The sequence below is a fragment of the Neovison vison genome, chromosome 6 (genome assembly GCF_020171115.1).
Source record: "Neovison vison isolate M4711 chromosome 6, ASM_NN_V1, whole genome shotgun sequence".
In the NCBI taxonomy this organism is placed as follows: Eukaryota; Metazoa; Chordata; class Mammalia; order Carnivora; family Mustelidae; genus Neogale; species Neogale vison.
The window spans coordinates 223609511-223723388 of NC_058096.1; the positions used below are offsets into that span (position 1 = coordinate 223609511).

General features: G+C 65.3%; 8 protein-coding genes across 22 annotated transcripts; 5 read left to right on the forward strand and 3 right to left on the reverse strand.

Moving 5' to 3' along the window:
* Nucleotides 1–4712: 4712 nt before the first annotated feature.
* Nucleotides 4713–14939, forward strand: MBD3 (methyl-CpG binding domain protein 3). Of its 7 annotated transcripts, XM_044254674.1 has the most exons (8): nt 5244–7526; nt 8070–8216; nt 9081–9240; nt 10301–10438; nt 11047–11137; nt 11537–11714; nt 13183–13386; nt 13487–14939. In XM_044254674.1, the coding sequence occupies exons 2-7, from the start codon at nt 8080–8082 to the stop codon at nt 13379–13381; spliced, it is 903 nt and encodes a 300-aa protein (XP_044110609.1). In that variant the 5' UTR covers nt 5244–7526; nt 8070–8079; the 3' UTR covers nt 13382–13386; nt 13487–14939. The 7 variants fall into 7 exon arrangements, with proteins under 7 accessions (XP_044110611.1, XP_044110610.1, XP_044110609.1 ...); XM_044254676.1 differs by lacking the exons at nt 5244–7526; nt 8070–8216 and adding an exon at nt 4713–4767; XM_044254675.1 differs by lacking the exons at nt 5244–7526; nt 8070–8216 and adding an exon at nt 4739–4863.
* Nucleotides 14940–23439: 8500 nt separating this feature from the next.
* MEX3D (mex-3 RNA binding family member D) lies at nt 23440–32217 on the forward strand. Its single transcript, XM_044254682.1, has 2 exons — nt 23440–24072; nt 29999–32217. Exons 1-2 carry the CDS (start codon nt 23499–23501, stop codon nt 31390–31392), a joined length of 1968 nt encoding a protein of 655 aa, XP_044110617.1. The 5' UTR covers nt 23440–23498; the 3' UTR covers nt 31393–32217.
* An 11747-nt stretch (nt 32218–43964) lies between these two features.
* Nucleotides 43965–51155, reverse strand: PLK5 (polo like kinase 5 (inactive)). Its single transcript, XM_044254929.1, has 16 exons — nt 51048–51155; nt 50343–50456; nt 50089–50205; nt 49533–49662; nt 49345–49432; nt 49148–49243; nt 48635–48833; nt 48400–48526; nt 48161–48237; nt 47913–47997; nt 47562–47639; nt 47064–47121; nt 46451–46984; nt 45463–45592; nt 45257–45367; nt 43965–44246 (listed from the first exon to the last, which is right to left on the reverse strand). Exons 1-16 carry the CDS (start codon nt 51153–51155, stop codon nt 43965–43967), a joined length of 2334 nt encoding a protein of 777 aa, XP_044110864.1.
* An 8136-nt stretch (nt 51156–59291) lies between these two features.
* Nucleotides 59292–65620, forward strand: ADAMTSL5 (ADAMTS like 5). 2 transcript variants are annotated; one of them, XM_044254684.1, is made up of 13 exons: nt 59292–59359; nt 60235–60545; nt 60806–61001; nt 61108–61199; nt 61422–61482; nt 61630–61738; nt 62853–62980; nt 63232–63343; nt 63692–63778; nt 63919–64082; nt 64215–64425; nt 64498–64569; nt 64846–65620. In XM_044254684.1, exons 2-13 carry the CDS (start codon nt 60490–60492, stop codon nt 65145–65147), a joined length of 1590 nt encoding a protein of 529 aa, XP_044110619.1. In that variant the 5' UTR covers nt 59292–59359; nt 60235–60489; the 3' UTR covers nt 65148–65620. The 2 variants fall into 2 exon arrangements, with proteins under 2 accessions (XP_044110619.1, XP_044110618.1); XM_044254683.1 differs by having other exon boundaries at nt 64215–64569.
* Nucleotides 65621–71858: 6238 nt separating this feature from the next.
* Nucleotides 71859–76110, reverse strand: REEP6 (receptor accessory protein 6). Of its 2 annotated transcripts, XM_044255464.1 has the most exons (6): nt 75959–76110; nt 73055–73148; nt 72834–72972; nt 72367–72535; nt 72140–72202; nt 71859–71973 (listed from the first exon to the last, which is right to left on the reverse strand). In XM_044255464.1, exons 1-6 carry the CDS (start codon nt 76071–76073, stop codon nt 71936–71938), a joined length of 618 nt encoding a protein of 205 aa, XP_044111399.1. In that variant the 5' UTR covers nt 76074–76110; the 3' UTR covers nt 71859–71935. The 2 variants fall into 2 exon arrangements, with proteins under 2 accessions (XP_044111399.1, XP_044111400.1); XM_044255465.1 differs by lacking the exon at nt 72140–72202.
* Nucleotides 76111–76969: 859 nt separating this feature from the next.
* Nucleotides 76970–83663, forward strand: PCSK4 (proprotein convertase subtilisin/kexin type 4). Of its 5 annotated transcripts, none has more exons than XM_044254685.1 (15): nt 76970–77164; nt 77410–77514; nt 78925–79017; nt 79094–79222; nt 79309–79385; nt 79487–79575; nt 79698–79870; nt 79973–80185; nt 81237–81337; nt 81416–81519; nt 81592–81709; nt 81884–82105; nt 82282–82406; nt 82674–82796; nt 82933–83663. In XM_044254685.1, exons 1-15 carry the CDS (start codon nt 76970–76972, stop codon nt 83403–83405), a joined length of 2340 nt encoding a protein of 779 aa, XP_044110620.1. In that variant the 3' UTR covers nt 83406–83663. The 5 variants fall into 5 exon arrangements, with proteins under 5 accessions (XP_044110620.1, XP_044110621.1, XP_044110622.1 ...); XM_044254686.1 differs by having other exon boundaries at nt 81887–82105; XM_044254687.1 differs by having other exon boundaries at nt 81926–82105.
* A 1916-nt stretch (nt 83664–85579) lies between these two features.
* Nucleotides 85580–88872, forward strand: C6H19orf25 (chromosome 6 C19orf25 homolog). Of its 2 annotated transcripts, none has more exons than XM_044254691.1 (3): nt 85580–85605; nt 85890–86021; nt 87282–88872. In XM_044254691.1, exons 2-3 carry the CDS (start codon nt 85892–85894, stop codon nt 87506–87508), a joined length of 357 nt encoding a protein of 118 aa, XP_044110626.1. In that variant the 5' UTR covers nt 85580–85605; nt 85890–85891; the 3' UTR covers nt 87509–88872. The 2 variants fall into 2 exon arrangements, with proteins under 2 accessions (XP_044110626.1, XP_044110625.1); XM_044254690.1 differs by lacking the exon at nt 85580–85605 and adding an exon at nt 85658–85703.
* A 2311-nt stretch (nt 88873–91183) lies between these two features.
* APC2 (APC regulator of WNT signaling pathway 2) lies at nt 91184–112563 on the reverse strand. 2 transcript variants are annotated; one of them, XM_044254693.1, is made up of 15 exons: nt 112499–112563; nt 106488–106646; nt 106240–106330; nt 105936–106116; nt 104328–104436; nt 104124–104237; nt 103544–103621; nt 103292–103390; nt 102343–102718; nt 101619–101714; nt 98957–99096; nt 98406–98483; nt 98089–98205; nt 97503–97717; nt 91184–96400 (listed from the first exon to the last, which is right to left on the reverse strand). In XM_044254693.1, exons 1-15 carry the CDS (start codon nt 112550–112552, stop codon nt 91450–91452), a joined length of 6858 nt encoding a protein of 2285 aa, XP_044110628.1. In that variant the 5' UTR covers nt 112553–112563; the 3' UTR covers nt 91184–91449. The 2 variants fall into 2 exon arrangements, with proteins under 2 accessions (XP_044110628.1, XP_044110627.1); XM_044254692.1 differs by having other exon boundaries at nt 104124–104240.
* Nucleotides 112564–113878: the final 1315 nt, after the last annotated feature.

The window sequence follows — 113878 nt, forward strand, 5'->3', positions numbered from 1 at the left end:
TCACACAGCAGGACTGGGTCTTCTCAGCTGTGCTGGCTGGGAGTCCGGATCAGGGTTCTCACGGGGTTTGCTTCGGATGAGTTCCCACATCCTGCCTTCTGGCCGCCCCCCCAGCACACGGCACAGGGAGGAGGCGGCAGTGTGCGCTCAGTGTCCCCGGACCCTGATCCTATGGGGACGGGGCCTCCCCTCCCATGGCCCGGGCTCCTGCAGCCACGCTGGGGATTAGGGCGTCAGCACAGAACTGAGGCTCAGGCAGGGGAAGACACGCAGGGACCAGTCTCTGTCTTTAACACCAGCAGTGGCTTTCGTGACCCCCCTTCCTGCGCGTCGTTCTCTTACCGAAGGCATCTTTCCTGGGGGCCACACCCCCCGGGAAGGGTCCTCCGCTTTGACATGGCTTCACAATTCCCATCCCGGTGCGGGGCTGGGCAGCCCCCGGGGCCGTGTGGGGCCATGTAGCCCTCCTCCCAAGTTTTATGTGACTTTATAACGTTTAACAGTTTCAGTGAAAATACAACTGAGCCTGCATCCATAACCGTTGGAAAAGTACAAATTCTAAGTCAGATGCTGTCATAAATACAACATCGAGGCTTAAACTGGTGTGAGTTTTAATACAACTCTTCAGTATTTTAGTACTTTTCCAATCACTTTAAGTTCTGGCGGTGGGGAGGAGTTAACCATTAAAAGCCACATAAAAACACGTAAAAGAATCATGTCTCTTTTTGTCTTGGGGTTCCAAAGGACTCGGCACAACACGAAGAAACCCTTTGTTTAAAAACTTGATGCTTCGGGGGCGCCTGACTGACTCCGCCGGGAGAGCATGAGACTGTAGACCTCAGGGTTACGAGTTCTGTAGCAAGATCACAGAAAAAGTAAACTTGAAAATAAATAAGGGACACCTGGGCCGCTCAGTCTTCCAGGTCGTGATCTCGGGGATTTGGGATAGAGCCCCACATCAGACTCCCTACTCAGTACAGGGCCTGTTTCTCCCTTTCCCTGCCACTCCCCCTGCTCGTGCTCGCTCGGTCAATAAATAGAATCTTTAAAAAATACAAGCTTGGGAGCACCTGGTTAGTTTCATTGGTTAAGCATTTGACCTTTTTAAAGGATTTTATTTATTTATTTGACAGAAAGTGACACAGCAAGAGAGAGGGAGCACAGCAGGAGTGGGAGAGAGAGAAGCAGGCTTCCGGCCAGGCAGGGAGTCCGATACGGGGCTCGATCCCAGGACCCTGGGATCATGACCTGAGCTGAAGGCAGAGGCTTAACGACGGAGCCACCCAGGCGCCCTGCATTAGGCTCGCGATTTCGGCAGAGGTCACGATCTCCGAGTTGTGGAATTAAGCCCCACGTTGGCTTGGAGTCTGCTTAAGATTCTCTCTCCGGGGTGCCGGGGTGGCTCCGTTGGTTCCGTACCTGCCTTCAGCTTGGGTGGTGGTCTTGGGGTGCTGCGGTGAAGCCTGGACTGGGCTCTGCTCAGCCTGGAGCCTGCTTCTCCCTCTGCCCGTCCCTGCTGCCTGTGCTCGCTCGCTCTCTCTCTCACACAAATAAATTTTTAAAAATCTAAAAGAAAAGATTCTCTCTCTCTCCCTTTGCACAGCCCCCACCAGCTCACCCTGCCTCTAAATAAAATTTTTTTTTATTACAAATCTAAAACAATTTTTACTTACTTGTTTTAAAAGATTTTATTTATGTGACAGAGAACAAGCAGAGGGAGAAGCAGACTCCCGCTGAGCAGGGACCTGATGCAGGACTTGAACCCAGGACCCTGGCATCACAACCTGAGCCACCCAGGTGCCACCAAAAACACAGATTTGACGTTCTGTCTATCATGGATCTTTTACATTCGTTTTCAGTTGTCACACCATTGTATTAAATGCCATTCACTTTGATGACTGAGGTCTTCGGGGCCCCGGATATTTGTGCCCCAGTGGAGTGCCGTGCTTGCCTCGTGTTAACTCAGGGACTGTTGTCTGGGGATGTCTGTGGTCAAGACTGGGGGAGTCCTGGGATGCAGTGAGCGGGGCCGGAGTTGATCCTCAGCCCCCCGCAGTGCCCAGGATGCCCTTAGACAGTCACCCAGCCAGTCACAGCGGCTCCTCTCATCACCGGATTTCGTTTCTATTTCTTAACCTTGTGCAGACGGCAGGAGAGGGTGTCTTCTCGGCCCCAAGACAGCCAGTCCAGGAAAGGGAGCTTCTTAGTGTCAGCAAACCAGCAGGGGTGGGGTGGGGTGGGCCGCGACTGCCCCACCCCCTCCCAGGGCTCCCAGCCTCTCATCTCTGCTGGCAAACCCCAGCATGTGCACCTGGACTAGCCCCCCCCCAGGGGTTACCCCAGGGGGTGCTCAAAGGCTGGCTGGCTGCGCACTGGAGGCAGTTGGGGCCCAAGAGGGTCAAACGCCCCCAGGAGCAAGTGAGGGCCAGCAGGCTGGATGCCCGAGAATGGTGAGGGGCCCCCAGGATGCGTTTTTGATGGCGGTTCTTAAGGTCAGCTCTTGGGGTCCAGCACCACGCATCCACCGGTGTGCAGATAGCGGGGACCAGGAGACAACAGACGTTGCCCAAGACGTGGTGAAACTGGAGCCTTCCCCCAGCCCCGTCCTCTCCCCACCAGAGACCAGCTGGCTTCCCTCGTCCCTCCCCTCGCTGGCCCAGGGCAGGTGCTCCAGAGAAGATGCTGGAAGGAGGGGATGGAGCCAGGGCTGGAGCCAGGAGGCCGGACCTCCTCACCACTGGCAGGAATGTGAAATGGGGCAGGAGTGACGCAGGAAAACCGATTGGCAGTTTTGTTTTTTTTTTTAAAGATTTTATTTATTTATTTGACAGAGAGAGATCACAAGTAGGCAGAGAGGCAGGCAGAGAGAGAAAGAGGGGTAAGCAGGCTCTCCACTGAGCAGAGAGCCCAATGTGGGGCTTGATCCCAGAACCCTGAGATCATGACCTGAGCCCAAGGCAGCGGCTTAACCCACTGAGCCACCCACGCGCCCCCGATTGGCAGTTCTAAGAACTGAACGGAGAGCGCGCCTGGATGGCCCAAGTCAGTGAAGCGCCTGCCTTCGGCTAAGGTCACCATTCTGCCATCCTAGGATCAGGTCCCAACTCAGGCTCCCTGCTCAGCAGGAGGTGTGTTTCTCCCTCTGCTCATGCTCGCACTCGAAAAGATAAATAAAATCTTTCAAAAATTTGAACATAGAGTGACCAGGTGACGCAGCAATTCCACTTCGGGGTATACCCAGACTTGAAAGCAGGAGCGGAGTGGTCCTTGGGGATCTGACCTGAGAAGGTTAACACTTTTTCCTTTAGGTCTTCGTGTGGTTTCACTGACTGAAATAAACGTATCTTTGTAACTATGGTTTTTTAATTTTTAATTAACATATAATGTATGTATTTTATGTATGTATTATTTGTATATTATATGTATTAGATCCAGGGATACAAGTCTGTGAATCGACACGTTTACACACTTCATAGCACACACCTTCCCCAATGTCCATATGTAACTATAGTTTTCAAATTAAGTAAAATCATACAAGCTGGTAAAAGACAAATCCAGTAGTGACCAGGATTGCCTTGCATAAAGGTCAGGGTCCTGAAGTCCTGGGCTCTGGCCCTGAATCGTCCAGAGAGGAATCTAGTGCCCCAGCCCAGCTTTGTATGGTTCGGGTCAGGGCCCGTCTGCCCACTCACTGTTCCTTTACCCGTGAGACTGCGGGAGCGGCGCTCTGGGCCTGAAGCCATTAAAACAAGTTACACCTGCGCTCCCGGCGGCGGGTTTGAGTTCCCCGGCTAGGACCGGCCTCCTCGGACCCGCAGCTGGGAAGACCCCTGCGGGGGAGGCCATCTCCTGCTTCCCCGCGGAGCCCGCCCCCGCCATCGGCGTTCTCCTCGGCCGCCCGGGGGCGGACGCCAGGACAGGCCGCTCAGGGGGTCCGGCCGACCCTCCCGCACCGGCCGCAGCTCCCTCCGCGCGCCCCGGCGTCGTCTCGCGAGCACCCGGCCTGCGCCGGCGAGGCAGGGGCCGACGGGGCGGGTGGCCGGTCTGTCCGGCTGGGGCGCGGCGTCTCTCAGGAAGGTCCGGGAGCCCAGGACCGGAAGGCGGCCGGACTGCGGCGGCGCGTGGGGGGGGGGGTCACCCCTCATCCCCAGGCTTCGGGAGGGATCGGGGCGCGCAGGGCGGCGGGCAACCACGCCTGAAGGCTGGGAGACGGGGGGCCGGAGCTGGCCGGGTGGGTGAAGGCCCGGCACTGGGCGGGCAACACGAGATTCGAACGGGGACCCGGGGGCAGAACCCGGCAGCACAGCGCGGCAGCTAACCACGCGACAGACCAGCAGCTCGCGGCCCGCCGGCCCCAGGGCGCAGGCGCGAGGCGGGCCGGCCGGCGGGCTGCGCGCCGCCACCAGCCCCGCCCCCTAGCTGCACGCTGATTGGGGCGGCCGCCGCAGGGCGGGGCCGCCGCCCACGGGGAGGGGCCCGCGCGGCGCCTGCGCAGCACGGGGCCCCGCGCGCGGGCGGGTGGGCGGAGCGGGCCCCCCGAGCGGGGGCTGGCGAGCGCGGGGAGGGGGCCGAAAGGGCGGCAAAGCCGGCGCGTGCCCGGCTGGGGGCGGAGGGCGGGGGCCCGCGGGCCGGAACAGCCGCGGCAAGTGGCGGCGGCGGCGGCGACGGAGGCAGCTGAGGCGGCGGCGGCGAGCGGGGGTCCGGGCGGCGGCGGCGGCGGCGGCGGCGGCGGCGGGCCGAGGAGCCGGGCGCGATGGAGCGGAAGAGGTGGGAGTGCCCGGCGCTCCCGCAGGGCTGGGAGAGGGAAGAAGTGCCCAGAAGGTCGGGGCTGTCGGCCGGCCACAGGGATGTCTTTTACTATAGGTGAATGAACGTGCCGGCCGGGCAGGGCCCCAACGGGCGCCTCCCAGCGGCCTCTGCGGCGGCCCGGGCGCCTCGACCGGGGCTGCGGCCTGGGCCCCGCGCGTGCGTCGTGCGTGCGTGCGTGCGTGCCGGCGCGCGGCGGCCCCGGGCCAGTGCGCGTGCGTGCCGCGGCCCCGGGCCAGTGCGCGTGCGTGCCCTCCCCCTCCCCCTCGGCCGCGTGGAGTGCGGGGCGGCGCGGGCCGGGCGGCGGCCTTTGTTCGGCGGCCGCGGCACACCGGCCGGCGGGGCGACGGGCGCCCGGAGCGGGCCAGACGCCGCTGGGAGGCGGGGGTGGGGGCTGGGCTGTCCCTTGGATCACGCGGGGCGCGCGCGCAGCCCGCGGCGTGGGCGGCGGGGGGGGGCACCGCGGGACCGTGAGCGCCCCTCCCGCGGGCTCGTCGGTGGGACGAATAGTGGTGGGCGGCGACGGGCCGGCCCCGGGCAGTCGGCCACCTGCCGTCTGCCCTCCCGTCCAATTCCCCGTCCAGGTCTGAGCCCCTGCTGCAGCGGCCTGGGGCGCGCTCGGGTCGCGGACACCCGCCACGTGTTGAAGCTCCCAGAAGCCGCCCGTGCGAGGCCGAGGCGGGGCGGGACTCCTGTGCCGCCCACCCCGCGCTCGGGTCCCTCCGGGGCCTTTGCTGGCCGCGTGGCGGGGAAGGAGCGAAGCCGGCGGGAAAGGACGGGCCGGCGCCTCGGCCATGACCCCGGTGCGGGTTCTGGTCCCCGGAAGATCGGGGACCCCGTAATGTCAGGCACTGAGGCAGTGTGACCGCCGCAGCGGCTCTCGGGGACACCGTCCTTCGCTGCTGGCCGTCGTGTCCCTGCCGTGCTGGCTGCGGTGGTTCCGTGCTGCTGGGTCCGTGAGGAGCCCCCTATGCTCCCCGCGTGCCCGCGCGTCTGTGTCCCTGTCGGAGCGCAAGGCTGAGGCCCGCTGGGAGTCAGACCCGCGCCTTCCTCTCCGGGGCGGCTGCGGCAGCTGGCCGCCCGTTGCTCCCGTGGTTCCGGCTGATGACGTCCGCTGAGACGGGCAGGGCTCTGTGAGGGTCAGCCATGGGGGGCTGGGTGAGGCTGGGGCCGGTCCGGGACGGCTTCTCGGCGGTGGAGCTGGGAGGGGCTGTCCTGGCAGCAGGTGTGCTGCTGTGCAGAGGCCCCGGGAGGCTGAGCCAAGGGCAGCGGGGTGGAAGCACCTGGAGAACGTTGCTCCGCCTCCTGTCCCCACCTGTGTGGGCATCTCTCAGGGCCTCAGCCCAGTGGGGTCTTCCTCTGAGCCCCTGGACCTGAGCATGAGGGTCTGTCTAGGGGAGCAAGCCCCAGACAGGGAACAGATAGACTGCCAGCTTTCCCATGACCACTGAGCTGGGGGAAGTGTCGGGAGGGTCCCCTCCCATTCCCACGTCCTTGAGCTGGGTGATCTAGCAGGCAGGGGGTGTCCCCTTCACTCCTGCTGGGTGGGAGGTTTCGGGGTGTGATCTGGAACCCATGGTGTTTTCCGGAACGTGGGTCTCTGGCCTCTCCACCTACAGGAGCTACGGCTGAGCGAGGCGGCTGGGGAGGAGCGTGGATGGTTCCTCCTCGTTCTCCGTGCAGAGGGGAGCGAGGGCCTCGAGTCCAGCAGACCTGGCCTGGGGCCGAGCCTCGTCCCTAGGAACACGTGGGCCTGGATTTCCTTGTCCATAGAGCGAGTGGGGGAAGGGCGTGTGTTCTCGGCAAGACTGTCATGCAGGAAAGGCGGAGCGACCCCACAGATTGTTTCCGGGGGCTGCAGCATCGGTCTTTTCCGGGGGCTGCAGCCGTGTCTTTTCTCTGTGAAAGTCGTGCCTGGCGTCTTCTGTCCAGCAGGAGGGTGAGGGGCTGTGGCAGGTCAGTACCCTGACCTCAGGGGTAGCTCTTTGGAGAGGTACGGAGTAGGGAGGCCTTCTCCGGGGGACCTGACGTTAGAAGGAGAACCGTGTTCAGGAAAAGCAGGAGGGACTTAGCACAGTGGCCAACTTCCTTGGGGCAGCAGGCGGAGGTTGTACCTTGCTGCTGGGTGTCCTGGCTGCCCGTGCTCTGCTCCCGCGACCCTCGCAGCAGCCCTTCCTGGGATGGGAGGCCAGGCTGCGCGTCAGTCCTGCGGCCATCTCCGGGGCTGGGGCTCAAGGCTGGGGCGCGGCTCCTCGTGCCTCAACCGGCCCCCCGACGGACCAGCCGCAGCCCTGCGTCCCCCCGCCTCTGGCTGCCGGTGTGTGTCCTCCGGCTTCGGCCCCACTCCCAGAGAGGCCGCGGTGCTCTTACTGCCCCACGACTGCTTTCAGAGCAACGCAGGGTGGTGGTTCTCGGTGAAGCCGCAGCGACGTCTCCTGGCGTCAGAGCTGGGCCGCAGAACCGCTTTCACGAGTTCGCTCTGTCGGCGGCACGCACCGTGGGGTGCCGTTTTTAGTACACCCACGAAATTGTGCAGCCGTGACATCTGTCTAGTTCCAGAACATTCCATCACCCCCAAACGAGCCCTTTGTCCGTTAGCATCGCTGCCCCAGCCCTCGGGAGCTAGTCTCTCTCGAACAGCTTCATGGAGAGAACGATTCACGTGTGGACAGTTCTCCCGTTTGAAGCGCACAACTGAACAGTTTCTAGCACATTCATAGGTGGGTGTGGCCACCTCCACATTTCCCTCACCCCGAAAGCCCCAGACCCTTAACCGCCAGTGCTGTACCCGCAGCCTCTTCCCTGTGCCCTGTGTCCATTTGCTGTTCTCAGGTAGCGTGGGGGAGGCGTGACTGGACGCAGAGAAAGGCTGGCGCGTTCTGGGGGCTCCTCTCCTTCCTCTGGCCGTCCCTGACCCCGGTGCCTTCCTGCTGTCCTGGGCACGTAGGCTCGGTGTGCCCGCAAGCCAGCCCGGTGTGCTGGAGCGGTCAGTCATCCCGAAGCCAGGAGTCCGAGGCCCGTGTGTGCTGGGCTCCGGGCCCCGGGGAATCGCCCGGCCTGCAGCCACGGCCCTGGTGGGGGGGCCAGAGCCGAGTGCAGCCGGCTGCCCCGTGGGTCCTGATGCTGGAGGGGAGGGGGTTTCCTTCCGCTGCGCTTCCACGCTGCCGTCCGTGGTCCCTGGGAGGCTCGGGGGGCAGACGTGCTGTTGCCTGGATTAGAGGCACCGGGCCTGCCGGGCCCCACACGAGTGCTTTTTCCGGCAGCTCGGCGGAGATGGACCCTGCGGGGCTCGGCGGAGATGGACCCTGCGCGCTGCGGTTTACCCGCTGCAGGCGTGCAGGTCGGCCGAGCCCCGTGTCACAGTCGTGTGTCCTCACCAGGGCGAGCCTTAAGACGTTCCCTCTCCCCAGGTGGGGCCCCGTCCCCATTAGCGGTGACCACCCCCGTCCCAGCCCCTGGCCCCCATGAGCCCTGTTCCGTCCGTGGACGTGTCGCACGTGGACTCACACCCTGCATGGCCTGTGTCTGGTTCCCTCCCTGTGCGTGTGGGCCCGTGGTCCGTCCTCCCTCCCGCTCACGGCCAGGGACGCTCCTGTGCGTGGGGGACCGTGTGAGCCCCTGTTTCCCCATCCCAGTGCACATTTCGGCCGTTTCCACCTCACGCCCTCCGAGTCCGCCGCTCTGAACACCGGGTGTCCGTTCCGCCAGGTCGCTGAGCGAGGGGCTGCCGTGCTGTCCGGGTCCCGAGCGGCCGGCGGCGCGCCCAGCGGTTCCTGGCCCGCCGGAGCTGTTGGTGCATTGAGCAGGCCCCCGAGGGTCGGCGCCCACCCTTAGAGACGGGGCCACACGGTCTGCGAGCTGAGCGGGGTCACGAGCGTCCCCGCCTCAGAGCTCCTGGCCTTGGACCTCCCAGCAGTCCTGCTGGGCAGCTCTTGGGGTCCTGGCCCAGAAGCCTAACCTGAGATTTGACCGCACCCCCAGGATGCCCTAGTTCCTCCATGGTACCCACGGGGAGGAGACTGTGGTTAGGGGTTGTCCCTCAGCCACCTGCGATCTTGGGGTCTTTCACAAGAACATGGCCTGGTTGTGTTTCTGGAATGTTCCGAAACGTGAGTCAGACTCTGGGACTGGGCCCCACCCTGCTGCACCGGGGTGTCGAGCCTCGCTCTCAGTGCTGAGGTCTCTTGGGGGCTCCGGCCGGGAGGCAGCCCTAGGGACAGGGCGGAGGCCGGCCCAGCGCACCTGCCCGCCGCTGACCGCCTGTCCGTCCGCAGCCCCAGTGGGAAGAAGTTCCGGAGCAAGCCTCAGCTGGCGCGGTACCTGGGGGGCTCCATGGACCTGAGCACCTTCGACTTCCGGACGGGCAAGATGCTCGTGGGCAAGATGAACCGCAGCCGCCAGCGGGTCCGCTACGACTCGGCCAGCCAGGCCAAGGTGAGCCGCGGGCGCGGGCGGTGGGCGGCTCGGCCCTCTTCGAGGGCTCATGGGCTCAGGCCCGCGGCGGGCGCACGGGTCGCTTTAACACACGATGCACGAATGAAGGCGCGGTGGGGGGGCTCTGACAGGGGAGGGTCCGACTGTTGGTTCTGGCTCAGGTCGTGATCCCGGGGTTCTGGGATCGAGTCCCGACGCAGGCTCTGTGCTCAGCCTGGGAGTCTGCTTCTCCCTCTCCCCCTGCCCAGGCTCTCCCTCCTGGGTCAGTAAATGTTTGGGGCACCTGGGTGGCTTAGTGTTGGTTGTCTGCGTCCGGCTCAGGTCGTGACCCCAGGGTCCTGGGATGGAGCCCTGCATCGTGCTCCCTGCTCGGTGGTGAGCTGCTTCCCCCCTTCCTTCTGCCTCTGCCTCGTGCTCTCACTTGCCCAAGCTTTCAAGTGAATAAATTTAAAATTAAAAAAAAAAATCTTTCAAAAGAAAAAGCAACTCTACTTTTGGGTGGAGAGAGGTTTCCCCAGTTCGGTTTGTCGTGGTACTAAAGTTGTCTCTGTCTGCTGAGAGAGATGTGGGAGCTACAGAAAGGTAGAAGGAAGGAGGACACCCACCTTCCCTCCGTCCTGGGAGAGGCCACAGGTCTGCGGCCCCTGGCCGTCCCCGGTGTGCCTGTCCCTCTGTCCCCCCGAACGTGGCCGTCCTGGCGTCCCTGCAGGGACTGGAGGGCAGCCCGTCTTCAGTGGCTGGCGGGCCACACGCAGGTGCCCGGGGACCCTGTGTCTCTGATGGGCGTGTGTGCTGCAGGACAGTTGCGGCAGGGCCCCCGCTGCACCGCGTTCCGGGGAGAACATGGTACAGGAGGTCGGGTGGGGTTCACCCGGAGCCCCAGCGCGCCCCTGCTGTGGGCATCGAGGAGACTGGGCTGGCTCTGGGGACGCTGCAGGGTACGCTGGTGACTGAGGGGCACAGGATCTGTTCACCAAAGCCCACGGGGAGGGGTCTCCCCACTGCCTGGGAGAGCCCGCTGAGGCCCGAGGCCGCCATGCCAGCTTCCGTATCTCCGTAGGGCAAGCCGGACCTGAACACGGCCCTCCCCGTCAGACAGACCGCGTCCATCTTCAAGCAGCCAGTGACTAAGATCACCAACCACCCCAGCAACAAGGTGAAGAGTGACCCACAGAAGGCCGTGGAGCAGCCTCGGCAGGTGAGCCCCCGGGCCCTGTGCACGGCCCCAGGCCGGGTCCTCATAGGCAGTGGGGTCCCGTGTCATTCGTGTCGCCGCCCCCCCCCCCCCGGGGCACCGGGGGCATCGCCACCTAAGTGACTGGTCAGACCTGTGTGTCTGCATGCTGTCCCCAGAGTCCCACGGTGCTGTCTGCGGGTGTGAGCTCCTCGCTCTGTGGGGCCGCGGCGTCCTCTGCCTCGCACGCGCTGCCCGGCCGTGGTGGGGTCTCTGGGGGGCCTCGCAGCTCAGCCCTGGGTGGACAGTGGACTGAGAAGTGAAGTTTCAGGCTGAAGGAGGTTCTGCCTCCCTGGGGTAGTGCCGCGGTCTGGGAGCTGTAGATGGTCGGCATCAATGGCAGGGCTGACACCCCGGGTCGCAGTTCCCGTGGCCTCGGAGGACGGGCCTGCGGGAAGTCCCACGGGTCCCCCCGCCCCCTCGCTCCCAGGCAGGTGGGTCTGGCATGTGGGGGTCAGAGGTCGTGCTGAGACCGCTGTCCCGCGTATGGAGGCTCCACTCTCGTCGGGGCTGGCCAGGGCTGCCGCTGGTGGGGACACAACCCTCAGCTCCGTGTCTCTGTCTGGTGACAGCTTTTCTGGGAGAAGAAGCTGAGCGGTCTCAATGCCTTTGACATCGCCGAGGAGCTCGTCAAGACCATGGACCTCCCCAAGGGCCTGCAGGGTAACCGCAGGGGGCGAGGGTGTCAGGCGCAGGTGCTCCTACAGCACAGGGGTGGGGGGTCCAGTGTCTGGCCCCGCGGGGGTGAGGCTCCCCTCCGTGCAGGACGGGGCTGGTCCGGGCCCTGGCCCCGGATCCTGGAGCCCAGCTGGCAGGCCTGCCGCAGCACAGGTGGGAGGTGGCTCACGGGCTGGGGGTGGGGGGCGGCCGGCAAAGACGAGGCACACGGGGTCTTGCTTCCGCACCGTGGAAACACTGCCGCGTGGTCACGGGCGGGCGCGGCTCTGCTTCCGTCGCGAGGGGGACCTGAGCGTCTGTACGGGCAGATCGGGATCCAGACCCGAGGCTCTGGGAGAGTGACCACCCGAGGCCTGGTGGTGACCACTGCGCTGTGCCCAGCAGGCGTGGGGCCCGGCTGCACGGACGAGACCCTGCTGTCGGCCATCGCCAGCGCCCTGCACACCAGTACCATGCCCATCACCGGGCAGCTCTCCGCCGCCGTGGAGAAGAACCCTGGGGTGTGGCTGAACACGGCCCAGCCCCTCTGCAAGGCCTTCATGGTGACCGACGAGGACATCAGGTACCGCCGTGCACGCGCCCCCCGGCCGGAGTGAGCCGCCGTCTCCCGCAGTCCGCGTCTGCCGTCACGCTCCAGGGCTCGAGCGGACGCGGCCACGGCGAGGGCAGATTTGAAAAGCCCCAGCAGGAGCTTGCCCGCGAGTCTTGAGTTCGGGGCAGGCCAGAGGCAAGACGGCCCGTAGAGGGGACTGGGAAACGTGCGTGTTCTCTCGGGCCGTTCTTCGGAAGAGGAAGTGGTTGTTGACCTGTGCGGACAGGCTCGCGGCGTGGCCTGCTCGTCCCTGGGCTCATGAGGTCTTGCAGGTGCCTGCGGGGCAGGCTCTGGGGAGCAGTGAGGAGACGGGTTCCGCCAGACACACCCCAGGCCCCGAATGCTGGCCCAGGTTTAGGCTGGACCCTGTGGCTGCTGGGCCTCGGAGCGGCTTCCCAGCCAGGCCTGGTGCAGGTGGGCTCCGGGCAGGAGGCCCCCACGTGCGGGAGCCATCTGGGGAGACGTCCCGGGGAGGAGATAGTGTGAGTTGGCAGCAGGGCCAGAAACCTCTAGAAGCTCCAGCAGAGAGGGACCTGTGTTCTCGCAACTCAAGTGTCAACACACCGCTGAGTTCAGAACAAGTTCATGGCTCTCTGGAGCCCACGCCCACAAGGGCTGGAGCACCGGCGCCGTGGCTGGGAGTGGCTCACAGCTGGGGTCATAGGTGGACGTGCCTCCTGTGTCTGTGTGGGGAAGACACAGAGTCCCCCGCGGCCCGTAGAGGAGCTTGTCTCCAGGCAGTGGGAAGTGGAGGAGAGCACAGCCATCCGCAAAGACGAGCGGGTTTTTAAAGCTGAGCAGAAGCTCTAGAAATCGGAAAAGCCACAGAAAGGAGAACATCACACCGTGGGTTAGGTAGGGGGTCTGGGCCCGTCTGGAGAGGAGATGGAGGCTGCCAGAAGATGGAGCCGGTGCCGGCCCGGCCTGGCGCCCCGCAGCGTGCTGCTCCTGTTCTGTGGTCTCGGCCACAGGGAGGGAATGCGGAGGGTCTCACGGCCGAGGCTGGCGGCCTTCTGGACAGCCGTGACAAGGCAAAAGACCCAAGAAAGTCGTTCTCCATCTAGAATTCTCCAGCAGAATTCTGCCACTCACTGGATGGGTGGTCCTGGCTAGCCACGGTGACCGAACACCATTGTCCCTTTGCAAACCACGCTCGAGCAACAGTGAGGCGTCACGCGCGCCCACGCACCGGGCCGGGTTGGTGCCTGGGCAGCCGCTGCCTGCAGGGCGTGCTGGTGGGGGGCGGTCACGGAAGGCAGCCGGGTGGGGGGCCCCTGCCCCCGGTGACCGCCAGCAGAGGCGGAGTGTAGGGCCCAGGAGCCGAGCTGGAGGGCCGCGGGCTGTGCGCAGGCCGTTGGGCAGCCAGGGTGAGGGAGCGAGGGCGGCGGACGCTCCGGGGCGGCGCGTGCCCTGGCCAGCGCAGCCCGTGTGTCCGCAGGAAGCAGGAGGAGCTGGTACAGCAGGTACGCAAGCGGCTCGAGGAGGCGCTGGTGGCCGACATGCTGGCCCACGTGGAGGAGCTGGCCCGGGACGGCGAGGCGCCGCTGGACAAGGCCGGCGCCGACGACGACGACGACGAGGACGAGGACGAGGACGAGGATGAGCCCGACCAGGACCAGGAGATGGAGCACATGTAAAGCAGGTGCTGGCGCTTGGACAGGGCCACGGGGAGGAAGGACGTGCCCCGTGCAGGGGGCGGCTCCCAGCCAGGGTGCTGACGGCGCCCTCTTCCGTCTTTCCAGAGGTCCCGTGGAGGCCTGCGTGCGGGGAGCCCCCTGCAGACTCCGCTGTCTCTGCACTCGGACCAGGCTCTGGGGCCCAGCCCAGCAGGCCGGGGATGATGGCGGCCCCTCCTAGGCCTTCCCAGGCGTGTCCCCTCCCCTGGGTCCACGGGGGCACGGCTGGAGGACAGTTCCTGCCTGACAGGCCCCCCACGTTTGCTCTCCTCTGAAGGGTCTGGGTCCATACGCGCCCGTCGCCTCTGGGCCTGGCTGCAGGGGTCCTCCTTGGAACCCTCCCCCCGCCCTGGACTTGGGGCCGGCCTTGTCCCCACGGCCACATCACACAGGACAGCTGCCGCGGGGCGGCCTGTGAGGGTCCCCAAGGGGCTGGAGAAATATTTTTTGGAACAGTCTTGCTCCCTGCCCCCAGCGTGTGAGGGACGCTGCTCCAGGGTCCGCACGTCAGACCTCCAGGAAGGGGGTGCGGGACGGCTGCCCTGTGCGCCCACTGGCGGGCAAGGCCATGACCGCTCCGAGCTCATCTGAAGGCAAACGCACAGCCCAGACGTTTTCCTTCAATAAACCCGCGTACAAACGAGGCTGGACGTCCGCTCGACCGGTCAGCCCATGCGTCTGCTGCACGTGGAGGCGAACTTCGTCTTTGTGTCGGGGGAGCTCACCGTCGACGGCGCGGCCGCCCCTGCCCGCGGTCAGCCGGCCTCCAGTGACAGCCAGCTCCCGGCCGACGTCCCGGGCCGGGGCTCCAAGGCAGCTGTGCCACGGGCCGGGGCTCCGCGTCCCCCTCCCCCTGTGGCGGGGACGGTGACACCCGGCGCTCAGGGCCAGAGCTGGTGCTGGGGCCACGGCCTCTCCGGGGTCCTGTCCTGGGGTGTGTTCTGTGGGCCCTGTGTTTCCAGCACCCGGTGCGCAGAGCAGCGGCCTCGGAGGAGCTCGGGGTGCGGAGGCCATTGGAACCGTGACGCTCCGCCCTCCACCTCTTAGCTGGAGTGCCTTGGGTGAGGGGAGCCCTCCCGTCCCCGCTCAGCCCCGGCCCACAGCCCAAGACTGTGGGGCGGGACCTGGGCTGTTGCGTGTGTGGCTGTCACCCTGGCTGATGCGCAGGGTCTGGGAGGTAGTGAGAGGCACCTGGCGGTCGGAGGACGCTGGCCCAGCTCGGCACACGGCAGCTTCGTGCCCGGCCCATCAAAGCACAAATTCTCCGGGACCAGCGCGGGAGTGTGTGCAGGCCCTCAGGGGCCCCGGGCCACCACCGGCCTCCAGGAGGGCCCCTCCCCTGCGGCCACATGGCCTCCTGCCCTTCAGAGGCCACAGCTGCTGAGGGAGCTCTGTCTGGGGCTGGCCCCTGTGTGGGCCTGAGGTCCAGGTGCTGGGGCCCCTGCCCAGCCGGGGGGACTGCGGGGCCCGGGAGGCGCCGTGTGCTGTAGGCGACTGTTGAATAAAGCGGTCTCGGTGAGTGTGGTTCGGAGCGTTCACTTGCAGACCCGCAGCGCTGTGTCCCGGGAGAGGGACCCCAGGCCGGGCCTTCAGCGCCCGGTTTCATGTTGGTCACCTTATCGTGAGCTGGACGGCAAAAGGGGACCCGGGGGATTGATTGGCTTTTCCCAGGGAGGACGGGGTTCAGCTCCCAGCACCAGGGTCAGAGCCCCCAGGGCGCACGTGCTCCATCCCGAGTCTGCAGTGAGGGTCCCCCTGGGGCCGGCACGGGCAGGATGACCGGGGAGGCGTCCGCAGGGAAGTGACCCTGCTGGCCCCAGTGCCTGGCTGCAGCCTGCCCACGCACAGGCCGCAGAGGGTCTGCCCTGCTGCCTGGACCCTGCGGGTCTTCTGTCCCCGTCTCAGAGCCGGTCAAAGCCCGGCCTGCAGCCCCCGCCACCCCAAACTCCTCCCAGGCTTGGCTCTACCCTGCAGTCGGCCCCGCCCTCCTGGAGGGGCTCAGCTCCAGGAAGGGAGACAGGATACCAGGCTTGCCCAGGGGCCCCAGCTGGAGGGACCATCCTGGCTGAGAACCTGGGTCTCCCTGAGTCCCCGAGTCCAGACCCAGAGAGGCCTTGAGGGGCCACGAATCCCGGGAACCTCAGAAGCGAGGTCGGGCCTAGGGTCCAGCCACACAGCAGACAGGACAGTGGTCTGGCGTCCCCACCCCCACAACAGGGCCCTCCCCCCAGAGCCCATGCTGACCCCGAGCTGCGGCCCCCACACAAACTCGCTTCCCGGAGAGAGCCCTGGCGGCAAGGGCCTAGGAGGGGACTGCCAGGCAGCCCGTTCGCCTGCTGCGTCCAGCTTCAGCGACGGTCAGCTGCATGCCGGGGCCGGGACCGCAGAGCAGAACCACGCCCGGTCCGCCCAGTCGCCCCCACTCCCAGGGCAAGCACAGAGCTTTCTGGGCCATGTTTCCCCCTGCCCGATGCCACTCGAGGGTCCCGGGACACCTCACCTGTGCGAGGCTCCGGCGGCTGTGGCAACAAGTCTCCAGCAGCTTGGCCACTTGAAACCACACGGGGGGGTCTCACAGTTCGGGCTCTGAAGTCCTAGGGGTGTGGGCAGGGCTGGTCGCACCTGCCCAGGCCCCAGGGAGACCCGGCTCCTGCCCTTTCCTGGCCCGCAGCGCCCCCCCCCGTCCTCCCCTCCAGCAGCGCGGGGTCTGCCCGTCTCTGGGACCCCCGCCCTCTGCCTCCCTCTGGTGAGGACGCCGGGCGCCCCGAGAACCCAGGGTCACCCTCACATCGGGGCAGTGACGAGGTCCCCTCTGCCACAGGAGGGGACATGTCCTGGGTCCCAGGACCAGGACAGGGACATGTCTGGGGGACAGCTATAGTTGTCCAGCCGCATTACCCTGAAGATGAGGCTCCTTATCTCTTTGGGCAGCCTGTGGCCTGGCATGCCCATCTCCCCCTTCCTTCCAAGCTCCCTCTAGCCCCAGCCTGTGCCCGCGCTGGCGCCTTGAGGGCGGGAGCACTTGCTTGAGAAGCCCGGGAACCGGTCGGCTCAGGATCCACCGAGTTTGAGGAGGAAGGCACAGGAACAGAGCAGGCTGGGAGTTGACTGGTCCGGACCTGGCCAGACGGGCTGGAGCAGAGGGACCAGCTTGCTCCGATTTCTAGAATAGTCCAACAGGATGGCCACCAGCCACAGAGGACTCCGTTTCAGTATGTTACAACCAAAATACCCAACTCCTCCCCCCTCCCCGCCCCCAGCCCTGGCAGCTCCTAGACTGGACACAGCATCTGGAGAACATTGCATCACCTGGGAAGTTCTATTGCCCAGCACCGTTCTAGACCAGGGACTCAGCCTTGGCCAGGGCCGGGAGGTGGGGGTGCTGCTCAGTCGCTGCCCGGAAGATCCCGTAGGGCTTGGTCCAGATTCAGGCCCTCCGAATGCGGAACAACCCCAGGGTCTCAGCAAACAAACGGAAACTTGGCTGTGAGGAGGAGCCAGGTGCCCACGCGCTGCCCCGGGGATGGACCCCGAGCCCATGATGCCTGGGGAGGGACCCAGACACAGAAGGCCACCCTGATTTTTTTTTTTCCAGTGTGGTGTTAATTTTATGTCACTCGCTGAGGTTGAGGGACACCCTGACATCTGGTGAACGTGAGTTCCGTGGGTGCCCGTGGCTGTTTCTGGAAAAGATGAGCATTTCTTTTTTTTCTTTTTCTTTCTCTCTTTCTTTTCTTTCTTAAGATTTTATTTATTTGACAGACAGAGACCACAAGTGGGCAGAGAGGCAGGCACAGAGCGAGGGGGAAGCAGGCTCCCCGCTGAGCAGAGAGCCCGATATGGGGCTCGATCCCAGAACCCTGAGATCATGACCTGAGCCGAAGGCAGAGGATTAACCCACTGAGCCCCCCAGCACCCAAGAGATGAGCATTTCTTCAGCAGACGGAGAGAAGACCTCTGCTGGTCCACGCAGGCACCCGTTCCAGCCACCGGGGGCCTGAACGCAGCCCGAGGTACAGGGAGGGCAGACGGCTTCCCCTCCCCAAGCTGAGCTGAGCGCCTGCTCCTGCCTCGGACGGCCCCAGCCACGGACGAGGACTGATCACGCCTCAGACCCTCTCGGGTCTCCAGCGTGACTCCATGACCGGGGCAGCCAGTGTCCTTGTCTCCCCTTGGAGATCTCGCCTTCGAGTCTACCGCTCTGTTTCCCCGGGGACGCCCCCGACCCCGTGCATGAGAGGTCAGGACAGGTCAATACACCGAGCCAGAAAGCCGGTTCGCGGGCACCAGGGCTCAGGGTTTAGGAGGGGGGCGCTGCCGATGGGGACGGGGTTTCTTGTTTGCAGAACAATAATGTTCTGAAGCCGACAGTCTGATGATCACACAAGTTCTCAAATTTACTAAAAAGTAAATTCAACTAATTAAAAAGGCCAACCTGTGATGCACACGAATTATCTCTCGATTCTAACGACAGGAAGACGTCAGGGTCTCGGGAGCCTGAAGTGTTTGCAGAGACCCCAGCCGCTTAGGAAGGAGACGGAGGGTCCCCCGCCACGGCTACGGGGGAGCCAGCGGCCTGCAGCGCGGACACAGCAGCTGCCCGGCCAGGGATCTTTAAAAAAAGACAAAAGTTAACTTAGGCTGAGTTCAAGACACGTGCAGACGTGCGCCAGGAGGCTCCGCAGAGCCAGCCGTCACCGGGAAGCCCCAGGAGGAGGCCGACCTGGTCCCACGGCTGGCGGCGCAGGGCGGCCTGACACGGGCCGACAGAACCGTCCAGGGTGCCGACCGGGGACAGGAGCTGGTCACTCGACAGTAAAAACAGGTGTGTTTCTGGAACAAATGCAACACTCGACGAAGGGGAATTCAGACACACGCTGGGAACGAGAAGACAGAGGAGCTTCCTTGCGTGGGGACCGTGTCCGCAGCGCCCGGTGCGCCAGGGTGACCTCGCGTCCGCCGCAGACGGCCCCCAGCACGCGCTCCGGCCAGCGGCCAGGCTGAAAATAGACACCATCCCGGGAGGACAGTTTTATATTCTTCGGCGATTTTTTCTCCCCTTGACTGTTTTTCTTTTGGAATGTGCCCACGGAGGAGGAGGGAGCTGCTGACCCCCGGCCGCAGCTCGGGCAGCGGGGGCACAAGCCTGGGCTCCCCGCCCCCGGCGTCCTGGAGCTGGGGCCGAAACGCGGCATTTCCCCAACAAGGTTTGAAGAACTGTTTAAAAAAAAAGTTGGGGGGGGCGCCTGGGGGGCTCCATGGGTGAAGCCGCTGCCTTCGGCTCGGGTCATGATCTCAGGGTCCTGGGATCGAGTCCCGCATCGGGCTCTCTGCTCAGCGGGGAGCCTGCTTCCTCCTCTCTCTGCCTGCTGGGGATCTCTGTCAAATAAATAAAATCTTAAAAAAAAAATTTAAAAACGAAAAGGACAACTCCCACGAAAACCCTCCCGGGGAACAACCATGCCCAGCCCCAGCCCCTCCCCCCAGCAGACCCCCTGCTGCTGTTTTGGTGGTTTCTTACAGCATTTTCCTTCATGCTGCTTTTTTTTTTTTTTTTAAGATTTTATTTATTTATTTGACAGAGATCACAAGTAGGCAGAGAGGCAGAGAGAGAGAGAGGAGGAAGCAGGCTCCCTGCTGAGCAGAGAGCCCAATGCGGGACTCGATCCCAGGACCCCAGGATCATGACCTGAGCCGAAGGCAGCGGCTTAACCCACTGAGCCACCCAGGCGCCCCTCCTTCATGCTGCTTTTTATCCTTGTTCCCCACACCCCAGCCCCCGCGAGCCCCCTTCCCGTCCGTGGAGGGGCCTGGTCTGGGCATATCACACGTGTGGACTCACACCTCGCGCGGCCTTCTGTGTCTGGTTCCCTCCCTACCCGCCGTGGGCTTGGGCTCCGTCCCTGGGGCACTACGTGGGGGCCTCACTGCTGCCGGTGGCCGGGGACGATCCCGCGCGTGGGGGACGCGTGTGTGTCCGTGGACCCATGGATGGATGCCTGGGTCGTCTACACCTTCCAGGCGGAGCGGCTCTGACATCCGGCCCCCCCCAGGGTCTGTCGCCAGCCCGAGGGCAGCCCCAGCGGGGGTCCCGTCGCCGAGTTCCCACACATTCGCCAGGGCCTCCCTCGTGCTGGACAAGGTAGAGAGAAGGGGTGCCCACCCCACCTCGCTCGGCCTTCCTGCTGTTCTCGTTTACAGACACTTGCAAACGCAGCTTTTTTTTTTTTTTTTAAAGATTATTTATTTATTTATTTGAGAGAGTGAGAGAGAGAGAGCATGAGAGGGGAGAAGGGCAGAGGGAGACGCAGACTCCCCAGGGAGCTGGGAGCCCGATGCGGGACTCGATCCCGGGACTCCGGGATCACGACCCGAGCCGAAGGCGGTCGCTCAACCAACGGAGCCACCCAGGCGCCCCTGCAAACGCATCTCTTAAAGGACATTTTTTAAAACTTCAAATTGTTGTTGTTGTTGTTGTTGTTTTTTGGTCACGGAAGGTTCTGAAATACAGCGAACAGGTGCCGGCCCAGGGGCCGACACCCAGGGTGGTGGAGGCCGCCCGGGGCCGGGCGCCACCTCCCCGCTCCACCCCTGCTCTCACATTGTCTCCGCCAGAGGGTCTCGGGAGCAGCGCTCGCAGGATCTGACCGTGACCTTCCTCGGCACCACCTGCCCTGGCCGTGTCACGGAAGGGTAAGCGGTCCTCAGCCGCAGCAACTGGGCCCAGGGACTCTGTCCCAGGACGGTTTGGGTCGTCCTACCCCGGTACTGTGGGCTGCACTGTGTCTCCCCCGAGAACAGTTCCTGTCCCAACCCCTCAACCTGCGAATGGAGCTTCCTTGGAAACAGGGTCTTCGCAGATGTCATTGGCGAAACTGAGGTCCCACTGGGGCAGAGCGGTCCCGAATCCTCATGAGACAGAGACGGACAGAGACGGGGACGCAGACGCACGGGGAGAAGCCGCATGACCGCGGAGGCAAACGGGGCGATGTGTCCACAGCCAGGGGACGCCCAGGACGGCCGGCCAGGAGCCGGGAGAGGCAGGAAGGACCCTCCTAGAGCCTTCAGACACCGGATGGTCCTGCCACACCTTGACCTGGGACTTCTCGGCCCCAGGACTTGGAGAGAATACACGGGGGTTTAAAGCCACCCAGTTTGGGGTAATTTGCTAAGACCACAGGAAAATCACATGCAGGGGTTGGAGCTGGTGGCTCCAGGAATCACGGAGGGGTCCAGGGATGCTGATGGACACACCCGGTGCCCAGCACAGCCCCCACCTGAGAATGACCCACGGGAGTGTCCAAAGTGCCAGGCAGAGAGCCTGTCCCCGCTGACCGCCCGCCTGGCTGCAGCGTCGCCTTAGCCCATCCCCCACCCCACCGTTTCTGCTGTTTCAAACCAGACCACGGACACCACCCTCTGCCGCCCAAGTACCTCAGCCTGCAAACTACTCACCGGTCAACAGTTTACAGATTTTATGATATTGTTTATTTATTTGACAGAGAGAGACAGTGAGCGCACACAAGGAGAAGCAGCTCCCCGCCGAGCAGGGAGCCCAACACGGGGCTCGATCCCAGGACCCTGAGATCATGACCTGAGTCAAAGGCAGACGCTGAACCCACTGAGCCCCCCCAGGCGTCCCTAACATGTGCCACCACAGGGCCATTCCTGCCCAATCCCCAGGGACACCGAACTGGCCAGCACTTGCCCGTCCTGACCATGTGGAGCGCCGGTTCCCTCTCCTCCTCTGACTCCTCATCTCCTTGGCCCAAGGCCTCCTTTGGAATTGGCCATAATCTCTGCTCCTGATGGCTGGTGGTCCACAGCTAAGCACTCGTTGGCGCCCCAACCCCATGTGCCAGTGCCCCTCTGCACACCGCCTGGAACCATTCCCTTCCACTCGCCTTCCCAAGGCACCATGCACTTCCTCCCTCATTTTGCCGGAGTGCATCCTGCGGGACACCGAGCGGATGGTGAAGACCTCGCCGGCCCGAAGCAGCTTGCTCCAGCCATCCCTCTCCCCTGGAACCCAGGCCTTCTTTTTCCTGATCATTCGGAATGTGGCCTGGAAGCACCCGGGAGTCCCAGCTCCACTGACTCACCTTCCCAGGACACGCGGCAGGGTCCTGGCTAAACCCTTCCATGATTTCCAACTTCCCTCCATTCCCCCTGCTCTCTCTGGGGTTGTTGGGCTGTTCCTCTGCTTTCTCCCTCCTCTCCCAGGTCCCACGTGTCTTTTGCCGGACTTTCTAGATCTCTCCAACTGAAATCTTCCAGCTTCCGGCTGGACGACCTACTGTGCTAACTGCCAAGCTCTCTGGTTCTGCCCTCCTCTGTCACCTTCCCGTTGGCTGGATGCCCGCAGTGTGAGCTGAGCCTGCCCGCCTGCCCCCCAAGGACACTGATGTCTCCAGGGAGGGGGGTCTAGGAGCTTGGGACAGGGTCCCTTCGGCCACTGTTCTTGTTTCTCCCCCATCAGTAGATGCTGCCGCCCCTCCCAAGACCCTCAGAGGAGGCACATGTGTATGGGGCCCGGGAGCAGAAACCGGAAAGCAAAAAGGCACCCAGCTCGTCAGAAGACCTCCCCATGGGGACTGCTGGGGTCAGGGGGTGCTCTAAGGAACATATATGTGGGTGCATGACCTCCAGAGTGCATCCTGGAGCAGACCATGCTGTCACCACCCAATTCTCCCTTCACGTCGGACTTCTCCCCACCCCACCCCACCCCTGCTCCCTCTTGAGCCCCCTTCTCAGCACTTACCCCCTTGCTTCCTTTTGTTTCTCCCTCTCCCTCCAGTTCACCAAAAGGGCAGCCCACCAGCTTCCACCCTGGCTGGGACCCCAGGAAGGGCCAAGGTCCGGCCCTGAGAAAAGGCACAGCTGCAAATCTGCAGGTCCCTCCAGGTCCTCAGGGAACTTGGTCCCATGGGGAGGGGACGGGCCATAAGTTATCATGAAGTAATTAAGATTCATGAGTGTTTAAGTGCCCAAAAGAGAAGCCTGGGACCCGAAGAGGAATTTGGGCTGGGTTTGACTTGGGGGTCCAGAATAGGGCGGGGAAGGGTTCCAGGCACGGGCAAGAAGGCAGAAGGCGCCAGGGCCAGTCTGAGCGGGTGGGGAACCCGCGCGCCGTAACTCGGGCGCTACTCGGGGCAGGGGATGGGGATCCACGGTCAGGGGTGGGGGGAGCCGCCGGCAGGCAGAAGGGGCAGGCCGCTCCCCCTCCCACCTGGGGAGCTGGTGTCCTCCGCCCCGGGCTCCCCAGACAGGCCGGGGTCCGCCGGGAGGCTGCGGGCAGACGCACCGGCGGCGGCCCAGCCTGCTCCCAGCCCGGCGACCGGGAGAGCCCGCCCAGGGAGAAGCCGGGGCGCTCCTTCCCCCACCGCGGGCCGCTGGAGGGAGGGCCGCCGGGAGGCTGGCGCTGGCGCCGGACACGCAGGGCAGGGGGCGCCCCGGCAGCGGCAGGGTCCTCCGGCCGCCGGAAACCAGCCCCTGCCGGGGAGCACCGCCGCCCACGTGGCGGAGGCTCCGGCTCGGGCCGCCTCCTCCCCGGGGAGCCCGCTGGGGGCCGGGCGCGCGCCCGGGGGAGGGGGGCGCTCGGGCCGCCGGAGGGGTCGCGCGCTGAGGCTGGGGCGGGGGGCGCGCCGGGGGCCCCGCGGGCACCTACCTGCGGCCGCGGCCGCGCCCCGCGCCCCGCCACGTGACCGCGCCCCGCCCCGCGCGCGCGCGTGCGCCCTGCCGGCGCCCCATTGTTGGCCGCGCGCGCGTCACGGGGCGGGGCGGGGCGGCCGGAGGAGGGCGGCGGGCGGGCGGGAGGGAAGCAGCGTCCGCGCCGCCGCCGCCGCCGCCGCCGCCGAGCCCCCGCCGCCGAGGAGCAAGCAGAGTCGCGCCGCCGCCCCGCCGCCCGCGGCCCGAGCAGCCCCGCGCCGCCGCCCCGCCCCGCCGCGCCCGCCCCGCCGCTGGATGCCGGCGGCCGGCGGCCCAGCTCTCAGAGGCGGAGCGCGGCGGCGCGGGCGGCGGCGGCGCGGGCGGCCGGCGGCCGAGAGGCGGGGGCGCGGGCCCGAGCGCTAGCGCCGCCATGCCCGGCTCCACCGGCCAGCCCGACGGCGGCGGCGGCGACCCCAGCCCGCGCCCCCCGCCCCCGCCCCCGCCGCTGCCGCCGCCGCCGCCGCCCCTGCCCGAGGGCGCAGAGGAGGAGGCCGCGCCCGACGACGCGGCCGCCGCCGCCGCGCTGCGCCTGGCGCTGGACCAGCTCTCGGGGCTGGGGCTGGGGGGCGCGGGCGGCCCGGACGAGGAGGGGGCGGCCGCGGGCGGCGGCGACGGCGCGGTGGCGGCGGCGGCGGGCGGCGCGGACGGCGGGGCGGCGGCGGAGCCCGCGCCCCCCGACGGGCCGGAGGCGGGCGCGCCCGCGGTGGCCGAGGCCGTGGCGCCGGGCTCGCTGGCGCTGCTGGAGCCCGACGTGAGCCCGCCGCCCCGGCAGTCGCCGCCCGACGTGTTCGCCGGCTTCGCGCCCCACCCCGCGGCCCTGGGCCCCCCGACGCTGCTGGCCGAGCAGATGAGCGTGATCGGCAGCCGCAAGAAGAGCGTGAACATGACCGAGTGCGTGCCCGTGCCCAGCTCCGAGCACGTCGCCGAGATCGTGGGTCGCCAGGGTGAGTGGCCGCCGTCTGGGGCGCCGCCCCCGGGGTCCCCGCGCCGCGCGCCCTGGGGAGGGGGACGCCGCAGCCCAGCCCTGCCCAGCCCTGCCCGCGGCCGGACGCCAGACCCTGGCCACGCCCCGCGTGGGCCCGGGCCTCAGTGGCCGCCTGTGCGCCTTTGTCCTGCCGCGGGCCGCGCGAGAAAGTTAGGCGCAGCCCGCGCTCCTCCCCTCTACGCTCCGGCCCGCCGCTGCCTTTGTCTGGGCGCCTCCGGCCGGGTCAGGCCCCTCTGTGCGGCGCCTCTGCCCAGGCCCTGGGCCGCTTGCAGTGGGATCCCAAGAACCAGGGGTCCCGGCTGGGCGGTGGGCGCTCCACACCCGAAGCAGGCACGGGGCGGGGCTCGTTAGGGCTTGGGGGTGTCTCCGCGGCGGGGTAGGTGGGGGGTGCTCAGGCAGGTCAAGAGAGAAGTTGAGCGTACAGAGAGGGTTGCTCATCTCCACTTGCCAGCCTGGGGGCCCTTCCGAGGGTGGGGGCAGCACAAGATGAGGGAGGATCCCCACCCCGCTCGAGGATTAGGGAACATGCTTTGCTTAAGGACCAGCTGAGAAAGCCGTGCGGAGGTCCGGACTCCTAGCTGTCCTTCTGGCAGGCCCAGGGCGGCAGGCTCGGGGTGTGAGGGTCCCAGCAGCAGCATTATCAAGAGTCCCTGTGGCCGCCCCATTGTTCTCTTTGTTAGAGAGCCAGTCTGAGGTTTGCAGGGTGACATCAGGCCGGCCGCTGCTCATTGGCCCTGGAGCTGGAGTGGCGGGCGGGCGGGCTGAGGGTGGTGGGCAGTGCTCCGCTGGACACACGCCCACCCACCCTTTTAGTCACTGGCCCCCAGCCCCAACTTTCTCCTGCCTTCTGCCTGTAGCTCCCTGTCCCCCACTCCCTGCTTGTAGGCTAGGTTCTAGAACTTGGGGTGGGGTCTGGGCGGGGCTTGAGGTGGAGCTCCAGGACACTGGGGCTGGCCTTTGGGGGTTAGCCTTTGGGGGCTTGGTAATAGGAGCCAGAGACAGGTGTGGGGGGATTGAATTGCAAGGTGGCTTGTCTCGCTTGACACCGGGGGGCAGAGGACCGCAGGGAGGCTCCGGACACTGCCCTCTCCGCGTTCCGAGTGGGAGGGGGTGGTTTGGCCAGGGAGTCCTCTGGCTTTGGGTGCAGGTGCAAGCGATCACGTGTCATCCCCCCCATCTGGACACCAGGAGGGCCAGGTGTGGTGCTGGGCTAAGGAACAGGGCTTGGGACCGGGGGAGGGGACAGGTGGTCCTCAGAGCCCTGGCAGCTGCCTCCCCCGAGCCAGCACAGCAGGACTGCAGGCCTGACCGCTCCCCGCCGCGGCCCCTTCCCTGCCCCGGTGACCCGCACCTGCGCCGGGCTGTGTGCGGAACGTCCAGGCACCGGCAAGGACGGGGGGACGGCCGTGGAAACCCAGCCTGGGAGCTGTTGTCCGGAGTCTCTAGGCCGATCTGCCAGCCAGGGGAGCACGGGGGCGGGGGGGGGAGCACGGGGCGGGGGGCTGTTCCCTGTGAACACGAGTGTTCTGGTGTGCCCCAGGGTCCTCCAGGGAGGCTGAGTCTGCCCCAGTGGAGGCAGGAGCCACGCAGGGGCCTCCGCACCTGTGCTGGAGCCGGGAATCGGCCCCACCCGACCTCCCAGGTGTGTGCTTTGGTGCTCCATGACTGGGTGCTGGCCTGGGGTCTTGCTGTTGGCAGAGAGGAAGGCAGGCCCTGGGGGGTGCAGACGGGGCTGACTCTGTGTCCCTGGGCAGATGAGCTCTCCGCTCCGTGACGGGGGGACAGCATCTCCCTCGGGGGTTTTGGGGAGGATCCTCCAGTAAGACGGTCCTAATCCCAGCCCCGGGCTGCTGCACAGTGGCCCCCCCTGAGTGGGGTGCAGGGTCCCGGGGAGGGGAGCACCAGTGCCAGGACACGGTGGCCCCTTTGGCAGCCCTTGAGTCTCCCAGCTCTGGGACCGTCTGTGGCTCCCATCTTGTCCCAGCACAGCCTGGAAGAGTCTTTGTGACCCAATCCTGACCCCTCCCTCCCTGCAGTCACCCGTCCAGTCTCCCTCTCGTGGGTTCTTGGACACGAAGCCCGTCCCGTCTCCCCGTCCTGGCTGTCGCTGGGCCAGAAGGCCCTCCTCCTCTCTGAGCCCGGGGCTGCAGCCACTGCATCCCCTAGAGGGGAGGCCGGAGTCACCCAGACCTGGGGTCTTCCCTCTCCGGGACGCCCAGTGGCTCTTTTCCGAGCTGGTTCTTCTGTCCTAGAAGGGTCCCTGCAGCCCCCGGGAACGGGATAGGTGATCGCAGCCCCTGCGAGTTCTCTCCTCCCTGGGGCTGAGTGGCCCAGAAGGTGCCCTGCGCGGGAACCTCAACCTGCCCCTCCTCACAGAGCCTCAAGAGACCCCCCCCCCGCCCCCGGAGAAGAGCCTCCGGGGCTCCAGGTCACAGGAGGCGGCGATGCGGGCTGAGCCAGGCCCAAATCCGGGCTGGGGTTTGAGCCTCCGTTGCTCCGGCTCTGTGGGCCCTGCGGGGAGCAGAGGAGGCCAGGAGAGGATCTTCCTTCCAAGGCTCTGGGCCGGGGGTGAGGCGCGGCGGGGAACGGCCCCATCTTATGGACCGGGAAGACGGAGACTGAAGGGAGTCTGCAGCGGTCACCTGGAGGCTGGTGCCCGCCTGCCCCGGGTGTGACTTCGGGCCGGGTCTTCCGAGAGCCTCCGACCGGGTGTGCCCAGCGGGCGTGTGTGCACGTGGGGCTGGGCCAGGTCGTGAGCACCCTGCCTCGTGCCCGGAGGGCGGGGTCAGCAGTGAGTGCGGGAAAGATGCCCGTGGGGGGCGCGGGCCCGCAGTCCCCACGGTGCTTCTGAGTCTGCTGCTGTCAGGTGGGGGCCGGCGCGCTTGGACTGGCCCCACTCCGCTGGAGAAAGCCGGCGGCACTCGGGGCTTTCCCTCGCTGACCCCCCCATGCTTGGCCCCCCTCCCGCGGGTCTGGGGTGCTCTTTCTGGAGGCTGGGGACGGCACAGGGGTGTCAGCGGGCTGCTGTGTGTCTAGCTTGGGGGCCCCTTGTGTTGGCAAGCGTAGACCTTTCTTGTGTCTGGGGGCCCCCTGGGCTCCAGCTCCCCCCACGGGCCCACCCTGCTGTGACGGGGCCAGCGGCCTGCTGGGTTTGGGGTGCCGGTCATCGTGAGGGTTTGTCTCCACCCTGTCCTTCCGGATGTCTGCCGTGGCCAGGAGCCCTCCCCTGGCGCGCATCTTTCGGGGGGGCCCTTCTGCTCCCCCTCATGGCCTTGAGGTTTCGTTGATAAGTGTAGCCTGTGGGTCCCGTGTGGGGTCCCCCAGGCAGTGCCTGGAGCGCCTGAGTTCCTCAACACCCAGCATGCAGGGGGGTCAGGACCCCAGAATGAGGTCACGTGAGTGAGGGGACCAGGCTCCATGTGGGGACCCGAGGTGCCCTATTTGAAGGCAGGGCCCCGCCACAGTGAGGGGGGAGTTGACCGAGTGGGGGGCAGTCACCCCCATTCCCAGGCACACCTGCTTGTGTTGGTGGCCAGGCCCAGGGGTCCGCTTTCCAGCCTGTCGCAGCAATCCGTGGTGGCTGCAGGGTCCCTGTGGGGCTTGGGCCGCTGAGCTCGCCTGCTGTCGCCCGTCTGGCTCGTCCCGGCCAGGGCAGGTGTGGGTCTGGTCTGCTCTCACTGCCCCAATGTCTCGGACCTGGCCGTCCCCGCTCTGCCACTTCTTAGAGGCGTGGTGTGGCCGGGGCTTGGGTCGATGGGCGCCACAGCCAAAATGCGGCCAGTGAATTGGCGACCTCTGGGCCCCCGAGGGCTCCAGGCGGGGCCACCCTCTGGGAGGGGCAGGATGGGGCCAGTTTGTGTGCCTGGGGACAAAGGCTGCTTCTCTGCGCAGAGGCGGTCCCGCACGCACCTGGCTTCATCCCCCGCCCTCTCTCCAGGCCTTGCCTCCCTGTCGCCCACATGGACCTGCGGGGAGTGGACACTTGGGCTGAGGCTCAGGTCCCCCGCCAGCCACCTTTAAGGCTTATGAAGGCTGGGTATCTGCCTGGGGTGCTGGGTCTGGGCCCTTCTCTTCCTGGGGAGGAAATGGAGGTGCAGGACAACCCTTTGAGGGGCCGGTGTCATCCCAGTGCCGAGGCCCTTCTTACGGCCCTCCGGCCTGGGGGAGTTCGGGAAGCCACACAGGAGGAACCGAGAAGTGTGTGCGGGGCCCCGTGTGGTCCGCGTGGCTTCTTGGAGGAAGGGGTGCTGGGCTGTGACTTGTTGCAGAGAAGGGGTGCGGGCACTGTTGCAGCTGGGAAAGGTCGTGGGGGGCACCCAGGGCTGGCGAGCAGCAGGAGAGGGAAGGACTGAGGTGTGGGGTTGGAAAGCTGCCCCCGCTCCCTGCCCCCAGCTACCAAGTGGGTAGGGAACCGCCCGGACACAAAGTGGAGTTGGTGGAGGCAGCTCCGGGTCAGGGTGGTTTTGGGGGTTGCCGGCCAGAGGGAGGACCCCGGGTGGCGGGCGCAGGCAGTGGCTCAGGACCCCGGAGACGGGATGGAAGCCAGCGTGCCCACGGCCCCCCCTCCCTGGGAGATTGCTCACCCGCTCACTTGGCTCTGCTTTGGCTCAAAGCCCCGGATGGGGCTGCTGTCTCCGGGCACGGCATGAGGCTGCCCCCCACCCCCAGACGCCCGCTCTCGCCTCCCAGTGCTCCCTGAGGCCCAGTGGCCGAGCTGGGCCCACTAACTTTGTATCTTCTGCTCCGGGAAAAGTTAGCAACACTGTTCTCTCTGTGCGGCCTCTGTAATGCAACAATGTCCCTGTGTCCCTCCAGCCGCCCCAGAGCCCGGAGGGGGGTCCTCCAGACTCGTGGGCCGGGACTCAAGATGTCTCAAAAGGTCCCGGGGGGGGGAGTATGAGACGCCCCAGCCCGCACACAGACCCCCTGTATGCCCCCAGCGGTCAGACCCCCAGTCCGAGCGGTGACGAAGCACAGCGCTGTGTCGGTGAGCGTCCCCTCAGCAGCTGGGTCCGTAGGTCAGGAGAAAAGCCTGGGTGGCTTCCACAGTCTGACCCTGGGCTGTCCTGCCCGTCGGCCGGGGAGCTAGTGTCCGGGGCGAGTCGAGTGTCCTCGACTGAGCGGCCACAGCGGGCGGCTGCGAACGACAAGGACGAGTGTTCGGCGTGTTCTGGGGGCAGCAGTACAAATCCGGGTGTCGGCGGGCCGCGCTCCCGCCAGCGGCTCCGACCCCACCTGGGCCGTCTCGCTCTCCCAGCGTCTGGTGGCAGCTGGCAGACCTGGTGTCCCTAGGCTTGTGGCTGCCTCGGGCTGACCTCTGTCCCCGTCCTGCTTGCATTCTCCGTCTTCTCTGTCTGTGTCCCCCCCCATAAGGACACCTGTCGCTGGGTTCAGGGTGACCCTATTCCAGTACAACCTTGCGTTAATCTATTACACCTGCAAGACCTCTCCAGGTGAGGTCCTGTCCACAAGTACCAGGGGCCATGAACTTGGGGGAGACACTTTTTTTTTTTTTTTTTTTAAGATTTTATTTATTTGACAGAGATCACAAGCAGGCAGAGAGGCAGGCAGAGAGAGGAGGAAGCAGGCTCCCTGCTGAGCAGAGAGCCCGATGCGGGGCTCGATCCCGGGACTCTGGGATCATGACCCGAGTTGAAGGCAGCAGCTTTAACCCACTGAGCCTCCCAGGTGCCCCTCGGCGGAGACACTCTTCAGTCCGCACTGGGGTCCTCATTGTGTCTTGCCTTTTTGCCAAACCCACCACCACCTTCAGGTCTGAGACCGGAAGGGAAAGGGAAGAGCGGAGTGTGTGAGGAGACAGGGTGGGGAGGACCCTGGGGAGGGGCCTCGCGTCCTCACTGTCTCCCCCGCCCCCACCGCCCCAGGCTGCAAGATCAAGGCTCTGCGTGCGAAGACAAACACGTACATCAAGACTCCGGTTCGTGGGGAAGAGCCGGTGTTTATCGTGACCGGCCGCAAGGAGGACGTGGAGATGGCCAAGCGGGAGATCCTGTCCGCCGCCGAGCACTTCTCCGTGATCCGCGCCACGCGCAGCAAGGCCGGTGGGCTTCCCGGCGCGGCGCAGGGGCCGCCCAACCTGCCCGGACAGACCACCATCCAGGTGCGCGTGCCCTACCGCGTGGTGGGGCTGGTGGTGGGGCCCAAGGGCGCCACGATCAAGCGCATCCAGCAGCGGACGCACACGTACATCGTGACGCCCGGGCGCGACAAGGAGCCGGTGTTCGCCGTGACGGGCATGCCCGAGAACGTGGACCGCGCGCGCGAGGAGATCGAGGCGCACATCACGCTGCGCACCGGCGCCTTCACCGACGCGGGCCCCGACAGCGACTTCCACGCCAACGGCACCGACGTCTGTCTGGACCTGCTCGGCACGGCCGCTGGCCTCTGGGCCAAGGCCCCCAACCCCGGCCGCCGGCCCCCCGCGCCCGCAGCCGGCCTCCGCGGGGACGGGGCCCTGGGCGCCTCCGGGGGCCCCGATGCCTTCTACGCGGGGGGCCGCGGGGGGCCGCCGGTGCCCGATGCGGGCCCCGCCAGCCCCTACGGAGGCTCGGGCAACGGGGGCTTCACCTTCGGCGGGGACGGCCCGGGGGCCCCATCGGGGCCGCCCGCCCCCGAGGACTGTGACTTTGGCTTCGACTTCCTGGCACTGGACCTGACCGTGCCCGCCGCCGCCACCATCTGGGCGCCCTTCGAGCGGGCCGCGCCGCTGCCCGCCTTCAGCAGCTGCTCGGCCGTCAACGGGGCGCCCGCGCCCCCCGCCCCCGGCGCTCGGCGCAGCAGCGGGGCCGGCACTCCGCGCCACTCGCCCACGCTGCCCGAGCCCGGCGGCCTGGCCCTGGAGCTCCCGCTGGCCCGCCGCGGCGCGCCCGACCCGGTGGGCGCCCTGGCCTGGCGGCCGGCGCAGGGCGCGCTGTCGTCCTTCTCCGCCGGCGGCGCCGGCTTCCCCGCGGCCACCTCGCTGCCCAGCGGCTCCTCGGCCTCCGCGTGCCCCGCCCTGGACTCCGGAGTCCCCGAGGGCGGCCGCAAGGCCCCCGCGGCCGCACCGTCTGCCGCCCCAACCCCGAGCCCTGCCGCGGCCGCCCCGTCCTCGGCGCGGGAGTGCGTGGTGTGCGCCGAGGGCGAGGTGATGGCCGCGCTGGTCCCCTGCGGCCACAACCTCTTCTGCATGGACTGCGCCGTCCGCATCTGCGGCAAGAGCGAGCCCGAGTGCCCGGCCTGCCGCACGCCCGCCACCCAGGCCATTCATATCTTTTCGTAGCGGTGCGGCTGGCCGCCGCAGGCCGGGGGGGCGGCGCGGCGGGGGCGGCGGGGGCGGCGCGGCGGGGCGGCGGGGCCTGCCTTCACAGACCAGCTTTAACTCGGTCCCAGGCGTGGAGACGGCTGCCCGGCGGCATCTCAGTTCCTAACAAATAAACAGTATTGAATCGACAGGTTACAATAAAACAGAGAGAAAAGGTCTGTTTGCACTTTTTATTTAAGACTCCCCGCCCGCCAGGGTGATCTTTTTAAGGGGTAAAAAGTATATATAGATAGATAGATAGATACGATTTTTACAACTCTCGGTTGTCCGTCTTTGGGACCTGGGTTTCTGACTCGACGGCGCTGGCTTTGGAGGCCGCCGCAGCCTCTGCGAATCCCTTCGAGGAGAAGGGCCACGTTTTTACTCCCTCTGTGGGCTGACCGGCTGCCCTTCCGAGTGTCGGTGTGGGACAGGCTGGAGGGGGCGGGGTGGGGGGCGGGGGGCCCGACCAGAAATTTCTAACTTTGTGTTTTTAATTATTAATCTCCTTCTGTGGTTTCTGTTGTCAGTTTTTAAATTTTTTTAAATTGTGTTTTTTTAAGCTTTTACTTTTTACCTCTGTGTATATGTAGGGAATTTATAGGGAAATATGTACTTTATGGAATAAATTTTAAGAACTAAAAATATATTTTATTTTAAATAAAGTAACGGACCTTTAATCTTACACAGCTAAATTACTGATTATATATTTGCTGAGCTGACTTAAGGGTTCAGAAAATTGTATCAAGAGTTTTATTTTTTGACTTCAAAGCCTTCTTAATAAAGTCTTTTTACTACACGTGAGCCCTTGGCGTGGTGTGGGGTGGGGGGGCTCGGGAAAGGGAGGATGCGGGGTGCTCAGAGCCAGCCCCCTCGTCCCCTAATCTTGCAGATAAAGGAATTTGGACTCAGGATATGCCCCATGTCCAAACCCAGGCTCTTCTGAAAGCCCAGCACTGTGCCTGCTTCCAGATGAGGGCCCTGGGCCTGAAGGGGAAGGCGGTGCAGCCTGGCCCCTCTTTTCCTGAGAGCCAGCCCCGGGGCCAGTAGTGGCCGCTGTGGAGAGATGGGGTGCTGGGCTCTGTGATGGGGGGGGGGGGTGGCGACTCCCAGTCCTGTTGTGCAGAATGGGAACCAGGTCTGGAAATCCCACTCCCAGAATGAGTTCTAACACCTCCCGGTCCCCAAAGGACATCTGAGTGATGGCCACACATGCCGTCCCTCGCTCACTGGGTCTGGTTGGGAGCAGAGGACCATGGCCGTGGGGCCACTGGACAATTCGGGGTGGGACTGACTCCAGACTCAGGGCTATGGGATTGTGGGTTGAACCACTGCAGCCAGCAGAGAGCGGAGGGTAGCTCTGAGGCACAGAACTGCTCCAGGGACAACCCGGGGGCCTGGGGGCTGCTGGCTGAGTGGGGTCTGAGTGGGCACGGAGGAGGGGTGTGCAGAACAGCCTGCTGGGGAAGCTGGGAAGGCATGGCGGTGCAACCCGGAGGGCCTCCAAGAGGAGGCGAGGGGCTCAGGAAGACAAGTCAGTGAGACAACAGGAAGGGCGCCCCACGGGCCTCGTCTCCAGTGAATGGGGGCCACAGCAGCCCCTCTGTCTGAGGGTCAGCCCCTGGAGGCTGCAGGACCTGGGGTCAGTCGTGAAGTGCCACACACACCCGGGGGTTCCAACCCACTCTGACTGGAGTGTCCCCATCTGTGAAGCGGGGACGCTCCACGCTCCAGCACTGGTGGGGATTGTGGGTGAGGCGGTTGAACCGTGGGCCCGGAACCCGTGAATGGACCTAATTCACAAAAAGGGACTTTGCAGATAGAGTGAAGGACCTTGAGGTGAGCTTCCCCAAATGAGGGCGGGCCCGAAGTCTAATGACCAGTGTCCTTAGAAAGGACATACGGGGGGGGGGGTCAAGGCTCCGATAGAAAGAAGCTGTGCGAAGATGGAGGCGAGCCCAGGGGTGCCTGGAGCCCCCAGGAGCTGGAAGAGTCAGGGAGGGCCTTCTCCCAGAGCCCCCAGAGGAAGCCAACAGTGAGGGAACAGACGCCTATTGTTGGAAGCCACCGACTTTGCAGCAATGCGCTACAGCAGCCACGGGGACCAGAACACGGAGCCTGGGGTCTGGCCCACACTTCAGCGGGACGGTTGGACACGGCTGCTGTGGCACCTGGTGAGCCGGGGTGAAGTCAGACCACCGCCACCATCCTGCAGGAGGCTATGGAGGCCGAGGGAGGAGAGAGTGCGGAGACCGCTTCCCCTGACGATTTGGACACAGAGAAAGCAAGCAGCCCCTCGAAGGGCTGAGAGGTGGAGAGAAAGACAGGACATCGGGGGGTTGAGAGTCAGTCCTTGGAAAGGAGGTGGGGGCTGGAGCCCAAACCAGGGGTTTTTGAAAGAAGCAATGGGGAGGGCCTGATCTGACGACATTCTGTCCTAGAACTGTCCGGAGATGTCTGAGGACTGTGCTTGCTCCCTGCTGAGGGGCTGTGAAGCTGATCACTGGGAGGCCAGAGTCACTGCAGCCCTTGGGAAAAGCTGAGAGATGGCCAGAGGCGGATGCTCGAGCTTGCTGGTTGATGCCCTGGATCCAGCTGTGCCTGAAGGCAGCACATCCTGACCTCTTAGTTCTGAGTGCCAGTAAAGTCTCCTGCTTTGCTTAAGCCACTGTAAGCTGGAGTAACTCAAACTCAAAACCACCTACAGGAGCCATATTCCTGCCCGGAAAGCTGGGGAGCATTTCCTGGGGTGAGGGGTACTCCGCCAAAGCAAAGCAAACACGCTGTGCATTCAGCTTCTGCACCAACAGACACACTCAGGGAAGCTAAAGTGTGACTCAAGCTTCCATTGCCCTTGTCACTCATCTTTCTTGGTTCAAGGGCTCAGCACATCGAGGTGACCCTTGTCCAGTGTCTTCTGAGAAGGCCTCTCTTCTGGGTCTTACCCAGTTTCAGGGAGACGATGAAGAGTAAGCCTGTGGGTCTCCCCATCTGTGAGACTGAGCCATCCACAAAGAGGGCTCAGTGTGGGAATGATATGTCACCTGCATAACCACGTGTGTCCCTGGCACGTCCCTGGGACAGGACTCATGTCACCCTGTGCCCACCACGTGTAGGGAAAAACAGAAGCTCTCGAGACAGACATCTGAGTCCCATCCTGGCCTAATATCTCCCTGACCTCGGTTTTCTTATCTGTAAAATGGGGGCTTAATCCCCTGCGGCTGAGGACAAAGCCTGGCCGACGTTACATGTGGGTCTGCAGCTGTCCCCAGCTACCATCTCTGCCCTCACATGAACACATCGAGGCGGGCTCAGTTCAGACAGAACCTCCGCGGCCAGGAGCCGGCACCGGAGAAGAGCAGGGGGCCTGAACCTGGGAGGCTCGGTGCGCGCCGGGCGGTTGGATGAGTAGATGGATGGTGGGTGAGTGGGGGGCGGGAGGGATGGATGGTGGACAGACGGACGGACACACGGAAGGACGGACGGTGGGTGGATATGTCGGCACTTCCGAGGAGAGAGCAATACTGCTGGGGAATCCGGGGGGCTGGTCGGGGTTTGCTGGTCGGGGGGAGGCGTGCGGCAAAGGCTTGGAAGGGGTGTGGGATCGCTGGCCACCTTCAGGGAACAAAGAGTTGTCCGAGGGGCAGGTTCAGCTAATGGGAGACAAGGTTGAAATGTTTAACTGGAACATGGCCTTGGGGCTCCTTCCATCTCATCCACCCCAGTCAGGCCTTCCCCGGAGGCCCCCACTTTTGCCGCAGCCTACCTCAGCCCTGGAGCCTCCCCGTTACAAGGAGAACGCCAGGCCAGCCCACGCTGGACGTCAGCGGCCACCGGAATGTCTGTGAACGGCTGCACGCGGCTGATGGCTCGCACACCGGGCAACGCTACTCTAGAAACGTTCCAGTCCAGCATCGTCTAGTGATGGGACCACGATGGGAATGTTCTAGATCTGCACTCTCCCTCACAAGAGCCACCGGCCGCACCGAGTGACTGAACATCAGAAATGTGGCCCGTGCAATTCAGAAAACAAATCTTTGCTTTTGCTTTAATTCAATTTAAATAGCCACAGACAAAACAGGGAAAGCATCTGGGGAAAGTACTTTGCTCTGCAGATTTTGAAATACTTTTAATCCGGGGAAGCAGGAAGACCAGAAGGCCTGGAAGCTGACGTGCCTGCCCGCGTGGCAGAGGTCCTGCTCAGACTGTCTCTAAAACAGCCAAGTGGTGGGGTGACCCTGCGTTCCCGGGGCCGGCGTCCTCACCAGGTCCTCACGAGAGGGCGGCAGAGGGCGGGGGTCCCTGAGACGGGCAGACCCCGCGCTGCCGGGGGTTTTGGGACTTCGAGCCCCGAACTGCCTGAGAGTCAGGAGGTGGTCCCAGGAGCCTCGCACCGCCGGGGCAGAGTCACCCCGAAGCACTCCGGACCCGGCTGAGCCCGGGGCCTGCGCAGGGAAAGTACAAAAGGCGCCAGCACCCCTGGGGACCGCAGGAAGCCCCGACGCTAGGGGCGCCCCAGGGCACGGAGCGGCTCGGAAGGGAAGGGGCGCTCAGGGGCCGCGGCTGCAGCAAGTCCCCCGGAAGGCGCAGGGCCCCGGCGAGCGCGGGCCTAGGGCGCACGGCGCGGTCGGACGCGCCGCGGGACACGCTTCCCGCGGACACGCGCGGCGGCTGTCGCGACGGCTGGTCCTGGGCTGGAATCTGCTCGAGCAGGACGAACGTTTGTTTCGCCGCGGAGCGCGGCGGCCGCGGGGCCCGATGCCCGGACTCGCGGGGACGCCCCGCGCCGTAGAGAGCCCGCCGGTGCCTCGGGGGCTCCGCCCGGTGAGGCGAGGCCGCCGGGCCGCGCGCCGCGGAGCTTGACCCAGAGCCAGAGCCGCGCTTCCCGGATACGCGCCGAGGCCCGTTTCTCGCCGTAACCGGCAGCGGGAGGGGACGAAGCCGAAGCCCCCAGCGCGCTGGCCCCGGGCCCCTGCACCTGCTCCGGCAGGCCCCGCCCACGAGCCGGCGGGAGCGCAGCCGCCCGTCCTCTGTCGCCACCGCGCGGCCGGGACCGCACATGACGCCCGGCCCTGGCGCGGAGCGGGGCGCGCGGCGGTCGGTGAGGGGACGCGCTGGCCCTCCCGCCCCGGGCTGCGGGCCCCCGCAGGGCTCAGACAGGCCCGCCTTGCTCACCTTTCTCCACTGACCGGCCCCGGCCCAGCAGCTCAGCGCTGCCACACTGCAGGCGGGCCCTGCGTGTTTGTTGATTGACTAAACGACAGGGCGCCGCCAAGCGCCGTTTCCCCTTTGCTCACACCAGATGTGGCCGCGTTCAGAGCTGGAGAGGTGACCCAGGGCAACCCCAACACCCCCTGTCCGCGGAGAACTTTAGCACCGTTCCCAGTAGCAGAAAGGATTCCAGGTCGTTGGCTCGCCCCACCCCAATTAAATAGCATTTTTCTACTCAGTGGAGGGGGGGGTGCGTCCTGGATATCGTGGAGGCTGGGCTGGGGGAGGCGGGCGATCAGGTGAGGAGGCAGAATGAGGTCCCGTGCTGAAGGACGCAGGGGGCCAGGTCCCAGAAGTTATGGACGCTGGGCAATACAGTGTATGTCTGATCCTAAAAGCGCATCTCATTGGGGTGCCTGGGGGCTCAGGCGGTGAAGCGTCTGCCTTTGGTTCTGGTCATGACCTCGGGGTCCCGGGATGGAGCCCCGAGTTGGGGTCCCTGCGCAGTGGGGACTCAGCTTCTCCGCCTGCTCCTCCCTCTTGTTCATATTATGTCTCTCCATCAAATAAATAAATAAAATATTTAGAAAAATGCATTCATTATTCTCCCATCTGGAAAGAGAAGTTGAGATTTGTCAGTGGAGAAAATCGCACCTATTTACGTGGATTGAGAGCTCGAAAACCCTTTTCTACTGCCTCAGGCAGCAGATGAAGGTCACCCCATTTGTTTTGTTTCTTAAATTCCACATATGAGTGAAATCACATGATAATTCTGATTGACTTATTTCACTCAGCAGAGTACCCCCTAGTTCCATCCGTGCTGTTATAACTGGCAAGTTCTCATTCTTTTTGATGGCTGAGTAATATTCCACTGTATATATGACCCACATCTTTTTTTTTTTTAAAGATTTTATTTATTTGACACAGAGAGAGAGAGATCACAAGTAGGCAGAGAGGCAGGCAGAGAGAGGAGGAAGCAGGCTCCCTGCTGAGCAGAGAGCCAAATGCGGGGCTCGATCCCAGGACCCTGAGACCATGACTTGAGCCGAAGGCAGAGGGTCAACCCACTAAGCCACCCAGGTGCCCCATTATTTTCCTTCTTTTTGAGGCTGAATAACACTCCGGCTTATGGATGGACACATTTTGCTTAGCCGTTCATCAGTCGGCGGACACTGGGGATGTACCAGTATTGGAAAGCAGATGGCGCATGGAGGTCACTGTGTCACTGGATTCACTGTAACTGCGAGAGCTTCTCTTGCTGGGCACGGTCTCCTGTGACTGACGGCAGCCCGGAGAGGCAGGCCTGCTTTCACCCGGGGCCGGACACTCTTACTGCTGTGCTGGCGGCTGCCAATGGGCCCAGTGTCTGTGGGGACTCACCGCTGAGGTTCCCACTGTGCCCACACCTGCCGTCCCTCTGGCCGGGGGGTTTCTCTGCTGGGGGTGGGTTCAAGGTCACTGTAGCCTGGCAGGACCACTAAACACAATGTTCTGCTCTATGGGTTTGTCTTTTTTCCCCTAACCTGTTAGACCACAGTCTCGCCCCCTCACAGCAGTGTCATTTGGGGCCGGTCACTGTCTGCGGAGGTCCCGGACTCTGGGGGCACTGAGCAGCGTTCCAGCCCCACCCATCATGCCTAGACACTCCCTTTCTCTCCCTGACAGTGTCTGTAAAGTCTCCCGGGGCACAACCCACCCACCATCAGAACCCTCTGTCCCCCCTTCACCCCCATTTCTGTTCCCGATGCTGGGTTGTCCCTCAAAGTGATGAAGTCCCAGAACCTAGGTGAGGTTCGGTGGGGTGAGGTTCGGAGCCGACGGCTAAAGAAAGAATTCTTAAGACGTCTCTGGTGCAAAAAGGTGGTTTATTAGAGCACGGGGACAGGACCCGTGGGCAGGCGGAGATGCGGCTGCCCCGAGTTGTTAGGGTAGGCGTGTTATATACCTTGCGGTTGTGGGGAGGTGGTGAAGGGATGGGAGATTTCGACAGAGCTCTCATGTGCTGAGGTGGGCCTACAAGGTGCCGGGGGGAGTCCTTGCCCTTATGGCTTGATCAATGTCATTTTTAGGTCAGGCATTAACATCAAGATAGTTGGGAGATTCTTAGTGGGGTATTATGACCCTGCTGTCATCTACATTCCCTTCTACCTCAGCCTCCCCCAGTTTATTGTGGGGACGGGGACATTAGGGCTTGAGGAACTGAGAGTTATCTGCCTCTGGAAATTTGTGCTATTGATAAGGTAACCTCCCTGTTTAGATCTCTAGGACACCTATAGAGCAAGGGAGATTCCTGTTCTGCCGGATTGCGATCCCTGCAAGTTAACTATTTATCGTTTTATGGTGGTCAGGGGTGCCTGAGGAATGCTACACCTATGGAGGGGAGCGGGTGAAGAGGGGGTGCAAGGCGCCAGCTTTTGCCCTGTCCTCAGCCAGCCTCCTGCTCCCTCATCAAAAGGACACAGTAGTGAAGACTCACCTGCAGGACCCATGGGCCCAAGGAAGACCAGTCCTCGGTGGGGTCAGCTGCGCAAACTCCAATCTGATCACAACGGCTCTGAAGTCCGAAGCTGTCCCACCTGCCCCCCCAAGCCGGAGGGCTCCACGCAGACTCGATTCGGCCTCATTCCAAGTAGCCCTTCCGGGACTATGTCCCGCCTAACGCAGGTCAGAGCTGATTCGGAAAACTCACTGGTGTGGGAAATCCAAGCAGGGAGGGGACGACAGGCGACCCACAGGACCCGTGCCGAGGACCAGAGGCTCCAAGTCTCAGACATTTGCCTGCTGCCCACCCGCACCTGCCCCCCCGCCACCCGCACCAGATGGCCACCCAGCTGCACCTGCACCTGCCCGCTTCCCACCCGCACCTGCTTGCCGCCGGGGGCTCCGAGTTCCAATGGGATAAGGACACTCAGCGGAGCACATTAGAGACCTCAAATTATGAACATCAATATCTTTTTTTTTAAGATATTATTTATTTATTTCAGGGAGAGAGAGAGCACGAGAGGGGAGCGGTCGGAGGGAGCAGCAGACCCCCAACCGAGCAGGGAGTGACGTGGGACTTGCTCCCGGGACTCCAGGATCATGACCTGAGCCGAATGCAGATGCTTCACCAACTGAGCCGCCCAGGCGCCCTGAACACGAGTTTCTCAGTAGTAACTATTTGTCGGCATTCAGACTTCCCAGGGGGTTACTGTGATCATGTAGCATCGGTTCCTTTCCGTCTCTGCACACACACTCCTCCTTGCTGGCCGCTCCTGTCACCCCTGCAGTGGCTGAGGCCTCGCCCGCTCCTCAGAGCCGGGGCGGCTTTAAGAAACAGCAAAGCCCAAGCCTCCAGTTCTGCTGTAATGGGCCTGGGGTGTCACATGGGCGGCGAGGATGTTTTAAATTGTGATACAATACATATAAGATATAATTTACCACTTTACGGGCGCCTGGCCGGCTCAGTGGGTGGAGCCTGTGACTCTTGATCTCAGGGTTGTGAGTTCCAGCCCCATGTTGGGTGTACAGATTACGTAAATAAAAACAAAGATTTACCAAATAGTTCACATACTTTAAAAAAAAACAAAACACAAAGATTTACCAATTTAATCATTTTATCGTGTACCATTCAATGGTATTAAGTGTATTCCCAAAATTGTCCAACAGTCACTTCTATCTCATTCCAGAACATGGCATCAGCCCAAAAGAAACTCCATCCCCATCAGCCTATCCCTCCCCAGACCCCAGGCCCCACGAGCCCCTTCCCGCGCGTGGAGGGGCCTGGTCAGGGCGTGTCCCTCGCGTGCACTCACACCCCCTGCGGCCTCCTGCGGCCGGTCCCCTCCCCGCGCGTCGTGGGCTCGGTCCGTCCCGGGGCCGCGCGGGGGGCGCCTGGCTCCTCGGGTGGCCGGGGACCCTCTGCTGCACGGGGGACCCGCCGAGTGGGCCCGTTCATCCGCCGGTGGACACTCGGGCTACTTGAACAGGGCTACCGCGAGCGCTGGGGCGCGCACTTGAAAAAGATCGTTTCTCCGGTGATTTTTCAAGTCTACGCTGAGGGCCGCCGACCTACCCGACCGGCTCCGGCGCGCGGTCGCAGCAGGAAGCGCCGCCACGGCGAGCGCGGCGCGCGTTCCGGCCACGTGGCGGCGGCGGCCGTCCCCGCGCGGGCCTCGCGCTCCTGTCACCGGTGCACCCGGGCGTTTGCGCCGCGACCCCGCGCCCGGGCGCCCCCCGCGCTCCAGGTCGCGCGGAGCACCGGTTCCCACTCCCGCGGCGCGGGGCTCGACCCCGCCGGCCCGGCCCGACCCGGGCTCACGTCTGTCGGTTCGCTCGCGCCGCGGTGCGCGCTGCATCGCCGGGACCGCCGCGGGGGGACGCGCGCGACCCCCGCCCCCGCCCGCGAGTCTCGGGGTGCGCGTGGCCGCGGCGCCCGCCCGTGTCGGCGTCCGCTCGGGCGTGCCCGGGACTCGCCGGGGGTCGCGCTTTCCTTCCCGGAGCTACACGTGCCGCTGGGTCCTCGTCGGTCACGCGCGGAGACCCGACCCCAAGCGGACAGGGACCCGGACTCCGCCCCTCTGTGACGTCACACACGGTTGCCGCGGCCGCAGCCAACCAGGCCCGCGCGGCTGCGCCGCCTGGCCCCGCCCTGCTTGCTGGTGATTGGAGGAGGCGTTGCACCACGCGCCCCCACAGACCAATGGGGACGTGGTCGCGGCGCCGGGCGCGGAGGACGGCGAGTGCCCCGCGTCCCGTCACCCCGTCACCCCGTCGGCTGGGCCGGGCTCTCCGCGGCTCGCCCTGGAAAAGCAGCTCCCGCTGGTGCGCGTTGGCCGCCGTGTCTTGAAGCTCCATCCTTTGCAAACACCCACAGTGGGCGGTTATGATTTTATTTCTTGAGGTGCGCAGTTGCCCTGAGGAAGATTCCAGAAACTCGCAGCCGGGCGGTGTGGGCCCCTCGCCCCCTCCTGACGTTCTCCCCCTCAAATAAGAGCTGGCCTGGGAGGTCACCCAGTTACTACGTTCTGTGGGCGGGTTCTTTGCTGCGCCGGCGCCGCTGGCTGCTCGGTGCCTGCAGGCATGAGGGTACGGGTGCTGCGGGTGGGCACTGCGCAAGCTGTGTTTCCCCCGGAAACAAACGTCTGGGCAGAAATGCAGCGGGTCCTCTGCATGTCTGGCAAGTGTACTAGCTAGCCCTTGCTGGGTAACGAATCAGCCCCAACCAACAGACTGGAAGCAGCAATACATACTTGTCCTTTTTGTTCATCGTTTCCGCAGGTTAGGAGTTCAGACACGGTTGGGCTCCCTGGTTCTGGCTTGGGGTCTCTCATGGGGTTCCGGTCCACACGTGGGCCAACGGGGGTGGCCCACTCTGAAAGCTCAGGGGGGTTGGAGGACTCACTCGTAGGTGCCCACAGAGGCTGTTGGTGGGAGGCTCAGGCCCTCGCCCCATGGACCCCTGCCCAGTTCCCCGAGCACCAGCAGGAGACAGCAATGCAAACCGACCCCCCCCCCGCCAGCCTGCGACCCCGAAGACCGCCAGGCAGAAACCTACAGCTTTTATGACTGAGTTTCTGAAGCCACAAGACTGTCACTGTTGATATCCTACGGGTTACACCAGCCAGCCCTAGTCCCTGTAGACGGTCTACACAGGGGTTTGAATACCAGGACAGGGGGACTGCTGGGGGCTCTCAGAGGCCGCCCACAGAAGACCATCCGTTGAGAGGAAACACAGCAGGGCAAAGCAACATGACCACGGGACCTCAGCTTCCCTTGCCCACTTCCAGACCCCACTGTCTCCTTTGAGGTGACTCAGCTGGCAGGAGGAGGTCACGGAGCCCAGGCCAGGCCAATAGGCCTTAATCTGGGACTTTTGGCAGCACTTACCGGAGAGTTTGGCCATTCCTTTCCCCTGCAGTTTGCTGAGCTGGTAGCTCCAGCCTGTGCCAGGGGTCACCTTGTCACCAGGCCACAAGAGCCCGCTAATGAGTGTAGCCCTAACCACAGATGGAGACAGAGTGGAAGAGAGGGGCAGAGGGAGACCCTAGCCTTCACCCGAGCCCCCACATCCAGCCTTGCCTGCAAGCGGCTCTTCTGACCATTTCAGAGTTAGAGACCCATCCTTCACATCCTAACTGTTAGGAGGGGCTTCTGTCCTTTGTAACACGATGTCATCAACAGATGAAGGGCACATTCACAACGTGTCCACCCGCACACGGGGGCATGCCCGGCCCCAGCTGGAGTGAGGTGCCCCCACCCACTGCCCAGGGGACGGACCGGAGCCCACGACATGCAGGGAGGGAGCCAGATACAGGAGGCCACACGGGGTGTGAGTCCACGCGTGTGGCACGCCCAGACCAGGCTCCTCCCCAGACGGGAAGGGGCTCGTGGGGGTGGGGGAGGGGGAAGGGGATGTCTGCCAGGGACAGGGTTTTCTGGGGGTGATGGAATGTTCTGGGACTAGAGTGATTGTTGCACAACGTGGTGAACACACTAGTGCCCCGGGTCGTGCAGCTTCAAGACCGCAGCTGCGCATTGTGTGAATCGCACATCAGTAATGAGGACCACGACCACGACAACAGAAGGACGGGAAGAGCAGGACGCGGCGCGGTGTTCGCTCCCTCCCTCCGCCGGCCCCTCTCCCACCCACACCCCTTCCTCTCACATTCTCCAAGGGCTCCAAGAGTTCCTGCCTCTTCTACACAAAACAATCTCTCGTCCCGTGTCAGGCCACACCAAAGCATGCGACCTCCCTGGCCCACGCCCCGGCTCCCTCTGCCTGCCACCCGGCCGTGACCTTCACGCCGTCCTTGCACTGAAGCCCAGAGGCCGACCTTTACACACCGGTGCAGAAGCACAAGCAGGCTGAGGGGAAAAGCAAGGTCACACTGACAGCGTCCTCGCTTTCCAGGGGAACACAAGCATGAGTAAACAGAAAGAGCCGGGTTGACCCTGTGACCTCCCCACGGAGGTTGTGGCTCTGTCCACGTATGATTTGTCGCAAATAAAGCTCGTCCACGCTTTACTTTTGGAATTGATAGTCGGCGAAGAGGAAAAGCCCTGTATGGAGGGCATCCAGGGCCCAAGTTCTCACTCTGACCCGAGGTGGTCACATCCCACTGCCAGCTGCCCGCCCCCGCCCGCCGCAGGTGCACCCATGGGACATGCGATCCTCAGCGGGGTGGCGACAGGCATCACGTGGTACTGCAGCTCTGTCGGAGCGCCTCCCCTCTCCCCCACCGTGTGCGGCCTTTCTCCTGACAGACAGGGCATGGGCCCCAGCAGAGGGACAATGACAGGGACAGTTATGGTCACACTGTGTGTGAGGCCCTGCGCGGGCACCGGATACCCCGCTTCTCCTAAAACTGTTTGCATCTTTGTTGCCTTTTTCTCTGATTATAAAGGAAATGTGCTTTGTGAAATGTAGCCTCAGGCCCACAAATTCTTCGGTTTCTCTCTCTGAAGCAGGGTCTCTCTCCAGCCCCGCAGACATCGGGGTACCTGGGCGCTGGCCGAGATCTGGCCCATCTGTCTGCCACGAGCGGCAGCGGGCTCAGAGCCGGCCGGTCCGAAGGGTCGCCTCCCCGAAGCGTGTCAGACCCCACCACAGAGGCAGACGGCAGGCGAGACGGTCCACTTCTCTTTAATGATAAAAGAACAAAACCAAACAGAAGTCTGGGTTGCATAGTCACGACCCAAGGCAAGGACCCTGACCTCTCCCGGTCCCGGGGCGGCCTCCAGGGGCTCCGGGGTTGGAGCCAAGGGGCCGGTCCCCTCGCTGGGGGATCCTAGACGCTCCGCAGCATGTGCAGGGCGTGCACAAGGAGTGGTCGGGCAGCCAGGGCGGGGCTGGGGCTCTGCAGGGCGCCCGGGGGGTCAGGGGCGCGGGGCCGGCTGCCTTCCCAGACCGTGAGCCGCAGCTCGTCGCCCCAGCCACCCAGCACCAGGTGAGTCCGGGCGCCACTGCCGCTTATCTGCCAGGGGTGAGGCAGCGGGGTCAGGGAGAGGGGCCCCCACACCCACCCCCAGCCCTGGCGCTCCAGGGAGCAGGACAGGCGGACCCCCTGACCTGGGTCTCAGCGCTGCCCCACCCCCCAGGAGCTCAGGGAGCCAGGGCCGAGGGCTCCACTGTACCCACGGGGAAAGGGGGTGAGACGGGGCTTCTCCTGCCCAGGGCCACCCCGAACCCTGTGGCCTGGGTAACCCAGCTTCCCCGGCGGACGTCCTCTCCAGCTGAGACCCAGTCCGGCTCGGGGCAAGGGTGCTAGCCCTGTTCTAATCCGGACACAGAGGGAGGTTTTACTGTAACAGAGTGATGGTGTTTTGGGGTAACAAGGAAAGCATTGTACACCACTGCTTCTGAAGTCTGGGTCAGGCCTGGCTGCGCTCGGTCAGCGACCGCCAGGACTGCCCGGGGCCAACCTCCGTCTAGACACGACTGTCCTCCGAAACGACATTTGGGCGGCTGCGAAGGGCTGCCCCATGAGGACGGCCCGGGCACGTTCTGCCAGGACCGAAACCTTTCTGATTTTGCATATTTTGTACTGAGAGGTCCACATCCCCAGCCCCACGAAGCTAGCTGTCTGTGCCCCCCGACCCCGCTGCAGAGGGGACCGGCACAGCCCCGAGGACGCAGGCGCCTCACGCTCACCTGCAGTGTCCCGTCACTGAACAGCAGCAGCAAAGCCCGCTCCGAGGCCAGGAAGCGCAGCAGGCAGAGGCCGGGGGCCGCGGGCGGGCCGGGCGTGGGCCGGGCCCCTTCCTGCAGACAGACCCAGCCCTGCGGCTCTGGCTCTCCCCGCCAGCCAGGGGCTGTCCCCACTTGCCCAGCCCCGCCCGGCCCTGCCAGGCCCTTACCTCTCGCAGCTGCTGCTGCATACAGCGGGTAAACAGCCGGAGGACGGCCAGCTTGGCGCCCAGTGGGCTGGGCACGTCCCTGGGGGCGAAGGTTTCCAGCTTCCCCCGGCCAGGCACATAGCACACTCGGCTGAGGAGTGGGATACAGGGCGGTGCCTATGTCTCAGCCTCTACCCGGGGCACTTGGTGCCCGAGGACGCCTTCCCGCCAGCCACGCCCCTGGGATGGGGGTTTGGAGACCAGCTCCCGCACGGACCCACCTCTGTCCTTACCTCTAGCCCCAGCCCTTCCCCAGAACTCCAGCCCCCTGGAGCCATGTCCGACCTGAGATCCCGGCCTGCCCCAAACCCATCCCTTTGCCACCTTCCCATCTGGCCTAGTATCTGCTCCGACCTTCCAGATTCCAACCCCGTGGCGTTCCTCCGTGGCGGCGTTCCTCCGAGGCCACCACCCCAGGCCATGGCCACTCCCTGCCTGACTAGTCCAACCACCCACCTGCTGGCTCCCTGGGTCTCTCCTGCCAACCAGGTCACATGGAAAGTGTGACCTGGACCCATCCTTCCTGTTCCGATGGCCACAGCAGCTTTGCAGGCCACTGACTTCACATCCCCCCTGTGTCTCCATGTCACTCCGTTCCTCACACCCACCAGGCTGGGTCCCATGTCCGAAACTTTGCACATGCTGTTCCCTGTGCCTCCCATGCTGTTCCTGATGGCTCCTTCTCACCCTTCCTGTCTCGCCTGAATGTCACCTCCTCAGAAAGGCCCTTCATAGCCCTTACCCTGCAGCCCCCGAGTCTGGCGCCTCACCCAGACCATCTGCTCCAGAAAACTGCCTCCTGGAATCCGCTGAGTTATTGGCGTAGCATTGTTTCCCCTCCAGCAGGCAGTGAGTGCCCACGGGCGTGCACCAGTAGGTGCTACTTTAACAAATACTTGAGGAATGATTGAAGAAAGATGGGGAGGTGGGCAGGAGGCCTGTGACTTACTCCCCTGGGGGGCGCAGGGCCATGTGTGTGCCGTCCCGAAGCAGGACACCGCTGCCCCCGTCCGAAAGGTGATAGCCGAAGCCGTACTTGCTGAAATAATCCACCCACTTGGGGGCCCAGAGGGTGGGCCGCTGCTCCCCTGGGGGTTCCTGCGTGGCTGGGCATAAAAATGAAGTGAACTGAGCAAGAGGTCTGGGAGGCCTGGGGACGGAACAGTGGAGACGCGGAAGATGGAGAGCCAAGTCCAGGGGGCAGGGAGCCCAGCCTTGCCTTGCAGGGAGAGGGACAAGGGGCTGGGGAGCCCCAGCACCTCTGGAGAGGAGCCCTTCGGAACCATGGGGAACGCTCCAACCCCGCAGGCTTTGTGGGATTGCATTAAAAAAAAAAAAGTGTGTTAAAAGCAAATGGATCAGTGGCCTCTGGAATCCTGGGTCGGATCCTGGGAGAGCCAAAGGGGCACTGGCGGAAAAAACCAGCAACCCGGCGGCCAGGGAAGCTGCGGGGGCGGCAGGCAGGAGTCTCAGGCTGCCTTCGCTGGAAATCTCAAGTGTCTTTCACTGTTTTCTTTAAGATTTCTGAGTAATTCAGTGTTGGTTCCAGCTGAGGAAAGAGCCTCAGTGTCCAGGGTCTTCCTGTACTACAAGAACAGAAGAGCAAGAAGAACCTGGGGCCTGCAAGAAAGGAGAGGCTCAGGGCGCCTGGGGGGCTCAGGGGGTTAAGCCTCTGCCTTCAGCTCAGGTCATGATCCCAGGGTCCTGGGATCTAGCCCTGCATCGGGCTCCCTGCTCAGCGGGGAGCCTGCTTCCTCCCTCTCTCTCTGCTTGCCTCTCTGCCTCCTTGTGATCATTCTCTCTGTCAAGTAAGTAAATAAATGAATCTTAAAAAAAAAAGGAAAGGCTCCTGGGACAGTGACCCAGGAGGGGCAAGACATGGGGGGCTGGAGGTTCCCGGACCCTGGGATGCAGGATGGGTGTCCCTGTGCCTGAAGCCTCCCTGAGCTCTACCCCCCAGGGGAGCCCCAGAAATACCCAGGGGCCCCTGGGCAGAGCTGGGCACTTTTCTTGGGATGTTAAGGGACAGGTGGCCCCTATGGGCCGGACTGGGTTCCTACCTGGGAGGCCACGGTCCAGGCAGAGTGACAGGTTTCTGATGGCCACCTCGACCTCCTGCTTCTGCCTCCCTTTGGGCCCTGAGGAGACAGATCTCTGCAGGGCCAGACCTGTCTGTCGCCCACCGTGAGGAACCCCTCCCACCAGCTCTGCCCCAAACGACAGAATCTGGGAACATCTTATTTAAAACCCGGAAGCATTCTGGCCATCGTCTCCATTTCACAGGTGGGAAAGTTGAAGCCAGGAGAGGGGTCCCAACCCGGGCAAGGCCCAGTGGTTGCCCGGACCTGCATACTCCCACTCCCCACCAGCACCCGGGCCCGGGAAGGGCCTGGGATGGAGTGTCCGCTCACCCACTGGGTCACTCCTGAGGGTCCCTTGGGTGAGTAGGTGGACGGGGACCTCGGGGCGGAGAGCCCCTCTGTCCAACAGGGAGGCCTGAGGAAGAAGCAGCCGGGGTGAGGGGAAGCAGGCCCTGGCCCCCAGGAGAGGCCTAAGGCGGGTGAGGGTCTCCCCGCTGCTCACCTGAAGACCGCGTCCCCCAACTTTTCCCTCTGCCCAGGTCGCCTGCCTCCCCACGTCCCCTGCCCTGAGCGCTCACCGCGCTGCCGCACCCCACGGAGTCCGGATCTGAAGCACCTCCTACCGGACCCGATGCCTCGCTGGGGGTGAAGGGGCCTGAGGGAAGCATATGGGGTTTCGGGGGGCGGAGCCTGGGCCCACGCAGCAGAAGGCATCCCACGTCCACCCCGCCGCAGGTGGGCGGCAGGACAGGTGTGTGAGATGCGAGCCAGCCCAGCAGGCGGGGGCAGGGGAGGGGCGGGCAGGGGCGCTACTCACGGGGCGGCCGGCACTGGGTCAGCAGCAGGCGGCCCACCTTCCGGAAGAGCCGGCCCAGAGGCTGGGGCGCCGTGAAGAGGGGTGCGCTGTGGCAGGAGTGGGCTGGCAGCCGGTCCGGAGTGAAGCCCTTCGGAGCGGGGTGCCGGGGGTCCGTGCGGGCCAGCCGGCTCCCAGGCCTCGCCGCCCGCCCCCACCCCCTGACGCCCGGCGGGCCCCGCTGGGGAACAGCACACACTTGTGTGAAGAAGTCGTCCTGGAGCAGGTGGTCCAGACTGGGCCGCTCGGCGGGGTCGGGCGCCAGCAGGCGGGCGATGAGGCGGCGGGCATTGGGTGACAGGTGGGCCGGCTCGGGGTAGTGGCCGTCCCGGATGTTCTGGTACATCTCCGACAGGGGAGCCCCCGTGAAGGGAGGGGTACCGGTCAGCACTGTGTACCTGACCCCGGGGGGCGGGGGAGGCAGGAAGCTGAGTGCCGGCTTGGATCTGATCTGTGGGTCCGAGGTTGGCGCACCCCCACCTGTGCACACCTGGCCATCGCTGCCCAAACTCCCCGCCTCTGGACAGGCTCTGCACCCACCTTCCCATACCCGCCCAACAGCTGCACACACCTGTCCGCATCTGTCCTAGGCTCACACCTGCCTGTCCCCCATCCGGCCTCCTGCCCCTAAGCTTCCACCTGCCAGTACCTGGCCCTGCGGGGGTCCTCCTGCCCCTCTCCCCAGGCCCAAGGGCTCCCCACACCCACTCACATGACGCAGCCAAGAGCCCAGATGTCTGACTGGCAGGAGTGCCCATTCCTGGCGATGACCTCTGGGGCCAGAAAGTTTGGGGTCCCGCAGAGCACTCTGCAAGGGGATAATGGCGGGCTCAGGAAGGCTGGGGCCCCCATGCCAAGCGGGTCCCACTTGTGCCTCCGCAGAGGGAGCGTCCAGAGCCTCTCACTTACCGGTGGCAGTGGCCCCCCGGCCCCACCCTGGCAGCCAGCCCCAGGTCTCCAATCTTTACCACCATGTTCTTGTTGAGGAAGAAGTTACCTGCCAGAGGGGGCCGGCCCGCAGCCTGTGAGGGCGGAAGCCCCGCCTCCGGCTCCCCGGCCCCGCCCCCGGCCTCCCCGCCGCGCTCGACCCCGCTCACTGGGCTTCAGGTCGCGGTGCACGATCCGCCGCTGGTGCAGGTAGCGCAGGCCGCTGACCAGGCCCCGCAGGTAGTAGCGCACCTCCGGCTCCGTCAGAGTCCGCCGCGCCTCCAGGACGTGCGCCAGCGACTGCGGGTGCCCGCGGGCGGCCGCGGCAGCGCCAGGGACACAGGTAACACAGGTGAGCTCGCATGAGCCCCGCAGAAGCACAGGAGGCGGGCCCAGGCGGCCGCGGGGGAGTCTGATCGGCCCGGAGTCTCCGAGAGGAACCCACAGTGGGTACATGCCGGGCGCAGGTGACCCCCCGTGTGCTCAGGAGGGCTAAGGTGGGCTCAATGGGGCAAGGTGGTCCCCATGGCCACAGATGAAGAGGAGATGGGCACGGGTGTGTATGATGAACACAGATGGGCCTGGTGCGGACCGGGCGGGGACAGGTAAGTACGGAGAGACATAGGGGCGGCCACAGATAAGCCCAGCAAACCCGGGGGGGGGGGCTGTCCCGTGAGCACAGAAGACCCGGGGGGGGGCTCCCTCTCCGCCCAGCCCCTGGGGCACCTGGCGGCCACAGTACTCCAACACGAGGTACACGTGCTCTCGGTCAGCGAAGTGTCCGTGGAGGGCTACGATGTTACGGTGTCTCAGGCGGCTGTGCAGGGCGATCTCCCGTTCCACCTGCAGCCATGGCCCCACGTGTCCACGCCCCATCGTACTCCGGCCCAGGGCATAACCCCATGCCCCCAGGGCAGGGACCTCTCTGGGGACCCCATGCGAAGTGTGGAGCCCCCGGGGCATGGAAGGACTGGGCCTACCTTGCCTTGGGGACGCAGTCGCCCGGCCGCACCCCCGGCGCGAGGCACCACCTTGAGGGCAAACACGGCACTGGTGGACATGTCCACCAGCTTGTAGCAGCGGCTGAAGGCACCCTGCGTGGAGGGGGATGCGCCCGCTCAGCCGCCGCGTGCGCACAGGGGTGCAGACAGGTAGCCAGGCCTCGTCCTACACACACGCACGAGATGCACGGACACACAGCTCACACCCTCACACCCGCAAGAACACAGGGAAAACTCAGGCACACGCACACAGACGTATCCGTCTCCGGATACATCCAGCCGCCGGACCACAATACAGCCAGTGCGTGGACACACGACGCAGTTCCACTCCCGGACCCGGAGAGCGGTTCCGATACGGACCTGGAGACAGCCCGACAGTTTCTACAAAGGTCGGATGCCTGTAACACGCGAGTGCGCGCCCACACCCCTGGACGCGCAACAGCGCAGGGCGCCGAAGACCGGCTCCCGCCGCACAAGGTACACTGTGCGACGGGCACTACACAGATCCGGGCGCCCGACCGCGCCCGCGGACACCAGACCCCAAAGTCGCGCCGACACACACACGCGGGCTCGCAGAAGTCCAGCCTCGGGGCGCACACTGCTCGCCGGGGCTCGAGACCGCGCGCGCACGCCCCTCCCCGCCGCCGGAGACCCTCCCGCGGACTCGCGGAGCCGGGTCCGCACCTTGCCGATCAGCTTCCCGCGCCTGTAGACGCGCCCCGAGCTCGGGTCGCGCAGGAAGGCGGAGACCGGCGGGCGGCAAGTGCGCCGCCGCCGCGGCCCGGGCTCCATGTCGCCGGGGACCCCGCGGGCGCTCGGCGCCGGGAGTGGCGCAGCCTCCGGCCGACCCCCGCGCCGCGGCTCTGGGGGTTGCGCGCCGCTGGGGCGCGTCTTATTGGCTGAGGGGGCGGGGCGGGGCGGGGCCCGGCGCTGGGGGCGGGGCCCGGCGCTGGAGGGGGCAGGTGTGGGGGGAGGGCGGGCGGCGGGCGTGGGCGTGCAGGGACACCCGGCCGGCAGGTGTTCCAGTGACAGCGGAGCTCGCCCCGCCGCGCGCCGGCCCTGCGCCAACGCGGCGCGCCCGGCCCGGCTCGCTCTTCGGATCCTGCGCCTCCTGCGCCTCCTGCCCTGCTGTGAAGTGTCAACGTGCCCATTTCCCCGAGAGGGAAACTGAGGTCAGAGAGCTTGTCTCCTTCTCTCAGAGGCCTCCGAGGGAGAGGCGAGTAGGGGCGGGGGCCTGACAGGGCTCTCGTGGCACTGGGGAGTCGTGGCCGGATCCAGAGGACAGAGAAAGAAGACCGGAACCTCTAGCGCCCGGGCTGCTTGGGAAGGGAGTGAGGCCCGGCGCAGGGAGCGAGGAGGGGCGCGGATGGGGTTTGGGGGTATCATATATGCAGGCGCTGGGCCGCGGGAGGTAGCAGAATCTGGGGACCGCAGGACGGAGGTGATTGTGTGATCTCTGGCCTGGATGGCCAAGGAGGGGCCGTGCCATGAAAGGACTAGTGGGCTGTCCTGGACCCTCCTGGGAGCCACAGCCCAGACTCGTTCCCGGCTCCTGGTGTTGTCTCATGCCACCCTGACATCAGTTCTGGGACACAGGGACTAGCCTCGTCCCCATTTCACAGGTGAGCACACTGAGGCCTAGGGAGACTGAGGCTTCCGCAGCCAGGAAGGGTCCGTGCTGGATCTGAATCCCAGCAGCGGCTTCTGGGTGTCACAGTATTAATCCCCGAATGTTACATAACATGAGGAGTGGGGAGGGATTAGCCGGGCTCCCTGTGGCTGGAATCAGGCCTTGGAATTTTCCAGAGACCAGATTTCAGAATCTGGCCCGGTCATGCTGCCAGGGACGGGAAACACCTTCTGAGTGGTCACATGTCCAGCTGGTGTGTCAAGCAGGAGCACCCAGGGCATGGGGGCCTCTCGGGGCCCCCAGGGCAGGGCAGAGAGCAAGACTCTGGTACCTTTGTGGGGGACCGGCCTCAGCAACAGGGTCGGGGATTCTGGGGCACCCGTGGGGGCAGCTGGCTGCAGCCGGGAGCCCGAGTTCCCTGCTAATGGGGACCAGGAGCTGTGTGGCAAGAGGTGGGGGGGTCACGGGCCTGGGCCATCACATCACCGTCACCCCGCTGTCTGCTGGCTCTCAGCTGCACCCTCCCTCTGTGCGTTAACTCGGGCATCCTTGTCCGCGTGTGGGACCTGCACCGGGCCCTGCACGCCCAAGACGGACACTCCGGCCCCCCTGGAATGACTGCCAGGAGATCACCGGACCAAACCACAGCCGTGCGTCTGGGTGGCCTCCAGAGGTGAGCAGCAGCCTCTCCCTGGGTGGGCGCTGTTCCACTTTACAGATGGGAAAACCGAGACTCAGGAAGGCGTATTGAAGCCGGGGGTCGCTGGACTGCAAGTGGCTGAGTCGCACCCGGAGTCCAGAGCCACTGTCCACACCACCATACCGCCCCCTGGGCTTCTGGACCTTTCTTCCCAGGGGCTTTGGGAGCTCTGACAGGGGCAGGAGGCGGAGCCCAGGGGACCCCTATAAGTTCCTGGCTGGGGGCCTCACAGCCGGCCTGTCAGCGGCACGGACCCCTGCTCTGCCACTGTCCCGGCCGCCCGTTGTGTTTTCCTGGCTGAGCCTCTACCACAGGGCCAGGGAGACCTCCCGTTGTCAGGCTGCCCCTCAGCGAGGACCCGCTCCCTAACCACTCTAGAATGGAAAACAACTTCCAATAGAACAAAAAACACAATGTCCACAGCAGCATAATTCACAACAGCCAGAAAGCGGACGGACACCCCCAGTGCGCACTGACATACAACGGCACATCACACCCGTCCCCACGCGGGAACACGGTCCAGCCTCAGGAAGGGGGGGGACCCTGACCCCTGCCATGACGCGGAGGGATCCGGTGGACACGGGGCTCGGGGAGAGGAGTCAGACCCCGAAGGACCCGTCCCGCAGGACCCCACTCCCAGGAGGGCCCCAGAGGGGTCCCGTCCGCACAGAGAGAGAGGAGAGGGTGGGAGCGGGGGCTGGGGCAGGGACGGGGAGTCCGAGCTTCGTGGGGACAGAGTCTCCGTGTGGGGAGATGGAAGGTTCTGGAGATGGAGGGTGGCTGCAGGACCGGGCGAGTGTGCTTCCCGCCGCTGAGCCGCGCGCTCAGAGACGGCTGAGGTGGTGAATTTGTGTTGTGCTTACTGGAACAACAACGGACGAAGGACATACAGCTTCCCCGTCCTCCCCCAAAAGAAATCACTGCACTAGGAGCGTAACAATCCCTCCAGTTTTCCAGATGGGTAAACTGAGGCCATCTGCCCGGCCAGCGAAGGGCGGCGCTATCGCCGAGGGCTCGGCGAGCTGCCGGCCGCTCCCGAGCCGACCCGTGCCGGGGTTCCGGAGGCGGGGTGGTCTCTCGGGCTGGCATCCGGCCTGGCCACCCACCGCGGGCCGCCCGGAGCCCCGCCCGAGCCCCAGGCTGCGGGTCACAGGCTCGCTTTCCCTCCGTCTCTCCCTTCACTGACCTGAGGTAACTCCCCAGACTCAGCACATTTCCTGGGAGAAATGCTGGGAAGCTTTTCTCAAAATACCTGCGCAGGAGGGGGAGTGGCTGCTGAGCCCGGCCCCAGCGGGGACACTCCAGGAGGCCTCCCCGGGGAGGCCCGCGGGACCACGCGTGGGGCTCGCCTGTGCGCATGCGGGTGGCACTGTCGCCTCTTCGGGAAGGACCTGGAGTGGGAGCCGGAGGCTCTGGGCCCCTTCCCGGCCTCCCGGCCTCTGAAACGCCGCAGACTCCTTCATACCTGCGTGGGTGACCTGTCCCCTCACCTGGCAGCTCCCTGGGGACAGCTGGGAGCGCAGCAGCCACCACACTCCGGAAGCCCCGTGACTGCCGCCACGCGCTGCTTCCAGACCAGCTCAGCATGGTGGGGGCGGCTAGTCGTGTCTCCCCATCACCCCAGGACCAGCCTTGGCCCTTGCCTCTCCCAGCCCTGTGTGCTTGCTGGCTCCTTCCAGAAGTGCTGTCCTCTGCTGTCCTTCCCAACGCCGCTCTGCGGGCTCCTCCCTGCCCTGCCTTCTACCTTGTCAGCACCCTTTGTGGCTGTTCTTCCTTCTCCCACTGCTCCCAGGGCCAGCGGCGTGGGTCTCAGGCCATGCCTTCACTCCCTCTTGGTGACATGGTGCAGACCAGCAGGACACTGAAGTGGGAGGCTCATCTCTCCACCCATATCTCCATCTGAGCTCTGCCAAAAACAGAGCCTGAAGCAAGGGTTTGGTGCAGAGCAGGAGTGAGGGCTGGGAAGGAAGGGGCATGGGGCAGGGTGGGCCCGGGGAACCCCTGTGGGTCCCTAAGCAATGGCGCACAACATTCCTCAGGACTGTCTACCCAAGAGGAGGATAAGGGGAGTGTCAAACCCCTGGCCAGGCCAGGGGACACAGAGTGCAACACAACCAGGGGGTGGCTGGTAGCTGTGGACCCAGGGGCAGGACGTTGAAGACTTCCAGAACCAAATCACATTCAAACAAATGTATGCGGATTCGCTCCCGTGGCCGTCCACCCTCACCCGCTCACTCACCCCAGTCCAGCCACCCTGGCCTCTCTGCTGGTCCAGGATCCCATACCAACCTCAGGGCCTTTGCACATGCCCTTCTCTCTGCTCATGATGCTCCCCATCCCCGAGTCTCCTGCCAGCCTCCCTTTCTCCTCTTCAAGGACCTAGGCGAGGGTCATCCTTGTCCAGAAGGCCACCTCCACCCTGCGATTGCCTCTGCTGCTCCTCACAACCTGAAATTATGTCGTTCCCTCCCAGGTCTGCTGGTTTCCATCCCACCAGACTGGGTACGCCACATGCAGACGCAGGTCTGTGCTTGTCCCGGCTGCGTTTCCCATAGGTGCTGACTTGCTGGGTGGCCTCATATAAGCCTGCCTGCAGAGGGGACCTCCTCAGTGTCCCGAGTGGGTGCCGCCGCTCCAGGCGGGGCCCCTACTCTGACTCCTCTCCAGGGACACCAACTGGCGCTGGCTGTGTGCACAGGGCAGTGCCAGAATCACCCCGGCCAGATTTCCATGGGACTAATCTGCGTTTCATCTGCCTGGGTCTTTTTACCAATTGTGAGAAAAATAGCTCAATATCATGGGAGATCCTGGAACAGAAACAAGGATATTAGCTAAAAACACACACGGTAAAATCCATATAAAACTTGTTCAGGGGAGCCTGGGGGGCTCAGTGGGTTAAAGCCTCTCCCTTCGGCTCAGGTCATGATCTCAGGGTCCTGGGATCGAGCCCCCCATCGGGCTCTCTGCTCAGCGGGGAGCCTGCTTCCTCCCTCTCTGCCTGACTCTCTGCCTGCTTGTGATCTCTGTCTAATAAATAAATAAAATCTTTTAAAAAAGAAAAAAAAAGAAATTCACAAAGAACCTATAAGGCAGTCAGTCAGTCAGTCACCCCAGGACCCTCGTGGGGAACATGAGGGGTGTCCCCTCCACTTCCCGCCCGATTTTACAGAACACGCATCCGTCTCTCTATAAATGGCGCCATGTCACGCCGAACTTTCTTGACGTTTCCACCGAGCCGTGTACCTGAGATGACCTGCCGTGTGCAGGGAGCGCCCCCAGCTCCCGCCCCTGTCGGCCTCCAAGCTGCCCCCCTTCCTCCCTCCGCCCCTGCCTCACCTGGGCCTCCAGCCACCTGGCCTTTGCCCCTGCTGTGCCCGTGCCCCCCTTCTGAGAAGGCCCTCTCCCTCACACCCTCTCCTCCTCCTCCGGGTCCTGTCTGGAGTGTCCCCAACTGCAGCAGGCGCCCCCCACCACTCCCTCCATGAAGGAACTCAGGACGGCCATTCAGATGTGGGGGAGAAGACTTCCCAGCACCCCCCCCCGGTCCTGGGGGTCCTCAGTGACCCTACGAAGTGGGAGTGAGGATTCCTCTCTGGGCAGCTCCGTAGACCCTGGGTTCTGGGGTGGAGGGTCGGAACGTCAGAGCCCCCCACCCCGATCCAGTCTCCTCAGGAGGCTGAAGTATCTCCAGGACCACGTGGCCAGGGCCTGAGGCATCCCAGGAGTCCGCAGGGAGTTGGGGGTTGGGGGGACATGCTGAGGCCACGGGATCTCCTCGTGGGTGTTCCCTGAGCCCCAAGGCCGCAAGACCACAGAGGTGGCAGGAGCCCAGCTGACAGCGCATCCACAGGGACCGCGTGGGCAGATGTCCCCTCAGGGACGGTCCGGGCTAGAGCTCAGGGTAGGGGACCGCACTGACCCCCTGTCGGGGGTCTAAGCCAGGGCCCAGGAGGGTGGGGGCGGGGCCGAGATGCTGCCACATTTGCAGAGCGACCCTCCTGCGCGCCCTCCACCTGCGCGGTCTCCGAGCTGAGCCCTCGGCCTCCTTCTCTGCGAGTCTGCTGAGTCCAGCTCGGCTGCGGCCAGAGGACAGGGGACGGGGCAGGAGACGGGGGCCCGAGGCCAAAGGGGTGAGGCGGCAGGGCCCAGGACACCAGACCTTCCCCCCATTCCCATCCGCCACGACAAGCTCCGCCCCCACAGGCGCTAGGACCCCATGCAGGCCCCGGCACCTGCTGTGTCCCCTCCCTGCGGGCCACTGCGCCTGCTGGATGCACTCCTTGGAAGGCTCAGACTACTACATGCGGTCCCTGCAGGGCGCCGTGTCTACGGGGTACACTCCCTGAAGAGGTAAGCGTCTGCTGAATGCATCTGTGGAGGAGGCGGCGCCTGCTGTATGCACACCCTGCGCGCAGAGAGCTCTTTGGACTGGGGCTCGGGGAGTGAGGCGCCGCGGAGGGCAGGAGACTGTCCACTTGGTGGCGCCCCTGAGCCTGATCTCTTCTGACGCCCCAGGCCCCAGGCGCGCCGGCCAGTACACAGCTGGTGCTCAGCAGCGGATGCCTGTCCTTGCTCCACCCTCCCTCCGGCTGCCCTTTCTCAGTCCCTGTCCAACCAGGCTTAACCTCCTCAGGGTCCCAGACTGCCTCTGTCAATGCTGACCCACTGGCCCGCTCTCCCTCCTCCCTGAAGCCCAACCTCCCTAGGCCTCTGGGACCCCACGCACTGCGCCCCCGTCCCCGCCCCTGGTACTCGGTCTCCACTCCCTCCACACTCACCCCACACTCTGAACACCCCCGTGTGTCAGGACACCCACCTGTCTCTCTCCACCGGACACGGCCCCTGCTCTCCCTGCCTCTCCCTGCGGGCCCACAGACCGCTCACCGCAGACCCGCCCAGGAGCGACCTGTGGGCCTGCCCCGGGGCCTCCTGCCGCCCTTCCAGCAGCTCGGGCCACCCCGCTGCCTCCTACCACACCGGCCCAAGGCCACCCCCCAATGGAGGTCCTATGTGCTCTGCTCCCCAACAGCGGGGAGCTGCCCGGGGCTCCTCACCACCCCTCCTCTCCGCCTGCCGCCTCTTCGCCGCCCGCCCCAGGCAGCCAGGTGTGGCTTTCCCACCTCCCATGGCTCCCATTGCTCGGCCTGTCTCCACTCTGACCCCGCGACTGTCTCTTACCCTCGTGTCTGGGGCTTCGCCCTCCTCATGGCAATTGCCTCATCGGCGAGGGCCTTGCGGACCCCCAGCCCCATCTGCGGCGGGCCTGGGCTACTGCCTCTGAGTGTCCCCATCGAAAGGGCCTCTACCCTCCCGGGGCCGCCTCCCCCAGCCTGGTGAGCTGCTTCACCGCTGTCCTTGCACACAGTAGGTGCTCAGTGAAGTCTGCGTGCCTCAGTGGCATTGAGGGGCCTTCCCCTGAGCTGCTGCGGGCGGGAAGGCAGACAGAGCTGGACTGGTAACCCTCTCCCCGTGGTCGGGGCTAGACACCCCTCGGCAGGCTTCCAGGAGGATCGGGCCATGCGCTGACCTAGTGACCAGAGGAGCAGTGCACTCCTCGTCCCGTGGTCCCCATCAGGGAGCCATCACAGTGGGCAGCAAGGAGCCGGGCCGGGGTGGGGAGAGCAGAAGGTGCCTCCTGCTTGCCTGCGTGGGCAGGGCCCCGCGGCTCAGAAGCCAAGCTGGGAAAGGGCGGGTTGGTGGGGAGCCCTGGGGAACTCCCTCTTTGCCGGTCCTCAAAAGAGCTGAGGTCCACTTGGGGGCATCTCGGTGAAGAACCCTGCCCACCCCACTGCCTGAGCGGGAAAACGGACATCCTAGGGAGAGGGCGACTGTCTCGGGGAGAGGGATCCTCTGGGCCACGTTCTGGCTGCAAAGCCACTCCTTGCAGCCCGGGCCAGGCAGGGAGGGTGGGAGGCAGGGTGGGGCGCGGCCTCCGGTGACAGCAGGGCCCCGGAATGCTCCTGGCAGGGGTGGAAGGGGGGGTCTCCACCCCCCTCGCCCGGCCTCTGGAGCTCAGCCTCTCCCAGTGCGTTGGGGCCCTGCTCTGGGGGTGGCCGGGACCTGGAGGGGGACCCCCAGGGCTACGACCCAGGGGAGAGGGGTTCCTCAGTAGGATGACCTTGAGGGAGGGCTTGGGGGAGGGCCAGGGGAGAGGGGTACTGGCCGGGAAAGGGGACCCTCGCGGGGAGGCTATCTGGGCGTCGGTGGAAAGGAGGCAGCGGCCCGGACTCCGGGAACCATGGCAGGGCCACCTCGGTTCTCGCACATTCCCTGGCCCTGAGCGCGGAGCCCGGAATAGCAGCCCCGGGGTGGGGGGTAGGGGCGGCCAGTTCCCGGACGGCTCCCCCGCCCTGGCCTTTCCAAGGTCACCAGGATATGGACGCTGGAACACCAGGCCGCGGCTCCGGGGGACCGGGCCCCGCGCGGGGCAATCCCCTGCCGTAGACCCGCGCCGAGGCGCGCAACGGCCGCGCGAGGGCGCACGGGGCTACCGTCCCCGCGGACCCCGGCCTGGGCGCGCCCTGGGAGGCTGGGTGGGAGGGGCTGCCCCTGGCTCCCCCCCCCCGCCCCTGGCTCCCCCCGCCCCTCCCCGCGGGCCCCGCCGCTTCCGCTCGTCCTGGGGCCGCCCGGGGAACCAGGACGTGCCGCCTGGGCTCTACGTAGCCGGTAAGTCCCTCTGCCTATCCTCCCACTACGCCGGCCCGCGTCTCCTCCCCGTCCCAGGGCCCGGTCCGGCTAGGGGCTGGCCTGGCAGCAGTCCCCAGGGTGGGAGAAAGCTCATCACCACTTCGTCCTGGGGAAACTGAGGCCTAAGAGGCGTGACTCGCCCTGGGATCACAGTTGCCGTCAGGAGTGCCGCCAGAACGAGGTGCGATTGCCTGTCCGGGAGGGGTCTCTGGGGAGTAGAAGGACGGTGTCTCTAGCCCCTCGGTTCCGCCCACCTAGACCCCCACCCCTCAAGCCCGCGCAGAGTGTGTGGGGGGAGCAGGGGGTGTCAGAAGGCCAAGCCCTCTCGCCCTCCAGCAATCTTCTTCCCGGCCAGCTAGGGCTCTGGGTTCAGAGACGGGCAGAGACGCAGCTGCTGCACAGCTCTGGGCAGAGAACGGGACCTGCCCAGTGGTCCCCAAGGTTTTCAGCTCCTGGAGCCACCGTGAACCCCAGTCCCTGATGTCCAGGCAGGACTGTCAGAGCCAGGGCCTGAGAACCGGGAAACTGGGGCTCCAGGGGGCCCAAAGGCTCCGCTGGTACAGGACCTGTGCCCAGGACCTCGGGGCTGGAGACCTCCAGCTTGTCCTTCGCGTCCTCTGGGCTCTGCTGACCACCAGGCAGCCTGGCCGTGGCCTGAGAAAGGACGCACAAGGGGGCCACTTCCCTCCCCCTTTGTCCGGCAATGTCACGGTCATGAGGGTACAGACGGCAAGTGATTTCATCTTTCCCCGGACGGATGGGGAACCTGAGGCCCGGGGGGACAAAGTCTGCCCCCCCAGATGCCTCCCTCTTTTCCTGAGCCATCCTCATCAGCGGCCCCTTTCCCTCTGCAGGCCGCCCTTGGTGGGGCCCACAGCGTCTGCACATGAGGTCACGAGTTGGCGACTGGACTGGGGCCAGGTCACCCCCTTGTTATCCCTCAATCCAGGGGCTCCCTGCCGCTGTGGGTCTGGGAGCTGAGGTGGCCCTGGAGGCCCAGGTCCAGCTTCTGCCAGGGACTCAGGCCCTGACCCGGTCCCCACCAGCCGCACCTCTGCAAAGTCCCTCCCAGAGCCCTGAACTAAGTCCAGCCGGTCCTCCTGGCACGGATGGGGAAACTGAGGCCCAGGGAAGTGGAGTGGCTGGCCCTTGGCCACACAGGAAGGTAGAAACGATGATGGTGGGGTGAGCGGTGATGGGGCCCCGACCCTGGAGACACCCATGCACTGTCCTGGAATGATCGGACACAGATTGAGCACCTACTGTGTACATTAGAGACGACACAGTCAGTAAAAATAAAAGATGACATTCTCTGAGCTTGGCCTCTCCACTACCAAGCTCTGTGTCTCCCGTCTTTCTGACCCGATTCGGTGGACCCCTGAAACTTTTCTGTAACGGGGGCTCTGTTATTACCCTACTTTTCAGAGATGAAAACAGAGGCCCAGAGAGGTTAAATTATTGCCCCAAATCACACAGCCAGTTGGGGCAGAGCTGGGGTTCAGACCCTGGCCTGCTGGTGCCCCCACGGCAGCGCCCTCGGTGCCCCCCCACGCCCCGCCCCCTCCAGAACCTCCTTCTGCTGTGGACCTTCCTGAACTGTGGTTTAGGAGGCAGTGCTCAGGTAAGCGGGGGCATTCCAGGCAGCCAGTGGACTTAGAGACCTGGCCGTGGTCTGGGGGCCACCAGGCTCCTCTCCAGGCTGATGGTGCCTCTCCCTCCCCAAGTAGGGTCCAGGTGAGTGGACCCCGTGGGGTTCCTGGAGTCGCTGTTCCAGCTCCTGTGGGCGGGGTCTCTCCGTGCGCAGCAGGCGCTGTGTCTGGTGAGCGCCCAGCTGGGGTATGGCTGGTGGGGTGGGGTGAGGGGGGTCCCGCCCAACGCCTGGCCGCACCCTCAGCCTGCCCACACATGCTGTGCCTTTTAATCCCACTGATCCAACTGGAATGTGGGTGGGGTTGGCCAGGCCAAAGGGGGGGTCAGGCCAGCTCTGGAGAGAAGGTTACTGGGGGTCCTGAGCACACTCTGGCCATCTTGCTCCTTGTAGGTTCCCTGGGGAAGAGCCGTGCTGGGGAGACTCCCACGAGTACCGTCTCTGCCGTTTGCCAGTGAGTGGTGTCCGCCTCCCAGACCCTCAGCTGGGCCTCCAAGACCTTCCGTCTCCCGGGTTGGGCCCCCAGATGCACGTGCCAGCCTGCCAGGTTCTCTAGGCTCCCCTGGGGCTCCCCCAGCCTCGGACCTCTGTTTGTCCTCAGGACTGTCCCCTAGGGGCCATTCCCTTCCGAGACCTCCAGTGTGCCATCTACAATGGTCACCCTGTTCTTGGCAGCCAGAAGACTTACCAGTGGGTGCCCTTCTATGGTGGTGAGTCGCCTTCCCTCCTGTTGGTCCAGAAGAGGCAGGGAGAGGGGCAGGGAGAAGGGGCTGCTAAGGAAGCAGAAGGCCTGGAGGACTGGGGGAAGAGAACCTGAGCACTGGGGCTTTGAAGGGCGTGTAGGAGTTCAAGCGACACAGGGGCGGGGGTTCAATGTGACCTGTGAAACAGGAGCAGGGGGAGGCAGGGTCTGTCCTGCTCAGGGTTGAATGCCAGGCTGAGGATTTACTTGGAGCTGTATCCGGAGGCCAAGAGTTCTCAAACCTATCCCAGTAGCAGGAAATGTTACTGCATTTAGCTGAAGGCAGCAAGTTACATAACTGTGTGCCCGGGGCAGCGCGCCTCCAGATTTCAGGGAAACAGGCAGCTTTAGACATAGTGGAAGCAGACACAGATATGGAGAACGTTCCATCTGTCGAACTCTGGGGGTTTTTTTTTTGGGGGGGTGGGCTTTTCCCCCTAAGAATTAGAGGAAATTTGCCGTGATCCCACCCCCGCAGAGGCCTGCCAAGGCCAGTTCGGGCTCTGTCCTAGGCAGGGTCTGCCAGCCAGGCTCAGGGGGGGGCAGGAGGCCAGGAGGAGCAGGGATCAGGGCTGCCCGTTCGGCCCCACTGCCAGGCAGGGGGGAAACTGAGTCCTGGGAGGGCCAGCGACACACCCAGGCTACACAGAATTCAGTCCACAGTGAACGCTTTCTGTTGGGCACATGCTGGGTGCAGGACCCAATGCTGAGTGGCCTCTGCCCACGGCTGTATACGAGAGCCCCGAACAGTGTTGGGAAGGTCGTAGGTGCTCTGTGTTGGTGGAACTAAAGAATGAATGAAGAATGGGTAAGGGTGTTAGCAGTGAATAAGGCGTACGGACCCCCTAACCCGAGGGCCTCACCTGAATGAATGAGCACGCGCGGGACATCAGAATGCTTGTCGGGGGGCCGGCCCCCGGCGGCTGGGGGCGGAATGCCTAGATTCGCGCCCTGGCTCTGCCTCAGCCTCCATGTGCGGCTTTGGCTGAGTCTGTGGGCCTCATCTGCCTGAGGAGGAGGAGGCTGGGACTCCCACCGCGGTACGAGGTACTCCAGGGCCCCCGCATGCCTCCCGCCCCCAGCGCCCAACCAGTGCGACCTCAACTGCCTGGCCGAGGGCCACGCCTTCTACCACAGCTTCGGCCGCGTCCTGGACGGCACGCCCTGCAGCCCGGGGACGCAGGGGCTCTGCGTGGCTGGCCGCTGCCTCGTAAGGCCTCGCGGGACCCCGCAAAGCCCCCCTCTCACACCCCAGCCCTGACCTCGACACCATCCCGTTCAGTCCCGGGTCCCTCCCTCTTCCCTAATCCCCGCCCCCTCTCCAGGTCCCACCCACCCCTAGGCTCCAGAGTCCGCCCCTTTACCCACGGACCCCGCCCCCAGGACGGACCCCCAACCCCCAGGACGGACGGAGGCAGGGGGCGGTGGGTGAAGCCGCGCTCGTCCTCTCCGTCCCTGTAGAGCGCCGGCTGTGACGGTTTGCTGGGCTCGGACGCCCGCGAAGACCACTGCGGCCGCTGCGGCGGCGCCAACGAGTCGTGCCTTCTGGTGCAGCGCGTGTTCCGAGACTCCGGTGACCGCCCGCTCCGTCCTCCCCGCTAACCAGAGCGGTCCCTTTAACGAGCCTCGGGCCGGAAGCGAAGTCCCGAGCTGATTCGGCAGTCTGTGGCCCAGCCCCCTCTCGCTCTTCATTCTGATTGGTTATTCCCAGATGGCCCCGCCCTTCCCGGAGCAGATGGGGTTCTAACTCTTTCCCTGCTGTACTTAAGCGAGAATAACCCTAACTCCAAAAGTTAACCCATCGTTGGGGGCTACCAGGACCCCCTCATACCTTCTTACCGCAGAATCTCATTTAATCCTCAAATCGTCCCTCAAATACGCTCCCACCTACGCCCCAACCCCCTCCTTTCCTCCCACCCAGGTGCCTTCGCAGGGTACTGGAACGTGACCCTGATCCCGGAGGGTGCCAGACACATCCGTGTAGCCCACCGGAGCCGCAACCACCTGGGTATCGCGGGGTCCAAGGGGGGAAGCGCCCTGCTGGCCGCCTGGGAGCAGCGGGGGTAGCCCGAGGCCTGGGGCTGGGGACGCCGGGCTGGGGAGGCCGAGGGGCCGGTCCGAGAGCCCGGGCTGACCTTTCCCTTGCAGCGCTGATGGGGGGCGACGGGCGCTACGTGCTCAACGGGAACTGGGCGGTCAGCCCACCCGGGACCTACGAGGCGGCGGGCACCCGTGTGGTCTACACCCGCGAGGCAGGGCCAGAGGAGATGCTGAGCGCGGCTGGGCCCACCTCCCACGACCTGCTCCTGCAGGTGCGGGCCAGCTTCCGCGGGTGGTGGGGGAGATGTAGGGGATGGTCGGGTTACAGGAGGGGGGCGGGGGGCGGAGAGGGGAAGCCCAGCCACGAGGTCCGAGCTCCGCTCCCTAGTGTGACACCCCTCCAGGTCCTCCTGCGGGAGCCCAACCCCGGCATCGAGTTCGAGTTCTGGCTCCCTCGGGAGCGCTACAGCCCCTTCCAGGCGCAGGCGCAGGCGCAGGCGCAGGCCTTGGGCTGGTCTCTGCGGCAACAGCAGCCTGGGGAGGTGGTCGGGCAGCCCCTAGAGCGCCCAGCAGCCCCAGCTACCTATGTCCCACGGATCCCAACGCCCGCCCCAGGTGAGGTGGCAGGGCCGGGGACGGAGCTAGCAGGGAGGGAGGCCTGTGCCCCTTACGGTACCGCCCCCGCAGACCCCTGCGCACCCTGCCCTGACACCCGAGGTCGCGCCCACCGGCTGCTCCACTATTGCGGGAGTGACTTCGGTGAGCGACTCCTAACCCCAACCCTCACCTGCCTCCTGACTGACCCGAACTCGACCCGTCCTGCTGACCCTTGACTCCCTGACCTGACTCCAACTTGACCCCTTCTGACCCTTTGCCCTAATCTGCCCTTTGACTTCTCATTGATCCCTGACCTCTCCTGACCCCAGCCCCTCCAGTGCCCCACCCAGCCCCAGTTCCTTTCTCTGGCAGTGGGGTGCGGGTGGATGGGCGCCCAGGGGAGAGCGTCCCGCCAGCCTCCACGTGGCCCTGCCGCAGTGTTCAGGGCCCGAGTGCTGAGCCGCCGGCATCAGGCCCAGGAGACCCGCTACGAGGTTCAAGTGCAGCTCATCTACAAGAACCGCTCGCCGCTGCGAGCCCTCGAGTACGTGTGGGCCCTGGGTCGCTGCCCCTGCCCCCGGCTGGACCTCCACCGCGAGTACCTGCTGGCTGCCCAGCGCCTCATCAGCCCAGACGGCACTCAGGACCGACTGCTGCTGCCCCACACGGGCTATGCCCGCGCCTGGAGCCCCGCGGAGGACAGCCGTGTGCGCCTGGCCGCGCGCCACTGCCCCCGCTGAGCCCCTCGACAAGGGCCCTGCTGCGTGCGGCAAGACAGGCACGCCGGACCAGGAAGCCAGAAGATATCTTACCCCTCGAAACTGTGTGTCTGCTTTGATTCCCTTTGCCTCACACTCACGTTCCTGGAGACACTGTCACAAACAAGCAAGGCCCAAAGGAAGACGTTGTGATACATGTTTCCGCTCCTGCCCTTGCTACCAGGAAGCTCGCTGCTGTTTAACGCCCTGACGCCCTGTGCTTTCTCTTCTCGCAGACACACATAGGCTGTGTATAGTCAAAGACGCTCGAACAAACAGGCCCACTCCCCAGAGGACATGCCTGACGAAACTATAATGTCCCCGCTTCCCGCTTTCCTGGCTACCAGCAAGTCCAGAGATAATCTTGAGGGCCTTGTAGTTCTGGCTGGGTTTCTTTCTCTCCTTCCCTCTTTCTCTCTTAAAGCTTTTATTTTATTTCTTAAGCTTTTATTTTTTTATTTATAAAAATTATTTTATTTATTTGACAGAGAGAAAGCACAAGGAGGCAGAGTAGTAGGCGGAGGGAGCCGCACGCTCCACCGACTGAGGCAGCCGGGGCCCCGCTGGGTTCCTTTCAGGAAACACCACTGTCCATCCCGCTTGTTTGAATTTGATTTTTCAAGGCCCCTGGTTAAGCATACTGGGCCGCAGACACCCCAGGAGGTCCTCGTACCCAGACCCACAGTTGCGCTGTCCCTGTGTGTACCCCAGCCCCGTCCTTCTCCCGGTCCAGCGCACCCTCCCATGCCCCCTTGGGGTCCATGCTCTCCTCCAGTGCCACCCAGGGCCGCGCCCCAGGAGAGGAGGCAGGTCATAACTCTCAGCCTGTCCCCTACCCTCACGTGTCCTCCTGGAGATCTGCTACTCCTATATTCTTCTGGGGCCAGGAGGGTCGGCCTTGCTCATGTGTGGGTACCTGGGGGGTACCTGGGGGGTGTCACTCAGCAAACCTTCTCCTTGGGGCTCCCTGGAAGGGCCCCCCTTTTAACTTCCCTCCCTGCTGGGTCGGCTCCCACGTTGCCATTTGGGGCAGTCTAACTCCTGTGCCGTCCATGGTTGTGTTTTCCTCTGAGACAAGGGCTGCTCAACGGGCAGGTCTCAGGTTCAGTCCCCCGACCTTGCAGGTGACCTGCAGCCAGACCTGGCCCCTCTCTGGGCCTCGGTTTCCCCACCTGCACGCACCTCGCAGCTCTGAGCAGGGGCACCATGCTCTTCGGGCTCCGCCGGGGTCCCTGCACGTCCCCCCCCGCCCCCTCCCCCGGCCTCTCCGTCCAGACCTGGCCCTGGTGCTGAAGGTGGGGGCCCCTCCAGTCCCTCCACAGAAAAGTGGGGCACAGTTCTGGAGGCGGCGCGGTGCGCGGGCGCCCCCTGGTGGCGAGACGGGACAGGACGGGACTCAGGGCTCCTGGAATTGCCTGCAGCCCCCAAGGGCCCCCCTGCCGCCCACCGGCGCCTGCTTCTCTCCTGGGTGCGTGCCTTCCGCGGGATCACCTCCTCCCACGCGCCAGCCTCCTCACAGGGCGCCACGCCCAGGGTGCCTCTGAGCCTGTCGCCCCAGCCAGCACCTCCGCGCCCAGCCCGCGGCCGCCTCCGTCCTGCGGGTGTGCTGGGGAGTGGGGTCCACGGCGCAGCCCCGCCACGAGCCCCCAGACCAGCTGGCCCGGCCGGCGAGGAAAGGCCAGTGTGGGGCGCAGACGGGATGGCCTGTGGGCCCCCTCCTCACTGCCCCCTCCCCGGCCCGGCAACGTTGTTTCCAGGGACGGTCACGCACAACCGCAGCAGACATTGCCTTGCTTCCCGCGTGTGCTCTTCGGCTTTAAAACCAACACCACAACAAGGAGAAGACAGAAACCTCGCAATTCTAAAGACGGTCAAGTCCCTCCCAAGGGCAGTCAAGTCCCGCACAGGGATCAAAGCCACGGGTGGGTCAGGCAGAGCGAGGGGAGCGGCGGCCGAGCGCTGCGCCTTCCTCCACCATCGCGGCTCTTCCTAGTTACCGTGTCCCCCGGGAATACGTGTGCCCGTCGGGGTCAGGCTGAATCGGCGCCCGAGGGGCCCAGGGGGCAGAGTCCGGAAGGTCTGCCTGCAGCCTGCTCCCCTGGCCCAGGCCTGGTGGCTCACAGCTGCGAATTCTCTGAACCCACTTCCCACAGAGGCCGTGTTTCGTCAAGGAGAAAGAACAAACTCAGGCACGTTTGGGGCGCCGGGGTGGCTCGGTTGGTTACGTGTCTGCCTTCGGCTCAGGGCATGATCCTGGAATCCTGGGACGGAGGCCCACGTCGGGCCCCACGTCGGGCTCCCTGCACGGCGGGGAGCCTGCTTCTCCTGCTGACCTCTCTCCTCTCATGGGCGCGCGCTCTCTCTCAAATAAATAAATAAAATCATTTAAAAAAATCAGGCACGTTTGGAACACATCCTATTAGTAAAAGGATGAAAACTGCCCCCCTGAAGGGTTCTCCCGCAGCCCTGCAGGAGGCTGGCTTTGGGGTTCCCGTGCGTTTCTTACTATTTTTTAACTCTCTGCAGCCAGCACCCCCACCTACCCAGGCCCGTTCTCCCTTCCTTCTGACCTGGAACTAGAACTTGGCCCCAACAGCTGCTGAGAGTCCCCGGGGGGCCCCACAGTGCCCCGGGATTCCATGCAGCCCATGCGGGGAACTAGCATAGCCACGGGGGGGCCCAGCTTGGCCGCGTCTGCTCCAGGTGAAGGGGTCCTCCCGTGACGGGCTGAACCCCCATCCAAGTCCATGTCTCCAGACCCGTGAACGGGAGCTTATTTGGAAAAAAAAGTCTTTGCCGAAGCAGTTAAGAGTCTCAAGATGAGATCATCCTGGATTGTCAGGTGAGCCCTAAACCCAGGGACAGGCGTCCCTGTCAGACACAGGAGACAGCTGGGAGGCCACGGAAGTGGCACTGCAGGGACAGGCACAAGCGCAAAGACGCCTGGAACCGCCCAGCGCCCGAGCAGGTGGAAGGACCTTCCCCTGGAGCCTCTGCAGGGAGCCTGGTCCTGCCACGTCCCGACCTCTGCTCCGGCTCAGGCCTCCAGAACGCGGGAGAGCGAATCTCTAGCCGGAAGTCTCCCAGTGCGTGGTTATTTGCGTCTGGCTCCCCCAGGACCCTGGAGTGCTCACCCTGCAATCTCCGACAGGTGTGGGCCCCGGAAACAAGAGCTCGGCTCACCAAAGGCCGGTTCCGGAATATTCCTAGCAGCTTTCATCACAATAACCACACACAGGAAACCAGCCCAACAACAGAGGAATGGTGTAGCTACACTGAATGAAATACTGTCCTCACCACTCGGGACGAAAGTGCGGCTCACTCCTGCCCGGGGCGGGCGGGGGGGCGAATCCGACAGCCGCGGCTCCGAGCCGCGCTGGCGAGGGCCGGACACAGCGACGTAAGTGACATGCAAGGACAAAGTAAACACAGATTGAGGGCCACCCCTGGGGGTGGCAAGTGACAGGGAGGGACTGGCCGTGTTGTCCCGAGAGCTCTGAGTCTCTGGTTACACTCTTCCGTATGTTGAAATTAAAAACAAAACAGGGGCGCCTGGGTGGGCCAGTCGGTTGAGCCTTTGGCTCAGGTCATGATCTCAGGGTCCTGGGTTCAAGTCCTGGCTCCGTGCGGGAGCCTGCTTCCCCCACACTCGAGCTCTCTCTTGCTCTGCCATCTCTTTCTCTCAAATAAATAAATAAAATCTTATAAAAACAAACAAACCAGGTCTGAGGGGCTAGAGCTCATTGTTTCCACCTGGTAGACAGGTATGTGCTCCCACCTGTGCTCCCTGGCGAGCTGATCCCTGGAGGTCCAGGGAAAATCTTTGAGGGGACACAGTTAGAGCCTATTTTGCTGCCCCTTGGATGGCAGGGGTCAGTGCCAGGTGCAGAGCGAGCCTGGTGCCTCCTTCTCCCACCCTGGACTATGGCCACACCATGTTCTTCAAATAGCTGGGCCAGCGGTGAGCAGATTCCGAGATCCCTGTGCCCCACACTCATGCGGACTTCTCAGCATGCAGCGGGAGGCAGGGGAGGCTCATAAATGATTACGCTCGGTCCCTCCCTCGCTCCCAGCAAAGCCTGCATCTCCGAGCAGAGGCAAAGTCCTCACCACACCTTCCAGGGATCTTCGAGGTCGGCCTCACCCACTCACCTCCTCTCTCCCCTTCACTCCTTCAGCTCCAGCCACACTGCCCACGGCCCTCTTCCTCTAACCTGCCAGGCAGAGTCCCGCCCCAGGACCTTTGCACGTACTTTTCTCTCTGCCCAACCAGGTTTGCCCTGGCTTTCATGAGACCCATGCCCTCTGATTGGACTTTCCTATCTCCTTCATGCCTCTACTCAACTTCATGCCACTTCTGCAGACGGTGTGCAGACGGGTCTTTCTCAGACTGTTCATGCCTTGGCCGCTGCCAACTCCCAACTCTGCGCTGTATTCCACCACCCCCCACAACACTCATATATTTTTCATACTGTGGTCACTTCCCCGAATCCTCAGGAGCAGGGATTTTTCTCTGTCTGGGCCATTACTGTACCGTTGACTGTTGCAGTGGGGCCTGGCATACAGTGGGCGCTCAATATTTGTTGACTGAGCTAATTAATGCATTGGCCCACTGGCAGCTCTCAGTGCTCCCTCCTCCTTCACTGGCATTCTCAAGGGTGAGGACACAGGCAGGGGGACAGGGGGCCACCACCAGCCGCAGACAAGCCAGGCCTGCTCTGGCAGGAACAGGGATGACGTGTCCACGGACCATGGGAGGCAGCACGGACACCGACAGTGTCTTCGAACGCCGTCCAGTGTCCCTGGGGTGAGGTTATTCCCGGTTGAGAACCACAGAGTCACAGCCTTGCAGCGCCCTGCTAACGCTCCCCCGTGTGTTTCGACCAGAAGCTGTGAAGGGGGCGCCCGCGGGCTCGGTCGTTAAGTGTCCGAGTCCTGATTTGGGCTCGGGCTCAGGGTGGCACTCAGCAGGGAGTCTGCCTGAGCCTCTCTCCCGCTCTCTCTGCCCCTTCCCCTGCTCATGCACAACCTCTCTCTCTAGCAAAGAAATACATCTTTAAAAAAAGAAGTCGTGATCAGCCGGAGTCTTGGAGAAGCAGCCCTTGTGTGGGAGGGGCAGACCGTGGCGGGCACTGCGGGGTCCCAGGTCCTTCCTCGCTGTGACTGCAGATGTCCGGCTAGGGACTTGTCTCTGGGTGATGGGAGGTGCCCCAGGGTCACAGACCCTCTCGGGGGCTGCCGAGACTCGGGACTGGCAGAGGCAGGGGCCAGCCACGGGCCCCCTGCGGGTCCCGCGCTCCAGGCCCTGCCCCCCCAGCTGAGACCACCTCCTAACTCAGCTCCTCCCACACACCCCTGGCAGCTTCCGGGCTCTGCCTCCAGGAACCTGACCCCAAAGAGGGGGTGTTCTATCTTGCTAACAGGCCGCTGGGCTGAGTTTGCTCTTTTCGCCTCTGTGTCTGCAGCGGGCTTGGCACCCTCCTTGGGTGTCCGCCTGGTTTTAGGACTAGGGCCATCCTGGTGTCCAAGCAGAGACCAACTGTGGGCCGTCAGTGACACCCGCCCCCACCTCCCCACTTCCACAAACCCACTCGATGGCAACCACCGGCACCCCCCATTACCGAAGGCTTCCTCCGCCCTGGGCCCCACACCGCTTGCAGGGGGCACAGGCTGGAACGAATGGCCAGGGCCACCCCCAGGAACAGGCTGGGAAGGCGGCGGGGAGTCTCCGGGGCGCAGAGGACACTGGCTCCCGTGGGCTGGGGCTCCAGGTGCCCGCAGCGGCCAAGGGCTTGGTGATTCTCTTCCTTCGCCTGCCCCGAGACACCCCCAGCCCTGACTGGCTTCTCCTGGATCCGCGCCCTGAGCGAGGGCTTGTCCACCCATCCTCTCCCCACTGTCCTCCGGGAGCCTCCTTGGCCACACGCGGGTGGGCGTGGCTGTCCCACCTCCGGTTCCTCAAGTGAGCAGAGCCCAGATGGGGCCACCCCGCGTCCGCTCGGCCCTGGCCGGGGTCTCCACCCACCCCAATGGCAGGCACGGCGCTGGGACCAAGGGCCAGACCAGGTCGGTCCGGGGAGCTTTATTGAGCCCTCGCTAGCAGGCGAGGTGTCTCAGCCTCCAGCAGTGTTGCAGGCACCGCAGCGGGGGTCCGGGGTGGGTCCAGTGGCAGGTGACCTCCGTGCTGGACTCGGAGGTGGCCTCCAGAGAGGACTCGGATGGGCCGGAGACGGGCAACTCGGTGTCCGAGCTGCTGCCGTTGGACTGCGCCGAGGGCTCCTTCTCCTGCTGACCGCCGGACTGGGAGGACTCGGGGGCCGGGTCCCCGGGCCCCTCTGAGGCTTTGGTGGGGGGCTGCGTGGGGACGGTGGTGCCGCTGGGGGACTGCACGGCGGCGGGGGCCTGGCTGGAGGAGGGGCTGGGGCGCAGCACGGTGGAGCCTGAGGCCTCGGGGGCCGTCTGGGCGTGGCCCGAGGAGGTGACAGGTGGCCGGGGCTGCTGCTGGCTGGCAGCCCGGGGTCGCTGGCTGGAGGAGCTGGCCCGCGACCGCGGCTGGCCCCGGGACTTGCCAGGCAGCCGGGAGGCGCTGGCTGGGGAGCGCCGCGGGGACGGGCCGAAGGTGGTGCGTGAGGGGGCCGGCTTGCTCCCGGACGAGGGGCTGGTGGAGGGTCCCACCCGGGAGTGCGCCGAGGAATCCGTGGACGACTTGGGCTGGCGTGTGCCCCCCAGCTCGCCAGCCGGCAGCTGTGTGGACACGCTAGGCGAGGCCTTCACTTGTCCTTCTGGAGCAGACTCACGCTTGCTTTGGCTGCGAAGAGACCGGCCACGGGGGTGAGGCAGGCCTGGCTGCACCTGCAGGCCCGGGGCGGGGGCGGGGGCCGTCGCCCCATCCCCCACGGGGCCAGCTAGCTACAGGGCAGGCCGTGCGGCACCTGCACAGGCCCCGCGTCCCGGGGTGGGGGGCGGCTACGTACGGTCAGCTCCCAGGGCAGCTGTGGGGGTGACGAGAGCCCGGCCGCGGGCCAGGGTCTGCAGCACTGGTTCCCGAAAGCGAATGAGAGAGAGGCTGACAGTGAGGGGCTGGAGCCGGAGGGAGGCCGGTCGCGGGGGGGGGGGGGCGGCAGAGGAGGGCAGGAGTGCGACCGAGCAGGGGTGGCGGGGCCGGGAGAGATGGACAGCCCCGCGCCCAGGGAGCACGCACCGTCCCGGGTTATTCCCGCTGCCACGTCCAGAGCTCGCCCGCTGAACTCTCTCACGACGCTGTCCACGGCCTCGTGGTGCTTTAGAAAGAGCGGACGAATGGCGCGATGATACAGCATGTGCGCCCCGTTCCACGGCCCCGGGATCATGCAGAACAACAGGAAGGCGCACTGCGGGCACAGGGCGAGCGTTACACTCTGTGACCCTCAGGCACGGGTCCGGACCTCGCCCGTCGGACACCCTCGGGGACGGCCCGGACCTCCCCCGTCGGACACCCCTTGGGCACGGGCCTGGACCTCCCCCGTCGGACACCCTCGGGGACGGCCCGGACCTCCCCCGTCGGACACCCCTTGGGCACGGGCCTGGACCTCCCCCATCGGACGGGCCGACTTCCTCAGACAGGGGGCTGAGTCTCCCCATCGCACCCCAGGAGGCGGCACAGTCCCGGGTGGTTCCGGGGGCCCCCACCTTGCCCGCGTAGTAGAAAGGGAACCAGGACAGGAGTAGATCGCTGAAGAACTCGGCCAGCCCGAACAGGCCGTACACCACCCAGTAGGTGAGCCACACAGTGTCGTCGTCTTTGCTTGGGCTCTCGATGGCTTTGATTCTGGCGGAGGTGGGCAGAGTCAGGGGCGATCCACAGCCCCCAACGGCCCCTCCCCGGCCACGGACAGCCAGCGGGCACTCACGAAGCATATGCTGGGTACACAAAGCCGATTACATTGCACAGTAGAGACGCCCCGAAGCCGAAGAGGAGATACAGGCTGAGGAGAGTGGCGGCCCCTGCGGAAGAGACGGTGTGGGCGGGCGGCACCTCCGCGCTGCGCCCCGGGGCCCTCAGCCGCCGCCTGGCCCCACCGACCCAGTCGGCAACAACCACGCTCCCAGAAGCCTCAGGGGCCCCTCCAGGATGTGTCTGCTGCCCCTGCAGCCCCCGGATGACCCCCACCACGCCCTGAGCCCCATGTTCTGTGTCTGTAACCACTTATCCGGTCAGTCTGTCCCCAACCTCCGGACTGTGAGCTCCCCAAGGGCAGGCGGGGACCTTGGCCCTGACAGGTAGAACGGCCGCCCAGTAAACGTTTGTTGAATGAATGTGTGACCATCTGCCACTGTAGCTGCTTACTCCAGGTCCTGTGGGACCGGGGGGCACAAGGGCCAAGCATGTGAATGTAGGGATGGGAGGAAAACCTAAAAAAAAGGCCGCTCTGCCAGTAAGGCCTGATTCCCGGGGAGCAGAGAAAGGCAACATTTGTAACTCGGATCTCAGCAGAGCTTTTTGTCTCCACCCCTGCAGACAATCCGGGAGGGATCATCTTCTGTGGGGGCGTCCTGGGCATTGGGGGTCTGAGCAGCATCCCTGGCCCCACCCCTTCGGTGCCAGGAGAACCCATGTCATGTCCCCAGACATCGCCCAGTGTCCTGAGGGGGACAGCTGGGCCCCGTGTGAGGACCCTTCTCTGAGTAGGAGACAGCTAAGCACAGCAGAGTGCCCCGGGCCCCGGAGAGCCCTCTGCTTTCCCACCTACCACGTGACACCAAGCAAGTCTCGCGGCCTGGAGCCTCAGTTTCTCCAGCTGTCAAAGGGGCAGTCATGGCCCTGCCTCCCAGGGTTGCCATGGGGAGAGCTAAATACCATTCCACAGAGGGCCGGCACCTCTAGGCACACAAGCACATTCCCAGCGATGAGAAATGAGAACTTCGGGAAAACACTGTTAGGGGAGCGGGGGGCCAGGAGCGCGTAATGGCACATACCGCGCTTATTAAGTGCTTCGTGGGACAGGTCCCAGCAGTTCCCTGCTGTGGCTCGTGGGCCAGAACAACATGGGAAGCTGGGAAGTGAGGCCCAAGGTCACGCACAGAGCCTGCCTCCCCCCCAGGCTGTTATCTGCAGAGACAGAGGTCACTGGGGTACCAAAGGCCAGAGTCCCGTCCCCGGCCCCCCGCCTTCCCTCCACCTGCATTAGTCTTTATCCCCAGGGCCTGGGGTCAGGAGCAGGAGGGGAGCCTCCCCAGTGGAGGAGTCACTGGTCACTGCCTCCTCTGGGTCTCCTCCTTTGTGATCTGGGCTGGGGATTTGATTGTTTGGGGCGGCTGGGGTTCAAGAGTTCCCAGGCCTGGATGAGGGGAAACGGCTAGGTGGGGCGGAGCGGCTTTCCTAGGGCACCTGTCCCCTCCATCCCTTTTCCTGCAGCCTCAGCAATGGGCAGGTGACCTTGGACACAGGAGGAGGGCACAGCCCCAGAGCTCAGCAACAGATGGGGCTTGGGGGTGGGGCGGTGAGGGAGGGCTGGATGCTCAGGACTGGGCAGGTGGCAGAGGCGGCCTCCGGCAAAGCCTCGAACCCTCTGGGCCTCAGTTTCCTCCCTGTGACTCCCAACCTCCCCACGGGCCCCTCCCCGGTGCTCTATGACCTAAATTTCCTGCCCACGGGTACCAAGGGTGTGGAAAGTCGGCAGAGAAGTCAGGGCCTGCTTCCAGGGTCAGGTTCCTGGCTGTGCCAACATGGTTGGGGACAATGGTTGGGGCAGTAAATGTGGCCCTTTCCCCGGCTGCCGGGCACGGGAACACCCCCCGCTGAGGGCAACAGAAGGAAAGAAGCCCCCGCGGATCTGCACACGTAAGGTGCTCAAAATATATACCCCTGTCCTCACCCAAGCCCCCTGTCAGGTCTGGACAAAGTGTCCCTGTGGCCCATTCCAGGGGGGCTTCCTGGAAGAGGTGGAAGCACTGGCGGGCCTGGAACACGGAAAAAGAGGGGAGGAAGGCATTTAAGGAGTGCTTGCTAGACAGTCTGGGAGCCTGCCTGGGGCCACCTAAGGTCACTGAGGAAGAAAGGAAGAGGCTTTACTGGGCTGGAGAAGCTGGACCATCAGCCAGGCTACTCCATCCCAGGATGGTCCCTTACAGGCCGGAGCAGCCGGACCCCGTCTCTAGGGTCCCCCCTCCAGTATTTCTCCAACTCTACCTCCGCAGTCAAACTACCCAGCTCAACTATCCACGCACAGTGGGCCGGAGCCGTTGGGGAGGAGAGGGAGAGGGCAGGCCAAGGGGGGGTACTGGCAGGAAAACAATGGAGGGAGGAGAGAGGGGAGGGACCCTTCCCCTCCTGGCCTGGAGCAGCATCCTTCTCGAAAAAATGAGAAAACGGTAAGATCTCTAACTTGCTGGGACCTGGGTTGTGGCAAGACTCCCAGGGCACTGGCTGCCTCCCCCAGGGCATACAGAGCAACTGGAAGAACCGGACTTTGGCCTGGCGGTCACCCAGGGCCACCAGGTAAGGGGCAGCAACGGCCTCCAGACCCGAGGATGGGAGTGGAGGTAATTCAGGGGCCGAGAGAGGGGGTGACACTAGCCCGAGGTCGCACTGCGGGGCAGGGGAGAGGTCGCAGGTGGAGGCAAAGGGGTCCACGACCCCTCCCCAGGATCTCCGTCTCCCTGCGGGGGCAGTGGGGTGCGCCGCGCCGTCGGAGCCCCGACCCCGCAGAAGGCGCCAGCCGGAAAGGGTCAGGTCCGGGACCCAGGTGCCCCAGGACCTCAATGTGCCCGATGGTGAAATGGGGCAACGGCCCCCAGCGCCCCGGACGGCTCACCCGCGGCCAAGTACCGCTTGTCGACACCTGTCTTGGCTTCGAGAGCCCCTAGCGCTTCGGTGGCCAAGTTCCTCTGTTCCAGAAGGCGCTCGAAGCGCTGCCGCAGGCCGTCCATGGCACCGGCGGGCCCGGGGCTGGCAGCCCGAGCTCGACCGCTGCCCCGCGCACCGGCCCCGCAGCGCGCGTGCCGCCTTCCCCAGGCGCGAGCAGCTCGGCTCCGCCCCCGGGCTGGTCTCCGCCCCCGAGATGGTCTCCGCCCCCTGCCCCCCGCTCTGGCCAATGGGAGGGCAGGGCGGACAAAGGAGGTGGGGCCTGCCCCGTCTCCCCTGCCGCATGGCCCTCTGGCGGGCCGCGGCCGCGGCCGCCGCGACTCCGGGAGAAGGGGGCGGGGCCCGGAGGCAGAGGGTGCCGATTGGCGGAGCGGGGGCGGGACGTAGAGGATTGGAGGGGCGGGGTCATGGCCGGGGATTATTGGCTGAGCCGTCGTGGGGGCGGAGCTGGTGGGAGGACCCAGAGAAAGACCAGAGCTGATTGGCGAGAAGAGGGGAGGGGCGGGGCTGATCATAAAGGAGGAGGCCCAGAATCTCAGGGCAGGGGGATGGGACGGAGCTAAATTCAGGAGGCGGGACTTACTGGGAAGAACAAGTCCGGTTGGACGGGGCAGGAGGCAGGGCTGATTCAAGAGGGAGGGGTGTGCAAGAAAGTGGGAGGAGCCAGACAAAGGGGCGTGCCCAAGGCTAGCAACGGGGAAGCAGGTCCTCTTGGTCGGAAGATTTGGTCACTGTCCAAATCGGGGAGACCGAGGGTCCGGAGGGCTTAGGTCTGCGGGAGACGCGGGCGGGCGTAGGTCCCCCCCGACCTCGGGCGGATCTTCGCGCTCCTCAAGGGGGAGCCGCAAGGCCCTCTGGGAGTTGAAGCCTTCCAGGGGTTGCTATGGCCTCGGGGGCGGGGCGGGCGCCTGGGCCTGGGAGGGGCTTTCGGAGGCCCCGGCCCGGCCCCGCCCCCGCCGCCATGCGGCCCGCCCGGACTGCGCTCTGGCTGCGCCTTGCAGTGGCCCTGGGCCTGGCCCTCGTTGGCCCCCTGCCTGTGGGGTGGTCCTCGGCCCGGGCCCCCATCTATGTCAGCAGCTGGGCCGTGCGGGTGTCCCAGGGTTACCGGGAGGCCGAGCGCCTGGCGCGCAAATTCGGCTTCGTCAACCTGGGGCAGGTGGGTAGGACCCCAAAGAACAGGAGGGCCGGGGCTGGACCACCCTGGAGCCCGGAGATGGGAGGGCTACCCAAGAGGTCAAGAACCCCCGCAGCCCACCCTCGCCTCGACCAGCTTTAGATCCTGGGACCTCCGGAGGGCACCTGGCTGGGGGAGGTCGCAAGCAAGAAGTGTGGGCCACTGTCCTGGGGGGCTCCCTCTCGGAGCCAGGTGCCATGGTTGCGGATGCTTCCCCACGTTCCCAGATCTTTCCTGACGGGCAGTACTACCACCTGCGGCACCGGGGCGTGGTCCAGCAGTCCCTGACCCCACACTGGGGCCATCGCCTGCGCCTAAAGAAAGACCCCAAGGTGAGCCTGGCCTGGGGGCCTTGGCCACCTCCTGTTACTCAAGTCACCTGCTCTCTCTTGAGTCTGGGTTTCCACTTGGTGTCCCCTTCCCCCCGCCTGTGGACAGCAACGGGTTCCCAAGGGGTGCTGTGCTCACCTCAGGGCCCGGCCCGCTGTCCACGTTCCTTGTTGCCCCCCCCCACTCCCCTCCTCTATCTCACCCTGAAAGATCAAGATTCCTCTGTACTCCATAAAGACAGCAGGTACCATGGGAAGGGAAGTGGCCCTTTTTAGGACAGAAGCAACGGCTCCAGAGTAGGAATCCTGCCTGAAGTCATCCAGCGAGACTGTGAGAGGCTCAGAGGGGTGCCAGGTTGGGGAGTTGGGGGCCGGGGCTGAGTCTGCAAAGCCTCAGGAGACTTGCTGGGGTGCGGGCTGGGCCCCGGGGCTGATCAGCAGGGAGGCAAGAGGCTCTGTACTTGAAACCCACTGGGAGCATTGGGGACAGAAGTTGCTGTTTCCAGATGGGGTTTGCCAATGCACTGGATTTGGGGGACAGAGAGAAATCAGGGGGCCAGCTTCCAAGTCTGAAGCTGGGCAGACGGGGAGACGATTGCCCCATCACTGAGATGGGGGTGAGGGCACGTGAACTGGTTTTGGGGGGTGGGAGAGCAGCAAGGTGGAAGGAAGGGCAGAGGTCTGAGGAACAGTCTGGGCCAGGCAGAACAGCATGGGCAAAGGTCCCAGGGTGAGGGAGCCACTGTGGCTGTAGCAGAGGGAAGCTGGTGAGGGCCAGGTAAAGCAGAGCTTTGTGGTCCCTGGAGGGGGGCAGCATGGGAGGGTCTCAGCAGGGGTGATGCTACAGTGTTGTAGAGAGGGAGGAGAGCAGAGAGGGAAGCAGGGAGGAGGCAGGTATGCTCATCCAGGGATGTCTTGCAAGGGATGGGAAGGAGTAGTAGAAATGGCCACTATGGGGCTGGGGGGAGATGGGCAGGTCTTGGGCAGAAGGATCTAGAACAGGGACTAGGAAAGGGGCAGGCTTGGACTTAAAAAGCAGTAGCCACATGTCAGTGAGCCCAGGGGACTGGTGATCTGAGGACCTTGGTCCTCTCTGCAGGCAGAGCCCCAGGCACGTGGGGACCCTAGAGAATAGCCTCAGCAGACACAAGGTCCCAGGTCCTGTCCAACACCATGAGGGACCCAGCACAGGCGGTGGACAGTTGGGACACATCCCACCAAGCTGTGGCCCCACCAGCGATCTCCCCTTGGAGGACCTGGGGGCGAGGCCCGTCCGCCGTAGAAGCAGCCCCAGGCCCTCTGGCCGGGGATCGGTGGGACAGACGGGGAGGGGCAGGGCCCCAGAAGGGGCATGGGTGGAGGGTGGCTGGCTTCTGGGGTCCGGCAGCCCCTGCAGTGTGCATCCGCCTCCAGGTGCAGTGGTTCGAGCAGCAGACGCTGCGGCGGCGGGTGAAGCGCTCGGTGGTGGTACCCACAGACCCCTGGTTCCCCAAGCAGTGGTACATGGTGAGGCGGCTGGGCTGGGGGGCTGGGTGGGGTGGGGCCAGAGCGCCCCTGACCCCAGTGTACCCGCCTCACACAGAACAACAAGGTGCAGCCGGACCTGAACATCCTGCAGGCCTGGAGCCAGGGGCTGTCGGGGCAGGGCGTTGTGGTCTCTGTCCTGGACGACGGCATCGAGAAGGACCACCCGGACCTCTGGGCCAACTACGTGAGGCTGTGGGGTCCGGTGTGCAGGGGTGGAGGCTGCCCCAGGTCCCACAGCCCCCGTCCCTCATGTCCCCACTGCGCCCCCAGGACCCCCTGGCCAGCTATGACTTCAATGACTATGACCCAGACCCCCAGCCGCGATACACGCCCAGTGATGAGAACCGGTGAGCCTGGCACCCTCCGGGGTGTGAGGGCAGGCAGCCCCCGGTGCCTGGCGGGAGCCGGTGGGGGGCTGTAACGGGCTCCCCTCTCGCCTTGGCACCAGGCACGGGACCCGCTGTGCTGGGGAGGTGGCAGCCATAGCAAACAACGGGTTCTGCGGCACGGGCGTCGCCTACAATGCCCGCATCGGAGGTACGCGGGGTCTGGCTCGTGCCCCCGGGGAGGCACCGCTGGGGGATACGGGCCGCCAGGGGTGGGGGTGCGGTGGGACCCTCCCCGAGGCCTGACGCCCCGTCCCGCGGCCGCCCGCGCAGGCGTGCGCATGCTGGACGGCACCATCACGGACGTTATCGAGGCTCAGTCGCTGAGCCTGCAGCCGCAGCACATCCACATCTACAGCGCCAGCTGGGGCCCCGAGGACGACGGCCGCACCGTGGACGGCCCCGGCATCCTCACCCGGGAGGCCTTCAGGCGCGGCGTGACCAAGGTGAGCGCACCCCGGGGCCTCGGGGCCTCGGCGGGCCTGGGCGGGCCTGGGCCTGCTCTCCAGGCCGACGCCCCCAGCCCGGTCCCCCGTCCCTGTGTGCAGGGCCGTGGTGGGCTGGGCACGCTCTTCGTCTGGGCGTCGGGCAACGGCGGCCTGCACTATGACAACTGCAACTGTGACGGCTACACCAACAGCATCCACACGCTCTCGGTGGGCAGCACCACCCGGCACGGCCGCGTGCCCTGGTACAGCGAGGCCTGCGCCTCTACGCTGACCACCACGTACAGCAGCGGCGTGGCCGCCGACCCGCAGATCGTGAGTGCCCTGCTGGGTCTCCTCCCTCCCCGCCTGTCCCCTGCCCCCTCCCCGCCTGTCCCCTGCCCCCTTCCCGCCTGTCCCCTGTCCCCTCCCCGCCCTGTCCCCTGCCCCCTCCCCGCCTGTCCCCTGCCACCCTCCCCGCCTGTCCCCTGCCCCCCTCCCCGCCTGTCCCCTGCCCCCTCCCCGCCTATCCCCTGCCTGTCCCCCTGCCTGTCCCCTGTCCCCTCCCCACCTAGCCCCTGTCCCCTACCCGCCTGTCCCCTGCCCCCTCCCCGTCTGTCCCCTGCCCCCTCCCCGCCTGTCCCCTGCCTGTCCCCTGCCCCCTCCCCGCCTGTCCCCTGCCCCCTCCCTGCCTGTCCCCTGCCACCCTCCCCGCCTGGCCCCTGTCCCTCCCCGCCTGTCCCCTGCCCCCTCCCCGCCTGTCCCCTGCCCCCTCCCCGCCTATCCCCTGTCCCCCTCCCCGCCTGTCCCCTGCCCCCTCCCCGCCTATCCCCTGTCCCCTCCCCGCCTGTCCCCTGCCTGTCCCCTGCCCCCTCCCCACCTGTCCCCTGCCTGTCCCCTGCCTATCCCGTCCCCTCCCCGCCTGTCCCCTGCCTGTCCCCTGCCCCCTCCCCGCCTGTCCCCTGCCTGTCCCCTGTCCCCTTCCCGCCTGTCCCCTGCCCCCTCCCCGCCTATCCCCTGCCCCCTCCCTGCCTGTCCCCTGCCTGTCCCCTGCCACCCTCCCCGCCTGTCCCCTGTCCCCTCCCCGCCTGTCCCCTGCCCCCTCCCCCACGATACTCTCCTCCTTCCTGCATGTTTTTCTCTCCTCCCATTCTACCTGTCCCCTCTCCCCACCTTCCCTCCTGCCCCCCACTTTACCTCCTTCCAAGGCTGCCCTGTGACAGCCCCTCACACGCTCTCCTGTCTCCCAGGCAGGGCCAGCTCCCCCGGTGTGTGACCCGGGGGCCCTCAGGGCCCTATTCTTGGCGGGATCTCCGCGGTACCTTCTCGAACCCAGCCTGGCTTTTCATGTGTACCAGGCCCCCCAAGTACCCCTGTCTGCCCCTAGGTCACCACAGACCTGCACCACCAGTGCACGGACAAACACACGGGCACCTCGGCCTCGGCCCCGCTGGCTGCGGGCATGATCGCCCTGGCTCTGGAGGCCAAGTAGGTGACGGAGGGGCGCCCGCTTCCCGCGCTCTCCCCTCACACGGCCCCAGCTCACCTGCCCTCGCCTGCCCCCAGCCCGTTCTTGACCTGGAGGGACATGCAGCACCTGGTGGTCCGGGCGTCCAGGCCAGCACAGCTCCAGGCTGAGGACTGGAGGACCAACGGCGTAGGGCGCCAAGGTGAGGCAGGGCTGGCTGGAGGGGACTGGGGCGCCGTGCCCGTGGAGAGTGTGTGACCGCCCCTCCGCGCAGTGAGCCACCACTATGGCTACGGGTTGCTGGACGCCAGGCTGCTGGTGGACCTGGCTCGGACGTGGCTGCCTACGCAGCCCCAGCAGAAATGCGCCATCCGGGTCGTACACACCCCCACGTGAGCGCCCTCCTCAGCCGCCCCCGCCCCTGGGCTCGCCCCTCACCTCCCCGCACCTGTCATTGCCCTGGGAGGGGGCTGGTCCCGAGGCCTCTGCTTCCCCATCTATCAGAGGAGAGGGTGGGCCCCTCGAACTGAGCCCAGACCCCGCCTGCTGGCTGCCCATCCCCCCAGCAGGCCCGCAGGAGGGGCCCTCACCCCCCACGCCGCCCCTAGCCCTATCCTGCCGCTGATGCGAGTGAGGAAGAATGTGTCGGCCTGCGCGGGCCGTGCCAACTACATCCGCTCACTGGAGCACGTGCAGGTGCAGCTGTCGCTGTCCTATAGCCGCCGGGGGGACCTGGAGATCTCACTCACCAGCCCCATGGGGACCCGCTCCACGCTCGTGGCCATCAGGTACGGGGGCGGAGGACCGGGCTGGTGGCGAGTGTTCACCGCGGGGTCAGGCCGGGTCTGGGGGGGGCTCTGTGCTGGCTGGACGCCCGGCTCACCACGCCGCCCACTGTGGGAGCCCCCCCAGCCACCAGCCACCAGCACGTGGCCTCCACCCCACACCCTGCCGTCTGTCCCAGACCCTTGGATGTCAGCGGCCAAGGCTACAACAACTGGATCTTCATGTCCACCCACTTCTGGGATGAGGACCCGCAGGGCTTGTGGACTCTGGGCCTGGAAAACAAGGGCTACTATTTCAACACGGGTGAGAGCTACAGGCAGGCTGGGGCCTCGGGCTCTGGGGCCTCCCGGGCACCCCGCTGCTGAGGGGCTCCTGGCAGTCTCCCTGGGAGACTGGGCGGGTGCGTCTGGCGCCGAGTGCGCCCAGTCAGTGGTGCTCAGCCTGGGCGCCATGGGGGTCGGGGACTCCAGCTTGGGGTCGGGGGGCTGGGGAGAGGGGCCCAAAAGGGCAGGTCCAGGTGGCCAACAGCCTCTCCCCCTCCTCCCCGTGCCCACCGCAACCCCTGCCCAGGGACGCTGTACCGCTACACGCTGCTGCTCTACGGGACGGCCGAGGACATGACCGCGCGGCCCTCCGGCCCCCAGGTGACCAGCAGCGCGTGTGTGCAGCGGGACACGGAGGGGCTGTGCCAGGGTGAGTGCCTGGCGGGGCCCGGCCTGCCTGCTGGGAGGCGGCAGCAGTGGGCAGTGTGCGTGTGCAGCCTGGGAAGGGATGGCAGCTGGGCGACGGGCCTCGGCCTCATGCCCCCGTGTATGTGTCCCCCGTACAGAATGCCACAGCCCCTCCTACATCCTGGGCCACCTCTGCCTGGCCTACTGCCCTCCAAGGTACTTCAGCCACACCCAGCAGGCAGTGACCCCGGGGCCTGGGCGCTCGGCGACACCCACCCTGCGCATCTGCTCCAGCTGCCACGCCTCCTGCTACACCTGCCGCGGGGGGTCCCCGCTCAACTGCACCACCTGCCCCCCTTCGTACACGCTGGACGAGCTTCGGGGCTCCTGCTCAGGACCTGTCCCTCCCAACAGCACCCCCCAGCCCACTGCAGTGGCCCAGCCCAGCTGCCACCATGGCCAAGCCCAGGCTGCGGTGATGGCCTTGTTGGCCATGGCCTTGGGGTGCCCCTTCCTCTGCAGCATCCTGTCGGGAGGCTGCCTGCCGCCATGGGGGGGCCCCCTCCGTGCCGGGCCTCCCCACCATTGCCACCCCAGGGCCGGCCTCTGGCGGGAACCTAGAGCCATCTGACTAGGGCAGACACAGGCCTGGGCAGGCACCGCTGTCCTGCTCCTTTGCTTCGGACTGGAACCCGGGCTGGGGATGTGAGAGTCTACCCCGAGAAGGCCCTGGGTGACCACAGGGCTCGGGCCAGGGGCGGCCTGTACAGAATCCTGGACCCGAAATGGGCAGGTCCAGGTGAAAGAGAGAGAGAGAAAAGTCTAGTTACACAGTTGGGGGTGGGGGGGGTGGGGCCGAGGTCGGGCTGTGACCACCCTTCCTTCCCAGCCCCAGCAGTGGGTGGGAGGGCGAGGGGATCCAATGATCGGAGTCTCGGGCACCACATCCGACGTCAGAGTTTGCAAATAAAGGTTGATTAGGAGGTACCCAGTCTGCCGTCTCCTTTGGGGCTGGGGCAGGCCCCCGTCCCCTTGGCAGGGTCCGGGTTTCCTCCGAGCCCGCGCGGGAACTGTCCTCTCCCAGACGTCAGGCCCCGGAGGACTCAGCGGTCCGCAGAGGCAAGGGGGTGAGGCCCGCTCGCGGATGGCCAGCTGTGGCAGACTCCACGGGCGGCCTGCCGGGCAGCCTGCTCTTTAACGCCGAGAACTCACCGAAGCGGGCTCTTCAGGGACCATCCCGCTGCTCTCCTGCCCCGCACAGAGGGCCTGGATAGAGATTATCCTCCTTTTCTGCTCCCGAGGGTTGTGGGGAGGCTGGGGAGTTAGTGGCTGGAGGTACGCTGCTCTCGCTCACCTCAAGCTGGATTTCCCCCGCTCCCTGTCCGTGCAGGAGCCTGGTCTGGACGTGTCCCACGCGTGGACTCCCACGGTGTGGCGCCTCCTGGGTCCGCTTCCCTCCCTGAGCGTCGTGGACTCGGGGTCCGTCCCTGGGGCGGCGCATGGCGCCTGGTTCGTGTTCTTGGCCGAGTGGACGGAGGTATTGGGCCGACCCGTCCATCCGTGGAGGCATGTCGGGGCTGTGTCGTGACGCCCACCACTCTTGAGCGTGGGTCCGGGAGTGCTGGGCCTCGTCCTCAGAGCCCTGGTGGCGTCACCTGCACAGCAGCCCTAAGCTTAGCACCTGCTTCACCAAACGTAAGAGCAAGAGAGGGAGTTTTACCCCCGAGCACACGGTAAGTGCCCAAAATATGCCCGCCTGGGGCGGCCGCCCTGGGAATGAAGCAGTTCTGTAAGCCACGGCAGTTGCCACATGACCCAGCAATTCTGCTTCCAGCCTGCGCCCCACCAGCCCCACCAGCTTTACACGGCTCTTCTCAGCAGCGGGATTCAGGTGGGAAAAACCCGAGTGCTCGTTAGTTTGTGGGTGCCCCAACAGGACATGGTCCACGCTCACGCGGAAACACGACTCAGCCACGAGTGTCGGGTGAGGCCCCCCACGTGCGGCGCCGGGGATGGACAGGAGCCCACAACGTGCAGGGAGGGGACTAGACACAGAAGGGCACGCGGGGTGTGAGTCCACGTGTGTGACACGCCCAGACCAGGCTCCTCTGTGGACAGGAAGGGGGCTCGCGGGGGCCGGCGGGAGGCAGGGAATGACCACTGATGAGGACATTGCTTCTTTTTGGGGTGATGGAATGTTCTGGAACTAGACTGTGGTGATGGTTGTACATCTCTCTCAAAACCACGGCCGTACAGTTTAAACGGTGGGTGGGCTGTATGGTACCAGATGACCACGTCCAACAGAGCTGTTGGAAGGCACAGACCCCCCTCTGATCTGAGCTAGTCTTCCCACCCTAGCTGTCAGGGCAGGAGCCCAGGCGGGAAGTTTTAGGGACCAGAGGAGCGACCAGGATGGGATCTAGCAGGCGAGGCGACGCCAACCTGCGTCCAGCGTCCCTGGCCACCTCCCGGTAACCCGCACAGCCGGGGCAGTAACTGGTTCCCACAACAGCCCATGTGGGTTGTGCGCCCTGTCCCCTTTCGGCAGAAAACCGGGACCGGTGTTTTGTGACGCCGCGAGGGGGGCCGGGACAGGACCCCACGCCCACCCGATGCTCTTCCAGGAAACCGCGAGCCGGGGAGGCTGAGGTCGCATACTCCTCGGTCCGATAGAACAGGACGAAGGCCCTCTCTGCGCTCTCCCTTTAAGAGGGGGCGTGGCGAGAGGCGGGCCGGAGCCGGAGGAGGCAGGAAGTGGCCGCGCGAGCCCGGCGGCGGGGCCGCGCTGCGACCGGAAGCGGAAGTGTCTTTTCAGCGGCTCGGGCGGCTTGGTAGGTGCGCCGGGGTGAGGCGGCAGCGGCGCTCGAAAGTTTCGCAGGGAAACTGAGGCAGCGAGGGAGCCGGGAACTGAAACCCCTGGCCCCATGTTGTCGGTCGTCGGGAGGGCCAGAGGCGAAGCGAGTCCGGCGGGGCGGGGCGGGGCGGGGCGGGGCGGGTTCCCCGGGAACGGGGCTCCGGCGGATGTGTAGGAGTTCGTTGGGCGGGAGGAAGGGCCCGGGGAAGGGCGGAGAGGCGGACGGACGTCCCCGTCATCGCCCTCTTCTCTCGCCTCCAGGGATGGGTTCCAAGGCCAAGAAGCGAGTGGTGCTGCCCACGCGCCCGGCGCCCCCCACGGTGGAGCAGATCCTGGAGGACGTGCAGGGTGCGCCCTCCGACGACCCGGTTTTCACCGCGCTGGCCCCGGAAGGTACGGGGACGGAAGGGACGCCCCCGAGACCCCGGCGCAGGGGCAAGGGCGGCGCGGCCCAGCTGCAGCCGGAGCCGCAGCTCCACCGCCGCACCACCCACCCCACCGGCCAGATCGCGCTCGGGCGCGCCCGGCGGCTCGGGGGACGGAGCCGGCTCTGGATCCCGCGCAGCGCGTGGACGTTCAAAGGAAAAGAGGAGATTTTCCTTTTTCACCTGCGGAGGCGAGAATGCGTGGTGACAAGGGACATGGCAGGACGTTGGGGTCTCGGGGCCACGAGGGCGGGTGGGCACAGAGCCGGCGGCTGCCGCGGAGCCGTGCGGGAGGGCCATGGGGCGGCCAGCTGGGCAGCCCCGATGTCTCCACCGGCTTCACGCCTCCCGGCTCCGGCCGGCCCTGGCACGGGGCGGCCCTGGCTCTGACCGGGGTGAGCTTTGTGTTCTGCCCCGTGGCTTCCTGCATTCTTTCGTGAAACTGTCCCGGAGCCCGTCCGGGAGGCGCGGGGCCAGGCCAGCCGCGGGCCGGGGTGCACTCGCCTTCCTCTGGGGGAGACTGTCCCCGCTGTCCCCACGGGTCCGGAAAACACGGACGCGGAGAAGTGCCTGGGGAGCTGAAACAGGACAAGCGCGTGATAGGAAGCACGGGCTGCTTGGCTCCGCGCGGTGCTGCTTCGTGTGCACGAGCCACCCACGGCCGGGGCTGGCTCTGGGTCGGACCCTCCACGAGTTCTGTCTTGGGCGTGGGGGGGCAGTCCCGGGCTGTGCGAGGGCCCTCCAAGGGGCAGCTTGCTTGCAGCCGCGTGTGTCCTGTGGCCTCCCTAGTCCCGACACAGGTGGTGAAGTGGCTTGGTCAAACCCAGTGTCTGCGCCTGTCCCCAGACCCGGGAGCCAGGCCGCCAGAGAGCATCTGGGCGTGTCTCTGGCGACCTGCCGCCCTCGCCGTGTGCCCGCCGGGCCTGTGCTCTTCTGGGAAGCAGGGGGGCGGGAAATGCGCCACCTCCCGGACTGTGGGGTTTCACAAGGTTGCTGGCCGGGGAGGAGGTTTGGGGGGCGCGACCTGGCGTCTGACTTCCAGACCGGGTTGGGAGCCCGCCTGCTCTGTGGTTCCCCCGTGGGGTCGCTTTGCGGGAGTGGAGGCCGATACCCGGGCCGGGCCTCCGCGCACACGCCAGGCTTGTTCTGTGGTCGGTTCCCTCCAGTGGCTTTGCTGAGGGGATGAGCTGTGCCCTCTTGCTGACCCGTGCGCATGTCCCGTCCCCAGACGCTGCAGGCCTCCCCGGGAGGGCGGAGGACTCGGAGGCCCGGCAGGAGCAGCTCTACCAGCAGAGCCAGGCCTACGTGGCCATGAATCAGCGGCTGCAGCAGGCGGGCGACGGGCTGAAGCTCGCATGCGAGCAGCTGCGGCGAGCGGGGGAGGAGCTGGAACGCGAGGTCGGCCAGGTGAAGCAGGTGGCAATGCCCGGCGCCGCAGCTGCCTCCTTGGGCTGAGTGGTCCACCCCTTTGCCCGAGCACCTGCACCCTGGGCAGGGCGCCTCCCGGCTCCCCGTGACTCCTGACCTGGCACAGCTTAGACCCCCGGCCCCTGTGGTCTGGGTGTGTCCCGGTGACCTAGAGAGCCCCGGGCAGACTGAGCTGGTGGGACCCACTGGTGGGACCCACTCTGCTGCCTCTGCCATCTCCACCTCCACCGGAACCACAGGGCCCCCCGGATTCTGCAAGAGGCCGGGGTTAGGGTTCTGTTCCGTCCAGCACAGTGGCTGCGGCTGTGCGCGGAGCCCTTGCCCGGCAGGGCCCAGATGTGAGATGGAGCCTCTGGCAGGTGCCGGCCCTGAGGATCCTGAGCTAAGGTGTGGGCGCTCCCGCGGGGCAGGGTCCCGGTCGGGGTGCGGGACCGGCCTGGGAGCTGCGGGACTGCATCACACGGGGCTTCTGGTCTGGGCCCCATGAGGACAAGCTGGCCCGTCTCCCATGCAAGCCCCTGATGGCTGCTTCCGTCCTGGTAAGCTTTGCCTGTGGGTGTGGGGGCCATGGAGCAGAAGCAGATCTTGAAAAGGGCTTTTCACCCCAAAAGACAGACTTTCGGGAGACCAGAGCAGCAGTGGCTATACGAGGCATCACAGAAGCCATCCACTTGTGGGTGTTCCCCCCGCCCCAGAGCCCCCCGGGTGCAGTCCGCTCGGCCTGGCCCCCTGCGCAGGTCCTTCGGGAGCAGCCACTCTCCTGGGATCTACGGGAGCTCAGGAGCAGCACAGCGGGGCCTGACACCATGACCCTGAGTGTCCCAGAGGGGTTTCTCTTTCCCTGAAGAAGGGGAGCCTGCTTAAGCCCAAGAGTCCCCCAAAACTGGAAACCAGAGCGTACGCCTGGGGGCACAGGTATACAGAGAACCCAGGCGTGGCTCCAGCGTTGGCCGTGGACGTCGTGACCTCCCAGCCCAGGGACCTTCGCCCTTCAGCACCCTTCCGCAGCTGCTAACAGCCCACCTGCCTGGCCCTGGTCTCCAGCCGCTGCCTGACTCCAGGGTCCTGTCTGCTGTGCGGAGCCCCCACTGGGGTCAGGCCGGGACGTGTGCGCTGACCTCCCTGTGCTGCCGTCCTGGGGGCCCGGGTCACACTCCAGCTCTGCCTCTAGGGACCTGTCCAGGGAGGACTTCTGAAAGCTTGTGGTCATGTGCTGGCTCCTGGCGGAGGCCCGTTCGGCAGTCCATACACCGACCCCGGGTGGAGGCCCCTCCCACCCCCCATCCGCTTGCCCTCGGGAAGGGAGCCAGAGGCCATGGGTGCGGTTCAACAGCTTCGTTTTATTAAAGGTGCGGGTGAGCTGCCTGGTTCCACGGCGTCCTCCCACCAGACGATGGCTGTGTGGTGTGGTTAGTGGGTTCGTGGGGGCAGATAGGGCTGTATTTACACGAGTCCCGTACGCTGCGCAGACCGGGCAGAGACACCAGGGGCAGACCCAGACAGCCAGGCTTGGGCTGGAGTGCGTGGCCGCCAGCAGCTGATGAGAGGGGCTGCAGGGGTGAGGTAATGCGGCGCCAGCGGGTGTCCCCGAATTCAGCACCCAGCTGGCAGTGGTGTCCATCTGGCCCTGGGGCCTAAAGTCACAGGCTGGGGGTCCCCGGTATTCCCCTCGGGCTCGCCCCAGGAGTGCTGAAGAGGCACACGGGTCCTTCACGGTCCCCCGGGCCGGTGGCTGGGTTGGTCCTTTGGGTCCTGAGACCTTAGGCCTTCCGCTCCCGACTCAGGTTGATTGTCGGTGACTGCCACGTGCTGCCACCTCCAGGAAGCATGTATCAGGGTGCCCGCTACTTGCCCAGGCTGGATGCTGAGGTGTGGCCGTGTCCCTGTGCAGGGGTGGGGTGGGCGGGGGGAAGGCAAAGTGGCTGCCAGGCATGGGCGGGCGCAGGCTCCCCAGGTGCCGGCCGAGAGGCAGGCAGAGGGTGGCAGTGAGGGAGGGTCCCGAAGCACGGGTCTCCCCCCGGCATGGTGGGCTCTGCGCTCGCCCGAGAGGTAGCTCTGGGAGTTCCCCCCACGGCCCACGTGGGGAAACAGGCACAGAGCGGCGGAAGCACTGCCCTGGGTCTCACAGTGCAGAGGCGCTCAAAGCTGCGGGCCTTGTGGCCGGACGAGCTGGTGGTGGGTCCACTGCCGCGGCTTCCCAGTAGGCCGTCGCGGGGAGCACCGGTCTTACGGAGATGCGAGCGTGACGTCTGGCAGTCCCCGGGGCCAGAAGGGAACTTGGAAGACCCTCAGTCGCAGCCCTTCAGGGTACAGTGGGGACAGGGACTGGCAGTTTCTGAAACAAGTCCCAGACACAGCAGTGTGTCCCTGGGGCGGGCTCTGGCTGTTTGCCGCTGGCTCAGCCGCCACCGCCATCTCCCCCGCTTGCCGCCCTGGCTCCTGTCGCACAGGACGGGGTGCTTGGCGGGACGGTGGGTGGGGGGTGTGTGTGTGTGATGCAGCATGGCAGCAGCGGGACATCTGTGGGGTCTGGAATCAGCACGGCTCACAAGGGTTCCCTTCGCGGACGGTGACCCACGGGAAACTTCTGGATGATGGGCAGGGACCGTGGTGCCCGCGGGCGGGGGCTCGCCGGTGAGCTCCCCCTTCAGAGGAGGGACTGACGCTCGCAGAGGGTCATGGCATCTGCTCCGGTGGGCAGTGGCGCCCTGGCGAGGCGGCTGTCCCAGCAGATCTGCGAGCCGGGAGCAGCTTCTCTCCGGAGCCTCCGTGTGCAGGAAAGAGGTCGCTGGCTCTTTGGGCAAGGAGGTGCCCTTGGAGCGGACACCAAGCCCAGGTGCACACGGCCCCTGGGCAGGCCAGCAGGGGAGGGGGAAGAAGTGAGGCCTCCAGGCTCGCTGTCCGTCGGTCTGTCTGCCTCCAGGGCAGCGACATTCCAGCACCCGGCGGCCGGTGTCCTCCAGTGGCCAAGCCCGGCTCCTGCCGCTGCTGTCCGGAGAAGACGCTGCACCTGGCGCGGAGCCCGAGGACCCCAGGGCTTCGTGTGTCGTTAAGGAGAATGGACTTGAAAAGCGGGGCTGCCGCAGGGACGTCCCTCCACACGCTTCCTCCCACGGTGTGCTCGCAGACCCAGGCAGCGTCCCAGCTCCCCCACACCCTCCCGACGGTCGCCTGGGTCTCCTTCCCGCTGCTCCGTGCCCACCTCTAGGGGCCCCCCTTCCCCCAACCAGGGTTCTGTCGAAGCCAGAGGCAGCTCCCGCCTCTGCTGTCCGCGCACCGGCCTCTCCCTATCTCAGGCTGCTCCACTCACCACCCCTGGGGCCCTCCTGACTCCCTCGCGGCAAGGTCTAGGACAGGGCAGGGACTTGGAGTTGGGCTCAGCCACTCCCCGCCCCCACACTCCCCAGCTGGGGCTGAGAAGGCAAACTAACCCGCAGAGCCATCATTAACCAATTACCGGGCCTCCCCAAATTACAGGCTGCGTCCCAGTGCAGGCTGGGACAGATGCCGAGGCCCCCAGCTGCAGGCGCTTGCTTGATGGGGCCACACTCACCAGCCCTGCCCCCCAACCCCGGGCGGACTCTGTCACCTCCCTGCGGCTCCTGACACGGGACGTCGGGACGGTCTTGCTGAGGCTGGGCCCAGCGGGGGGGGGGGGGTGCTGAAGCGGGGCTGCTGAGGGCAGCCCAGGCTGGGAGGGCGTCCCCGTGTGGAGGCCGGCCTGGGGCCAGACCGCCTCGCCGCGCTCGCTCCAGGCTGGGGCGAGAGAGGACGCCGGCAGCCCGTTCCCTCCAGAGCCCCCGCAGCACGAAGCAAGCGTCTGTGCGTGAGATGTGCGGCCGGTTCAGGCTGCAGTGGGGCTCCAAGGGCAGAGGCTCTGATGGGTAGATGGACCTTAGGACCACCCTCCAGGCAGCCAGACCAGCCCTTGGCCAGGAGAGGATGCTCTAGAAGGCCGGCACTGGCCACTATTCCAGGAGGCTGGTAGGGGCAGCGGCGGGGGCTTTCTCTGTGGCCAAGTCAGTGGCGGCTGCCGCCATGGGGCTGGGCACATAGTTGAAGGGGGGGACACGGGCCGAGCGGCTGGGGGAGCCGTGCCGGCTGGTGGGAAAGCCCCCTGCAGCCACCCCCAGGCCCTCGTGGACAAAGGGAGCAGAGGCGGGCGCTTTGGTGGGGCCAGGCCCGTCCACATCGCTGCCGGTGAGTGTGCTGGGGCCACAGACTGCGGCCTGGGGGGGCCCTCTGCTTTCCAGACTCGGAGACGTGCTGGAGTTGGTCTTGGTGGCGGCAAAGTCCTCCGTCTGCACCACGGCGTCGCTGGTCTTGCGCTGTGGGGGGCCGCTGGGGCCCTCCTCGGACGGGGCGCCCATCAGTGGCAGGGCAGTGGCAGGCAGCGTGCTCCGCAGGATGTGTGGGACGTCCTCGTCCCGGATGCGACGCCACGTGGTGCCCGGGGCCGCCACCCTCGGCAGTGGCCGGGCCTCTCCATCGCTGCTGCGGCGGGCAGCGTCCGTGCCGGGCCCGGGGGCGGCCCCGTCGGGCCTGCGGGCCACGCTGATGTGCGGCAGGGAGGCGTACCGCTTGACCGCCTCGGGAGGGGCGGTGGGGGTGCGCACAGGCAGGCGGGACGGGCTCTCGGAGCTGGGGCGCCGGGCAGGCCGCGCGCTGGGACTGGGCCTGGCTGCCGGGGCTCGCTGGGGCGCGGGAACCGGCCTGGGGGCCGCCCGCAGCTCGTCGCAGCGCGAGGAGCAGAGGAAGACGGCGGGCAGCGCGGGTCGACTGCGGCGGGGCGAGCCGCCCTGGGACGCGGGGGGCGCAGCCTCTGGGGTGGACAGTTCCGAACGGCGGCGGCGCAGCAGGCCCGGGGACTCCTTGATAAAGGTCAGCTGCCGCCGGACACCTGAGCGGTCGCACGACTCGCTGCCACTGGAGCGGGCAGAGGCCACGCGAACGAGGCCCAGGCGGCCCCCTCTGGCGCCAGGGCTTCCCTCCGCTGCCGCCCGACCCCGGGGACCCGGCTCCGGGGCTGCCCTGGCCAGGGCTGGCGGCCCCCGCCTGGCTGGCCTCTGCATGAAGGGGATCCGCACAGGTGACTTCTGCGTCTTGTGCTGCTTAGACAGCAGGGCCCGCGTGGGTGTTTGGGGCACCAGAGCTGCCCCGGGGCCGGGGAGGGGCCCTGCTGCCTGGGTGCCTGGGGGCAGCCTCCTGGTAGGGGCCTGGGAGGCCGGAGAGGCGGGGGACGACCCCGAGGAGGGGGCCTTGGCCAGGCGGGCGGGCGGTGTGGCACTCCTCTGGGGAGGGCTCAGCGCGGCCAGCTCCGAGCTCTTGCCAGGCCGGTGCAGGCTTCGAGACCGCTGCTGCCCAGGGCTGGGGGTCTTGGCGGGGGCTCCTGGCTGCGCAGGACCCGGGGGTCCCATCTTCCTCGGTGCCACATGGGTGCCAGGGTGGCCTTTGGGTTGGGCCCGGGGGGCCGGGCTGGGCACATAGATCACAGTCCTTCCCCGGAGCACGGCCGGCACCCTGCACGTGGTCTTCGCAGCCCCTCGCAGCTTCTCGGGGCCACTGGTGCTATGCTGGGCCACGGCCGAGTCCCGTTTCTCCGGCCTCGCAGTGCTGCCCACCGGGCCCCCCGCCTGCGGCCGCCGTCCCTTCCTGTGCAGCGTGGGTTGCAGGGTGGAGCTCCCCGACAGCCCCGACCCGGACAGGATCGAGTCAGACCCAGACGAGGCCTCGTGGGTGGCCGCCGCCGCCGCCTGGTGCAGCCACGTGACGATGGAGTTGGCGCCCTCCTGGATCGCGCGCCACTCGACGCTGTCAAGGTCTGAGGCATGGTCAGAGCTGGCCGCCTCGTCCCCGCGCTCCCGGGGCCCCTCTGCAGGCTGCTTGTCTGGCTGGGCGGCTTGGGGCTTGCGGCGCCGAGAGCCCGACGCTTGGAACCGGCGCCTGGGCACCGCAGAGTTGGCACCGCGCCGGAGCAGCCCTGTCTGCACCCGCGGGCTCGGGAGGCCATGACGACCCCCTGCAGCGCCCGGCCCCTTGTGGGCAGCCGGCTCGAGAGCCTGGGGCCGGCCTGCTGGGTGCTCGGCGGGGTCAGGCTCACTCAGGGAGCTGGCGGAGGAGCTCAGGGAGTAGCAGGGCGGCGTCTCATCGGCGATGAGGCTGGGCTGGGCACGGGCAGCTTGCGTGGCCTTGGGCGTAGCCTTGGGCGCAGCCTGCACCTCCTTCCTGCCAGCCGGGCGCTCTCTCTTTACTGCCCGGGGGATGGCAGACGCCCGCCGCGGGGGCACCACCGCCTCGGAGGGCTCCTCGTCCGAGTCGTTGTCGTAGAAGCAGTACACAGCTTCCTCGGTGGGCGTCGTGAGGCACAGGGACCGCGGCGCCCCGTCCCCGCGGCCCGGGCTGGGGCGGAAGACATCCTGGTCCTTGCCGGCGCTCGAGGGCTGGCGGAGGGGAAGCTCCAGCCCCTCCCTGCTCCTGCCCACGCCCCGGGCCTGCTCCGGGCTCCGGCCCGCACCCCACGCCCTGGGCCCGTGCCCCGGGGCCTGCCTGGCCTGGGCCTCACGACCCGCAGGCTTCCGCCGGTCGGAGCGCCCGCTGGGCGGGTCCCTGGGAGGTCCCTGCAGTGTGTCGTCACTGAGCGAGGTGGTGCTGGAGAAGGTGACGGGCGTGCCGCCGGCGGAGTCGGCGCAGGAGGTGTCCCCCCGGGCGGGGGCCGGCACCAGCATGTACACGGGCACGGGCAGCGCGCGGCGACCGGGCACCAGCGCCGAGGCCACCTTGCGGAGCCGGGCGGGGACCGCCGCCCCCAGGCACTCGCGCAGCAGCTCCAGCTCCTGGTCAGTGGCTGCCGGGCCCTCGAGACAGCCACCCGCCTCGTCCCGCCGGCGGTGCCCTGCGAAGTGCAGGCCGGGGCCGCCACCGCCGCCGCCGCGCTCGGGGCAGGCCGGGGGCAGCAGCCGCAGCTCCACGTCCTGCTGCACGTAGTGTTCGTGCAGGGCCAGCGCGCTGAGGCTGGAGGCGCAGGAGAAGTTCTCGTCCGGCTTCTCCACGGTGAAGCGCACGCTGCCCGCGTCCAGCTCGGACGGAAGCCGGCGGCGCTCGTGGCGGTCGGCGATGTCCAGGAAGCGCTTCACGTAGCTCTCCCACTGCAGGCTGAACTGGGTGCTCTCCCGCTCGCCGGGGGGCGCGGGGGCCAGCGGGGGCGTCTTGCTGCGGCTGGGAGGCATGGTCTGCCCGGGGCTGTCGGGCAGCTCGCTGGGGCTGACCGTGCCGCTGCCCAGGCCGCTGCACGGGTCACTGGGCACGGAGCTGGCGATGGACCGGCTCTCGAAGCTGCTCAGGGAGCTCACCGAACTGCAGCGGCTGAGCACCAGGGGCGTCTCCTGCACGCAATTCTCCGAGGAGCTGGACGGGGTGGTGTCCTCCACTCCCAGGCCCCGGCCCCGCTGCGGAGCCGGGATGGCCACGGGCAGGGAGGCAGCCCCGGGGCCGAGCCAGGCCCCGTCCAGGTCAGCCTTGCTGGGTGCGGCCTCCTCCAGGCCTTCCAGGGATGAGTCACTGTCCAGGTCCCCGGCCTCACTGGGGCCTGGGCGGCCAGCCGAGGACAGCGAGGACAGGGAGCTGCAGCGTGACAGGCACAGTGGCACGGTCTCTGCCACCAGCTTCTCCGGCACCTTGCTCAGGCCGTCCATGGGCAGCCAGGCCTGCTTCCGGGCTCCGGGGGCCAGGGACCCCATGCCCGTCCTGGGGTTGCCCTCGAAGAGTGGTACGTGCTGGTAGGTGGGCGACAGCTTGATGGTGCGTACACAGGCATCGGCGGCAGAGCCGTCCCGGGATGCCGGCTCCTGGCTGCCTGGCAGGTGGAGGTCAAGCCGGCTGGGCCGCACCTGGCTGCTCGGGGACCCCTCGCGGTGCTCGGCCAGCACGGCCAGTGGGCAGGACCGTGTGTGCTCGCGGGGACAGCGCCCATCACCGGTGCTGCCGCTGTTGAGACTGTCGTTGGAGAGGCTGGCGTGGGCAGCCTTGAGCCGCAGCAGTGGGTGGGCACGACTGCCAGCCTCTGGCCGCCTGCCCTCCGGCCGACGGCAGGGAGAGCAGGACTGGGCCCGGCCTTCACGCGGCGCTTCCTGCCCAGGGTCCCCAGAGCTGAGGCTGAAGCTGTCGTCCGACGAGGTGTGCAGGGCGGAGATGTCCTCCACCAGCCTGTCGATGCGTGCCACTGCCAGCGCCAGCTTGGCCTTGGCCCTGGCCGCCACAGCCACCTCCCCGCTGGCCTCCTTCTCTGCCTCTGGGCCACTGCGGCGGGCTGGCGGGGCCCGCGCCAGCGCCTGCCCCTGCAGGAAGGGGCTTCCCAGGAAGAGCGACAGCACCGCGGGGCTGGCAGGCTCCGCAGTGGCAGCTGCAGCGGCCAGGGAGGGCGCCTCATCGTCGTCGAAGCAGCCCGAGTCCGAGGCGTAGTCCCGGGCCAGCCCGTCCAGGTGCCGCAGGGGCGGCAGGGGCTTCTTGGAGGCTGCGTCGGCCTCCGCCTCCGGCAGGCCCTGCTTCTCCAGGTGGTCGAGCGCCTGCGCCAGGTGCCGCGTGTCCAGCTCGGCCTCCAGCGCCCGCTGCTTCCGCACGTACAGGCTGGGAGCGCATGCGCCGGGGGAGACGGCCGTGGCCGTGGTCTGGTACTTGGCGGGGCGGTGGGCCAGCAGGTTGCGCAGGGCGGCGGCGCTGCCCATGGCGATCATCTTGTGCTTGGAGTGCACCAGGTTGCGCAGCATGCCCACGGCCCCCAGGTCCCACAGGAGCTCTTGGTCACGCGGGCTGCGGGCGGACAGGTTCCAGAGCGTGCCGCAGGCGTTGCTCACGATGGTCAGGCTGTGCGACGTCAGGTGCTGGAGCAGCGTCTGCAGGCAGTTGTGGTCCCGCAGCACCTGCCTGCGGGCGGGGCGGGGGCGGGGCGGGGGCAGCGTCAAGCCCGCGTGGCCCCGCCCCCGGCTGCACCCCACCCATCGCTGGGCTCCACCCACGGCTTGCCCCGCCCCTCCCCCCGTGCTGGGACTAACCCCCCCCTCGCCCCGCCCCTTCCCCCCAGACCCCGTCCTTCGCCCCACTGCGCCCCACTCCGCCCTGCCCGGATGGGACGGCACTTTTGGAGCCAGCCTTAGCAAAGTAAGAGTAAGGTAACTGAATTTCAGAAAACGTACTAAATGTTGACTAAAATGTATATATTAGGGGCGCCTGGGGGGCTCAGTGGGTTAAAGCCTCTGCCTTCGGCTCAGGTCATGGTCTCAGGGTCCTGGGATCGAGCCCCGCATCGGGCTCTCCGCTCAGCGGGGAGCCTGCTTCCCCCCCAACCCTCTGCCTGCCTCTCTGCCTGTTAGTGATCTGTCAAATGAGTAAATAAAATCTTAAAAAAAAAAAAATCTTTAGCACAAGTATAGCCTATGCCATATTTGGGATATACTTACACTAAACATAAATATTACACATTTTTCTACGTCAAAAATATTAGTGATTATTGTCTAAAAAATAATACTTTATTTTGATAAGGGATGAATATTTCTTAATAGTATTTATAAAATTTTCAGTAAAGAACAAGTATTTGGTAATGTTTAGAAAGTAATATATATAGTAATATATATTACTTTATAAAGTAATATATTACTTTATAATATAATATATTATAATAATTATAATAATTATTATATAATTATAATTATTATAATATGATATAATATAATATAAAGTAATATATAAATTACTTTATAAAGTAATGTATTTTTTATTTAAATAAATTAGTTTAAAATTTAGTATAAGTATATTCCACACATGATTTGAGATATACTTACACTAAAAAATGTGGTCCCTAGGGACCCGTTGGGACCGTCCATTCTCAGCACAGAACAAGGCTGGTCCTCGGTTCCCAGCCAAGTGGGCTCTGCCATCCCCAAGCCAAACTGCGTGGGGCGACCCCCTTCTCCCAGTGGAGGGCCCCGTGCCCTCCACCCCCGGTGGCCATGGGCTGGGAGGGGCCGACCTGTAGTCCTCCCGTGTGGCGATGAGGCTGGACACGTTGCGCAGGATGCCACCGCCACTCTCGATGATGGCCAGGGAGTTGCTCTGGCACTTGTGGGTCAGTGTGCTCACCAGGAAGCCCAGGGCACCGTCCACCTGGCAGATGGCCGCCTTGTTCTCCGTGCTGTGTGCCGACAGGTTCCACAGGGCACTGAGCACACTCTTCAGGGTGGACTCCTGGACACAGATCGGGTAAGGAGGGGGTCGGTGTGGGGGCGGGGAGGGAGCAGGGACCAGGCCAGCCCCGCCCACTCGGCTGTTCCTGTCAAGGTGTGGACAGAAGGCCGGGAGGAAAGGCACCCAGGTCCGTTTCCCCGTACAAGCAACAGTGAAAGGATCTGGAGATACAGGGTTGGAAGCCCCAGGTGTGGACCAGCTGCCTTCCAGTGCACTATTTGGCTTGATTTCCCCGCGAGATGGGGAACTCAGCCCCTCTCCCAGGTCTCCCTGCGCTGTGGCTGGCACTGAACAGCCCTGGCCGGTCCCTCTTCCTGAGGCCTGGGGTGAGGTCTCCCTGTCCCCAGCCCCCCACTCCAGCTGGTGCCCACCTTGGAGGCTCGAAGAACACACTGCATCAGGGCAGTCATGCTGCCGACCTCCCTCAGCACCTTCTTGCTGTTGATGTCAGCCCGCCAGGACAGGTTGCGCAGGATGCTGGACACCACCTGGGCCGGGGCAGAGAAGGGACAATGTGGGCCTAAGGTGGACCTAAGGCCACCCGAGCCTGCACCCCTGTGCCAGGCGGAGCTGAGCAGAGACTGGAGGGGATGCCCAATACCCAGGGGAGAGGGAGCCTGGCCAGCAGAAAGGCCTCAGGCAGTGGGACACCCCGCAGGGCGCGCCTGGGGCCACACTGCCCAGGTACCTGGTGGAGCTCCTCACTCCCAGAAGCCAGCTGGGCCACGATGGCCTCCATGCAGCCCCGGCGGGCACACAGCGTGGCCTGTTGGTGTGAAGAGGGAAATCACGCCATGCCGGGCCGGGCAGGGGGCAGGAAGTCGACCCTCCTCCACCTTCAGGTTCCCTCCTCTGCTCACTGAGCACCTACTGTGTGCTAGAGCTTGAGCCCAGCCCCCGTCCTCACTGCTGCGTGCTGCAGGGGAGGGACGGCACTTAGCCAGTTGATCCAATGAGGAAACTGAGACCCAGGCCAGCACGGACACCCCGCCCCCTAGTGCAGAGGCCCCATTCTCGGCAGAGCTGGCCCCAGAGCAGCCAGCAGCATGGTGGCCTGGCTGATCACATGCAGACATCAGCCTTCTCGGCCCCACCAGCCCTCTCTGGGCCTCAGTCTACCCGCCTGCGAACTGGGGACAACTGTCTCCATCTCTGAGGGCTGTTTCGAAGCTGTGGTGAGGTTGAGGGCTCCGATCTGGAGAGCGCTGACCCTGCCCAGCCTCCGGCTGCCCCACGCACCTTGTTGGCGACGTCCCCAAAGGTGAGGTTGGTGAGGGTCATGCCGGCGTAGCGGCGAAGGGCAAGGTTGAGCGGGTCCCGCGTCATCTTGTGCATCTCGTAGTCCACCTGCAGCAAGTCTGCCACGGCCTGCAGCCCACCTGCAGGGGCGGGAACAGGGCGTGGTGCGCCTGCGGGGGCCCGCCCGTGGCCGGACACCCCCACCCACCACCTGCCTCCTTCCCGGCCTCAGATGCCCTCTGCTCCCTCCCACCCCACACCTGCCCCACTCAGGTCCCCCTCCCCAGCCCCCAGGGCTACTCCCCAGCCTCTGGGTCTTTGCAGGCTGTTCCCTTCACCTGCTGTGCTCTTCCCTGCTGTTTGCCCAGGTTACCGGCTCTGCTCCCAGCTCCAGTCACTTTCTCAGGGAAGCCCCCCATCATCCCCCACGAGAATTCTCTCCAGACCACGAGCCACGGAGGGCAGGCTATGGATGGCCCGTGCTCAGGAGGTACTATGGGGAAAACGAATCAGGGCACATGGTCCGTATGGAGCAGGGGAAAGCAGCAGCAGCGTGAGCATGAGAAGCCCCGTCTCCGTCTCCCTGTGGCAGAGACGACGGGGCAGATGCCAGTGTCCCTGGGGCAGGAAGCGAACGGCGCGCATCTAAAAACCTCCAGCGAGGGGCGTCTGGGTGGCTCAGTGGGTTGAGCCTCTGCCTTCGGCTCAGGTCATGATCCCAGGGTCCTGGGATCGAGTCCCGCATCGGGCTCTCTGCCCAGCGGGGGGCCTGCTGCCCCTCTCTCTGCCTGCCTCTCTGCCTGCTTGGATCTCTGTCAAATAAATAAAATCTTAAAAAAAAAAAAAAGCGCAGTGCTGGCCGTGTAGTAAGTGGTAAGTCGCTGTTATAAAACCTCCAACGCAAGCCTGTGGCGTGTTCACAGCGGCCGAGAGGGGGACACAACCCAAATGTCCACCAGCGGACGTGGACGGACGGGTGGACACGGTGTGTCTGTCCACAACGCAGCCTTCCTCAGCTCCAGAACGGTGGGACGCTCTGACACCTGCTACCTCATGGGCAGACCCCGAAAACGTTCTGCTCGAGGGTATTTATATCAAAGAAGCTGGACCCAGAAGGGCCCGCAGGACCCCACCCCCAGGAGGGTCCCGTCCACACAGAGAGGAGAGGGTGGGGGCCGGGGGTGGGGCCGGGGTGGGGAGTCCGCGCTTCACGGGGACAGGGTCTCTGTGTGGGGGATGGGACGTTCTGGAGACGGAGGGCGGGGGTGTGAGTGCTTCCCGCCGCGGAGCCGCGCGGAGCCGGTTACAGCAGCGGATCTTACGTGAATTCTACCACAAGTTGATTTTTTAAGTAGGCTCCAGGCCCGACGAGGGACGGGAACTCACAACACTCCAACAACGGTCCCGCCTCTACCGACTGAGCTGGCCAGGCACCTCTAACAACTTCAGTATGTGATTGTAAGTGATTTCGGGGGAGGCTTCCAAGGCCCTTCATCCTCCCGAATGTGGAAACCCACAGGAAGGACGCGGACAAGAACAGGCAGCAAGTGCTGTGACCTCAGCTGCCCGGCCAGGGGCTCCTGGCAGACGCCGGCGGCATCTGAGTGTTTTGCCCTTAGGACCCCTGTATCCTCTGAACGTTTGTGAGGTTTGTGACCCCAAAGAGATTCTGTGCCTGTGGGCAACAGCGGTGCATACACTCCTGCTGAAAATGAGAATGAGCCTCTGAGCCCTTGGAACGTGCAGCCCAGCGGTCCTCAGAGGGAAACGCCGGCAGAAGACAGGGTGGGAGAGGAAATCATATCTTTGTGTCCTTATCAAAACAACTGTGACCTTGGGCACCTCGTAGGAGGGCGTCAGGAACCCCCAGGGGTCCTGGGCCACACTCAGAACCAGTTCCGTAGGACAGTCCACATGTTCCTAGTCCAAGTGCTCAAGGTCAGAGGGGATGCGGTGCCAACAGAAATTCTCTGTTCTGGCCTCGTGCCGGTGGGTGGGAAGCACGGCCGGGGCCCTCTGGCCTCCTGTGTTTAGACTACGTTCTGGGGCACACGCGTGCGGTGTCTTGTGCACGGGGCGGACTGGACCACCTCCTCTGCCCCCTACCACAGGGGACTGCAGAGGGAGGATAAGACACCTGCCTGCGGCCGACGCCTACCTGCTGGGCACACAAGGCTTTCAGATTTGGGGTTTTCTCTGGGTTGCCTGCTTCCTTGTTTTCCTGTGTCTTCCTTTATAAATCCAGCATATCGGGGGGAGCCCTCCCCCAGGGCTGGGCATGTGCCTTCCACGCAGCCAACCCGCACGGGGTCTACCGTTTGCGCGTTTTGACCCCCTGCTAGGTGAGAAGCAGCATCTCCGGACAGTGAAATTGAGCATACACGGGTGTGATGTTTGAGCTTTGCTATTTGTTTTTCCCGGGTTTCGAGGACTTGTATATGGAAAGAGACATAACACCTATAATGCTCACAAACCTAGGATTTCACAAGGTCGACCCCCACCGCCACCCGCCAGGCTTCCTGAGCAGAGACGCTTCCCTGTTCTCTGAGCCCCAGTATCCTGGTGGCTACCAAGCCAGCCCTGGCCAGAATGAGGCCCAGCGGCCCCCCAGGGCCAGTCAGGAGACGGTGTGGAGTCCTGGAAGAAGCCAGGGGGCACTCACCCAGCTCGTTCATGGCACGGCGGTACTCCTCATCAAAGGACAGCTTCATCACGGCACAGGTGGCCTGGCAGATCTGAGGCTCAATGGGGACAGGGGCTGTGGGACAGGGGGCCGGGTCAGAGCCACCTGCTGCCAGTATGTCCCTGCCCTTCCCTGCCTTCTCCACCCCTCAGGCCTGCAGGGACCCCAGAGCTTTTCAAACCGCTGTTCGCGGGTGCATGGGGGGCCTCCCAGAGCAGGGCGGCCTTACCACGCCTGTCTAAAGTCAAGTCACGGGGCACCTGGGTGGCTCAGTGGGTTAAAGCCTCTGCCTTCAGCTCAGGTCATGATCCCGGAGTCCTGGGATCAAGCCCCGCATCGGGCTCTCTGCTCAGTGGGAAGCCTGCTTCCCTTCCTCTCTCTCTGCCTGCCTCTCTGCCTACTTGTGATCTCTGTCTGTCAAATAAATAAATAAAAATCTTAAAAAAAAAATCTGTTAAAATAAGTCAAGTCACAGGGTGCTGCCCACGCCCCTGCATCGCAAAGGCCGATGAGGTAGTGCCTGGTGCTAAGGACCTTTTGGCAGTGTTTTTGCCATACATTAAGTTTACAAAGACCTGCAAACAGGAGGGGTCCCAGACTGCACCCTGCTTGCAAAGGTTAAGGCTCTAGCCGGAGTCCGCGGGAGACCTGGACGGCTCTCCCGGCTTACCACCCCATTACACCGAAGCTCCTACGTGCTCACCGCCGCCATTGCCGCCTCCGTCGGCGCCGTCCCTGCCCTGAAGCCAGTCCCAGCAGGTCTCGCAGTAGGCCCGGATCTGCTCCAACACATGCAGGACGCGCATCTCCTTGCGCGCCAGGCCCTGGTCCGGTTGCGAGAAGACGATGTTGTGCAGCGCCGCGTTGGCGCGCATGCGTGCATCCTTGGCTCCCGGCGCCCCGGGGCTCCCGTTGCCCGCGTCGGCGCCGTGCAGGATCTGCAGCAGCAGCGGCAGACACCCCGAGCGGCGCATCGCCACGCAGCTCTCCGGCGAGCTGGACATCGCCAGCAGGGTGCGGGCTGTGTCCTCCTGGTCCCGTGTCGCCAGCATGGACAGCAACCAGAAGACCACCTCCACCTGGAAGGGCAGAGGATGAAGTCAAGGTGGGGAACGCTGCCCAGCTCACCGGGCCCCAGCCAGGGCTAGCCGCGGCCCTCCAGTGCGCCGCCCAAACACAGTGAGAGTCCTGGGACCCCAGCCCGGGAGAATCGCTGGCTCACCCTGACACCCCCTGCTCTGCATCCTCCTGGGGGCCAGCGCACACACGTGGGGAGGGGAGGGGAGGCGTCGGCCAGCACCGAGTACCCCCAGTTCTGGAGGCCCAAAAGTCCACCCTGTGGTCCCTCACTGGGTACTCCTGTGGGTGACCTTCTACGTCTGAGACTAGGTTGAACCCGCCCCAGGACAGCTATCCCCCACCCACCTTCCCAACCCCAGAGCACATGCTGGCCTTGCCAGCCTCACCGCAACCCCCCATCCAGGTGGCCCTTCCACACCTGAGGACACTTTATGGAGACAGAGGAGAGAGAATCCCCCACGTCTGACAGCGACGCGGGACCCACCTACCATGTACCTCAACCAGCAGGCCGCCCTCACCCGTCGCAGCTCAGGCCAGCCGCCGGGCCCCCCACGAACCTGGATACCCCTCACCTTGCTGTTGCCCGGCTGAGGGACACCGTCGTCAGGGTGCGTGGGGACCTCAGTCTCCGGGTCCTCCTCTACCGGCACTGACTTCACCGCCAGCAGGGCCTGTGCGGAGAACACCGGGCCTGGGGGTTCGGTTGGGGAGCACCCCACAAAGTACCCTGCGGATGCCGGCTACAGCCCCATGACGATGTGGGTGGGGGCTGCGGGCCCGTTCCTGCGCCCCGGGCAGGGCCCTGGCTCCACCCCTCCCGGTACCTGGGCCTCGGTCTGCGGCACGCGGTCCTGGGCGGACAGCAGCTCCTGATCGATCTGCTCCAGGCGCGAAGCGCGGATCTGAGCGCAGAGAAAGGCGCTGGCCAGGGCTGACCCCGCCCCGGCGCTGGCCCCGCCCCGGCGCTGGCCCCGCCCCCTCCCGGCTAGGACCCCACCCGCGGCCCGAGCCGCGCTTCGACGCCCCACTCCGCCCCCTCCCTGGCCTGGCGCCTGGCCCGGATCCCACCTGCTCCTCTACCTGGCCCCACGCGCCCTGAGCCCCGCCCCGTTGCCGGCTCTGCGCACAGCCCGGCCCCACCCACGGCCCGACCCCAACCCGAACGGACTCCACCCACTCCCTGATCGGGTCGGGTCCACGCACCCGGGCCCGGGGCCTGCCACGCTCGGTTCCGCCCACCGCCCGCCCCCTGCCCCCGCTATTCTCGGACCCCGCCCCCCCGGGCCCGGCTCGGCCCTCAGCCCCCTCCGGCCCCACCCACAAAGGGCTACGGCCCCGCCCCCGAGCCAGGCCCCGCCCCCGCGGCCCGCGCCGGCCCGGCGGTCCGCGCCCGCCCCGCCTCACCTGCGCGCGCTGCACCATCTCGTCCGACGTGCCGAAGCGCTCCTCCATCAGCGAGCGGATGTGCTGGGCCTCGAACTCCAGCTGCTGCCGGATCAGGTCCATCTGCATCGAGAACTGCTGGGAGGGGCGGGCGGCCGCGGTGAGGGCGCGCCCCGGCCCGAGCCCCGCGCCCGCCCCCGCGCGCCCCGCGCCGCGGCCGCTCACCGTCTCCACGTGCGGGAGCTCGTCCAGGCGCTTGGACAGGCCCTGCAGCTGCGAGTAGTACCAGAGCTTCTCCTTCTCCTCCTTCTCGATCTCGTTCAACAGGAAGCACCTGAGGGGGCAGTCGGTGGGCGCGGGCTGCGGACGGGGGTGCCGCTGAGGCCGCGGCGCGGGCCCGGCTCCCTGGAAGCCTCGCTTCCCGGCAGGGCACCAGCCTCGGTGCTCGCGGGGCTGGGTGGGACCGAGCGTTCACGCAAAGGAGAGAGGTGACTCCTTGGTAAGGTCTGGTCCCGGAGACATGCTCCGAGGGGGCTGCTGTGCCCCTGACGCTTCTCCCGCACCAGCTAGTCTCCCTGTAGCCTGCGAAGACCACGTCAGGCTGGGGATGATCCAGGCCCAACAGCCTCCCTCGGAACAACGCTGTGGGCACGCCCTTCTGTTCCCATTGTACAGAGCTCAATGTTTAGGCTCTTTTCTTTTCTTTAAATAAAAACTTATTGCCTGCGGTGCCTGGGGGCTCAGTGGGTTAAAGCCTCTGCCTTCGGCTCGGGTCATGATCTCGGGTTCCTGGGGTCAGCAGGGACCCCGCTTCCTCCTCTCTCTCTGCCTCTCTGCCTGCTTGTGATCTCTGTCTGTCAAATAAATAAATAAATAAATAATCTTAAAAAGGGGCACCTGGGTGGCTCAGTGGGTTAAGCCTCTGCCTTTGGCTCGGGTCATGATCTCAGGGTCCTGGGATGGAGCCCCACATGGGGCGCTCTGCTCAGCGGGGAGACTGCTTCCCACCCCCCCACCCCCGACCTGCCTCTCTGGCTACTTGTGATCTCTGCCAAATAAATAAATAAAATCTTCTAAAAAATAATAAAGTAAAATAAAGTTAGTAAGCATTTTTTAAAGATTTTTTAAAAGATTTTACTTATTTATTTGACAGAGATCACAAGTAGGCAGAGAGGTGGGGGGGGGGAAGCAGGCTCCCCGCTGAGCAGAGAGCTGGATGCAGGACTCGATCCCAAGACCCTGAGACCATGATCTGAGCTGAGCACAAAGGTTTTAACCTGCTGAGCCCCCCAAGCGCCTCAAAAACTTATTGACTTCAAATAATTTGGCCTATGTTCCATATAATTACAGAGCAGAAGTCTGAGGCTGGGAGGAGTTAGGAGACTAGCTTGAGGTCCCAGAGCAGGGCATGGACATGACTCCAAGCCACTCCTGAACTGCCCCGTCGGACCCCACACAACCCAGCTGAGCCGAGCTGGGCGCCCCGGACGCTGCTTTCCTCTGCTGGCCATGGGCCCGGGTTTCCTGGGTCACAGCCCCTCTCTCCACAAAGGCTGCCTTGAGCCCTTCTGGCTCCAGGCCTGACCCTGGCAATGGACACAGCCCTGTCCTTGGGGAGGCCTGCATGCTGGGGACCCCTGAGGACATCTCCCAGGAGCCCTCCTCTCTGTCCTCCAGAGGTCCTCGGGACGGAGAAAGGGGGAAGACCAGCCACAGCTAGCAGGTCCACTCAGGAGGTGGGTGGGGCACTTGCCGGTGGGCCAATCAGGGGTCAGGGATAGTTGGGGCGGAGCTGGCTGGGGGTGGGGCTTCCCACCAAGTGCTGTCTCTCACCGTTCCCGGTCCAGCTCCTCCAGCAGCCGGACAGTAGCCCTGCTCAGCTCCCCAAAACTGTCCTTAGAGGGTCCAGAGCCGTGGACGGGACTTTCTTCGGGGGTCCGCGCCGCGGGCTCGGGACTTAGGGCTGGGGGTTGGAACTTGAGGTTGTACAGGCTGGTGATGTCCATCTGCAGGGCTGTATGGACACGGAAGAGAGGGAGAAGTCAGTGCTCCTTCCTGCCCCTCCTCCTCCTCCTCCCAGCTCCCTCTGGAGGAAGGCTGGAGATTGCCCCCGTGTGCAGAGGGCCCCCCCCCTCACCTTTCAGCTGCTCCAGCACGTCCGTCTGCCCCAAGGACACCAGCACTCCGGCCTCCTGCTCCAGCTTGCCCTGTAAGTGCTTCAGGACCTCCTGCGGCGGGGGCGGGAGAGAGCACCAGCAGCATAAGCCGGATGTGTGGGCTCCCCTGAGCCACCCCCACCACAAGATGCCCCAGCCTGGCCTGCCAGACTCTTGGTCCAGCACCCTGGTGTTTGTGCCTCCAACCTCAGCCCAGCCCCACCCGCACCTTCATGCCGGACGTCTCCGTCTCTAGCTTGGACAGGTGGCTGGAATTGTCTCGCAGCTCCTGCCTCAGATGACTGTTCTCGGCCTTCAAGGCCTCCACCTGCCGCACCAGCTGCTCGTAGGGTGCCACGGAGCTCGCCATCTTCAGCTCCTGGAGCGCCTGGGGCCACAGGTCAGACAAGGTTCACCCAAGGTCTATGGACGGGTGGCCCCTGACAGAAGTCCTAGCCTTCCCATCCATTCCGGGGGGTGAGTCCCCACAGGACTGCCTGGTGTGGACCGCTGCAGGGCTGGCCCCAAGGCCATGCAGCATGGCCAGCAGAGCGACAGACAGCGACATATGTGCGCAGAGCCATGGGATGGACGTCGAGACACACAACCCAAATGAGCAGCTGACCAGCAGACACCAGCGCCTGGCCGGCCTCACTGCTGGGTTCCCAGACACACCTGCTGATGGCCACGGGCCTCCCCCACAGAAAGCAGCCACCCAGAGGTGAGGGGAAGAGACCACCGGCTGGCCCGGCCGAGGGTCGAGAACAAGGCTGTGCCCGCCAAGAAAAAGCAGCGCGAAGAGCGACAGCCAGACCGATGTGGTGACCCCCTCAACTGGACAGACCCAAGCCCGTCGCAGTCACCCTGGGGGTCTAAAACCTGGATGCCCCGCCGCCCAGCCCCCTTCACCAACAGCTGGAGCCCCAGCAGCTGCCTGCCCAGCCTGACTCCCCTCTGGTCAGCCCCCCGGCGGCCCCGGCGGCCCCATGCCCCGTCTCCTGGGCTCTGCCACTGCCGTCCACTTCTTTGTGTGTGGCGGCCCTTTCTCACTGTGGCCCAGCCTCCTTCCTCTGTCCAGCTGGCTGGCGGCCCCTCCTCTCTTGGCCAGGCCCTCCCTGGAGCTTCCCACCTCCTCCCCACCCCTCCCCTTCCCTCTTTGTTCCCTTCCCATCAGCACTCGCCCCCTCCCTCCGCCTTTGTCTGAGGCGAACCAATGGCAGCCAGGCCTCTTCCCCACCTCCTTCCTGGGAGCCCCCTCCCCAGACCAGCCCGCCTTCCCCTTGCCCACAGGGAGGCGCTTACCCCCCCCCCCCCCCCCCCCCGCCACCTGCATTCATTCGCTCAATGGCCCTTGTCCCTCTGCTCCTACCCACAGAACCCTCCCCACCCCACCCACCCCGGGGGGTCACCAAGGGCATGCTGGGCCTGTTGTAAAGGTGCAGAGATGAGGTCAGGCCATCGGAACCCACCGGGAAGACCTACTGTGTGCCTGACCGTGTCTTCCGAGTTCCCCGTCACAGTCCTGAGCCTCAGGGACCACCAACAGGCTGTGCTCAGAGGAAGAAAGTGAGGCCAGGGGGACAGACAAGGCATGACTGGAACCCGGTCCTGGAAGGACTCAGGAGTCCAGGTGGTGCGCTCTGGCCTCAGTTTGCCCATCTGAGCCATGGGAACGCAGTATGCTTGGCCCATCCTGCAGGCTGATGAGAGGGTCAGGCATGCCAGTGGTCATGGAGCAAACCAGAGATCACAGGGCAGCCGGGGGCCAGGCAGGGAAGGCCAGCCGCCTGGGGACCACAGCCTTCGCCTCCCACCCCAATAGTGGTCCCAACCGAGGCTCCGTCGGGGTTCGCAGAGCTGGGACCTAGGCCTGGGGGTGCGGCAAATTCCCCGGGCTGGAGTTGTGTCCTGGCGGAGGCTCCCAGGCCCTGCCCCACCAGAAGGAAGCACTGAGCCAGGCGCGACACCGCCTGCACATCCCTCCACTCCCTTGACCAACCTAGGCCCCCTCCCTGAGCCCCACCCAGGGTATTCTCCCAGCTCCCGTTTCCCTCAGGGGTGTCTGCGTGGATGTTCCAGGCCGAGCCTGGGATACCTTCGCTCCCCCGGCATCCTCATCAGCCTGAGCTTGGCAGCAGGGCCCCCACCAGACCCCCCTTTTCCAGCCTGAGTCCCCAACTCCACACTCTCACCAGCCCCTCAAGCTTTGCCCAGTTGGACCCTCTCTCGCCCAACTCCCCACAGCCCTGCCACCAGGGCAGCCTCGCTGGCCTCCCACAGTCCACTCCTCACGCACAGCCAGAAGGAAGCCCTGAGAGTCCCTGGTTGGACTCCTTCCCTTGCTCCAGTACTTCCCATGGCTCCCCAGTGCCCTTGAGATAAGACCTGACTCCTCCACATCCCCTGGTGTGGCACAGCCTTGCTCTTCCACCAGGCCTCTGCGTGTGCAGTTTTCCACCTGGAGTACCTTGCCCGAACCCTGCCATCCCTCAAGGTGCAACTTCCTCCAGGAAGCCCTCCTGCCTGCCGCTCGGCTCCAGGTTGGGCCAGGGGACTCCCAGGAACCTCCCTGGGAGATCTCCACTGCAGAAGGGAAAGCACCAGGAGCAGGGGCTGGTCTGGTTGAGCAGGGAGGGTGGCACAGATGCGGCCCAAAGAGGCCCTTCTCTTCCCTTCAGTCCATGCCCCACTTCACAGAAAGGGAAACTGATGTCCAGAGAGGTGGGGCACTATGCCCAAGCACACAGAGGCCTGCCTGCAGACTGTGGGAGGTCCGAGCGGTGAACCCCGTGAGTGGGTGTGTGCGTGGGGATAGCAGCAGCGGCGCGGGCGCCCACCTTGCTGCGGCTCAGTTTCCCTTCTGGCTCCACCCTGGAGAAGGAAGGCTCCGGAGAGTGTGCCCAGAGCTGAAGCAGAGACAAGGGGACAGAGACCCCCAGCAGAGGCGGAGACGCGCCCCCTGCCCTCCACCCAGGGAAGCGCGCTGCTTACTTTATCTCACTCGGGCTGGGCTGGCGGGGGCGCCGCGGGGCGTGGGTTCCGGGTCTCCGGGGTCTTGGCGGCGCAGGCAGAGGGTTCCGGGGCGGACAAAGCCCGGTCCCGGCCTGCCCAGGCGGCGCCGCCGCTCCTGGGGCTGGGCGAGACCACCGCGAGCGGGGGAGGATGCGGGATGCGGGATGCAGCCGCCGCGGCCAATCGCGGCGCGGGAAGAAGGCCTGGTGCCATGGCAACAGCCAATGGCGGCCCCAGGGCGGGGACCAGCGGCGGCAGCGGGACGTCGCGCCTCCGGGCGGGTTCAGGGACTGCGTGTGCAAAGGGGGGTGAACCCCCTCCAAGGGAAGGGGGCGCCCCGTGGTCTAGGGCTCCGTGTCCCCCACACGTTCCGGATAAAGCGGCCTTAAGAACCTCCTGCGGCTGGATCCGGAGAATTGGGAAGTGAAACACCCAGTCCTGGATGTTACATCAGAATTTGGGGGGGTGGGCAGGAGCCAGGTCAGCCCCTCCCCACGGACCCAGCCAGGCCTTGTGCAGATGGGTGAGAGCAGGGCAGGGCCAAGGACCCAGGCTGGACCCCCCAGCCCCTGCCAGCAGGGAGGGCCGTGGCTGGCAGGAGGGACTGAGCATGGGGGATGGGCGGGCTGAGAAGCACCTGCGACCCTGGCATTTCTGTCTCCCTGGCAGAACTCCTCCGCCGGCATCGGCCGTGACTCCTGTCCTCCCGCATGTCGCTCGGTCTCTTGCAATCTCTGTCTCCCTGTGTCTCTGTCTCTCCTCATACTTCTATTTCATCCTCACAGAAGGGGAGGCCGAAGAGGGAGGGGCCTGGGGCCCCCCGCTTTCTCAGTTCCTCCCTGGGTCCCCAGAACTACTTCAGGGTTTAAAACCCAGAGCCAGGATCTCGCAGCTGTGGCCAGTCCTTCCTGCCTCAGACACACACATGCACGAGGACAAAGGGGGCTCTGGGCCAGGAGACAGGGTTTAGGGGGCCTGCCTCTGTCTTTCCTGGCTGGGACGCCAGGGCAAATCGTTTGCCCCGAGAACCTGATTCCCCCTGGGTAAAATGGGGGAGGCAGCTGCAGCCTCAGTTAGGTCTGGTGCAGGGAACGATGGGACAACAGGGAGCCAAGGGCAAGGGGGCCACACTGTTTTCTGTTGGGTTTGCTGCAGGAGGCCTCCCGTGCCCGTCCTGGGCTGGCAACACCGGGGGCCCTGAGCGGACCCTCGAGAGCCAGACACAGCAGTCCCCAGCCCGTGGGGCTTGAGGACAGGGTGCAGTGGGCAACGGGGCTCTTTCTGGAAGCTGGGAAGTCTGCCCAGAGAAGGGGACACAGTGCTTGGCCTCTTCAGGATGAAGAGGTGGCCATGGAAGCAAGGAGGGGAACAGCGTTCCGGGCTAAAGGAACAGCATGTGCAGTTTCTGGAGCTGGGATCAGTGCCCTCTTGGGGGATGCGGGTTTGGGCCTGGGTCAGGTCCTTATGATGGGTTTGGAGCAGGGGCAGTCCCCTGGAAGGGTCATGGGCTGAACTGGCCACAGAGCAGGACAGAGGGAGTGGGGAAAGGACAGGGCTCAGGGCCACAGCATTAGCTCTACCTTGATTCCCCGCCATGACCTTGGGCCTCTCTCTCTCTGACCTCGGGTTTCTTGTTTTGTTGACTAGGAGGTGGGTTGGAGAACCCTTGCCCGCATAGAACTAGGTCTCACCTCCCCCACCCAGTCTCAGAGGTCACTGGCCCCCAGGCCCCTCTCAGCCAAAAATCTTAGAGTGGCCTAAAGGCCAGCCATGTCCTCATACATATGAGGACGCTGAGGCTTAAGCCAGGGAGTGCCCTGCTGGAGTTCACTCATGAACCTCGGCAGCCCTGGGTCCTGGAGGGCTGAGGGCACCTGGGACTGAGGTCCCCCCAGGTGCTCTTGTCCCCAAGCCTCTGGAACATTGTATCTCTGAAGCCCCTGCTCCTCCTCCTCCTCGAGAATCCCTGACCCTGTAAATTCTTGAGCCACAGACTCTGGCATCATGGAGATTCGAGAACCATAGAACCTTGGGAAATACAGCACCCCAGGACCCCAGTCCCAGCCTTGGGGGAATGAAAGAGACCTCCCCCCAATGTACAGCACCCAGGCCTAGTGTGGAGACCCTTCCCAGGGACCCTCCTGGGACCCTCTGTGCTCCCCACTGCTGCCGGGGAACCACGGGGCTCGCTCAGCCCCACCCTCACCCAGAGACCGCTCTCGCCCCTCCACCGCCTTCCCAGCATCCGGCCCCCATACAACACGGTCACTCAGTGTCTGAGTCTTCTGATCCTGACCTCAGCGCCAATTCCCACCTGATGCCCCGCCCTCTTTCACTGATCCTCCGCGGTGCCAGGGGCGGGGGGGTGGGTAGGAACCGGGGTACCCCCCCCCGCCACTCAGCTGGGGTAGGGCTGAAGGAAGCAGGAAGGCACCAGGTCTGTCATGCGACCAGTTGGGAGCCCAGCCGGGTGATGGAGCAGGGCCCTGACGGGTGAGGAAGGACGGGCACTGGAGATGGGGGAGTGGTGAGGCCGCGCCCCTGAAACCCGATCGGGGCGGGTCGCCTGACAGGGCTCTGGGGCTCAGTTTCCCCCGGCGGGGAGGAGGCGAGCGAGCGTCCCGTCAGCACCACGGACAGCTCCCACGTCAGCCTCCGGGCCGGGTCCGCTCCCGACCCCTCTGCCCGACGCTATGGCCCCCGCCCTGCTGAGGCCGTGACCTTGGGCTCCCCGCTGCGCCCCCAGCCTCAGTTTAATCTTCAGTTGGGGATGTTAGAGCCGCAGGGTTCCGGACGATTAGAGGCCCGCAAAGCGCTTGGGCCTCGGTGGGATACATTTTAGGAACCTCAGCCTCAGCGAAAGGCGGAGTAGGCCCTCAGCCGGGAGCCCAGAGGGGAAACCGAGGCTGGAAAAGGTGCAGGGCGTGGCCCGGCCTCTACCCTCCTGTATGGGAAGGACCCTCGGCAGGGCGGTCCCCCGTCGCGGTCCCGCTGCCCCAGGTGCTCTCTGTGCCCGCGCAGTGGGGAGGGGTCCTGGGGGTCTCCCTCGGAGACCGGGAGCTGGGCACGGCGAGGCCGCGCTTGCGCAGACCCGGGGGGGGGGTTCGCTGCGACGCGGGGGGAGGGGCTCGCAGCCCGAGGCAGTTTCCCTGGCAACGGTCTCGCGGCGACGGCGCGAGACCCCAGACCCGTCAAGCGTCGTGCGCGTGGAGCGCCCCCACGCCCTACCTGGTCCCCGAAGAAGGCCGAGTGTAGCAGGCTCAGCAGCCCCCAGAGCCCCATGGAGCCGCGGCCGCCCCGGACCAGCCCGCGCCCCGCCCTCGGCCGCTCGGGTTGGGGCGAGGGGGAGGCACCGCTGAGACTCCCTGCGCCTGCGCGGAGGGACCGCGAGGAGTGCTCGCTCGCTTGGCGGGGTTGGGGGCGGGGACTCCGGGGGGGGGCGACCCACGAGCGGGTCTGCGGGACTTCGCAGGAGCCGGGGGAGGGAGCCTCGCGGGACTGAGGACTCGGAAGCAGAAGGTGGGAACCCGGAGAGGGGTGGGTCGGAGGAAGAGCGGGCTGGGAACCCGGAGCGCGAGGGGTGCGAAGGAGAGTGGCGCTTTCGGAAGGATGGAGGGCAGCGGGGCCGGCAGCAGCCGTGGCTGCCCGCTGGGACGGGGGCCCGCAGCAGCCGGGCTCGAGCTGTGCGCTCAGTCCATTCGGCACTCGGCAAACGTGCGCCGCGCGCATCCTGTTTGCGGGACTCCGAGCTGGGCGCTGCGTACGGACGGGGCCCACCCCACACGGACACAGACACCCGGTCACTTAGCCAACATCCACCAAACACCGGCTATGCACAGCCAACAGTCAAGACCCTGCTCGTGGGAGATGGGCACCCCGGGAGGAGGGGGAAGAACAGTAAGTCGGCTCGCCGTGAGCGCGGGAAACAGCCGGGAGGTGGGGGCGTGGGAGGCCGCGGGAAGGGCACCTAACAGACCCCACGAAGAGCATCTTGGGCACAAGGGGCAGCGAGCTCCAAGGAAGGAGGCAGACGGGGACGAAGTGTGTGTGGGTAGGTCTCGTGCAGGGTCCCGTGGACGTGGGAGGACGGGGGCCCTTCCCGCGTGGGGAGCCCTGGAGGGGTGCGGGCCGACTGTGTGCTCGCCGGCCCCCCCTGGCGGCAGCGGGGAGAACAGGGCGGAGGGTACCGTGCGGAGCTCCGAAGTGGGAGGTAGAGGGGAGTCAGGGAGGGGCTGTCTTTAGGAACTGTGCTGTCCTGGAAAAGCAAGGAACAAGCAGCAAGAAGAGAAGGGCGCTACGTGGGCCAACGCACGCCGGTGCCGTGAACCCGTGGCAGGGTACTCGCGTAGAGGGCACAGCCCCTGCAAAGGCTGGGAAGTGAAAACTAGCGGGGATGGCAGGGGATGCAGGCCGCGCTGTCCCGGAGCCCGCGGAAGGGAGTGGGGGGGGGGGGACACCTGCTTATTTAGGTTGATGAGCGGCTGAGGAACGGCGGAGAAGCGGCCAGCTCTAGAACAGGCTCTGACGCAGCTGGCCAACTGGACGGGGGAGACCAGGTGGAGCCGCGGGGTGGGAGCTGCCTCCGGAGGGGGTGGTGGAGATGGTGGG

What these genes read in the sequence shown, in the direction of transcription:
- MEX3D (XM_044254682.1), top strand. Translation starts at nt 23,499, where the DNA reads ATGCCCGGCTCCACCGGCCAGCCCGACGGCGGCGGCGGCGACCCCAGC. An exon ending in CGAGATCGTGGGTCGCCAGG is followed by an intron (nt 24,073 to 29,998) that starts GTGAGTGGCCGC and finishes CCACCGCCCCAG; the next exon opens with GCTGCAAGATCAAGGCTCTG.
- ADAMTSL5 (XM_044254683.1), top strand. Translation starts at nt 60,490, where the DNA reads ATGGGGAAACTGAGGCCCAGGGAAGTGGAGTGGCTGGCCCTTGGCCAC. An exon ending in ACCGTCTCTGCCGTTTGCCA is followed by an intron (nt 61,483 to 61,629) that starts GTGAGTGGTGTC and finishes GTTTGTCCTCAG; the next exon opens with GACTGTCCCCTAGGGGCCAT. An exon ending in GTGGGTGCCCTTCTATGGTG is followed by an intron (nt 61,739 to 62,852) that starts GTGAGTCGCCTT and finishes TCCCGCCCCCAG; the next exon opens with CGCCCAACCAGTGCGACCTC.
- REEP6 (XM_044255464.1), bottom strand. Translation starts at nt 76,073, where the DNA reads ATGGACGGCCTGCGGCAGCGCTTCGAGCGCCTTCTGGAACAGAGGAAC. An exon ending in AGCGGGAATAACCCGGGACG is followed by an intron (nt 72,203 to 72,366) that starts GTGCGTGCTCCC and finishes TTCGGGAACCAG; the next exon opens with TGCTGCAGACCCTGGCCCGC. An exon ending in AGCTGCCCTGGGAGCTGACC is followed by an intron (nt 71,974 to 72,139) that starts GTACGTAGCCGC and finishes GTCTCTTCGCAG; the next exon opens with CCAAAGCAAGCGTGAGTCTG.
- PLK5 (XM_044254929.1), bottom strand. Translation starts at nt 51,155, where the DNA reads ATGGAGCCCGGGCCGCGGCGGCGGCGCACTTGCCGCCCGCCGGTCTCC. An exon ending in CCGGGGGGCCACTGCCACCG is followed by an intron (nt 49,244 to 49,344) that starts GTAAGTGAGAGG and finishes ATCCCCTTGCAG; the next exon opens with AGTGCTCTGCGGGACCCCAA. An exon ending in TCAGTGACGGGACACTGCAG is followed by an intron (nt 44,247 to 45,256) that starts GTGAGCGTGAGG and finishes TTATCATTAAAG; the next exon opens with AGAAGTGGACCGTCTCGCCT.
- MBD3 (XM_044254674.1), top strand. Translation starts at nt 8,080, where the DNA reads ATGGACCCTGCGGGGCTCGGCGGAGATGGACCCTGCGCGCTGCGGTTT. An exon ending in ACTCGGCCAGCCAGGCCAAG is followed by an intron (nt 9,241 to 10,300) that starts GTGAGCCGCGGG and finishes GTATCTCCGTAG; the next exon opens with GGCAAGCCGGACCTGAACAC. An exon ending in CCGTGGAGCAGCCTCGGCAG is followed by an intron (nt 10,439 to 11,046) that starts GTGAGCCCCCGG and finishes GTCTGGTGACAG; the next exon opens with CTTTTCTGGGAGAAGAAGCT.
- APC2 (XM_044254692.1), bottom strand. Translation starts at nt 112,552, where the DNA reads ATGGGGCTCTGGGGGCTGCTGAGCCTGCTACACTCGGCCTTCTTCGGG. An exon ending in TGCCGCAGACCGAGGCCCAG is followed by an intron (nt 103,391 to 103,543) that starts GTACCGGGAGGG and finishes TTCTCCGCACAG; the next exon opens with GCCCTGCTGGCGGTGAAGTC. An exon ending in CCGTGCCATGAACGAGCTGG is followed by an intron (nt 99,097 to 101,618) that starts GTGAGTGCCCCC and finishes CCGCCCCTGCAG; the next exon opens with GTGGGCTGCAGGCCGTGGCA.
- C6H19orf25 (XM_044254691.1), top strand. Translation starts at nt 85,892, where the DNA reads ATGGGTTCCAAGGCCAAGAAGCGAGTGGTGCTGCCCACGCGCCCGGCG. An exon ending in CACCGCGCTGGCCCCGGAAG is followed by an intron (nt 86,022 to 87,281) that starts GTACGGGGACGG and finishes TCCCGTCCCCAG; the next exon opens with ACGCTGCAGGCCTCCCCGGG.
- PCSK4 (XM_044254685.1), top strand. Translation starts at nt 76,970, where the DNA reads ATGCGGCCCGCCCGGACTGCGCTCTGGCTGCGCCTTGCAGTGGCCCTG. An exon ending in TCCCCAAGCAGTGGTACATG is followed by an intron (nt 79,018 to 79,093) that starts GTGAGGCGGCTG and finishes CGCCTCACACAG; the next exon opens with AACAACAAGGTGCAGCCGGA. An exon ending in TCAGGCGCGGCGTGACCAAG is followed by an intron (nt 79,871 to 79,972) that starts GTGAGCGCACCC and finishes CCCTGTGTGCAG; the next exon opens with GGCCGTGGTGGGCTGGGCAC.